At 37.6% G+C, this 134,566-nt stretch overlaps 3 protein-coding genes and 3 long non-coding RNA genes across 7 annotated transcripts in view; 4 read left to right on the plus strand and 2 right to left on the minus strand.

Moving 5' to 3' along the window:
- The window catches only part of aplp1 (amyloid beta (A4) precursor-like protein 1), a 124,787-nt gene extending 122,752 nt beyond the window's left edge, over positions 1-2,035 (plus strand). For both annotated transcript variants that reach the window (XM_001342885.10, XM_073923957.1), the window contains one exon: positions 1-2,035. This exon is cut by the window's left edge and continues 1,397 nt beyond it. The gene's annotated coding sequence lies outside the window, so the exon portion shown is untranslated.
- Positions 2,036-20,080: 18,045 nt separating this feature from the next.
- On the plus strand, positions 20,081-21,913 carry LOC141377900 (uncharacterized). Its single transcript, XR_012391009.1, has 2 exons — positions 20,081-20,284; positions 20,877-21,913. It is a non-coding gene; the product is annotated as an uncharacterized lncRNA (long non-coding RNA).
- An 11,856-nt stretch (positions 21,914-33,769) lies between these two features.
- Positions 33,770-35,704, minus strand: LOC100535321 (uncharacterized). Its single transcript, NR_170080.1, has 3 exons — positions 35,595-35,704; positions 35,029-35,376; positions 33,770-34,947 (listed from the first exon to the last, which is right to left on the minus strand). It is a non-coding gene; the product is annotated as an uncharacterized lncRNA (long non-coding RNA).
- On the plus strand, positions 34,171-92,762 carry LOC100333235 (uncharacterized). The gene is made up of 14 exons (XM_073923959.1): positions 34,171-34,194; positions 40,072-40,132; positions 42,562-42,654; positions 47,871-48,002; positions 48,115-48,225; positions 73,370-73,432; positions 73,532-73,582; positions 73,946-73,969; positions 74,752-74,822; positions 74,960-74,981; positions 80,978-81,007; positions 84,030-84,053; positions 89,424-89,447; positions 92,204-92,762. The coding sequence occupies exons 2-14, from the start codon at positions 40,078-40,080 to the stop codon at positions 92,230-92,232; spliced, it is 729 nt and encodes a 242-aa protein (XP_073780060.1). The 5' UTR covers positions 34,171-34,194; positions 40,072-40,077; the 3' UTR covers positions 92,233-92,762.
- On the minus strand, positions 81,547-83,906 carry LOC141377898 (uncharacterized). The gene is made up of 3 exons (XR_012391007.1): positions 83,256-83,906; positions 82,880-82,991; positions 81,547-81,780 (listed from the first exon to the last, which is right to left on the minus strand). It is a non-coding gene; the product is annotated as an uncharacterized lncRNA (long non-coding RNA).
- A 10,513-nt stretch (positions 92,763-103,275) lies between the features above and the next one.
- zgc:171592 lies at positions 103,276-112,778 on the plus strand. The gene is made up of 7 exons (NM_001111243.2): positions 103,276-103,524; positions 105,459-105,559; positions 105,648-105,727; positions 105,843-105,924; positions 106,891-107,071; positions 110,532-110,662; positions 112,450-112,778. Exons 1-7 carry the CDS (start codon positions 103,479-103,481, stop codon positions 112,609-112,611), a joined length of 783 nt encoding a protein of 260 aa, NP_001104713.2. The 5' UTR covers positions 103,276-103,478; the 3' UTR covers positions 112,612-112,778.
- Positions 112,779-134,566: the final 21,788 nt, after the last annotated feature.

Consider the following 134,566-nt stretch of genomic DNA (forward strand, 5'->3'; position numbering starts at 1 on the left):
CTTGCTCGAATCATTTCATTAGTAGAACGGACAGGTTTTTAAGGAAAATGTGGGATTATACAATGTTAATACATGACATATCAGCAGAAGTGAAACCAAAATGTTTTCAGTTTCTTCAGTCCACTGTTATACAGTACGTATAAACCAAACCAAACTCTGTCCTCAGAAATCTTAATGTAATCTAAGATTATATTTATTTGACTTCTATTTTCTTCTGAGTCAAGACGGATCAAACCGTATGACATTACCATTCGTATTCGTCTTCCTTTGTTTGTTCTGGAACCTACATTTTGAACAGGAACTGAAACCAAACCACAAAAATGCTAAGTTAGACACACCTAAATAGCATATACCACAAAATCAGAAGCATGTCGAGGTGTAATATTTATTTTTAAGGCATCATTAGGCACAAAATGATCAATAAATATATTGTTGTGAGGTGTATATGCAACCCAGGCTCATTCTGAAAAGGTAGTCTTGCTGACGTTTCTGGAGACTGCAAATTATGTAGCCGGTGTTACGTATAGCTGCATTTCATTTTTTAAGCGAACGCTACGAGGCGGTGTGATGGCGATCTTTTTCGTGCTTACCTGCTGACCGCTTACCTCTGTGTGGAGGGCTTTCCCGCCGCAACCAGTTTGTACGGTTAGCTCGTCGTGTACGTCGGCGGACTTGAGACGCAGAAAGAAGCTGACCATGACGACGACGACCGGGTTTGGGTCCGGAGAAGAGCGGTTTCAGAAATCAGGTACGACAAAAATATAATCCAAAAAAATTAAGTCATCAATTTCATAACAGGGTGAGGATGTGGTAAAATCCAAAAGCGTGGCAAAAAAATAAAAATCAGACGAGGGCTTTTCTTTTTCTGGACAGCTTTTGTAAATTGTTTGTTGGGTTTAGGGAAGCAAGCGGGCGGGTGTGTCAATCGGTAAAACTGGTTGGGTTTAGGGAAGGAGGAGGGTGGGTCAGCCGATTGGCCGGTCGCCCAGTCAATCATTCAGTCAGTCAGACAGACAGATGGTCGTTCGATAGCGGCCTCTGGTGGGTTTACGAGAAAACAGCTCGGGCACGAACGGCACTCGGCGAGAGACATTTGAAATGCGAAGAAGCGCACACTGTGGCCTCTCGCGGATTCACATAAACAAAATCTGCAAAAACACGTAATATATACGTAATAAATCCCGGGATGTATTTCGCAGTTTCGCAGTTTCCAATTTAATCTCACATCCGTGGGACAACATTTTCAGAATGAGCCTGGGTTGTGTACACGAGTAATAATTGTGATCTGATGCTCTAATTTAAGATTCTTATATAAGATTTGGTACCAGCATCATCATGCAGATTTAGGACCATGTATTCAGTAGAGATCCATTTTAGGTTTGGCTGAGACGACTCCTCCCTCTTTATTCCTGAACCAATAGAAATGTAAACCAACTTACGGATGTTTTAACTGCTGCATTATTGCCTTTTTCAATGCTGTGTTTTTGGATGTAATTATATGTATTTTTTATTTAAGTCGATATTAATTGGAGTTTGGGGTCATAATATACGGTAGATTTTGACGGGTCTGACGCTTGATAACTAAACGAATTAACCGAGAGCACAACTGTATCCAGATTGACTCATTTGTGTCCGTTCATCATTCATTAATGGAGAATCAGTACAGCGAAGGTTAAGATGGAAACGCATTTAGTTTAGATCTAATGTGTTGAACATCATGTACAGCCCAAGTTTATCTGTCAGATTACTAGCATGTATTAAAGATACAGCTTGATAATTGGTTACTTTAAGAGTGAAGGTGTAGTTTGGTGCTTTAAGGAACTTGTCATTAAGCTATTGAAACCAATGTAATGATATAAGCTGATCTCGAATCACTCTGAAATCCACCAAAGACATGTTCTAGATATGATTGGCAAGCCAAATAATGTGTTGTATTTTTAATTGACATGTATTGTAAGAGCAAGCAACCTGTGAACTGATCTGGCTTGTTGTACTTGCATTAAAACGTCAATAAAATTATAAATGACCCACACAATTAGACTGTGTCTTTTTAATTGTAACGTCACAGATATCCGAGTTCGTCACGCTCAGCAACGCCAGGATTGATCTCCAGGATGAGGCATTGGCCACCACTGCACAAGCTATTCAGGCTCTGGTCGGCCAGGTTTTGCTGCTCACCTCTCAGGTCCAACAGCTGGTTTCTAGAGCAGCACAAGCAAAGCCTGCATCTGCCCTGGAGGTGTTTCCTGTGCCGGTGGCTGCTAGTCGCTCTGTTGAGCCTCGCCTTCCTCCTCCTACCTGCTATGCTGGAGAGCCTCACTTATGTCGGTCTTTCCTATTCAAATGTTCCCTGTACTTCACCCTGCAGCTGTCTTTGTTTTCCTCAGAGCAGTCCAAGGCTGCTTTTGTAATCACCCTCTTTTCGGTAAGGGCGGTACAATGGGGAAGAGAGAGGACAATGGGGAGAGAGGCTGCCCTAATCCTCGCTAAACTCCACCAGGCAAATCGGAGCGTGGCGGATTATTCTATTGAGTTCCAGACCTTAGCTGCTGAATGCGGCTGGAACGCGGATGCTCAATGGGACGTGTTCCTGCATGGTTTATCTGACCGTCTTCAAGACGAGATATATTTCTTAGATCTTCCAAAAACTCTTGACTAGTTAGTTGAGCTGGGTGGACACCAGACTGCTCCACCGTGAAAGTCGCATGCGGCAAGGCAGGTTTCCGGATCCTGTCACTGACCTTCCGGCCTCGGCTGTGGTGCCTGAAGTTGGGAGCGCTGACCCGGAACCGATGCAGGTGGGCAGGTCCCGCTTATCCATGCAGGAGAAGCGCTGACGGAGAACTGAGGGACTCTGCCTTTACTGTGGTGGGGCATGTCATCGGGTGGTTTGCTGTCCTGTAAAAGACAACACCTATCAGTAGGTAAGAGGTTACTGATGGGTGAAATCAGTTTGGACAAATCCTCTGCGGCGGCCACTTTACTGCCTGTCTCTATATCATGGGGTTCCGGAAGCCAAAACACCCACGCCCTTGTCGATTTTGGGTGCTGAGGGGAATTTCATCAACTCTAACTTTGCTTTCAGTTTTAAACTTTCGGTTATTGCTTTGTCACAACCCTTTGCAGTACGCGCCCTCAGCAGACTTTCCCTCCCCACCATCACTCACTCCACCAAACCCATAAAAATGATTACGTCTGGAAATCATGTTGAACACATGTCATTTTTGTTAACTGACTGTTCCAACACACCCATGGTTTTAGGCCATCCTTGGTTAATTGTCCATAAACCTCATATTAACTGGGGTCTTAATACTATATTTTTGAGGAATGAGAACTGTCATGAGTCTTGTCTTTCGTGTGCTCGCTCTGCTGTTTCTTTTTCTGTGTTTCAGGAGGAGCGCATGGACCTGTCAAATGTGCCTAGTAAGTACCTCGTCCTGAAGAGAGTGTTCAGTAAGTCTCGAGCTGCTTCTCTGCCTCCTCATCGTCCCTATGACTGTGCCATATAGACTTATTGCCAGGTACGTCTCAACCTAAAGGCAAGTTATACTCTCTTTCTATTCCTGAGAGGGAGGCCATGGAGAAATATATTTCTGATTCTCTAGCGGCCAAGATCATACGGCCTTCTTCTTCACCAGCAGGGACGGGGTTCTTTTTCGTGAAAAAGAAGTATGGGTCTCTTAGACCTTGCATAGACTATTGAGGGCTGAACAACATGACAGTAAAGAACACGTATCCTTTGCCGCTGATGCTTTCAGCGTTCGAGCGTCTGCAAGGGGCTTCTTTTTTGATTGTGAGAAACAGGGCCATGGGTGGAAAACCGCTTTTATAACCCCCATGGGGCATTTTGAATATTGTGTTTTTCCTTTTGTGCTCCTGCAGTTTTCCAAGCACACGTAAATGACTTGTTGCGAGACATGATAGATCAGTTTATTTATGTCTACCTGGATGACCAGGTGGGAGCGCGCACCAAGGCTGAAGCCGATCGCCACTGGTCGAAGCCTCCCGTTTACGTCGTCGGTCAGAATGTGTGGCTTTCAACTAAGAATATTCCCTTGCATTCCGTATGTAATAAACTTGCACCTAAATTTATTGGCCTGTTCACTGTCATCAAGATCATGAGTCCGGTGGCAGTCCGCCTCAAACTTCCTCCAGCGTACAGGAGAACACATCCCGTGTTTCATGTTTCCAAATTAAAGCCCGTTTTTCTTACGGACATTAATGAATTAATTAACTAATTAATTATGCTGTTTCAATGAACCAACCTGTTACAGGTACATAGTCAGCCTAACATGTGAGTCCAATACATACATTTTAAGTTTCAAATGTTTCCTTTTATTTCAAGTAATAATCATCATGTGTTGTCTTTGCAGCTACTGGTGGTGGTCCAGATGGATTTTATGGCACTTCGCGTTACATGACATCTCGGCTTACCAGTTCCTATGGTTCATCGGGTTTTTCCATATAGCTAGGTCTATTGCGGCCTCTTTAATCATGGCTTATTGTTGCTTTCATCTGCACTTAATGTGACCCTTTATAGTAGCACTTTTTCATGGACATAACTGTTCAATATTGCTATTTTGGTATCATCACAATTTAATCTTACCTTACATAAACATAATTAGATTCATTTATGTATCATCGTATATAACATGATTAAGCGCTTTATCACTGTAATTGATCTTATATGGTGTATGCATTCACCTAAGCTCTTTAATCATTATTTAACAAGAATTAAGGTAAGCTACAGGTGCCATACCTGCTTTATGCTTTTAAGAAATTCGCTGCTCTTGGGGTCACGTTCACATACAAATAAATTTTGAGATCCCATAATGAATTAATTTATTTTCATGCAAAACTCTGTGTTCGCTATGAAAGAAAAAACTTGTCGCAATCATAACTCTAAAATGCAATATGATTAGTTAAATAATGTGCACGCTTTCGGTTTCATTTTCACTGATAAGTGCTGTTCATACTTCGCTTGCGACTCTCAAACGATCACTCTGTGCCACAAACTGAATATTATTTACAACTTTATTACCTGTTACTCACAGAATATGCAGGTTCTGTTCACTAAAGTAGACGCACACACGTCAATCATTAAGTAGGGCGTGCACCCGCACAGTCAGCAGCTCACGTCACGTGTGATTCCTGGCCACTAATACATTATATGAAGACAAAAATAAACTTTTTTTGGTGAATTATACCTTTATAAATGCAGTATGTGACTCTTTTAACATAATTTGGAGGTGTCCATGTCGCTGAGCAACATATGTGAAACAATGAAAAGACTCATGCAGTCGCCTTTGCTTCTCTTCTAAAATTGAAAATATATTTGGCAGAATCATAGAAATGCTGGATTAAGATCATCTTGGTGGTCAAATTGAAATCGCAATCTTTTTTTTCTCGATTAATTGAGCCCAACGGAGCTCCGTCTCGCACAGCAAGCCCAACCCGGCTCCGTTTCGCACAGCAAGCCCAACCCGGCTCCGTCTCACACCGCAAGCTCAATAGGGCTCCTTCTCGCAATCTCTTTGGCCTGTCGCGGCACACTCTCGATGTCTTCGGCCTGTGGGGGCACGCTCTCAATCTTATCTACACATCGGGGCACACACTCAATCTCTTCGGCTATCAGGGCACGCTCTCAATCTCTTCAGCCCATCGGGGCACGCTCTCAATGTCTTCGGCCTGTCGGAGCACGCTATCAATGTCTTCGGCCCGTCGGGGCACACTCTGAATGTCTTCGGCCCGTCGGGGCACGCTCTCTCTGGATTTCTTTCGATTAATTGTGCAGCTCTAAATTATACCATACTGAAACTTTCATAACCTGAATCCCCAAGTTCTGTTTTGCTCAACGCACTGCTCTCTTTGCTCTCTCATGTACATCAGCGTGTAGAATGTGACTGCAGAGCAAGCTAACTGATATTGCGATGATATTTCTAGGAGAATAAAAGCAATGAAATCAACCATATAAAAACATCAGCAGTACAGGCTTGCGCTACAACTTATCGACTAAATAAAAATCCCAACAAGGAAAATCTTAACTGTTGGGTATTTTATTTTTAGGGTAGTCATTGCCTATTGTTATCCTCAGACAGGACCAAATCATAATTCAGGGTATTCAATGTTTACTCCGATTTTCTAAACAGCTAAACATTAATTGTCATGAATCACAACAGATTGTCAATTTCATGGGTTTCATACAAGGTAACCCTGATCAAGCCTAACAGGGCTCCGACTCACACAGCAAGCCCAACGGGGCTCCATCTCGCACAGCAAGCCCAACTAGGCTCCGTCTCGCACCGCAAGCCCAATGGGGCTCCTTCTCACAATGTCTTTGGCCTGTCACGGCACACTGTCGATGTCTTCAACCCGTCGGGGCACACTCTCAATCTTCTCTACACATCGGGGCACGCTCTTAATCTCTTCGGCCATTCAGGGCACGCTCTCAATGTCTTTGGCCCATTGGGGCATGCTCTCGATGTCTTCGGCCTGTCGGGGCACACTCTGAATGTCTTTGGCCCGTCGAGGCACACTCTCTCCTCGGCCCGTCGGGGCACTTTCTCTCTCCTCTGACCATGGGGGCAATCTTTCTCTCCTCTGCCCGTCGGGGCAATCTCTCTCTCTCTCTGCTCGTCGGGGCACTCTCTCTCTCCTCTGCCCATTAGGGCTCTCTCTCTCTCTCCTCTGCCCGTCAAGGCACGCTCTTTTCTGCCCGTTGGGGCTCTCTCTCTCTCCTCTGCCTGTCGGGGCACTCTCTCGTCTGCTTGTCGGGGAATGCTTTCTCTTTTCCGCCCATTGGGGCAATCTCTCTCTCTCTCCTCTGCTCGTCGGGGCACACACTCTCTCTCTTATGCTTGTCAGGGCACGCTCTCTCTCCTCTACCTGTCAGGGTATGCTCTCTCTCTCTTATCTTCATTAGGGCTTCTAGCATATATTAGCCTAATTGCGTAATTCGTTTTATCTTCATGTTGGATCTCTTATATACCTCTCTACCCATCAGGGCACTATTTAATCTCCATTTTGCCTTGCGCGATTTGCATGAATATACAATGTAAGCTATCTCATCTATTGTCATTCTCTGTTTTAGGATTGCTACAAAACTGAACCCTAAAGTTTTACCTTTTGGGGTTGGCTTCGCCCTGCCTTCATCTTCAGGCAGGATCTGCCAGCTCATCCAGAGTTCTGCACTATAGACGGGGCTTACGCCAAAGAACTTTATGAAAGGACCGTAACGAACTCTCGTTCATGCAAACAATTCACAATAAATGTTCAAACGTTTATCTGCCTCCTAAAGTCTTTATGGTAGAAATGAAATCTTTTGCAATATTTCTACGAGGAAGACTGAGATGTCACGTCATTCATAATAATTATCTCGTCAGCCTATAACAACCAAGTAAGCCATGTATATAAGCTCATCTAAACAATCTGTTTCGCTGTATTCAGGTGACGTTACGGAAGTTTCCCTCCACCCTCCCCTTCACCACCACCACCAGGTTGGCCTCGTCTCCACTCAGGTGGTTGGCTTCGCCCTGCCTTCATCTTCAGGCAGGATCTGCCAGCTCATCCAAAGTTCTGCACTACAGACAGGGCTTACACCAAAGAACTTTATGAAAGGACCGTAACAAAATCTCATTCATGCAAACAATTCACAATAAATGTTCAAACGTTTATCTGCCTCCTAAAGTCTTTCTGGTAGAACAGTTGGGTTCCTGGAAAGGACATATTGGATCACTTTCTTATCGATGATTACAATCGCCAGGTAAGCTCTTCTGGGAGCACCAGGAGGTGCTCTTAGGAGAAGGGTAATGTCACGGTTGCAGGTTTGTGTGCTTTTCCGGAGTGTCTGTTTGATCACGTGAGTTTGTTTTGTTTTTGTTGTCCACTTGTATTTGTTTTAATCACATGCCATGACGGCACTGACGGCCAGCTGAGACTCATTATCGTGCCTATATATGGGCGAGATTTCCTATGTTCTTTGTCAGTTCATTAAAGCCTAGTTCACACTACAGGATTTTAAACATCAGCAGATCACTGTGCTGTTCACACTACATGACTTGACTTTGTGTCTTTTAATCTCTGTGGTCTTCACACTACGCAACACTCCGTGAATGATCCACAAGAGGGGGGTCACACACTACATGATCTGACAACATCTCATTCCCCATCAGCTCATTCAAGCTACCAAACCACAGCCAATGAAATTTTGAGGGAGGAGTCGTCAGAAAAAGCTGAACACTATTGGCTGCTTGTGTGCTGATTACATCACTGATAGCGTTTCAAGCTTTGGAGAAAGCATTTAAAAACATCGTCAAATCAGCTGATTTATCAGCGGATTAATCACTCATCTGCAAGGTTCCAGTGGATAGATACACAGAGTTTTTAATTTTTGTAATTTTATTACTCTTTGAAATAAAACTAACATATTTTTAACACCCTGCCGTTTTCTAACTATCAGTGTATTTCTTTCTAACATTGTTATTTTTTTTATGACAAAACAGTGAAGAACTGAGCAATTCTGCCTTAAATTACCACATTGGTCAAAATGACTGCATGCATGTCTGATACTTTTCACTGTGACTTTAAATATGCATTTTCTTGCCTGGCAACTTCCTGCTAACATAAACTTTCTGATGGCAAAAACATCAATTTACTTCAGATATCTTTCAAAACAGCATATTCTGTGCTGTTAAATAGCTCCTGTTTGAAAGTGAAAATGAAAGCCAAGACCTTTAAGTGTTTTAGTATCTTAACTACATATTTATAGGCTGTATTACCAAAAAAAGATTATATTTTTAGGGTAATGGTGTCATTAAATATGATTCCAGACATTCAAAGCTTAATTTTAATATCTCAATAATAGCTTTGAATGTAAATATGTTGTGACAATATGGCGTTTTATATGAGAACAGTCAAAATGAGCAGTATGGTAATTCTAATAGTTACAGAATTCTAGTTCCACTGTTAATATAGCCTACTCTCATGTCTGTGTTAACGCAGAATGAAGCGAGTGCACCGATGCCCATTCTGACCAATCACAGACGTTTCTGCTGAGCTCCTAAACACACAGGCATTCAGCTCATGCTGATATGTTCTCTCATTGGCAGCAGCTCGTCACTACATCTGACCACACGTGGGGTTGAGTCGGCCGACTGCTCTGGAGTATTTAGCATGCTAAATGTTGGATTTCCGTCTGCGAGGTGTCGGCGACGCGTCAGCGAGCCTCGTTGATGCGTTGTTCAGTAGTTCACACATAAAGAGCGGCGAGCGCCGTGCACCCGCAAATTTCTTCCCGATCACAGCCCAATCTGTCGGCAAGCTCGTTAACTTCCAAATCGGGCTCAAATCAGGCTTAAAATCCTCTAGTGTGAACCAGGCATAAGTATGTTTACGTGTGTGTTTTTGTATGTGCTCAGGACCGTGAGGAGAGACCACTAGACCCTGTTCTTCTGTCTGACCCCTGCCCTGTTTTCGCCTGATCCTAGCACCAAACTCATTCCCTGTATTTAATTTGACTGTGTCAAATAAATCCTTGCACTTGGATCCTCTTTGAACATTATTTGACTGTGACAGAATTAAAGGATTAAAATATTACAAAAATTATTATTTTCCAGCCTACATAAATATAAAAACCACTGCTTTTATGCCTTCTTCATCTCGGGAGGCTTTTTTAGTTTATTAATAACAATTTGCTTTTGTTTAATGATAATATTGTTATTATTACTATTATTTATTACATGCATATTTATATTTATATTTATTTTATTAAAAACAAGCTTAGATTTGTCTACCTGTCAGGTTTTAGACCATATCGGGCACAGCATGTGTATTACGATATAACTAGGATAATAATTATAATAATAATTACGATATAGTTTTTTGACCACACTTCATTATTATTGTTCATTTGACTGAACTGAATTTAGAAATAGTTTTGAAACAAATCTTTGCGCTTAACAAACAAATTAATTATGTAAGCTAATGGATGTCTGTGCGTACAAGTTTCCCTATCCACGAGAGTGAAAGTAAAAGTAAAAATGAGGAGGATCCTCTCTCATTCATGATTCGTTGCAGATGGAATGGTCTATATAACTGTTTTCTTGCTATTGAAGCATTCAATTTTTCCACTTACAAAGTCCGCCATGTGAATAGAAAATAAACCATGGCGCGACGCAACTGACTCTTAAAGGGAATGGGAGATGAGACTGATTTATTTTTTTTTTTTAAACAAACCTATAACTCATTAAGAGAATAAGCTTAACTCTGTTAGACCATGCGCCATGGCGCAAAGTAGATTTTTCCATCCTTAAAATAGCAAAAGTGGATTCTGACACGCCCTTAATGCTTTTGCACCCTGCGCAGGGATCGTTAAAATAGAACCCCTTATGTTTACCATAAAACGAAGTCAAAGCATTTTTGTAAATACTAGAGTTAATGTGTACTGTATATATTCTGTGGCATGACAAAACACATCAGGGTACAATGTTGATTGCATTGATCATGTGGGATATTTTCATTTTGGAATATTTTTCCCTTTTGAGCAGGTTGGTAACTTGTCCCCATTTTTTAAACTGCAAAACGCATTTACTGTACACTACAGAACACATTTTTCATTGATAAAGCTCAAGTAATACAATTGTATGTAATTCATTGTCAATTTCTTTAGATTGAATCGATGCTGATCAGTTTAATGCATATTGTCATTGCTTAGAAAGTGGTGTTTAAGCTCTTTGCATATATTGTGGTTCAGAGACACAGCACAGAAAAAAAAACTGCTATGCAGGAAACTGCTGAAGTATGCTAAAGTGCATTGGTTTAGCTGCTTATAGAAATGTTTGAGGTAGACTGCATGATGCCATTGAAACATATTTGATACTTTTATCCACACAGAACCTGTTCAGTATATGTTATTGCGTAACAGATGTTTTTTCTATTGCTTCACTTAATTTTTTATATTTCTTTTGCCTGTTTTTTTCTCCAGGAGCATAACTGTACTATAACATAACACACTTAACATATTGTGTTGATGTTGTTTTTGACAAAGTAAAACATTTCATTGTAATTCACCCTCAAGTTTTTTCATACCCTTATGAGTTTCTTTCTTAAGAAGATATTTTGAAAAATCCTGATAATCAAACAGATGATCTCTATTGACTTTTATACAGTTCTTCATTATAGCACTGTACTTCCACCCCCTGTTTTAACTTTGCTAATTGTTTTTCCATTTAAGTGGGTTGGTAACTCTTCCCCCTCAAGAAAACCAGAAAAACAAGATATACTTTTCTAAGCTTTTTTAAGAGAGTATTTGTGTGTGTGTGTGTGTGTGTATGTGTGTGTGTGTGTGTGTGTGTGTGTGTGTTTGTGTGTGTGTGTGTGTGTGTGTGTGTGTGTGTGTGTTTGTGTGTGTGTGTGTGTGTGTGTGTGTGTGTGTGTGTGTGTGTGTGTGTGTGTGTGTGTGTGTGTCTGTGTGTGTGTGTTTGTCTGTGTGTGTGTTTGCAATGAAACAAACACCCCCACCCCCAAACCTACATCTCCAATGTTCTTTAGGCCGTACTCACACTTGGTACAGTTGCCTCGAACCGGGCCAAAGCACGCGTGTCTCCCCTCCCGTCTCCCCCGACGGCCCGCACTCACACCACAATCGGGCCTGGGCACGCTTACGTCATCGCTGCTGTGCTGTTCAGTGAGAAGCGCTTTCTCACTCAGCAGCACAGTGGAGATTGCTGTAGTTATATCGTTTCAGTCATTTGATATGCAGTGACCTGCAGTCAAATATTTTGCCAAACAGTCCTTAGGGATGCCGTGACACACAGTCAGATATTTCGCCGAACAGATCTGCCACTTTTGGCACTCATAATCATAAAGCTCTCATGCTGCAGGAATGAGGAGGTCTGCTGAAGGTGCGCAGCTGTCGTGCAGTGAGGGGTTTGCATCTTTAATAAACTATGGCAGTTTGCGTTCACTGAACAGTAAGATTGATAAATAAATCCATATGAAACAGTCCCTTAAAAGTCACGTCTCGCTTTCAGTTTCGGGCCCAAGTGAACCGCGCTCAGGCCCACCTCTTCCACACGGGCCAGGGCCGGCCAAGTGAACCGTGCTTAAGGCCGATTCAGCGCACTCACACTTCTCAAACGATCCGGGAAACGGGCCTGAGCACGGTACGGATGGCACAGTGTGAGTAGGCCCTTAAAGACCAGGAAAGGATAGAGCAAGTGGACCTGTTAAGCATCATGGTAAATAAGATGACACAGAGTAATCTTACTTTCAGACTTTTTGGAGCCGAGATTAAAAAAAGTCTAGAGAGCGGATCCTGAGCCATACAGATGTCAGGTTTACATTTCGACTACAACCTCAGACGTTACAGTTACTTACTATGAGACTAATAGTAGCTGTCTGAATTATAAGGAAAGAGGAATACAGTGGTACAATGAACATTGTTGACTATTAATCAATGGCAGCAACATCACAGCAACAACAAGCTCAAGTAATTAAAGATAGCACAGGTTATCAACATGTAAGTTGAAACTCACATCACAGTATTTAAGACTTCTTATGCAATAATAATAGTGAATGCACACAAATATCAATCCTTAAAATGTTTTCAATAGAGAACAGTTTTCAGGGTGATAGAGTTATATAATACATACAGTGGGGAAAATAATTATTAAGTATTGAACACATCACAACTTTTTCTCAGAAAACATATTTCTAAAGGTGCTGTTGACTCAAAAATTTCACATATATGCAAAGAAAACTAATCTAATTAGTTTAGAAATTAAGTTATGTCTTATTTCTAATCAGAAGAAGCATTTTAGCAACATTTTAGCAAGAAGCATTTCAGTGTCTGTGTATGGTTCTAGCTGTATTATATCTGTTTTTCAACTGTTTGTGATGGTTTCGCACCCCGAGGACATTTTGACTTGTTTTTCAGCTGCTTGTGGATGGTTCTACTTGTTTTCTAACAGTTTTCAGCTGTGTCGGACAGTTTTGCGCCCCCCGAGGACATTTAGACTTGTTTTCAGTGTTTGTGTGTGGTTCTAGGACACTTAAACTTGTTTTCAGTGTCTGTTTGTGCGTCTAAAAAGTTTACTCACTGTTTCCTTGGTTACTGTAAGAGCTTGTGTGTCGATCGCAGACGGTTTCTTGCCCCACAGTTTCGAGTGTTTTTACTCTCGAGGTGTGTCCAAGCGCCAGTTAAAGAGTATATAAGGGGCACAGTAGGCTCAGTAAGTAGGAGAAGCATTTTAGCAATTAGACCAGCCGTAAGTACTTGTTTTCAGTGTGTGTATGGTTCTAGCTATATTCTAGCTGTTTTTCAACTGTTTGTGACAGTTTTGCGCCCATCAAGAACATTTTGACTTGTTTTTCAGCTGCTTGTGAATGGTTCTAGCTGTTTTCTAACTTTGTTCAGCTGTTTGTGATGGTTTTGCGCCCCCCAAGAACATTTAGACTTGTTTTCAGTGTCTGTGTGTGCGTCTACAAAGTTTTCTCACTGTTTCCTTGGTTAGTGTAAGAGCTTGTGTGTCGATCACAGATGGTTTTGCGCCCCACAGTTTCGGGTGTTTTTACTCTTGAGGATTGCCCAGCTGAACTTAATCAGCAAGTGCTCTGGGGTGTATATAAGCAGCTAGTCTCACCGCGGCAGCGGTTGCGGCAGCCTCGTGTGAAAACCGCCTCGTATGAAGACCGACGAGTGTAAAGACCATCGACTCTACCTTCGCCATCGACTCTACCTGCGCGACATCACCGAGCAAAGACACAGACAAAGCACTTGAGTACTGTACTTTTTTTATTTTACTTTATCTTTGCACTTATTATTGTTTTCATTGCACTTTTATTATGTGTTTACTAATTCCTGTTGTTACTAACACTCGCAAAGCTTGTGAGGTATGCTCCATGCGTAATCCTCACAACCTCCAATCAATACAGGTATCTGCTATTTTTACAATTCTCTCTCACCATGGGCCTCTAAAATTGTCAATCTGTTGTTAACAAGACAAATTTTATTACCTCCATAGCTACACATTCTGACTATAATATCATGGCTCTAACTGAGACCTGGTTGAGACTGGAGGACACTGCTACACATGTAGTTCTTTCTGCTAATTTCTCTTTTTCCCACATTCTTCGTCAGACAGGGAGAGGGGGTGGGACTGGACTACTGATTTCAAAGGAATAGAAATTTACTCAGAGACCATCCCTGACAAAGATCAGCTTCTTTGAATTCCATGCAGTCACCATTATCCACCCCTTCTACATAAATGTGGCTGTCATCTACTGCCCACCCGGTACATTAGGTCACTTCTTAGATGAACTGGATGTTCTTCACTCATCTTTTTCTGATTATGACACTACCTTGTTGGTGCTAGGTGACTTCAACATCCACATTGAAAGACCTCAAGCTGCTGACTTCCAGACTCTGCTTGCCTCTTTTGACCTCAAAAGGGCACCTACTTCTGCTACTCACAAATCAGGTAATCAGCTGGACCTTATTTAAACTCGACATTGCTTAACTGACCAAACACTAGTAACCCCACTACACACATCGGACCATTTCCTTCTGTCTCTCAACAACCACATTACTCCTGAGCCGCCACACACTCCAACACTTATTTCCTTTCACAGAAACCTATGCTATCTCTCACCGAATAGACTATCCACCATTGTTTAAGACTCTTCCTCCACCTTGCAAAATCTCTACACTTGATACGAACAGTGCCACTGATACACTCTGCTCCACACTAGCATCATGTCTAGACAGACTATGTCCTCTTACATCCAGGCCAGCCCGTACCAGTCCTCCTGCACCCTGCTCTCTGATGCTCTCCGTGAGCATCGCTCAAAACTTCAGGCTGCAAAGAGAATTTGGCGAAAAACTAAAAATCCTGCACACCACATAACATACCAAACTCTTCTGTCCTCTTTCTCGGCTGAGGTTACTTCTGCCCAACAGAAATACTTCCATCAAAAAATCAACAATGCCACCAATCCTCGCTTACTTTTTAAACCATTTTCCTTCCTCCTCAATCCTCTTCCTCCACCCGCATCCTCCACACTTACTACTGATGACTTTGCTACATTCTTTTGCACCAAAACTGCAAAAATCAGTTTGCTGCACCTACAACAAACAGGCAAGATACACCAGCATCACCACACACACTCACCTCTTTTTCTCAGCTCTCTGAGTCTGAGGTGACCAAACTCGTGCTATATAGCCATGCAACCACCTGTCCGTTAATCCCATTCCCACTCATCTATTGCAAGCCATTTCTCCTGCAGTCATACCAACACAGACTCACATAATCAACACATCCCTTGACTCTGGTTTATTCCCCACTTCATTTAAGCAGGGTAGGGTAACCCCACTGCTAAAGAAACCCAACCTGGATCAAACGCTACTTGAAAACTACAGACCAGTATCCCTGCTTCCATTTATGGCCAAGATTCTGGAGAAAGTCGTGTTCAATAAAGTCCTGGACTTTCTTACTCAAAACAACCTCATGGACAACAAGCAATCCGGCTTTAAGAAAGGCCACTCAACTGCCCTGCTCTCGGTCGTGGAGGATCTCAGACTGGCTAAAGCAGACTCTAAATCATCAGTCCTCATCTTGCTGGATTTTTCAGCCGCTTTTGCTTTTGATTTTCCTACCACTGCTATGCTGATGATACCCAGCTTTACCTCCCTTTCCACCCTGATGATCCCTCGGTTCCCACTCGCATCTCAGCCTGCCTGTCAGACATTTAACACTGGAAGAAAGATCATCATCTTCAGCTTAACTTCACAAAAACAGAAATAGTTGAAGTTTCTGCCAACCCGACTGTACACCATAACTTTTCAATCCAGATGGATGGGGCAACCATTACTGCATCCAAAATGGTTAAAAGCCTTGGAGTAACGATTGATGACTAGCTAAACTTCTCTGACCACATCTCTAGAACTGCTTGATCGTGCAGATTCGCACCCTACAACATCAGAAAGGTCTGACCCTTCCTATCTGAACATGCAGCGCAACTCCTTGTTCAAGCTCTTGTTCTCAACAGACTTTACTATTGAAACTCTCTACTAGCTGGGCTTCTAGCTAACTCTATCAAACCTCTTCAGCTGCTTCAGAAGGCAGCAGCACGAGTGGTCTTTAATAAACCTAAAAGGGCACATTTCACTTCGCTACTCATCCTTTTGCACTGGCTGCCAGTTGCTGGATGCAGTCGCATCAAATTGAAAGCTCTGATGTTTGCTTACAAAGCGATTTCTGGCTGCACCACTTCTTATATGCTCTGACTTATGCAGATGTATAGGCCCTCCAGAAACTTGCGCTCTGTAAAATGAACGTCACCCTGTGGTTCCATCCCAAAAAGGGAAGAAGTAGAGAGGCAGTGAAAACCCAGACAGCAGCTGAAATCTCTCTGCACAGGAAACCCTCAGCCCTTCGTCATTGTAAGTGAATATTAGCTGTTTCAGTCCAACATTTACATTAGCATGATGATGAAGACTAAACCAGAGTGGACATTTCCAGACAATGATCCAAAACCTAGCCAAGCAAACTCTCAAATGATTTCATAAAAAGAAAATCAATATGAGGCGTTTTTAAGCTGCTATCAACAAAAAGCCTTTTTATAAATTACTTAATATGTTTCAGTAGTTCAGTACTTTCTCCTTGCGTCATTTCAGTGTTATTGTAGATCCTTTAGAAATGTACAGCTCCTTTAGAAATATTATTCCCAGAGGGAAAAAAACATGATGTGTTCAATACTTATTTTCCATGCTGTACATTTTAGACATCACTGCATTTCTTTTTCATTATACCTTGTAATAATTATAAAAATGCTGACTTGGTTCAACCGAAATTTAGATAATATATGGACAAAGACAGGTGTTGGCTTAAAATGTTAGGGCCCAAAATTCATCAAATTTATGACATTTTAAGATAAGCAAACATTACAGACAACATGTTATGGAAATCATAGCAGATAACTCCAGCACTTAAGATTGCATGTCTCAGCTTGCAAGTGCCACTCTGCAGGCAGATACTATTGGGGATTTCAGTTCGGTAGTAGAATTGAATATACTATACATTTTATTTTACATTTACCTCACTGAGGGCTGTTTGGAGTAAGCATGTAACAAGCCAATGCATCAGCTGTCTTTGTGATCTCAAGCTCAAACCTGAGAGTCAGAGAACTGTGCAAAGGAAAGTGGAGGAAATCAGTATGTGCTTGGAACAAACATTGCTCTTATGATTTATTTTTTGGTAATGACATTTTGCAGAGAGAGAGAGAAAGAACAAGGGTTTACAATTATAGTTCCTGATGACCTACGATAATTTTTTAGCTGCTTTTTTAGGTGGCACTTGGTATTGTGGTTATTCATCATGTTACAAAAACATGAGCTGTATGCTTGTTGTGGTTGAGACACCTGACACACATTTCATTTGCAGGGCTTGTTGACAATGACAATACAAAAGAGCAACACAAATAAATTGTTTCATTTCACATGATTGTACAATCCACTACAAAATAGGATAATATAATGTATTAATAAACATATCACTTTTCATTTCTCAAAAAGTAAATATTTATACTCTGTAGATAGCAGCTTTTGTTATTGTTGATGTGTGGTTAAACATTAATACTTGATACTCATACTAACAGAAATGGTATAACATATGCCCCATGTATGGGAATCTGTCATGTTATAGGAAACTGTTACTATAGGCTAATCATTTTCTGAATAAATGAATCAAATAGTCGATGGTTGTTCCACCCTCTGACAAATCTGAAAGCGGGAATATTTAGATTTTGTTTCGCCAAGCACATTAAAAACATGAGTAAGTATTTTAAGCTTTTTATGACAAGTGATAATGGAACATTATCCAACAGCTTCTGTTATTCAAGGGATCTAGCAAATTGGCTAGGTATTTGTTCATTGAAATGTGCATCATTGATTAGTTTTATTGATTGTTTCCTTTATTGTAGCCCTTACTTCATATAATTCCTTACATTTATATAGCGCTTTTCTGGGCACTCAAAGCGCTTTACACAATGGGGGCATCTCCTCATCCACCACCAGTGTGTAGCATCCACCTGGATGACGCGACGACAGCCATTTTGCGCCAGACCGCCCACCACATACCAGCTGATTGGTGGAGAGGAGACAGTGATGAAGCCAATTGAATATGGGGATGGTTAGGAGGCCATGATGGACAGAGGCCAGTAGGCAGATTTGGCCAGGATGCCGGGGTTAAACCCCTTCTCTTTTCGAAGGACTCTTTTTCTCTCTCTCTCTCTTTCTCACAAACACACACACACACACACACACACACACACACACACACACACGCACACGCACACACACACACACACACTGCCCTGCACACACCTAAATGTAGACTCTCTCACACTCTCTCCCCACTCTCACACACAGTTTTCTCCCGTCTCTCTCTCTCTCTTATACACACACACATTTTTGTGAATTTTGGGGAGATTACATAGGTTACATATGTTGTTTTTATACTCTACAAACTATACTTTCGATTGCTCTAAACCCAAATCCAATCTCTAAACCCAACCCTTACATGAAATTATGGGTAGTTTTACTTTCTGAAAATAAAAATTAAAATTTAGTGTGATTTAATTTTATACATAATGTCCACATAATTCACCATCTCCTCGTAGGATCTGTGTAATACAGATGTTGTTATACATATACATGGGCACACGCACACAAAAACACATATAAATACACTCTTTTACACTCTCTCTCTCTCTTACACACACATACAGACGCACACACAGGTACAATCACAGTTTCTCTCTTACACACATTATTCACTCTCACTCACACACAAACACACACTCACACTTTGGGAGTTTTGAAGTTTGATTGGTTAATACCACAATAAACAGGAGTTCTGTCTTCTGGAAGCACTCCTGAAACTAAACTAAACAAGCAAACTAAATCCTGTTGCACTAATTCACTTGATTTTGATTTTATTGTAAAAAAAAAAAAAAAAAAAAAAACAGGAAAACATGTATGTTACCGTGTTAAATGAAAATCTGAAATATTTGGCTGATGGCTATGGTTAAGTATTCACATTTTTTTTTTTTAATTTTGATTGTTTTTAATTAAATTGGTCTTACATTTCATATTTTTTGTAGTATATTTATTAATTCTGGTACTTTTACCATAAACCAACATCTCAACCATTTAGTAGAGGCTGATATTTTAGAAATTATGGGATGTGTTGGGAAAAAAATGCATTGATAATACGAATACGAAAGAATACTTCATCGGCATTTGTTAAAGGAAGGATCAGTAAAGATTAACTTACTGATGGACGTCAGGATGGGTTTCTTCCTCCATTTCTCAAGTGTAAGTACGTGCGATTAAAGTTGTTGCCTCGTTGACTCTAGCTTGCAAATGTATTTAGTTGTGATTTGTTACTTGTAACTGCGTGTACTGTATCAGGTTAACTGGCTATATTCTCTTATCGCATGCAAAGTCACGTTAAAAACACGATGCGTGCTGCTTTGTTTACTCCATGGACGAGGGTTATGAAGGTAATTCAGTTGCGAAACTCGAGAGCTTGCAAATGTAAATGTGAGCACTTGTGATAATAATATTTGTATGTGTAGGTTGAAATGTACACTTACAGCTCTGATGTGAACAGCTGAAATCCTCGATTTGCACACACACACAACAATCCACACACTTGTGTTTTAAATTCGAAGTTGCAGATTAATAGTTGTGTATTTGTAAAATGTCATTCACAAATACAAAGTGACAGACACACGTGTGCAAGGCAAATTTGACTGCATCTTCGCTCTACAACCACAGGTCGGCACTCACAACCTCTCAGATTCGTCAGTACAACTACAAATCTCCCGCGCTCTGACTTTTGCTACACATCTCCCGCGATCTCTGCAGCAGAACTCATCTGTGCACTCGCAGATGCAGAGGCGTGAGCAGCGCTGGGCAGGGGAGGGGCGGGGCTGGTGTAAAGCTGTTTGATTGGCTGATGCCTGACCAATGAACAATGCCAGCAGCCAACAGGACTGAGGTGCAAAATAATCATTTCCCACGAATATTTTATTATTTAGGGTTTATTTAAACTCTTTTCTGAAGAGATTCTTGTTAAAAATAATATATTCTGTGGAAATGTACATACCAGTAAAAGAGCAGCAAAGCCAGTTTATTGGCTAGAGCCAGCCAATGAGATGGGGCGTTTCTGTTTGTCAGGACACAGGGCAGCTCACGTTGTTGGAGGCCTCGAGCAATCAGAGGGTAAGTTATGATTTTTAATAATTATCTATATGTTCAATACTGTTAGCTAAGCTAAGGACTGTGCTGGGTGCTTCTCTTGTTTGTTTCTTATATAAGAAAACAGTTATGAGTTATCTAGGAGCTGCTTTCAATCATGTTATATGGTTCTAAAGATACGATTCAACCCACATGAAATAAGAAGTTGTAATAGTATTTATAGTAAATAATAGTACGTTTTTGAACCATACTAACTATAGTAAACTGTATTATACAGTATATATTGCAGTATCTACAACTTTGTTAATGAATGCAACAGCACACTGTAGTATTAACTAGCATGAACTTTAATAAATTGAAGTATACTTGTATGTATGTATGTATGTATATATATATATATATATATATATATATATATATATATATAGCTTAAATTTGAAAAAATTGAAATATAGCTATCTGTTTAAAACTAAACATTCTAATGCCATTTATTATGCAAATATCAAGTTGAAACAAATCTGTTAAGAACACGTATTTATATGTAAAACCTAATACATTTTAAAGCAGTTTCATTTCTTTCTAATTTTTACATCTACATGCATTACATCTGATTTAGGTCCACAACTTGCATCCTTCAACATGATATGTGTGTTCAAAGGAAGAGCAACTAGGTGAGGGAGACAGTGTCCATCGCTCGGCTGAGGGTCCACTTTGAGCATCTCATCTGCAGGGTTAAGCAACATAAGCTGAACAGTCATCATCTCTCTCTATTACAGCGAGCATCAACCAGCTTTACACAATGGCTTGCTTTCTGACCATTAGTTAAGGCTTGAGCAAAGTATTAAAGAGGAGATAACATTTGATGGGTAATGATGAAGTTGGATTTACCACCTCCATCTCATTATGAACAAGGAAAAACCCTGAAATATTTCAATACAAGTAACTAGACATTTGCACTGCACTTATTTGGACTGTAAATTTTATTTGACAAATTACATTTCACTTACAGAACAGGTGTCAAACTCAGTTCCTGGAGGGCTGCAGCTTTGCAAAGTTTAGTTCTAACCCTAATTAAACACACCTGATCAAACTAATTGAGTCCTTCAGGTTTGTTTGAAACTTTCACTTAAGTGTGTTGAAGCAAGGTTGCAACTAAAAACGTGAAGGATTACGGCCCTTCAGGAACTGAGTTTGACACCCCTGCCTTACAGTAAAGTGTAAAAATACTACATTAAACAATTATCAAAATAAAAGTTGTGTTTGTGGGTGAGTGTGTGTTTTGTTCAAATCTGTAGTCATCTTGGCAAGAAAAAAGAGAAAATAAAGTCGGCTTCCTCTTGAATGATCTGAATCATTTTGAAGTGTTTGTAGATGAGCTGGATCATCATGTCATCTTTAGCATAAATAACATCCTATTCAAGCTATGCAGCTTCTCTGAGTTCCTCATCGACTTGAAACATGCTGATCTCTCCTGTCACTCCATCCTTACAGGAAACTGAGAAATAACCTATAGTTAGTAACGTTCATAATTAAAAAAGTGATATAAAGGACACACTGTACACAAACATGTAAATAGATAGATGGATAGATAGATATGATGCAGGTTATAATAACAAAAACCGGTATGATCTGTAAGAAACTGAAACGCCTAGTGTTATTTTTAATTGCTATTAATGTGTGTGTGTGTGTGTGTGTGTGTGTGTGTGTGTGTGTAAATATACTTCAATTTATTAAAGTTCATGCTAGTTAATGTGTAGTTAGTGTGCTGTTGCATTCATTAACAAAGTTGTAGATACTGCAATATATACTGTATAATACAGTTTACTATAGTTAGTATGGTTCAAAAACGTACTATTATTTACTATAAATACTATTACAACTTCTTATTTCATGTGGGTTGAATCGTATCTTTAGAACCATATAACATGATTGAAAGCAGCTCCTAGATAACTCATAACTGTTTTCTTATATAAGAAACAAACAAGAGAAGCACCCAGCACAGTCCTTAGCTTAGCTAACAGTATTGAACATATAGATAATTATTAAAAATCATAACTTACCCTCTGATTGCTCGAGGCCTCCAACAACGTGAGCTGCCCTGTGTCCTGACAAACAGAAACGCCCCATCTCATTGGCTGGCTCTAGCCAATAAACTGGCTTTGCTGCTCTTTTACTGGTATGTACATTTCCACAGAATATATTATTTTTAACAAGAATCTCTTCAGAAAAGAGTTTAAATAAACCCTAAATAATAAAATATTCGTGGGAAATGATTATTTTGCACCTCAGTCCTGTTGGCTGCTGGCATTGTTCATTGGTCAGGCATCAGCCAATCAAACAGCTTTACACCAGCCCCGCCCCTCCCCTGCCCAGCGCTGCTCACGCCTCTGCATCTGCGAGTGCACAGATGAGTTCTGCTGCAGAGATCGCGGGAGATGTGTAGCAAAAGTCAGAGCGCGGGAGATTTGTAGTTGTACTGACGAATCTGAGAGGTTGTGAGTGCCGACCTGTGGTTGTAGAGCGAAGATGCAGTCAAATTTGCCTTGCACACGTGTGTCTGTCACTTTGTATTTGTGAATGACATTTTACAAATACACAACTATTAATCTGCAACTTCGAATTTAAAACACAAGTGTGTGGATTGTTGTGTGTGTGTGCAAATCGAGGATTTCAGCTGTTCACATCAGAGCTGTAAGTGTACATTTCAACCTACACATACAAATATTATTATCACAAGTGCTCACATTTACATTTGCAAGCTCTCGAGTTTCGCAACTGAATTACCTTCATAGAGGGTAGTGTGTGCGTGCGTGTGTGTGTGTGCGTGCGCTGTCGTCCGGAGGTATGTGTGTGTGTTTGTGTGTGTGTGCGCGCGTTGTCGCCCGGAGGTGTGTGTGTGTTTTTGTTTGTGTGTGCGCGGACAAGGGCAATGTGTGTGTGTGTGTGTGTGTGTGTGTGTTTGTGTCTGTGAAAAGAGCAAAGTGAGACAAGCTATGAGATCTCCTCGACAGTTTTTGGAGTTTTTGCACAATAAAATAGTTAGTCGTCTGAATTTTCAAGTCCATCGACTGTATTTACATTGACCCACTAGCAGCTAAAATCCACGCCTACACTATGGAGCGCGTATGAACTGTGATTACTTTTATATTGCTGATTAGCTGTTTGGCATTTCACTCTCTGACTGAAGGCAGTCGACCAATCGCAACAGGCTGTCATCGGTCCAATCAGCGCAGATTAGCTTCGCGCTAAGGAGGGGTTTGGGAACAAATGAATCACTGGACGATTCATATGGGAGTCGCTGGGATAATTAGGTAAAAATAAATGCAGATTATAAGACCATGAAAGTGTTTTTTGACCTTGCATGCATATTAGACTGTTGGAGACCCTTACAACCAAGATATGATCCTATTTCATATATAATATGGGCTCTTTAATACAGCAGTCAGATATACGAACTGTGCTCTTAATTTGACCTGCTCAAAGAAAACACTCTTTCTAAATGTATCAAACAAAACTCAACACAAGCACAGAAGACAGCATGAGCATTTACAGCAAATAAACTCATGTCAATATGATCCCGCCTGCTTTTTGAGTCTTACTCGCCTGCTTTTTGAGTCTTACACGCCTATGATTGGTTATTGTCCTCAACAGAAAGGGCTTTAGAAATATAAGCGCTGTGCACACATGGTGGGAAGAATACGCGATTAACACAGGTAATAGATACAGTGAAGAAAACTTGCACATCAGGTACGCTCATGTCTGGATCCACAGCTTTAACAGCCAAGAAGAGAGGAAAAGTTACCTTACAAAAAGGCCAGCGGGTCAAATGTTCAAAGTGAGAGAGAGAGAGGCAGAGGTGAAGTTTTACAACATTTCTTCCTAATAGTAAAAAAGCGGTTTGTGTGCTGTGCCGCCTAGTCTCGCCCTCGCGCCTCCTCCGCCATAGTATTGCGACATCGCGCACAGAATATAAATGATGTCATCGTGTAATAACTAGTTATGATCTATTACTGAAATGATATCGATAATTTTGACACCCTTAGTAACAAGTAACGATGCAGTACATAAAAAAATCTATCGGAGTAAAAGTATTAAACTTATGGAAAATATGTACTAAAGTAAAAGTGTAAGTGGGACAAAAAAATAATACTCCAGTAAAGAATAGATACTTTTAGTACTTAGGTACAGTAGTGAAGTAGTTCTACTTTGATAACTATACATCCCTGTCTGCGAGAGGGATACCAAGCTTAGCGAAAACAGCTTTAGTAGTCGCTAGGTGTTGAGCAGGTGGGGTATGTGGGGGAGAGATGATGAGGAAATCATTAAGGAGGTGAACTACGTACGGAATTTTGAATTGTTAGCGAGAATCCAGCATATGGCTTCTGAAAGCATGTCGAAAATTTTGGGGCTACTTCTGCAACCGAATGTTAAACGGACTGCGAAGTAAAATTGGGATTTCTAATTGATGCTGAAAAGATGCCAGAACTCGGGGTGTAAGGGCATGATTTTAAAAGCTGACGTGATGTCAACTTTAGCGAGCCAAGCATTACAGCCGACAAGTTTAATTGAAGAAATTGCTTGGTCTATGTCATGGTAATTCAGAGAGAATTCTTCGGGCGAAATTATGCTGTTAATGCTTGAAAAGGTGGAATTATTGGGTGAAGATGAGTCGATTACTAGTTGTTTTTTTCTCTGAAAATTTTCTGGTTGCCACTCCAATTGGGCTAATCCGATAAGTGCTAAACGGGGGGGAAAGAAAGGGACCGATCATGAATTTATTATTGATCTCTTTCTTGATTAGATGCTTCACCAATCTGGTTCAGCGTTAGCAGATTGTAGATTAGGACATGCAAGGTTATAGGAAGGAAGGGTCGAAACACCAAGGTGGAATCTGTTAGACAGACCTGAAATGAGAAATTTAGAAAAGTTAGGATCAGGGTGCGAGCATAATTTAGATTACAGATTAGAAATATTAACAGGAGTCAACAAGTAGTTTGGATGTTTTTTATTAGCTTTTAGTACTTGGCAGATGACACATGCGTGTGCGCCGCCGCAATAATTGCAGATGTGGGGAAATTTGCAAGGATGGTAAAAGCATCTTGCTATGTTAAAATTATTGCAGGTTAGAGAAGAAGTAGGGTTTTGAGAGGAGGGAGGAGAAAGTAGAGCGGGGATAGCAGATGTAGAGGGGCGGGTTACGTAGCTGATGGATCTTGGGGTTTGTAGTTCTTTATTGGTGGAGGGAATTATGAAGGGACAGGAAGTGGTCGGGTGAAGGTTTGAGCGGCAGACCGCGCAGGAAAGATTGTGGCATCCTAAGAAAACTCTGTTGTGGAGATCAGTGTCCAAAGCCCCCCAATAAGGGCACTTATTCCACTGAGTGACGCGAATTGCGCATTTTGCTGAGAATAACTTGTGATAAGTGTAGAAATGTGTTCCTCCATAGAAGAGCGCGAGCTCTGAAATGATGGCCATGTAGTCGTTAATCTCGCGCCTCCTATGGGGAAAAACTGAGCAGATGGTTTCTGTGTATCATGCGAAGGCTACATGAAATTCAGATATGGAAAGTGTGCGAGATCGAGAGCTAACTGGTGGTTTAAGAGTGATGGTGAATTCGCCGCAATCCACCTGTCGTTCTGCCGAGGGAAGTGCTATGGGTGAAAGGAGTGTATAAAGGTCTATGTCGGCACCTGATAGGATGAGGTTCTTGATGGCGTTGGAGATTGGGGGTGGTTCCAGGACTGGAGCATTGTGCGGAATTGGGTTTTATTGCAGCGGTTGGGAATGGATATTGCGGCGTTTGTGAAGGTCTGGTGGAGTTCGGCAATGTTCATTTTATTTGAAATGAGGGATGAAGCTCTTGCTGATGCGTATGAGGAAGCTGGAGAAGGTAAGTTGCGGTTTGGAGTTGCAGGAGATGGAGATTGTGTACGGCGTTGGGTGCTTGAAACTGTAGATCGGATGGGTCTTCAGCCTCTTATGGGAGCTTCGGTGTTTACAGGGTTTCCGGTCGGAGCTTGTTGTTGTACTTGGGCTGGTGTTCCTAGGACAGCGGGTGTATCGGCTCTTTCCATGGTGTTGTTGTTTATGTTTTTTGATGTGTCCATTGGATTTTTTGAGTTTCTGCTGCTGTTGTTGTTGTTGATGGAGGTTGTTGTTGTTGTAGAAGGTGATGGTAGAAAGGTAGATGTAGTTTGTAGGAGATTTGGGTAGAAGATTGTAAAGGAGCTGGGTCCACCCTTCTATGCGTTTCTTCGGGAAAACGAAGATAAGGGAGTAGTTCTTATCTAGGCTACTTATAGTGAGTTTGGATCAATCTGATTGGCTAGCTAATGAGTGTAGATGAGTGGCCAGCTACAGTGAATCATATCACGTGCTCCTCTCGAAATTAGTTTGTGAAACTTCATTTAATGTAAAAAAGTGAAACTAAATATATATTGGTATAACCAAGGTCATACCAAATATTATGCCCAAATTTATACAAAAAGAGAAATATTTACAATAAAAGCAATATAATAAAGTAGCAAATTCAAACAAAGTATCAAACAAACTCACGAGTAAGGGGATGATAGTGAAGCCAAACAAAAGAAAGAAATATAACAAAGCAGTTCTATCCCATGAATAACCCCTTATCTCGCAAGAATCTGATGAAAAGAAAAGTCTTCAGCCTCATGTGCTGTATTCTTCCCTATACTGAACTGCAGAATAAAATAAATACAAAGATGGTGTTCACCTCTTACCTGATGTCTTTAACAAAACATTTTTGTGTGTTTGCAAAATGGAAATCGTGCAACATCTTCCCTATCCACCTTACTCCAAGAAAAGAGTGAACTTGAGAAGGCATAGATCAATATTGTCGGGAAAGAGTGTAGCCAAAAAGTAACAAACAAATCAACCAAAATAAAGATATACAAAAATCACAAAGTTTCTCTAAAGTGGGCAAAAGTAATGCAAAATAATTTTACCCAAACAAAACTTAAGCAAAAACATTGAAAAACAAAATCATGTGAGCAAAGTACGCGAAAAACGAGAACAAAGTAAAAAGCACTCTTCTCCGCTTTGCCCGGCATCCTTTTTATATCCCCGCGCCACAATGCCCGATGATGATGGATCGCTCTCCTGACCAATCAGCTGGCGTGAAGGCGGACATACAGAAATGACAGGCATGGAGAGAGCAAGAGAGAGAAAGAGAAAAAGAGAGAGAGAATGGGAGGCAAAAATACAACCTAGCTATGGCTACCACTGTAACACGCAACTTGCTTTGTTTATTTGAGTTTTCCATACTGTCCCAACTTTCTCTGATTTGGGGTTGTATAAGATTGATTATCAGCATCATAATTTGCGAATGAATCTTTGTAACCGGATCTTCTAAGTGCAACGGGTGAACAAGATAACCAAATCGAACTGAATCATTTGAAACAATTCCAGTCTCCAATAAGCACTTATTCACCCACTTCTTACGTAATAACAAGCCTAATACCCCCTCTGACACTAAATAATCCAATATATACTCTCATGCAGTTATTAGAACAGCAACGTTACATTGAGAGTCGGTGAACCGATAATACTGCGCATACGTGATTCAGTGAACCAAACACAAACTGTACAGCCTGCTGTATGACTGAACTGAACTTAAAACAACTGCAGCGTGGGTAAACCGAGGGCTTAAAAGAGAGGATCTGGAGAAAAACGTAAGTTTATTAAATAACAGACAATCGTAATGAAATTTAAATAAGTGAAGCATGATTCAGTTGGATTTACAGTTTGTAAAACTTTACTCATGACATTTTTCAGATCATGATGATGTTTTAACTGACTGAAATTACTATTGCTGACTACATAATGTTGAGTCCTAACATTTGCGTTAGAAATCTGAATTTCCCCTCACCAGGCCCGGATTAATAATTCAGAGGCCCCTGGGCACAATGTCTTGTAGGCCCCCTAAAGCCGCACCCCATAGTTTAATTAAAAATAATATTGATATAATATTTGTTAAATAAAATTAATCTATAATGTATTGCCCACATTTTTTTAAATAGATGATGTACAGTAGTCTACATATATTTCTAGTCTACAGAGATTTAACTTATTTTTAAAGCATTTAAGCACATTTTGAAAAAAAATACTAATACAACTAAGGGAAGTTAATAGATTTTAATATACTTGTTCAAGTTCACTGAAGCAGCACTAAAATTTATATTTAAGGGTATTTTTAATGTATAACTTCTACAGACTTATAATGCATATGATTTGGATAACACCTCTCCAATCCAGTTCTAGGAATTTGGTTCCTAAATAATACACACACTTATGAATTATTACTACTTTTCTTCCTCGTGATGGAGAGTATGTGCATTATGTGCCCATAATGCCAATTGATTAATCCGGCCCTGCCCATCACTATGTCTAACCACACAAGCAGCCTTGCACACTTATTGTATTTAGGGCTGCTTTCTTGTGGGCTGTTGTATTTGAATTTGAGGATGGGTAGATGGTTGTGGTAGATGATAGTGTTCATGTGTCCTCTGAATACATGTTTCACAAAATTTATGACTGCGTTTTTAATTATACAATATTTATCCTGTTGATTTTGAATCTTGTGCCTAACAAATATCCTCACTTAGAAAAAAAAAAAAAACTAATACTGAAACTAATAAAAACTAAACTAAAACTAAGACATTTTAAAATATAAAAACTAATAAAAACTGGGAAATCTGCCTCTAAAACTAACTGAATTTGAAAACAAAAAGTCAAAACGAAATAGAAACTAAAACTAATGAAAAATCCAAAACTATTATAACCTTGGTGTCAGTCCATTAAGCTGTCTTCCAGGTTGTCTCTCTAGTCTTGTCTTGTTGTTTGGTGTTATCCCTTCCAGTCGTGTCTCGCCTGGCCGTCATCCAGCTTCTAGCGCACAGTCCTTCTTGTGTATGTTCCCACTGGCTCATCTCCCTCTGTTCACAGGCACCATCATCCCCTCCGCACTGAATTCTCCGGCATCACCTTTTTATTATTTTTATTATTATTCTTTGGCTGTTATTTGTGGCCCTGACTACAGTTTTGCTGTTCATTTAATTTGGACCTGCATTTGTGTCCTTCCAGTCCCATTCCTGACAAAAATATTGAAAGGCTAAAAAAATTGCCACAGCGGAATGAACTGCCACCTTATGCTCCATATGTTTTACACAGCGTATGCCCTTCCAGCCGCAACCCATTCCTGGGAAACATCCACATATTCACACTCATACACTACGGACAATTTAGCCTACGCAATTCACCTCTACCACATGTGTTTGGACTGTGGGGAAAACCAGAGCACCCAGAGGAAACCTATGCGAATGTAACCCCTCTTAGTTCGTACGTTTTTTTTTATAATGGTCACATGGAAGCAGTTTACCTGAACAAGTTCACTTTATAGTGTTCTCCAAAAGAAAACAGGGCTCCACACAGACAATAAGTGTACCAGGTCTGGTCATCAGAAAAAATCACTCTCAACAGCTCTTGAACAACAAGTGAACTGACAAAATGGCCGGCTGACTCCACCCATTATACCCCCTTTCTCACCTGTAGGTGTCTATTTTTCCCCATGATGTATTAAACAGTTTAACAGTGAACATAGGATTTTGATTTAATTAGAACAGATATTTTTTACAAAAACAAGCATTTTGACACCATTCATACTCAATTCACAATTTCATTTTTTCCCCCGTTACATGAACGCAGGGAGAACATGCAAACTCCACACAGAAACGCCAACTGACCCAGCCGAGGCTCGAACCAGCGACTTTTTTGCTGTGAGGCGACAGCACTACCTACTGTGCCACTGCGTCACCAACATAAAACAAAGCATACGATAATTCTTTTAATTCATAGGTTAATTATTAAATATCTGTTGTGTATATGACATGGGCCTGTTGGTTAGAACTTTCTGCTGTGATTTGCATGTGCTAAATTGTAAAAGTAGTTTTTCAAAAAAATTTAAAATAAATAAACAACATCCTGCTTAATAATATTAATAACAATCATAATCATCATCATCATTAGTATTATTAATATTATTATTAAAGTAGGCATTATTTTTTTAATTTCCTAATAAATAATAAATTTCATTTCCCTATAAATAGCCTTATTATTTATTTATTTTAATGATATTAGAATACGTGTTAGCTTTTGTAAGTGATTTTATGTTTTAGAATAGAATATGTAATGTTCTCAATAATATTAGTAAAGCAAACATAAGCCCCTTATTTACATATTTCAATTAATATGGAAAGCGAGTGCATGTTTTTACCAAAACTAATATTGGATTTTATTTTAAATGCATGTGCGTGTAAAACAGTATCATTTGCACAAAGAAATGATGGGGTTCTTCTCTAAAGAAGTTGTTACTCCACCCCGTTTAGAGCATCATTATGTGGTTCAAGCGATGGATCTGCGACAGAGAAACTAGGGGTTTTGATTTGAACTATGATAGTTCAGCCGCGAGTTACGTCGTTGTCTGCTTGTTGTACTTGCATTAAAACGACAATAAAATTATAAATTATCCACTTAATTGGACTGTGTATTTCTAATTGTGGCATTGAAGACATTATTGTTAACAATATCATCCTGTCACATATTGATCCAAATGCATACTGTATCTCACACACATACACACACATTCAGTACAAAATAAAACAGGTTTTCTTTCTAAAGTTGCAAAGCATGCTTCAACTTGCTAGAGGAAGTAACAAGGCATAACATAAGACCACGGTACAAACTGATTTTTCATTTTATTTTTTTATTTGAGCAGGGTTGCTTTTAAACAAAGCATAAAAACAGGAAGTACAAGCTTTTTTTAACTTTAAAACACACCTAATTTGCAGTTCACAATAAAGAGTACAATTTACACTGATAATCTCAAGTTTACAGGTCTATCAAGAAGTTACTTTAATCATGTTTTAAAATAAGAATGGTATCATTCATCATCACTTTAAATATTATTTTGAGTTCTGTGCTGTGGTTAAGAAACACAAAAACAGATAGAGCTTATGGGGTATTGTGGCAGGATGCAATGATGTTGCAAAAACTTTTCAAGGCATGCTAACTAGCCTATATGATGTTGTTAATATTTAACATTTCATCCATACACATAGCATATAATTAAGTGAGCATTTCTTTCTATAGCCATAGCAACACGTCTGAGTAAACATAATCCCTTTTAAATGTTAAACATTTGTAATTAAAACCTCATATATATTTTGGCATGAAAGAAGATGTCTTAGCTGACATGAAAGTACATATATAGACAGGAAATACTTTCTAAATGTTCCATCAGCTCAATCTCTGGTTATGCCTAATGTCGTATATCAGTGCACTGTATAGTTGCCAAAAACAGCATAATTTTTAACATGATAATTTTTGGGGCAACTGTAAAAAAACAAGCTTCTCAATGCACAAGATCTTTGCATACTGAGTGAGACATCTGACCACAACTTTCATTTATTTTTATGCAGCAGATGGACTTCCAGCCACAACCCAGTACTGGGAAACACACTCTTATACTATCAATTTAGTTTACTCAATTTACCTTTAGTGCATGTCTTTGTACTGTGGGGAAAATCGGAGCACCCGTACAAAACGCACACGAACATAGGGAGAACATGCAAACTCTACACAGAAATGCCAACTGACCCAGTTAAGGCTCGAACCAGCGACCTTCTTGCTGTGAGGCGACAGCAGTAACCACTGAGCATAGTGCCACCCCCCACCCCCCTCTCTCCTAACATATCAGTGCAATTGTGCTTTTAAACCTATGAAAAACATTACAAGTTAATACATTTCTGAAAAGATTGATTTACAATTTAAACCTTAACTTATCAGCATCTATATTAGACTCCGTGCTAGCAGTTATTGTGGTAAAAACATCCCATACAAACATAAATCTATAGAGGCACAGAAACATTTTGAGTTTTTTAAAAATGTTTTTTTTTTTCCAAGTGCCTGGCAAAGATTAATCGCAATTTTTTGTTCATACATTTTCCTTTGGCTTAGTCTCTTTATTAATCTGGGGTCGCCACAGCAGAATGAACCACCAACTTATCCAAGACATGTTTTGAGCTTTGGATGCCCTTCCAGCTGCAACCTATAACTGGGAAACACCCATACAATTTCATTTACACACATACACAAAAACAAAAGTTTGTTTTGATGTGTGTGCATTATATATTTTACTTTATTATTTTATTTGTGCATTATACAGTATCTTCATTATATTTACACATACATTCAAATAGAACTGCACAAACCTTTTTTTTTTTTGCATACAGTACATATATAAATGTGCATACAGTGCTCAGCTTAATAGAGTACACCCCATTTTAAAAATGAATATTTTTATCCATTTTTCAGTGAATATAGGCATGTAAACAGATATATTCATACATTCATTCATTTTCTTTTTGGCTCAGTCCCTTTATCAATCCAGGGTCGCCACAGCGGAGTGACCTTCCAACTTATCCAGCATTTGTTTTACGCAGTGGATGCCCATCCAGCCACAACCCATCTCTGGGAAACAACCATACACACTCATTCACACTCATACACTACGGACAATTTAGCTTACCCAATTCACCTGTACCGCATGTCTTTGGACTGTGGGGGAAACCAGAGCACCCGGAGGAAACCCACGTGAACACAGGGAGAACATGCAAACTCCACACAGAAACGGCAACTGACCCAGCAGAGGCTTGATTTAGCGACCTTCTTGCTGTGAGGCGACAGCACTACCTACTGCGCCACTGCGTCACCTAAACAGATGTATTTATAAACTTATATTTTAGTCACCGAACATTTAGAAATTTAAAGATAGAACATTTTAATTTAAACAAATTGTTAAAACTAAAAAATTTCAACAAATAGTTATATATTTTAATTTCTCTTGATTTTTACACTTTAAAAAAACTGGGGGGAAACCGGAGCACCCGGAGGAAACCCACGCCAACACGGGGAGAACATGCAATCTCGACATAGAAATGCCAACTGACCCAGCCGATGCTCGAATCTTGCTACCCACTGTGCCACCATGACGCCTGTGTGTATGATCCATAATATACACAGTACACAATAGCCAGTCTAACAGTTTTAAAATTATTGTCACTTGTAAAAAAAAAAAAGCTTCAAATGATATAAAAATGGGAACATATGGAAAGTGAATTTTTTTTAAAAATATTTATTTAAATCTAAATAACCCTGCTATTTTTCTTCCCACAGTGGAGTGGTTTGTCACATTTTGCCAATGCACATTATTATATATATATATATATATATATATATATATATATATATATATATATATATATATATATATATATATATATATATAGATTTAATAATTATATATATTAGATTTAAATAAATATTTTAAATAATTATATATATATATATATATATATATATATATATATATACACACACACACACACACACACACACACACACACACACACACACACATATATATATATATATTTTTTTTTTTTTTTAAATAATGCATGATTATATAAAAAGTACTGTAAACTGTAAAAACTTTATTTGTATTTCAAATATTCTCTACATATTGTTTACTTTTACAGTGGTGTTGCTTGTACAGTTATTGGAAAATGCCCTGACAGAAAATTCTCTATTATTACATTTTTTATATACTTGAGAATTAAAATTAATAAAACAAATGAAGTGAGATACTTGAAAATGTATTTGTAATAATGTTAAATACATATTTTATACATATTTTCAGTTTTTGTTGTCAAAGATTGATGGAAGAGAACAATCCAATCTTCACACACAGGTGTAATCTGAGAACCTGGTCCCTCCTATTTATAGAAAAAAATCGACCTGTAAAGGAAAAATCGACCTATAAGGTAAACACTTTCATTTATGGAATTGCAAAACGACTGGTAAGTTGTTTTTCTGGCTCAAGACTTGTTTTTTCTGACCTTTAATCCAATTTTTTTTTAAATAAAAATTGTCGTACATACGTAAATATTAAGTATTACAGATTTAAAAACATTTTATATACTGTATATGGCAAAGCTATATTTAAAGAGAGCTTGTTACATTTTGACTTAAAATGGCTGGAAACGGATTATTTCAGCTATGACTTTTTTAAGAAAATATTTTGACACGATATTACATTACATTTATATAGGCCTACTTCCTTACGAAGACAAGGTGTTTAAAAATCAGTTGATTATAGCATATAGTGCATAACTGGTAAATCTAAATCGAAACAATAAACTGCGTCAAAATAAACAGCAAAGCAAAATAGCCTAAACTAAACACCTTTGTGATAGTTTGAGTTTGACTGCTTTATTGCTAAATGTTAATCGAATTAATAAACCTCGTCAACATTTAGAAAAAAAAATAACCCCACCTTTGTTTAGTTTAAAATGCTTTCACTTTCGAAATCATTTGATCTCGTCAATTTTAGTTGAATGAAATTAACGCCTAACCATTTAGATTTAGGCATGAGAATTGTTTAAAAGTGCATTATTATTCGTTTTGGGCACATTTCCCAAAACGCCGTTTTCGAATAATATAGATACAGATTACCATTGAAATGCTGAAAATTATACAATTGAGTGAGAATATGAGGTACTTCAGCCATGGAAATCCCAAATTTTCTTGTTCCTTTATTTTCTTTTCTTGTTCTGTAAACAAACAGCAGCAAATTTTTGTTGGAAATTCATGTGTAGCCTAATATGAATACATTAGAACTGCATTTCACACACCTGTTATTTTTAGAGTTGTCCCGTTACCCAAGATGTAACGAAGATCATCATAAATATAACACAATGGTGTGCACATTATCTCGTCTGTGTCGGTGTCCGCCAGATCTCGTATGGTCATCATGCTTGAAAGGTCTTGGGATGCCACACTGACTCTGTTGTGATATTTCGGCGTGGTTGTGATATCTATGAAGTCATTCTTAAGTTCGTCGGTAATTTCCCACAAAAATGTGCAGCTGTTTACGACTTCTTCATCTGTGCTAACGTTGCAATAGAGAGTAGCTGAATCACCCACTTCGTATTTCGTGTAGAGGGAACCTTGGCTTCTATGCACTACTGCAAATCCAAGTCCTTAAAATCAGAAAAAAAGAAGAATATTATTACAACTTATTAAGCAACCAGACACTGCTGTGCTGTGGAAAATACTCTAGCAGTGATGTTATAATAATAATAAAAATCATAATGGAATTAGTCCATGACATTTAGATTTTTATTATAATGCCTAACACAAATGTACTGTTTTTATTTAACTAGACAAGCATTTAGGTTTAAATATGAACGCGTCTTACCCAAAAAGTACACTAATACCAATGTTTCAAAAAGCATTTTTCTTTATCCGATAATATAGCTGACTGCAACTGTCTGGCTGCAGACTCAACGAGATATATCCAGCTGCAGAACCGCAGAACCACACAAGTTTTAGGCACACATTCTAGCACACACGATTTAGTCAAACCATATATGGTAACCAACAAACTCCTTAGCATTATCGCCACCTACTGAATTTCACAAATATGGTTTCCCATTTCAGTCATTATTATTATTTCTGCTTCTGAACTCAAATTATGTAAATAAAAATAATTGGTATGACTTTATTCGTGTCCACATACACAAAGAAAACATAATAGACAGTCTAATTGTAGGATTAAGTGTAATAAACTAATTTAGTTTTTCAATATTTTCATACTTTGTTAAAATAACTTTTTTGTAAAATATAAAAAGCAAACAATAATGTGTCACATTAAAATAAAAATTTCTATAGTTAATCATTTAAACAATATATGATATAGTTATAAATTTATTATCTTAACTGATTATCTGATTATAAACTACTATCTTTTAATGAACTTTCACAGCTGGTAGTTTTATATAATATATAAATATTATAATAATATATTAATAATAATAATAAAAATAATAATAAAAGCGTCTGCTAAATGACTAAATGTAAATGTAAATGTAATAAATATATATTTTTAATTAATTATTAATAGTTAATTTGTTTCTATTGCTAAATTTGGTTTAAAAATATATATTGCTTACTTTTAATTACTACAGTATTAAATGTGGGAAATCATTAACCAAAATGTTATGAAAAATAAAAATGTTATAAAAAAATTAAGCAAATACACACTAGGCCTATTTAATCGCTTGAGTAAAATATTAATATAGTGTTATACATTTTTTACATGTAAAAAGTTTTTTTTTTTTTTTTACATATAAAATTTATTATTGCCTATATTTAACTTGCTATTGTTTCCTTCATTATAAATGAATCCATTATATAAATTGAACCAGTTCAATTTAGATCGTTTAGCAAGGCCAGCAAACGAGTATCTGCTAAAATTACTCTCGCAGATAATAATGACTGAGAATCTATGATGACTGATAGAAAACTGTTCAGTCTAGTATATTTAATGGCGATCGGAAACAACGCTCCCCATTCGCCAGTCTCGATAGCAATAATTGTGAAATGAAGTAAACACTATTGTTTATTTTGTACAATATGTATTAACCATATATATATCAATATACATCGATGACGATGTCCAAGAAGACGTTAATAACATTAACATCCGTCGTAACCATATATGGTTTGCCTAGATTGTGTGTGTCAGATTGTGTGTGCCTAAAAAGTGCAAGTGGTGCTCGCTGCAGAGCCATTTGAGCAGAGCTGAGCTCCAGCGAGGGGGAGCATGAGCTCTCGCTCCTCCTCCTGTAAGCTGTTTTAATGCGTACGCCAACCCCACCCCTAACCCTACCCCCAGTGACATCACTCGTAGAAGAAGTGCAAAAAAGGTGGAGCTCAAGCTCAAGCTCCCTCTCGCTGGAGCTCAGCTCACCGGGCCTGCAGCTGGATATTATTGGGACAGATGACGTCACGCAACTATTTGCATATAAATGACGTCATCACGTAGTATCTGACAAGCGTAAAAGCATGTCTCAGAGGCGCTATGTATTATATTATATAATATTAAAACATAACATCCAGATCGTCATTGATCCAGTTGCACAATAAATAGTCTATGCAATAAATATGTTCTATAACATATTACTTTGCAAGATTAAGTCATTGTGTAATCGCAACTCAAAACTACATCTTTAGGTAGTAGGCTATACAAAAAAAAAAAAAAAAGTTTTCTCAAATTGACTGGCCATCTCAGCAAAAACATTATTTGAAATATGTCCATTTAGACTTTATTAAAAAAGCAGAGTTGACTTATTGTAAAAGTAATACAAACACTTTTTGATAAAGTTTTTTTTATTTGAATAACTGAACAGATTACATTCTTTTAAACGATCACAGCTTGTGTGCTTACTCTTTTTGACTTGTGAAATTAACACATTTGTAAAAGTGATAACAATTATAGCACTATTGGAATTTATTGCTACCTAAATGACCAACAGTTAACAAATATCAGTAAATAAACAGGTATGAAAAACAATCTGAGCTAGCTTACTCTACTGAGTGAAGCCTGCAGCCACTCCTCTTTTAAATCACTTTTTAAAAAATGCTAAAAGCAGCCAAATTAATGTAAAAAAAAAAAAAAATGCTACATTTGTTGCTAGGTGCTTTTTGAAAAAACGTTGTATGAAAAGTTGCTAAATCTAGCCTGCATTCTCAGACTCTCTCTCTCTCTCTCTCTCTCTCTCTCTCTCTCTCTTCTGCTTCATCCCACTCCATTTACGACCATGTTAAAATGTATTTTTGGTAATGACATTTTATGTATGTTATTTTGTTAGAAAATAAATAAATCAAATAAAATCTTATACAATATAGTACCATATTGTTTAATTTCTTTTGTTTAATTTGGCCAAGCTTTAGCCTATTTTTTTACATTTCATGAATATAATATTTAAGTAAAATTACTTAGAGTACCACAATTTCTTAGAAATTAAATATTAAAAACATCAATCTAAAATTATCTTGAAAATTTCAACTGTTCAAATAACTCACATAGTAAATTTAATTGGAATTTAACAATAAAAATGATATTACCATTTTATTTTAAATACATTGAAAATTGAACAATTCAAGACCCCTAAAGACTTTGCTCTTATTTAAAATATATTTTCTTAAATAGTGAGCATTTTTGTCATCCAAATCTCATCCAGTTGCTTTACAACATTTCTCAGTTTCGATTGACATTAATGTAATATGTATAGATCTTCTAGTATGTATGTATGTAGATCTCTTCTGCCTTTGATAGTAACAAATGGCTGAATAAGGACAGATCTTAAGATTGATAATTTTCTCAATGGTAGACTTAAAAGTGTATTCATGATTTATTGAACCAAGGTATGTGACAGTGTCTTTAATTGGTCTTTAAGATTGAATAAAATATATTTACTTATTCATCTTTAATCTGTGACCTCTGGGAATACACCCTGAGACACTCACATCTTTACTATTTTTAACAATTAAAAGTAGTGTCATCAGCTAATTCTGTAAGTTTGATCTTCCTAATACAAATACTGAAATTCCATGAAAATGAACTTTTTTTACTTTTTAGAATAAATTACTTGCAAATAATAAAAAAGGAATGATGAAATAAGACATCCTTACCCTACGCCTAATTTTAAGTCTTAGACAAGTCCCAAGAGATAATTGATCTGAGCTTTTACAACCATTGTAAAGAGTTTGAATTGCTTTTTAAAAATTACCCAATTTAGCTTATAAATTCACGAACATGGGGAGAACATGCAAACTCCACACAAAAATGCCAACTGACCCAGCCGTGGCTCGAACCAGCAACCTTCTTGTTATGAGGCGATTGTTTTACCCACTGTGCCAACTTGCAGCCCACACCAAAACAAACAGCAAATAAATAAGATACTTTGCCTGTCAGACTAACACACATGGCAGAATTCTGATGAAGGGTAATTTTGAAGCACTGCTTTTTGAATCTTGAGTCTTTGTTATTCTTTAGTTTTGAATCAGTGGCTATCAGTATTTACTACACAGCTGTTTGGAATACTTGATTCTGATTGGTCAGTCGCAATAATCTTGTTATCCTATATCCTATGTTATTCTGATAATAATCGCTAATAAATACAATAAAAAACTTTAAAAAACTTAATAAACTATAATGACTCAGAACAATGTTTTTTATCTAATTTATGTTTTGTGGCAAGTAACATCCAGGATGGTTATTTTCGCACAATAAATCTCCTCAGTCTTATACAACAGATGCAAAAGCCTGTCGGGCTATATTTTGCAATAACAACCTCCTGGATGTAGACTACTTTATCCCTAACCTAACTATGAGTTGTGTAACCTTACAGTTAGAATCCTATAACGTAACCAAATGTGGACCCAGTTTCAGTATGATTTTTCTGATCTGATATTTTACAATGAACCTTACAAACACATTTCTGTCATAATGGGAAAAAGTATAATTACCTGGTTTGAGGTTTTGTGAGAGGGGTCTGGATGCAGACCTGGGGCAGTGCAATCTGAGCTGCATCCAATGCTTTTTAATGAGCTCACCTAACTCCACCCTCTAACCCTACCCGTCACTGTGACGTCACTCACTTCATTGAGTGCATTGTGTCTGACATTGCATCGCTGAGTGATGCAATCTCAGCTTGCATCATAAACGCTGCGTCCAGATATTATTGGGTTTTGTTGCATTTACACTGTTTTTACCAGTGAGTAATGTTTTTAATGGTTTGAAAGTTATTTGCATAGCAATTTGTTGAGTTAAGCTAATGCAAATTTTAATTGTTTTACAATATAATTCTAATTATAAACTTCTTTTTCAGTTCACAATGAGAATCCTGTGTCTTCTGGCCTTTCTATGCCTACCATCATTTATTCTTTGTGGTAAGCTTAATGTGGTATCTTATACTTGATTATTACATCTGTAATGCCTAACTTCTGAAAGGTCTGTAATATTATTAAGTGGCTTATATGCAGTCACTCATTCAGATATTTGCTTCCTGGCAAACCATGCCAACTGACTGCTATACACATAGTTTCTTGTAAAGAGCTGTTACTCTAAAAGAGAAAAACGGTTGGCTTGTGTGTTTGTCAAGATGCTGGTCCTTCCATGTGTTTCTAGAAGCAGTCCTTTCCTGTTTTGTATGAGATCTGCTCAGATTTCTGGGCATCCACATCTGGAGGCAGAGCTCATACATACATGAGCACACATCATTCGATTCTAGTTGTCAGCCTAATTGAAAAAGCAGCCATTGTGCTTTTTGGGAATCAGGGGATCAAATGTTTTTCTTCTGATGGAATACTTTGGTCCCTTGCAAAAAAAAAAAAAAAAAAAAAAAACAGCAGTGGTATTGCCCTCAACTCTTGAGCAAAAAATGATAAATTTTTGTCTGAATGCCAGACCTTGCACTAATGCACGGTTATTTTAATTGCAAAGCCAAGGCATTAAAAGTGTAAAAGGACAGTCCCCTACCCAGGTTAATGTGTAATCTGTGCACATCAATGACTTTGCCTTACTAGTCATAAATGTTGCTGTGCGCACCCTGGGTAGGACCATGCCCACATTAGTCATTTAGGAACCCCACCTCTGCTGAACCTGGTATAGATGAATGTGCTGTCATAGCAGTAGCCATGTTGAGCACTCTGCTGGCAGGCAACATCATGTCTCATGCCAGAAAAGTGGCTTTCCTACACCCCAACCCCCCTACAAAATCCAGTAGGCCAGGCAAGCATCACATTGCACCCAAACATGACAGTTTATGCAAGCCTTACACAAAAGAGCAAGCAGCATCAGCAAGGGTCCAACCCACCAGGACACAGACTGTTTGTGCTTCTTCCATTGGGAAAAATATACAGGACAATAAGGACATGGGTGGCACAGTGGCTCAGTGGTTAGCACTGTCGCTTCACAGCAAGAAGGTCGCTGGTTTGAGCCCCAGCCCTGCCAGTTGGCTTTTCTGTGTGGAGTTTGCATGTTCAGCCTGCCTGGGTTTCCTCCCGGTGCTTCAGGTCACAGTCCAAAAACATGCAGTATAAGTGAATTGAATAAACTAAATTGGCCGTAGTGTATGAGTGTGTGTGTGTGTGTGTGTGAGAGAGAGAGTGAGAGAGAGAGAGAGAGAGAGAGAGAGAGAGAGAATATAAGAGTGTATGGGTGTTTCCCAGCAGTGGGCTGCAGCTGGACAGGCATCTGCTGTGTAAAACACATGCCAGAATAGTTGGGGGTTCATTCTGCTGTGGCAACCCCTGATAAATAAGGGACTAGGCCAAAGGAAAATGAATGAATCAGGAAATGCACAAACAGGCTGAGGAACAGCTTTTTTTTCTCTTGTCTTCCTCTGTCGTCATACCTTCTTTTATCCCTCCACTCCTTTTGTGAGACTCGAGACTGGTGTGTAAACAGGTGATGCTTGTTAACACTCAAGCCACTCACCTCGCTTCATTCCCATGGCTCTCAACCACGCCCCCCTTGTGATATTAATAATAACAAACTCAGCTGTTGCCCTCTTACCCATGCTGCTGCTAATGCACCAAACCCTTTACAGCACTAAACACTTTAAACCACGATTGGGTTATTATATGTATTACAGTTAGGTGCACTTCTCTTTTGTTTAGCTTTTCATTTATTTTTCTCTTTGTTTGTGTATGTTTTATTGCTGCTGGTCTCTAAGAGCTGCCAAACAAATGTCAGTGTATTATTATTACAATAACAATACATTTTTTTATGATCCTTACTATTCTGAACTACTCCTTTTAAACAATGCCATTTAAAATTGTTAGAAACATATCCTCAGATCTGTCTGTCCTTGGGATTGCATAGTGCATGGATTAGCAAAGCTCTGGCTCCTTGGAGCAGTACAAAGTCTTCATGAATATCTGAGAGGATGCCTTTTAGAAGGCAGGCATCCATATTCTCAATTGTTTCTATGTCTCACTCATTGTGGCACAGGCACAAAAGCAATTAGTAGATCACAGTGACATGGCGTTCCATCACCTCAGCTAGTTGGAGAGCAGAGCAAGCTCATGCAGAGCATCTCTTTTCTTGGGTTGGGGACTTTAAAGCATTTTCAGTCCGGCTAATTCTCACATTTTCCTGAGATCCCAGCCTGGCAATGTTCCTAAGACACTTGCCACTTCTTTTAGAGATAATGATCATTGTGACAAATTCATAACTAGTTTAGTCGTAGCTACATAAATTCATTATATGAAATCAATTTCAGTATCATATATTTTGTTAAGATATAAAACAAAAAGCTAGTAGTATATATATTGCTTTATCATGTAATTTTGTAAGCATTTTATGTTCTTTCTAGGTTTTAGGAATATGACCATCTACTGTCCTCTGGATGAAACTGAAAATGGAAATCAACCTAGTAAATGGAATATCAGCCTGGCAAAATGTGATAGTAAGTAATGTGACTTTAACCAGTGTTAAGTTCCCATCATATTGTTCCTCTCCAGAGTTCCCAGTATAGTTGTGTGGTTTTTTGAATACTAATGAGCTCCACTATGACATGCAGCTCTCACAGACACACACACACACACACACACACACACACACACACACACACACACACACACACACACACACACACACACACACACACTCAGCATGATGTAAACACTAATTTGTCAAATAACCTAACTGTTAAATTAAGTAGATGCCTAAACAAATATTTTTCACTTAATGCGTTGATGTTTATTTTATTTTATTCTGTTGTGGATAAAGGCTATTGTAATCAAACATGACAAAGAGACCATTATGGATGTATTGTGTAGAATCTGTCAAAGAAAACACAGCCAGTAAATGATATCAGCTTCTGTATACTGTAAACAGATGATGTTTAATAAAGTGTTTTTCTTTCACTTCAGAAAAATTACAGTAAGAGTTGAGTGATATGACACTTTTTAGCAGTCTAAACAAACACAGCAAATTTCCCAATAAAGACAATAAATAGACTAAATATTAATTAAACATTTACCTTATGTCTCTTTTGGGTGTAGATAAATAAATGTAGAATGAACAATACGATTTAACATTTTGTTTTTGTGTAGATCCATTGTTGAGCTTTGATCTAAATCAGTGATTCTCAATCTGTGTTACTTCCTTCTAGTGGTATGCGGAGGAATCAAATGTCATATGTACTAGCTACATATATTTCAAAATGTATAAAAAATGATTTATATATGAATATGACATATATTTTTTATTTGACATATAGCCTATATTTCTAAGATCCTGGCGACATTTCCAGGTGTTGATGAATTGGATACTATATGTTAATACTTTACATTTAAGTACAGCACTTTTCTTTTTACTTTTTAAGAACAGTAACCTACCATTTTTAACTTTTAAAAGCACATTCTAATTTAAATGTTGACGTTTTTAGTTAGTTTGTTTGTTTATATATAAGCACAGTACAGTGTTAACCTTCAGACTATTTATAATGTTTAAAGTGGCTGACAATAACAAATATTATTAATTATAGGAGTTAATCTGCCACATTTTGAACTATTGAGAGCTGTAGCTGTTTTTCTGTGCTTACTACACTACTGTATTTCAATACTTCTCATTATGGTGGTACTTGGGGAGACCATTTTTTTCTGAGGTGGTACTTGATGAAAAAAGTTTGAGAACCACTGGTATAAATCATATCACACCAAATGTGATAAGCTGAGATATATTGTCATATTAATAAGGTCACACATAGTTTGGACTGAGTCACACTATACATGACAATTTTGATGTTTAGATAAAAAAAAAGTAGCCAGAGCTCTGTATACGTCATGTAAAGCTGTGATATGCTTTAATAATATATTTTCAGAATAGCCACATAAAGGCATTTTTTTTAACAAATGTCCGTTTTTATTAGTATATGGCACCATGGAAAAATGTAAAAATGCTGGTCACGTCATCCACCCATATATTCATTCATTAATTTTCTTTTCGGCTTAGTCCCTTAATTAATCTGGGGTTGCCACTGCGGACTGAACCGCCAACTTATCCAGTATATGTTTTGCGCAGCGGATACCCTTCCAGCTGCAACCCATCACTGGGAAACATCCATACACATTCATTCACACACATACACTACGGACAATTTAGTCTACCCAATTCACCTGTACCGCATGTCTTTGGACTGTGGGGAAAACTGGAGCACCCAGAGAAAACCCACACCAACACGGGAAGACTACGCAAACTCCACACAGAAATTCCAACTGACCCCGCCAAGGCTCAAACCAGCAACCTTCTTGCTGTGAGGCGACAGCACTACCCACTGTGCCACCCCAACCATATATTAATATACAGGGTGAGCCATTTATATGCATACACCTTGATAAAATGGGAATGGTTGGTGATATTAACATCCTGTTTGTGGCACATTAGTATATGTGAGGGCTTGTAAATATGGGAATGGTTGGTGATATTAACGTCCTGTTTGTGGCACATTAGTATATGTGAGGGCTTGTAAATATGGGAATGGTTGGTGATATTAACGTCCTGTTTGTGGCACATTAGTATATGTGAGGGCTTGTAAATATGGGAATGGTTGGTGATATTAACGTCCTGTTTGTGGCACATTAGTATATGTGAGGGCTTGTAAATATGGGAATGGTTGGTGATATTAACGTCCTGTTTGTGGCACATTAGTATATGTGAGGGCTTGTAAATAACTCATGAAAAAATAAAGGTACGTTAAAACTAAGCACAGCATTGTTTTTTTTTGTGTTTTTTTTGTGAAATTCCCATTAAGTTCTTTTAAGGTGTATACATATAATGGCCCACCCTGTATAAACATGTAATTATATATAAATATGACTGGATCACCATGTCATGTACAGTGAGGACCAAACAACATTTCCAGGTTCTTTGAGAACCAGACCAAAAAGTTATGCGCACTTCCAATGCTATCTTACGGCCATTCGTAACTTTTTAATTTAGCGGCTAACTAGTATGAATTCCTAAGAACGATCTTATTCATGCAAGTTTAGTATGATTTGGTCATCCCCAATAACGTTTGGGTTTAGGGGTGGGGTTTGGTGCCACGCCTTCTTTTCAAAAATCGTACATTTTTCTGCGACTGAATTTTTACAAATTTATACGAGTTAGCCACTAAAAAGACAAAACATAAAATAGTTGCATTTCCTCTTGAGATCAGGCTGGCACTTTGTCTATAGTGCATTGTTTTTAAACAACGCTGCAACAATTTCATTTACTGCATGTTTTAACAGCTCAGCTGGAATGCTTGACAAAAAAAATGGTTCTACGATGTTTCAGCTGACAGCAAACTGATTATTGATAAAAAAAACTTTTGGAAAAAACGTTGTAGTATTGATTTATTGTTGGTATTTTGATATTTATTTAGGTATTATATAAAAATTAAAATTTTGGTATTGTGACCAAAATCATTAAGGGTCTCAGGGATAATGCAGATAGAGTACAGAGAAATAACATCTCATCTCATCTCAGCTTGTCAGAATGCTAAATACAGAAAAGACTGATTATAATTTATTAAGTGCCCTTCGAAGAGACATAAGGTTTGTTTGAATGTATTTTTTGTTAGTTTAACATGTTATGAAATTTGCATGCATTAGTTATGAAGCAAAATTATTGAATCAGTGTTTAATGCATGTTTATGCATTGACTCTTAACATTCAGCTATTATAGTGATTTTAACTAATTAAACACACATGATCCATCTAGCTACATAATTTAGACTTATTTGAAAAGTAATAATTTAACATCCTCCTTTTAGGTGGAAGCACATGCTGCCTATCTAACAAACATCTAGATCTACAGAGACACCCAATAACGACTGTCATTTATAAAACTGCCCACACATCAAAGACAAAACTGCCAACTTCTTTTAATCACCCAGCATTTATTTGGCTATAGTATAAAACAACCAGCTGGAGATAAATGGTTCCTTATTTTAGTTCTGTAAATTAACTTTTGCCTGCATCCAAGTAATAATGATATATTAATATTCTATTAAAAAAAATAAAAAAAAAAAGATTAAAAAAAAATTATTTTTTACTTTATGATTACACATGTAACCTGCTTCATGCTGTTATATAGGCCTGAAATAAAATGGGAGGTAATTATTTAGTAATGTCTTATTCAACTTTCTACTTCCTTAATAGCATAAAAATGATTTTTCATGATTCAAAAATCAGATAATTCCTAAGCCACTATAAATACCCTATTCAAGAGTTCACACTTAGCTGATGATTTATAAAAGCTTGTTTGGCATGCTGTCCCGGGAGAGAGCCCCGAGCTCAAGGACTCCTCGAGTCCGGGGCTTCCTCCCATTTGGCAGAGCGGGAGAGGAGCCCGAGCTTGGTGGATCTCAGAACTCCCCCGCTGCTGTAGCTAAGGGAACACAAGGGTTAGATAAATGCTTGTTTTTTTTTTTTTTTTATGTATATTGAATGTCTTTGGATGGTAGGAGGATACCGGAGAACCCGGGGAAAACCCACGCGGACACGGGGAAAACATACAAACTCCTCACAGAAACATCCGCGGGTCCTAGGGGGCCAGGGCCGGCGGTGTTCTTGCTGTGGGGCTCGCAGTGCTAACTACTGGGCCACCGTGTCGCCCAGTCAGAGGTAAAGGAGGAGGAAAAAGGGGAGGAGGGGGGTTTCTTCCAAACAAAGATAAAGTGAATTGAAAACTGTGGTTATTTATAGTGGCTTAGGTCTCGAATGATTGGAAGATACTGATTAACAAATTCGAGACCAGCCGTGATAAATCATAAGCACGTGATCCTCCCGAAATTAGTTTATGAATAAACTTCACTAAGTTCCATATGACAGCTATCTTTGTTTTGAAGCACCCCCCTTCACCCCTACTCCTCCTCCTTTCCTAAATGGGTGGCACGGTGGCCCAGTGGTTAGCTCTGTTGCCTTACAGCAAGAACGTCACTGGTTTTAGTCTTTACCAAGCCAACCAACATTTCTGTGCGAAGTTAACATTTTCTCCCCGTGGTCACGTGGGGTTCCCCGGTTTCCTCCCACCGTCCAAAAACATGCAACTTAAGTTAATTGACTAATCCAAATCGGCACCATAGACATGCTCCTAGTAAGTAGTTATCTCTCAAGAGCAATCACTATCTGTTCATTAGCTACTAGAGCAGGAGAGTTCTCGAGATCTACCTGAGCTCAAACTCCCCTTTCAATTGGCAAACAGGAGGGAGCCCTAGGTTCGAGGATCTTATGAGCTCAGGGTTCTCTCCCGGGGCAGCATGCCAAACAAGCTTTATAATCAATCATCAAGTGTGAACTCTTGAATAGTAGTTGTTCACTGCTTTTCATTTACATGTTTAGTAGAGCCTTCCATAAAACAAATAAAACAAGCCCTGAAAACTGACAAAAGAATGCATATTATTCTGAAATGAAATTATAACATATATTAGATGTGATACTGTAGATAATACATTTAATAAAATCTTTGCAATTGGTTTGTAAAATTTTTTTTTTTTAATTATTGTTTTATGTTTTTATGAATTCTTGGCCCAAATGTTTGGCATATATATATATATATATATATATATATATATATATATATATATATATATATATATATATATATATAGTAATGGCCTATAATTTTGTTTTTCAGCTTTACAAATAACGTGCACGGATCGAAATAATCAAAAAATCTGCAAATCACTGGAGGAATGTGGTCGTAATCAGCTGATAGAGGGTTTTATAGACAAACTGCTTGGTTATATCAACTGTGAGAGAAAAGAAAGTAAGAAAGATATAACATTTGAATGTGATTCCATTTATTTTGAGACATTTAGCAGATTTTTTTATGACATTGTATTTATTTATAATATATCTTATTTTATTTACATTTTTAGAAGGAATAAAATGTGATCTTCATATAGCTTGTAATCATACAATATACCTTGAACTTGATCATCTTCTGACTGACGATAAGAAAACAGGAAATTGCAAATTCCGCCATAATGGTGAGATTCCTCTATGCAATACAAACATACACAAAAATATTAAGTGGCATAGTGCTCCCACTTTATATTAAGTGTCTTTAAATATTATATATGTACTTAAATAAGTAACTGTTAAGTAAAAGGTATTAATAACTTAATTACTCGTATTATATACATATGTTTAAAATTAGGAACAGCTGTGCATACACTGTATCAAAAGATTTATTTTTTTTTAAAATAATTGTCACATAGCAGTTAAAGCCACTTTCACGTTCACAAATCTACCTGGTTCTCGAATTTGAAAGCTGTGCAATATTCTAGTATTAGCACTGTTCAAGTCTCTTCTCCCTTGTGCATCAATCCCTGCACAGTAAGTGTCAAGTAGAGGTTTAGGGCCCTATCATACACCCGGCGCAGTGTGGCGCAAGACGCGGCACAGTAGTTTTTTGGTAGTTTCAGCTTGACGCAAGAGTCGTTTTGAGGCGTTGTGCTACGCTGTTTAAATAGCAAATGCATTAGCGCTCATTTTTGCGCTCATAGGCGTTCTGGTCTAAAAAGGGAGGTGTTCTGAGGTGCACTGCTGGCATGTCGCTATTTTGAGAAACTATAATAGATTTTTCATTAGACCAAAACAAACCCGGTCTAAACTCTGACGCAGAGTTGCGCCTCGCTTACGCACTGCTTAATGCGCACAAGAGAGCAATAGGCAAATATCTTTACATATGAAAAAATTTAAATATTAAGGATATATATAGGATATAATAAGAATACATATAGGATATAAATATAAAGGATTAAAATATTACAAAACATATTATTTTCTAGCCTACATAAATATGAAAAACCACTGCTTTTATTTCTTCTTCATCTCAGTAGGCTTTTTCAGTTCATTCATAACAATTTGCTTTTGTATAATGTTATTATTATTAGCACTATTATTTAATATATCCATTTTTATATTTGTTTTATTAAAAACAAGCTTAGATTTGCCCACCTGTCAGGTTTTAGACCATATGGGGCATGGCAGGTGTATTTGGAAATAACTCAGTATTTTGACCACACTTGGTCATTATTGTTCATTTATTTGTTTGCTAGAAATTAGAACTGAATTTAGAAATAGTTTTGAAACAAATCTTTGCACTTAACAAACGCAATTAATTATTTATAGGCTAATTGATGTCTGTGCGTAATTGTTTCCCTATCCAAGAGCGAATGTGAAAGTAGTTCCATTATCTCTCATTCTTGAGCGATAGATGCTCCGTTTAACAGTTTTCTGTTAAAAAACTGTCAACTGTTAGCTTGTGAAATGCTCATTTTTTCCCACTTAGTCTTACTTTGCGCCCTGTATATAGCGAATGTGCTTTTGGTTCTAATTGGTTTATTCTCAAAACACACCTATAACTCATTAAGAAAATAAACTCAACCCTTTTAGTCCATGCGCAAAGCGGATTTTCCGTCCGTAAATTAGCAAAAATGCGTTCTGACACGCCCTGAAAGCGTTTGCGCCCTGTGTTTTGCGCTCTGCGCATGGACCGTCAAAATAGAGCCCTTAAACTCACTATAGTTTGACAAATATGGCTGCTGTTGAGCAACATAACGTACTGTTGAGATTTCAAAGTTGATTATTTATAAGGATAGTGCTTATTTAAAAAAAGTATTTTGATGATTTTGAAAATGGGACTTCCAGCACATGAGACCTTCTGACATTTACATCTTCCTCAAGTTTCATGGATGCAAATAGATTTGACTGCAATGTTAAGTAATATTTTGCTACATGGATTCTCCACCAATAAAAATGTAGCAAATTATAATGTTGTAGATTAAATTTGCATGCCTATCTACATTAATAATCTGTAACAAATTATAATTTAGATTAAAGTGCTTGCATAGCTACACCATTATTACTGTAATAAATTAGCTCAAGGTTATTCTTCCCACGCTTTTTCCACCGTTATAATTTTGCGAGTTATGATTTAGATTACAGTGCTCGCGTATCTTCTACACCATTATATATATAACGGATTAGCTTAACGGGAGGAAGATTCATTTGAACAGGGCTTCAAATGAATCGACTCTTTAGATCCGAACAAACGAATCGTCCAGCGATGGTATCAAAACAAAAACCCATTAAGTTTGAGCAGGGTAACAAGATCAAAGTTTAAGACACTAGATTCATAAATATACACAGTCACCTGTCTTTATACAAAATAAACTTTATTGACTAATCTAACAAAAACTAACACCTAACACAAGCACACATTCATACAAGTGTAGAGAAGAGTAAAGTAGGTAAAGTAAGTGGTTGAGAGAATGTAATGATGGAAAAACCTCTGAGTTTGTAAGAGCAAACCAAGCGAACCAAACATTATCAAATTCAATATGACCCTTCTAGGGTCTTTTAGAGTTGCATTTAGTCTACATCAGTTGAGATGGAAGTGTATTTGCGTGTGTCCATGTGATGTAAGTGTGGCAGGAGGGAATATGAGGGGGGGGGGGGGGGGAAGAGTAGGGATTGACAATCTATCCACAAAGCAAATCCGACTACGCCACCTGAGAGGTTTTCTCCCAGGAAATAGAAATTGGCTTAAACCTTACTCTTAGGCCACACAGGTTCAGTTCTCATATGGATAGGCAAGAGACGTGGGTATAGTATAAAAGTACAAAATTTATTTTCAGAATTTGTGGCAGATTAAAATAGTCACATAACATTCTCTGAACATTTTGCCAGCACCTCCCTCCACACAACTGCAGTAAAATAAAATAAAAAAAAAGAAAACAAATTTATAGAAGACAACAACGTTATTACAAAGTAAATATGAAAATGAAATTAACCGGGGAAATAAATTGAATAAACTAACTTACAGGGCTGAGGTCACACATGGGGGGGAATCACCAGTGCTCCGTTGTGTTCAAAAAGCACACTTCCACACACACACACACACACACACACACACACACACACACACACACACACACACACACCACACACCACACACCACACTAGATCCACACACTCCACACTTCCCAAACCGTCCACAGCAAAAATGTCAAGTGCAGTGACACCACCACCACCTCAAGATCCTGCACCCCTGGGACCTCAGTTCCTGCAAGGAAAATCAAAATCAATATACGAGATAAATTATACAAGAGTAAAACAAACAACAAACCAAACACAAGAAAAGAAAAACCAAATACAGCTTCTGTAGTTTCGCTATAGAAAAGCAAGATTCACACAGAACACAACTCACTCTTTTGCACACCGAATCACACAACCAAACAGAACAAAAATCACAAATTATATAACAGTAGCAATAGGAGATAGTAGTAGCAGGTCGTAGTAACAACAGCAGTAAATAGAGCAGGTAACAGTTAGTCGTAGCAGTTAGCAGTAACTGCAACAGTAAAGTAGCAGCAAGCAGATAGTAGTAGCGGATAGCAGTAGCAGCTAGTAGTAACTGCAACAGTAAATGTAGCAGCAGCAGATAGTAGTAGCGGGTAGCAGTAGCAGCTAGTAGTAACTGCAGCAGTGAATGTAGCATCAGCAGATAGTAGTAGCGGGTAGCAGTAGCAGCTAGTAGTAACTGCAGCAGTAAATGTAGCAGCAGCAGATAGTAGAAGCAGGCAGCAGTAGTAAACAACAGGAGTAGTTCTTTCCACTAGAGATCTCAGGATAGCAGAATCTTTCAAACACAACCGGGGTAATGTTACAGATGCTAGATCTTTATTTATAATCGCCCAGGACAGAGAGGGAGAATCCTACAAGAGATATGCACATGCAAAACGGTTACTGTTTGCAAAATCACACGCTAGCATTCCCCTTTAATCTCTACATAAGAAACTTACCAAGCCGGGAGTAGTACACTCATGTATTACGAATTAGTCATCTCCATTTATGCTACAAGCGAGCTGAATGGGTGGCAGTCATTAACTCCATGGCAACCGACAGGAAAACCAACGAAAAACCAGGCTAAAAATGAAACCACGATGATTAATCCAAACGTTAATCGAAAGAGAGAGAGAGAGAGAGAGAGAGAGAGAGAGAGAGAGAGACACACACACACAACCGCTAACATACCTGAAACAGATGTCAACAAACGCGGAACAAGAAAGGCGGGGCTGGAGGTGACACATCACCTAACACAGCCAACCGGCTCTAAAATAGGCAGCACTGGCCCCTGATTGGTTGTTATCAACATCAATCACTACCACTTATCCTATACACGGTCACATAAGGAAGCTCCCTTGGTTGAGCACGTGGTTCTGCTGGTTGTTCCTTGTTCTTGCCAGGATTGGAGTGGGCTGAGTCTGTGTTTGAAGTTGAAGCGGCCAAAGGGGCCAGTTGTGCTGACCACTGATTTGCGACGCACTAACTTAACTAGACTCTCAATGGAAAATAAAGGAAAGATGGTATCTGAGATGTGAAATGTCCGAGCTGTGCGATTAACCCTTTCCGTTTGGGTCTCCGCCTGTTTTCTTGGAGGTTTCTCTGCTTAGGTCTCGTTTTTAGGCCGTTGTAGAGCGCCCTAGTTAAAGAAGGTTGGTTTCAGAGGGCATGGTTCCAGAGAGTTGCGGTTAAAAGAGAGAGTATGGTTCAAGAGAAAGTTTTTTTTCTAGAGCGCTGCCAGTTAAGAGAGAGAGAGGGAATTGCTTTGAACAAGCTTTATGGGGTGGGTTCGGATTCACCCTCCATTGAAAGTTAATCAGTTAGAAACTAACTTCTCTGCCTCATGGTTTATGACTCTTTGTCCGAGGCAGATGAATTTGCATAGGCAAATTTGATGGAAACTGAGGCAGAAATGTTCAAGTCTCTTAAAATGTTAATATGTTGCATTCGTATTAAGATAAAATGTCAACGATCAATTAGTACAGCAAGTTAGCTTTAGAACGCATCTAAACATGAACCGTTTATGAGTTCTTTTAGCTTCGATAGAGTTAAACATTGTATACAGAAGTATTAAAACCAATAATATTAATACAGGAACAAGGGAAACGTTGCAAAACACATGATTACACATAAAGAGAGAGTAAAGTTTACATTTAAACATCAGTCTTAGGCCCCGTTTACACTAATGCGTTTTAGTTTGAAAACGCATAAGTTTTGCTACGGTTACGCCATCCGTCCACACTACGCCGGAGTTCTCGAGCGCCGAAAACGGAGCGTTTCGAAAACGCTGGAGAGGCCGTTTTCATTCTAAAACGCTGCAGCTCCGTCTCAGTGTGGATGGGGAAAGACGGAGACATCTGAAAACGGAGGCGGGGCTGCAGACATTCGCCTCTCTGATTGGGGCTTTTCCTCAATATTAAGTAGCCCACACACAGTTCCGTCCTGAATCTTCTCCGTGTAAGTTCAGACTTCGCAAGTTTGATCAAGGCTGCATCTCTTCTTCTCAGTTTGATATGGAAAACATACCGAGGACACGCGTCAATCTTCACAGGGAAAAGTGTAACGTTACTTTATAACTTCATTCACATCACCTTGGCTACGTTGTTTCACTTTCTCAACAATAAAATGTAAACTTGATATAAGGAACTGCCTATTTTTATTTTAATATTAACAACTAAACAGACAGCAGAAATGTTGAGGCGTCGTGCTGCATGAGCGTCATCTTCACTGTGCATATTTATAACAAAACGGAGCCGATAACAACTGCCTCCTTTCAATTTCAGTGAAAATACGAAACATACCCTCTCTTTTGCTGAATATCAGTTTTAATAATCGATAATGGCCATTATAAAAGTATAACATACAATAAGTTTATACATTATAGGAAATAAAGGCAAGCGATCAGTCAATATACAGAATGTAGGCTACGTGCTTACATTAATCATTAACTTATCTTTGCGCTCAGCCAAAACACGTTACCTGAGAACAAGTAATAGATTCCAATGACCAAAGTCAGGGAATATGTCGTTAGATAAAGACAATAAGATGAATGAAATATCACGTTTAATAAATATAGTGAGATTAGATCCAGCGGGAGATGCTTGATGAGAAGTCCGACTAGCACAGCTCTCATCTGGGTAGATGGGCTCCAGCGATTGCCAAAGTGTGTGTGTGTGGTCACGTGATGTGCGTTTTCAGCGTTTTGGTGTGGACGGAGAGCAGTTCAGAAACGCTGGGTAAAACGCGAGTGTGGACGCGGATCGTTTTCATTCTAAAACGCCGTTTTAAAACTAAAACGCACTAATGTAAACGGGGCCTTAAACAATTAGCTTAAAGAAGTCCTGTTCAATTCAGTTGTGCTGTGCTGTGGGTACATTCCTTAGGGCTATAAATTCCTTAGAATCGGATTACAACTGACCATTGAGTCTTCCTTGGGCAAAAGTTGGCTCATTTGTTGAATAAAAAGCACAATAATTATGTGTCTGGTCAGTCATATTTGTTAAAGTTATATTTTGCCGTCAGAATTATTAGCCCGCCTGAATTATTAGCCCCCTGTATATTTTCCCCCAATTTCTCTTTAACGGAGAGATTTTTTCAACAAATTTCTAAACATGATAGTTTTAATAACTCATTTCTAATAACGGATTTATTTTATCTGATGACAGAAAATAATACTTTACTAGACATTTTTCAAGACACTTTTATACAGCTTAAAGTAACATTTAAATGCTTAATTAGGTAGGCAATTTAGGGTAATTAGGCAAGTTATTGTATAACAATGTTTTTTTCTGTAGACAGTCGAAAAAAATGCTTAAAGAGGCTAATAATTTAGACCGTAAAATGGTTAATTTGCTTGCTCTGTTAAACATCATTTGGGAAATATTTAAAAAAGAAAGAAAAATTCAAAACTTCAACCACACACACACACACACACACACACACACACACACACACACACACATATGAAAATTTGGTGTTTGTTCTTTTGATTGATGTACTCAGTATCTTTATATTATTATTTTTTTAACTGTTGTTGCAGGAGTAAAAACTTCAATTAAACTTGCAAACAAATTCACAGTTTTCACCTTGAAATGGTCCTTTCTGTGAATCGGGCAGATCTGTAATAAAAAAAAACTGGGACAGGGAGGCTAGTGTGTAAAAGCTGCAATATTTATAAACATATTTAGGCTATACTATGTACCCAGAGCAAATGCATGACTGTACTCTTTGTGTGTGACAAGCTTATTGTGACACTTTTATTCTCCCTAATCATTGTCCAAACCAGTCATGGGTTACGGCAACCATAAATAAACAGGACAGAGCAGACTGTAAAGAGATGATGGCATCTCTCGGATCAGAGGGATAAACCTAGATTTTATTTGCAAATGACAAAGTGTTTAGACAAAGACTGTAGGTTTAGAATAAGTTTGTCGCAGATTCATTAAAACTGAAGCATACTAAGTACACAAGTCTTGCTCTCCGTGTCTTGACAGATGTTACGGTGGCTGGGAAGTACAAAACAACATTACAAAGTGTGAAACACTTTTACAAAGCTCGAGACAAATTTACATTTTGAAAAACATTTTTACTTATCATCAGACACAATTACATAGGAAAAACAATTTTACCAAGGACGAAACAAATTTACATTTTAGAAAAAAAATTAACAAGACGCAAAACACTTTTACAAATCCCGAAACAAATTTACAATTACAGATTCCTTACGGAAAGGGAATTACCACACACCGGTGGTGACCCGGAATTTATTTATAGACATAATGTAATACTGACAGCTATAAAAATGATAATTTGTTTAAATGCAATGTAAATAGTGTAACCTCTTTTTGTCACTTGAAAATGCAACTTCCTTGCATTTTCAGATGATTAAAATAAGATTTACGCTCATAGCAGCTCCTAGTCAGACCTTTCTGAATGTTCAAATTTCTTACTACCACCTTTTGTACACCTCAAAGCTGCACATCCCCCGCCGTACTTTAGTGATGCTGAGTCAAAACAACACAATTGCTGGGTCATCTTTCGTAGGCATTTTTGGATCAACAGCAGGAGGAGGAAGGTGCTTTTTTCGAGCAGACTGTCTTCGGCATTTCAAGTGAACTAAAGGTTTGTATTTGTATTCATATTATTTCTCATCATCATATCATTTTAATATCTAATGGCAAAAGGTACTTTTCTGAATCTTAAATATCTTATATGATTAATCAAAGCATTTATAATCAATATAAAAGTTGATTTCACCAAATTGATAAAAATCAATATAATAAAAGGTTAGCCTAAACAGGCAGCCAACGCACAAGTGGCTTCAGGCAAGTTTTATTTTATTTTGTGACCCGCATGTATGTTATTATTTTATTATTGTCCAAGTCAAACAAATGAAGCTTTTTACTGTTGATGTTACATGATTTTAGTCCACAACATCTCTCGAATGAACTGTGTTTGAGCGGGGTTTATTTTGCCGGCACATGTCAAGTAAAGAGGTGGGTCAGAGCTTTGCATGGAGTTTGAGCCCTTAACACCATCCCAGCGCTGAACTGGTAATGTACCTTGTCTGGAACTAGTTGGTTAAGAAGCTGCAAATTTCTCGCTAAACTGCAACAGCTGTGACCATGCAACGGTCCCGATAAGCACACGTAAACATTTCTCTGCGACAAAAGAGAACAATTTGCAAAAGGCTACAGAGAGAGCCAATCGTCACCTCATCATACACTACTTAAAATAATGAACCATAAAGCTATGTTAAATTGTTCGTATATCACTACTGCTTTCTACAGAAACGATAAAAACAGAATAAATTACCCTTTTGAGTGTGATATGCTTGAACTATGAACAAATTACAAAGTGACATGAGGTAAAAACAATTGATTTCATTCAAGGAAATGTTTATTTATTTGTCTAGTTATTAAACCATTTTTAATCAATTCGTAGACTGTTTTATAAATAGACTGCAGCAATTTTCACAAGAAACTTAATCTGCATGCGTTGCTTTTGGTGGTTAAGTATAGTATAAGATAAAGTAACTATATATGAAAAAAACTTCTTTATAAAAAATTTTGTAAACTATTTGCTCTAACATGTTTTGCGTTTAAGCAACTCTTTTTGAATCCATTTTTTCTTTGTTCCACAATTTAATTCAGACCCACAATTAATGATGGCAAGGCCACAGCCTTTCGCTTAGGCAAGGCAAGGCAAGGCAAGTTTATTTATATTACAAGCACATTTCATACACAGTGGCAATTCAAAGTGCTTTACATAAACAGGAATAAAAAAGACAAGCTTAGGAACATAAAATGCAGACAATAAAAATGATTAAAAACAGAATAAAAACAAATTAAAATGAGTTATAAAAGAATGAAAAAGAAAACGAAAAACATAACAGTGCAGTCTGTTGGACGTAGCACAGTGCTCATTCAGTAAAGGCACAGCTAAACAGATGTGTTTTCAGTCTCGATTTGAATGTGTCTAATGTTGGATCACATCTGATCATTTCTGGAAGCTGATTCCAGCAGCGGGGGGCGTAGTGGCTGAAGGCAGATTCACCCTGCTTTGACTGAACTCTTGGAATTTCTAGTTTGTATGATCCTAAAGATTCTAGTGATCTGTTTGGTTAGTATTCAGTGAGCATATCTGTAATGTATTGAGGTCCTTGGCCATTTAGTGATTTATAGACCAGTAATAATACTTTAAAATCTATTCTGAATGTAACTGGGAGCCAGTGTAGAGACCTGAGGACAGGTGTGATGTGCTCTGATTTCCTGGTTCTAGTCAGAATCCTGGCCGCAGCGTTCTGGATGAGCTGTAACTGTCTGACTATCTTTTTGGGAAGGCCAGTGAGGAGGCCGTTACAGTAATCCACCCTGCTGCTGATAAAAGCATGAACAAGTTTTTCTAAGTCTTCCCTGGAAACAAAGCATCTGATTATTGCTATGTTTTTGAGATGATAGTATGCTGATTTACTGACTGCTTTGACATGACTGTTGAAACTCAGATCTGACTCCAGTCACACCAAGATTCTTGACTTTTTTTTTGTTGTTTGACCTTTAGTGCCAAGGTACGCATTTACCTTGAGAACCTCATCTCTGTTCCCAAACGCAATGACTTCAGTTTTCTCTTTGTTTAACTGAAAAAAGTTTTGGCACATCCAATTGTTAATTTTATCAATGCATTGGCAGAGGGTGTCAATGGGGCTGTAGTCATTAGGCAGTAAGGCTAGGTAGATCTGAGTGTCATCAGCATAGCTGTGGTAGAAAATTTGGTTCTTTCTCATTATTTGGCTCAAGGGGGACATGTAAAGGTTGAACAGGAGAGGTGCCAGGATTGAGCCAAGTGGGACTCTGCATGTCATGGGTGTCCACCTCGACCTATGGTCACCTATACTGACATGGTAACCTCTTCCTTCAAGGTAAGATCTGAACCATTTGAGGACTGTCCCAGACAGCCCAACCCAGTTTTCCAGCCTATCCAGAAGTATGCTGTGATCGACAGTGTCAAATGCAGCACTGAGATCGAGCAATACCAGCACTGTTATTTTACCTGAATCTGTATTTAGGCGTATATCATTGATTATCTTTATAAGAGCACTCTCTGTACTGTGATGTGCTCTGAACCCCGATTGAAAATTGTCTAAACACCCCCTGAAGCTTAAGAACTTGTTAACCTGGTTGAAAACAACTTTTTTAATGATTTTGCTAATGAAAGGGAGTTTTGAGATTGGCCTGTAATTGCTCAATAGGGTGTGATCCAGGTTGCTCTTCTTCAAGAAGGGTTTAACAACTGCAGTTTTAAGTGAGTTTGGAACAATCCCTGAGAGAAGTGAAGCATTTACCACCAGGTATTTATATACCAGAAGATCCATTTCTAAACAGGTAAACACAGATTTAAAGAATGATGTGGGGAGCGTGTCAACACTGCAGGCTGATGTTTTCATAGCTTGCACAATCTCTTCTAAGATTTTACCGTTAATTGCCATGAAATCAGAAAATGTCTGATTTCTTAAGTTGTAGTTGAGCTTGTTTGACATTGACACAACTTGGCTGATTGGATGAGCTGATTGCCTTTCTGGTATTATTGATCTTGTCAGTAAAGAAATGAGCAAACTCATTACATTTGCTTTCAGAGAGAAGATCACTGGGAATCCGACTGGGGGGGGTTTGTGAGTCTCTCTACTGTTGCAAAGAGTGTGCGAGCATTATTTACATTGTTGTTTATAAGGTTTGAAAAGAAAGTATGCCTAGCAGTTTTTAGTTCCACATTAAAAGCATGAAGACTGTCTTTATGGATATTATAATGGACTACTAGTTTCGTCTTTCTCCACTTTCGCTCAGCTTTTCTGCATTGTCTTTTCATCATTTGGACTGCTCTTGAGTTTCTCCAAGGGGCTCTCTCTTTGCCAGTTCTCGTCCTGAGTTTAACAGGAGCAATGTCATTTATGACTGTAATAAAGTTCACGGCCCTTTGGCCGCCGGGAAGAGGGAGGCGGAGAACCGACGCAGGTTTAAATTATTTATTAATAACAGTGATGGCAGCTCCTCACGGAGACTGCCATCTAAACCAAAACAAACGGCCGTCAAACTGAAAGCAAAAGTAAAATATGTCCGGGCCCGGTCCTCTCTCAGCTTCCTCTGCCATAGTTCCTCCTTTTATGGTCCAGAGCTCCTTCCGTGGGATCCGAGGCAGGTGCGCACCGCAGGTGTATCTACTTACGCGGTGGCCTCACCCCGTTCCCACGACTCTTGGCCACGCCCCCTCACCACATACCCCCATCTCCCATCTCCTATCACCTATATGAGATGGGCCAAGAGAAAAGGAGATGGGAAAAAAAAGGAGGAAAGACAGAGTAGACCGAGAAAGGGGAGAGAAGAAAAAGGAAAAAAAATTGGGGTTCGGTTCTCCAGACACGCTGCCACTCGGTCCTCCACCAGCTGAGAGATGCGACGACGTGCTGGGAGCCCTGTGGAGGAATCTATGTACCCGTCCGTCTTCTGGCGTCCGGCGGCGGTTCTCCTGGTTGGCTGGTGGCATTTCTGGTCTCCTGCTCCACTCCCACTTCGGTGGACGGATGCAGGCTCTGGCATCATGGCTGATCGCGGCGACTCCCCTGGGTTCTGTGGGATGGCTCCCTTCAGCACTTTCCCTTCCGGTGGTGAGCGCACCGTCCCCTGCTCCTCCCCATGCTGGGAGACGGCAGCAGGCAGATCCTTTCCTCCCCAGCCTCAGGCCGCCCTGGAACTCTGGGCAGACGAACGGGTTTCTCCCCCACTCGGGTTAACTCCCGAACACTCGCCCCCTCTCTCAGCAGCAAGGGCATCTGGACAATGCGTCCCTCCTTCTCCCGGGCTTCGGCACCACTGTAATAAAGTTCACGGCCCTTTGGCCGCCGGGAAGAAGGAGGCGGAGAACCGACGCAGGTTTAAATTATTTATTAATAACAGTGACGGCAGCTCCTCACAGAGACTGCCGTCTAAACCAAAACAAATGGACGGCAGCTCCTCACGGAGACTGCCGTCAAACTGAAAGCAAAAGTAAAATATATCCGGGCCCGGTCCTCTCTCGGCTTCCTCTGCCATAGTTCCTCCTTTTATGGTCCAGAGCTCCTTCTGTGGGATCCGAGGCAGGTGCGCACTGCAGGTGTATCTACTTACGCGGTGGCCTCACCCCGTTCCCACGGCTCTCGGCCACGCCCCCTCGCCACAATGACATTCTCAACTTTATAATTAAACAAATCAAGTAGAGAATCAACAAAATCTGCAGATATACTTGGTGCTAGCGATATGGCCTTCATAAACTGCTCACTAGTGTTCTCGTTTATGCATCTCTTTCTGATAGAGACAGATCTGTCTTTAATAGCTGGAGTGATCAATATATCAAAGAAGATACAGAAATGATCAGATAGTGCCACATCCTTAACAACAGTCGATGAAATGTGTAAACCCTTAGTTATAAGTAGATCAAGAGTGTGTCCACGATTGTGTGTGGGTCCTTGAACATGCTGAGTCAGATCAAAAGTGTTAAAAACAGTCATCAGTTCTTTTACAGCATTGATTTCTGGATTATTAATATGAATATTAAAATCCCTAGCAATAGTAAAATAGTCAAATTCAGAGGTTAATATTGATAACAGCTCTGTAAAATCATTAATAAAACCTGCAGAATATTTTGGAGGTCTGTAGATAATGATCAGTAAGATGCGTGGAGCACCTTTTAGTACTATACTCAGATATTCAACGGACAAATAGTCACCAAATGACACTTGTTTACACTCATATACATCTTTAAACAGGGCAGCGATGCCTCCACCTCTCCTATTAACTCTGCAAACACTCAAAAAGTCAAAGTTTAAAGGAGCTGCTTCATTCAGAACTGCTGCGCTGCAACTGTCATCTAGCCAAGTTTCATTTAAAAGCATAAAATCAAGGCAATTTGTGTTGATAAAATCATTGACTAAAAGAGACTTATTGTTGAGTGATCTGATGTTTAAAAGTGCTAACTTAACAGTTTTAGCCATTTTACTACAAAAGTCTCAGATATACATTTAATAGACACCAGATTTGAAGGATTTGCTATACGGTCTGAAAGAGTCTTTGGTTTTCTGACACATAATAAGACACATATCTGCGTAGAGAAAGCTACAGACACACTGGGTTCCTGCTTGTTCTGTAAACATCTGATAAAGACACTGTTATCTGAGCAGGTCCCCGACACACATAAATGGCAGTTTTTAAGTTCACCAGCTAAAGATGAGGTGTTTTTTGGGACCTGGTGCAGTCACAAAGACCTGAGGCCTCTCCTAGGAGTGGGGCTTGCTGATTTTGGTTGCTAACTGGGGGCTAGCAGCAAGGGAGTGTGAAAGTTTAGTTCCAGCACACACCAGTTCCTCCATCTTTTTTGAAAAATCCAAGAGAGGCGAGCAAGGTGACAATGAGAACGTGTCTGGTGACAGAGGCTGTGGGTCTGGGGTTTCTGGCTGCTGAGATATGTTTACCTGGCTGTTTTCCTGGGGATCATCCATGAGTGCTGAGACTGCTGAGACTTGATGCTGTTCTGATGCATCACAGTCTGCCTGTGTTGAGCTCAGTGTGCAGGGTGCAGACGGCAGTTTGTCCATTATCAGTGGTTGTTGTGGCTGCGTGGTGTTATCTCTGTCCTTAGGATGCGTCAGCCACAAGTCCACTCAGGAACTGATTTGAAGTCCTGTGGTCATTCGGACATTTGCTAGGTGTGTATGTGTGTCACTCAGTTCAGTGGCATACACAGCTGATGGATGATGGAGGGAGAAGAGGATATTGTCTTTCAGCACTTTTGCACCAAGCTTGTTTGGATGAAGGCCGTCTGATGTTCAATTCAATTCAATTCAGCTTTATTTTTATAGCGCTTTTACAATGTAGATTGTGTCAAAGCAGCTTCACATAAATGGTCATAGTAACTGGAACAGTGTGGTTCAGGTTTTAGTGTTTAAGTTCAGTTCAGTTCAGTTTAGCTCAGTTCAGTGTGATTTAATCATTACTGAGAGTTCAAACACTGAAGAGCCAATTCATCGATGCGTAGCTCTACCAATCCTGAACCATGCGAGGCAGTGGGGACAGCTGTCTTTGTAAACAGCTGTCTTTGGTTCCAGAAGAGATTGAAGTTGTTGATGAAATTCAGTCTTTTCATGTTACATGTTTTCTGCAGCCATGCATTTAGACCAAGGAGCCGTGAAAACATATTTGTCCCTCTTGCAGGGAGTGGTCCACTGATGAACGGCTGAATTTTCAATCTTTCAGCTGTTTCCAAAATCTCACAGAAATCTTTCTTAAGCAGTTCTGACTGCTCCTTCCGAATATCATTCTTCCCCACATGGATGATAATCCGTTTTGCAGTATTGTGCTTTTTCAGAATTTCCTCAAGTTCTTTATTTATATCATAAATTGTCGCATGAGGAAAGCAGTATGTCATGGTAGCTCTGCTCCCAAAATTTTTGATTATTGAGTCTCAAACAATCAATATTCTTATCTCTGTTGCGATCGGAGCAGAATGCCACTGTCTAGTCGGCCTTGAGCCTCTGTTCAGTGCAAAGGTAATTGCTGAGTCATGCGATCTCTGTCTAACTGCATTTGGGGATTCTTCACCCATATTACTCAAAACTTCATATCTGTTCTGAAGCTGTATTTGAGTCCGAGCTGTATTTGCTGTAGAGAACGCTAATGCAGCAGCGTATGACCTTTGTGATCTGACCCCACGAGTACCCTTTGGTCTTGCACCTTGTTTATGCCATAGTTCACGCTGATTTTCAACAGTTTCAATCTGTTTTTCTCTTCTCAAAACAGTAGCTGGAGTAGATTTATAGGGCTTACCGGCTGAATGCTGTGAGGCTCCAAGATAAACCAGTCCTGTGTAATTCGACAGTTCTGGTCGGATCGCAAGTAACTTTGTTTCAAGAACTACAATCTTTTGTAAAAGTTTGTGGCAGTTGGTGCAGCAGGGAGATTCCAAATCAATATAATCCAGAGCCATTTTCACAGCCATGTTTTCTCGTCTCAGGAATGAAAGTAGCTGGTAGCAGGAGGATTATTTAGACGATAATTCCTCTTTTGCTGGTAAAGTTGTATTCCAGAAAGTTTGTAGATTCGATGTTGATCTTCAAGCTGTTTCGTTTGAGCACTGTGCTGATAAGCTCAAGTTAAAATTAGAGTATAAAATATAAAAGCAGGAGTGGTAGCAGGAGCAGTAGGCAAAGACCTCCGAACAGTAGCGAAGCTTAAGGTAAACCTAAACTTAAGTAGCTTAAGGTAAACACATCTCACCTGGCATGTATATCTATTTTTTATTTTTTTTGCTGCTATGCCCATTGCTATTATCACTGCAAAAATTAAAATCTTTTTCATCCGTTACTCTCTCGTATATACACTATTTACCTTGAGTTTAAAACATCATCTAAACAAAATCTAAAATATTTTAAATCTAATTATGGGATTTAATCTATAAAGTAATTATGTTTTTAAAATAAGGAACACATTTTTATATTTTTAAAAAATGCTTTTTAACTTACTAAAATCCATGCTTCCTCAAAATGTTTAACTTTCTTTTGTGGCATAATGAAAGGAGAAATGATGGCTGAATAAAGCTTCTTGAATAATAAAACTTTGCAGAAATGAAGTTCTGTTTTTATGTTTTAGGTGATCTCAGTGTGCTTTGATGGATCGCTTTGTATGTACATAAGTTAAACGAGAAGCAGCTTCCAGAACGTACTTTTTAAGGTAAGTTTTCCTGTTATGTCTTGTTTGTCTTGTGGTTTTGTGCAAATAGTGTAAAATAATCATCACAAAACTGACATGTATAACTTTCAAATTAATATTATTTTAATGTATTTTCTTTTGCATGAAACTTTACAAAACTTGTTTATAATGCGAGTAATTCAGTTTACTACCATTTGTTATTCTTCTTTTACCGATAATGGCTAATGAAACTTAAGTCTAACACATTTGCAGAAACATATTATTTTGTAAACATTTATAGACATAATGTAACACTGACAGCTGTAAACTTACTAATTTCTTTAAATGCAATGAAAATAGTTAGTCAAGCATACTTTCTTGTTGCTTAAAAGGTGGATAATTGACATTGTGTAGATAAAATGTGTGGAATTATTAACAATACCCACAGTGTAATTTAGGTTTTCATGTTGTGTGTTTATACAAAATTTTAAAATGTATTTGCAGGAAACATGGTATGCCCAAAGTTGAAATAATAGTCCAGTCCTGGAGTCATTGAAGAGAGTCTGAGGAACATACGAAAGCATCTGATGCACTTGAGAGGCCACAAGGAGAGAGGGAAGATGCACCAAGCAGGACAGTCATGCCAGATAATGGGTAGACTTAATTTTTAAAACAGTAGTTTAAAAAACCTGCTTTCTTAAACCCCATAACTTTAAGATGTCAAGTGAAAAGACTTTTTTGTTTAGCTCATACTCATAGGTTGCTGGTGCCCTTAAATAATACTACTAATAAAAACAATTAGTGCAATGTACTTTTTGTATTCATATTTTTTTTCAAAACATTTTTGCTGATATTGAGGTGAGATACGAGTAAAGTCTGGCACAGGTTTGGTGGTTTGGGTATGTGCGATAGTGGGTTAAGATATAAGTTGTAGGTAATTATAAATATTGCAGAAATTCTTTAATTATGCAGTAATCTATAAATGAGACAATTGAAAACCAAAATTTAAGTCAATTTAAATGTAAATATAATGTAATATCATGTAACAAGAAATCTGGTAACACTTTACAATATTTTTTATTTGTTATTATTTCTATTTATTCATTCATTTTCTTTTCGGCTTAGTCTCTCTATTAATCCGGGGTCACCACAGCGGAATGAACCGCCACCTAATCCAGAACATTTTACGCAGCGGATGCCCTTCCAGCTGCAACCCATCTCTGGGAAATGTACATACACACTCATACACTACGGACATTTTAGCTTACCCAATTCCCCTGTAACGTATGTCTTTGGACTGTGGGGAAAACCGGAGCACCCAGAGGAAACCCACGCGAACGCGGGGAGAACATTCAAACTCCAACTCCAACGCCAACTGACCCAGCCGAGGCTCGAACCAGCGACCTTCTTGCTTTGAGGCGACAGCACTACCTACTGCCCCACTGTGTCGCCTTATTATTAATATTAATATTTGTTAATACTTTTCCTTCGACTAACATAATAAAAATGAGCAAGACATTTGTTGCAGCATTTATTAATCTTTGTTAAAGTTAATGTCATTTATTGGTTCATGTTATTTCTCAATGCATTAACCACTGTTAACAAAACACAATGTGATTTTAAAAGTAAATGTAGAAATTAATAAATTCTGTAGAAGTACTGTTAATACTTAGTTTATGTTAACTAATATGTTACAAAAACTTTTCAGACATGCTTTGTAGGCCAATCAAAGGCTCTGTCCATACCCACACCTTGACTCTCCCACTCTGACATTTTTTTCAATTTCATTATCTGTCCCTTAGGTTGGAATAAATATGGTAGAGTACCTCCAGCAGACTGAAGCATCAAGCCATGTCACTTCAAAATAAACATGTTAACTCTCTGGCATTTAACCTCCTGCCAGGTGAAGCTTTATAGATAAGTACTCTCATTAGGGCAGTGGATGTACAGTCTGCTTCAAATAATTTTATATTTTTTATGGAAACTACCCAAAACAGTCTTTCTATTGTTGGGAGTTTATTCAAAATATTTACAAGTTAGACAGAAGCAAATCCCCAGCAGTGACATTTTTACACTCTGTGCTACATTCTTGCAAGTACTGTAGATCATTGAACAAGCACTGGTTTGAGTACATGAAGTAGCATTCATTCATTTTCTTTTCGGCTTAGTCCCTTTATTAATCAGGGGTTGCCACAGTGTAATGAACTGGCAACTTATTACGCAGCTGATGCCCTTCCAGCTGCAAACCACTGGAAAACCCCTGGAATACACAAGCATTCACACACATACAGTATGGCCAATTTAGCTTACCCAATTCACCTATACCACGTCTTTGGACTTCTTGGAAAACCAGAGCACTCTGAGGAAAACCACGCCAACACGAAGAGAACATGCAAACTCCACACAGAAACATTTGCCAACTGACCTAGTCGGGATTTGCACTGTGATCTTTTTGCCGTGATGCTATAGTGCTAACCACTGCACCACTGCCCCGCCATAAGGTAGCATTTTAGTTTTATTTGCATACAGGTTTTTTTTCTGTATGTAAACAGTTATATTGCTTGAGGAAGAGTTTTACTTTGTTCACACTCTGATGAATATTAATGACATTTTTGCCCTAGCAGGAAGAATTGATATATTATGAATATATTGTTCATAATATAGACTAAAATCACTGCTTTGTAACAAACAACTGTTGAGAAATGTTGGAATTTTAATGTGCATTAGGATTTATGTGCAACAGCTTTACTAAACCTTGAGGTTTTTTGTAGTTAATGAATTTTTTAATGTTAGACATTTGGCATTCTAAATTCATGTGCATGTGAATTCATGTGAATTGTTTAAAATGTTTACAGGCAACCAATAAATATGAATGACCTTTCGCTAAGCCACACACACCTTACCCTAAACAGATCTAAACTGCGTTAATTCCTACAAAAATATAAAGCAGGTTATGTTTCCCAGCTGTCTTTTTCTTTTTTTCCTGCTCGATATTATGAGTAATGCTCCGTTTTAGCCTTCGCCATAACGTTAGTAATGTTAGTCATATTAATAGAGAATAGGTCATGGGTTATTGATCCGGAAAATACGAATCTGCGAATCTGTTGCTAGCTTTACTAAACTTCATATTTCCATCTTATTTCAAGCTACGAATACTTGAAATTACAAATCAACCAAACAAAACAGAGATGTGATCACAAACTGAGCAGCTGCGATCAATATACTTTATCAGAAGCATTAATTTATAAAGAGTACACAAACATACTGACAGTTATAGGTAATGTACATTGTTATGAGTCAATTATGCTACCATTTGAGACAAATCCATCAGTTTCCCCTTTCTGGCTGTTCTTTCTATGAATAAACAAAAAGCACTGTCATGCTTGTTTCCTTGTCCGTTAGTAACGCTATATTTTATTGCACAACAATTAATCTATCAGGCTTTTAGGCTAAAAAAAGAGAAATCATAGTTTAACTAGTTATTATTTGATTATTTTTAAATTTCACCTCTCCTGCTGAGCATGAGCTAAACTGTTGAATGGTTAGCATATGAGGCGGCTAGGCTAAGCTAGCTTCAATTTTGAATTAATTATTCTCTAATCGGTTCCCTATTTTGTCATGAGTATACACCTGTAATGCATACTGCAGTCCTTTTTTGTCTGGCTTTCTCGGATATCTCACCTGTTCGCCAAAAATGACATTATATCCCTGGCAATTTCTGACACCGGCACACACACATTGAAAAAGTCATGCCAGGCACAAAAGCTTGACAGGCGTAGCAACAGTAACTAAGGAGGGAGGGCTTAGCGAAGGGTCCATTGTTTTGAATGCATTTTATAATTTGCATTTAGTTTTGTATGGTCTCTGAGCTAAAGTGTATTTAAAAACTAATGTTCAGAAAAAAAAATGTAATGGAACAAAATAATAAAGCTATTACAATATTGACCTGTTTGTTTTTTATGTGATTAATGATTTTAAAAGAAAACAAAAAATACTTTTGAAATTATAATCTATTTATTAAATCAAATTATATTGGATAGAAAAACAACACATTTACTTAGGTTAGTTTAACCCCTGTCCCATATTTACCCAGCAGTAGGGTTAAGTTTTTAACCCTGTGTTTTTTAGAGTGTAGATTATGATGGGGTAGGTGATCTACTGGCACTCTCAAAAGACTGCTCTCCCACAAGGTACCTTTTGCTCTTTCTCCAGTGGAGGACAAGTTTAACCTCTTTGGGTGTGAAAGTTTAAGCATTGCCATTGTCTGGGATGTGCTGTCTTCCAGCTAGCAACCTCAAAAAAATGTCACTACAGGCTCTGTAAGTGCCAGAGGACAGGCTGCTTTCTCTCGCACATCCAGCCTTTCTGTGGGATCCTGTGATGAGGATTAGACCTATTTGCTAACTTCCAGCTCATCTATGCCTAGTTCACACAACAGGATTTTAAACATCAGCAGATCACTGTGCTGTTCACACTACATGACTTGATTTTGTGTCTTTTAATAGCTGTGGTGTTCACACTACACAACATTATGTGAATGATCCACAGGAGGGGGTCACACACTACATGATCTGACAACAACTCATTCCCCATCAGCTCATTCAAGCTACCAAACCACAGCCAATAAAATTTTGAGGGAGGAGTCGCCAGACAAAGCTGTACATTATTGGCTGCTTGTGTGCTGATTACATCACTGACAGCGTTTCAAGCTTTCAAGGAAGCATTTAAAAACATCTCAGCTGATGCATCAGTGAATTATCTCATCTGCAAGTTTTTTTTTTTTATTGTTGTAATTTTATAACTCTTTGAAATAAAACTCACATATCTATAACACCATGACGTTTTCTAAATATCAGTGTATTTCTTTCAAACATTTTTTTTTTATTATTATTATTACAAAACCGTAAAGAACTGAGTATCTCTACCATTAATTACCGTATTGGTCAATATGACTGCATGCATGTCATATACTTTTCGCTGTGACTTTAAATATGTGTGCATTTTTTTGCCTAGCAACTTCCTGCAAGCATAAACAAAACTTTCTGATGGCAAAAACATCAATTTACTTCAGATATCTTTCAAAACAGCATATTCTGTGCCGCGAAATAGCTCCTGTTTGAAAGTGAAAATGAAAGCCAAGACCTTTGCGTGTTCTAATATCTTAACTACCTATTTATAGGCTGTATTACCAAAAAAGATTATATTTTTAGGGTAATGGTGTCATTAAATATGATGCCAGACATTCAAAGCTTAATTTTAATTTCTCAATAGAAGCTTTGAATGTAAATATGATGTGACAGTATGGCATTTTATATGAGAACGGTCAGAATGAGCAGTATGGTAATTCTAATAGTTACAGAATTCTAGTTTCACTGTAAATATAGCCTACTCTCATGTCTGTGTTAACGCAGAATGAAGCGAGTGCATCGATGCCCATTCTGACCAATCACAGATGTTTCTGCTGAGCTCCTTAGCACACAGGCATTCAGCTCATGCTGATATGCTCTCTCATTGGCTGCAGCTCGTTACTACATCTGACCACACTTGGGGCCGACTGCTCTGAAATATTTAGCATGCTAAATATTGGATTTCCATCTGCGAGGTGTTGGCGGCGCGTCAGCGAGCCTCGTTAATGCATTGTTTAGTAGTTCACATATAAAGACTGGAGAGCGCCGTGCACCCGCAGATTTCTTCCCGATCACAGCCCGATCCGTCAACAAGCTCGTTTCCAAATCGGGCTCATATCAGGCTTAAAATCCTGTAGTGTGAACTAAGCTTTAGCATATGACGCTCTTTTTTTGGGACGCACCACTTTCTGAGAGTAATACTCTTACCCCCCACTGTTGGTGCATCAGTGATTGTTCTAATGGTGCCACTTATATGGGCTCTGCTGGCCCGGTTTAGACTGCAAAGCCAGTTGCACTGGTTCATTCAGATGATCACTTGGCTGGGATGTGTTCAGGGATGTACATTTTACTATGGTCAGTACCGCAGCTGGCCCTGTCTTGCTTGATGACACTGTTGTCTTCCTGGTCAAGGGTGCAATAGAACTGGTGCCTCCCGCCAAGATTAAGTGTGGGATGTCTACAACAGAAAGACCCCTGTTTTCCAGTCAAATTGTTTCAGACAGGCAACCAACAGCTCAGTACACTTTTTGCAGGTTTGTGGACTGGATCCCAGCTGCATTGGCATATCAATTGCCTGGAGCTGTTGCCAGTGTTTCTAGCTCTCTGCCACGTCCAATTGGCATAGGAGGGGAAACGTGCTAGTAAGTACTGGCAACATGGTTGCTGTTATGTATGTCACCTGCAAAGATAATATACACTTACGCTGCATGTCACAGCTCACTTATCATCTGCTCCTATGGAGTCACACATGGTTAAAATCATTGTGTGCTCTTCACATTCCAAGCAAGCTCAATGGTCACAGCAGCTCACGCTACTGGGAGAATACAGACTCCATCCTAGTGCAGTCCACCTGATATGAAAGCATTTGGGAGAAGCCCATGTTGTTTGCTTCTCCTGAAACCAACAGATCAATAAAACAGACAAACAGGTGTTAACACAAACCTACAACCATGACACATAAGAATGCAATTTGGGACGCACCTTGTGTCATCTATAGCTCCTTTCACACATACAGACCTTTCCGGAAAATTGCCGGTATTTTTCCGGAAAGGTCTATATGTGTGAACATGCCCATTTTGAAAATACCGTTAAATTCTTTCCGGCAGGCCCGGATTGGCTAATCGTGAAAACCGGCAAAATTCCCTGTGGGCCAGTCCGTTTTTTGTTTATTTGACCATAACCTCACTCGTTTTATTCATTATTTTGCCGCAGCTCAGCTCTTTTTATTTATTTTCTCGCAGCCCCGTGAGCAAAATAGAGCCCGCAGGTTAATGATGATGATCATTCCACCCCAAACAGCGGCACCTTAGTGAATATTAATTAATATTAATGAATATTACACATGCTCAATGAAAATAAGATGATTCACTACATTAATAAATCTGACATAACTTGATCAGAAATCTAAAAAAGGGAGAAAAAGAGTGGGGTTAAAAAAAAAAAAAGAGTAGACATCAATAGCAGCATGATACTTCAATGCAATACTTAACAATGCCATTGTGGTCTAGTGGTTAGCTCATTGTGTTACGATGCTGCCGATCCGAGTTCAAACCTTGCCAGAGTATAATATATTTTACATTTTTTTTTTTTTTTCATTTTCAGTGTTGAGACATATAATACTGTTTGGGTTAGTTATGTAGGGGTACATAAATATATATATATATATATATATATATATATATATATATATATATATATATATATATATATATATATATATATATATATATATATATATTGACAACCTTTACAAAGGACTGGATATCTATAAAGAATTAATGTTCTCATATTTATGAAAAACATTAGAAGTTCTAAAGCAGCTGTGTCCTTGAAAAAGACATGTGTAATTTGAAACTGAATTGGAAATAATGTTATTTTAATATAGTCAGTCGTCGACTGAGGTGAGCCAGTCTAAGGCTTGAAACTCCAGAAATAAAAAGCAGTCCCATTCTGGCCCTGCGTTCTGGCTATTTTCTAGAAAGAGAAGTTGTAACATTACCGGTAATTTGCCAGAATGCTGCGCTGTGTGAACGCAGAAGGAAGACTGCCGGAAAGATCGCGTGCACGTCTAGAATGTGCTGACGTGAGACGTCTATTTTAGCCAATCAGAACAAACAGACACATTCACGTCTGCACGGTTTATGAGAATAAAAGCCTTTGAATATTTTTCCAGACGCATTTAGCTGCTAGAAGTTAGTCAGATAACGTTTCTATGTTCATCTTAATGTCAATTGTGTAAATAATTATTCATAAGATGCTTATGATAAGCCATTGTTTGTTTACCTTTAAGCTTTGCGTGTGCCCGTGAAACAGCCCATGAGCGCCAGCACACACACAAATCATGTACATCTCGACACAACACTCATCCATCCACAGAGTTTGTAATGTAGTCAAATTAATGATGTCAGAATACAGGTTAATGATGTCAGAATTTAATGCTATTTATTTGTAATGGATGTGTGAATGGACTTTTCTGGAAAAAAGTATGTAATGTCCTCGCCTGTGTGAACAGCGCTTTTTTGAATTTACCGGTAAAGTAGTTCCGGAAATTTTTCAGATATTTACCGGTATCACTGTGTGATAGGGGCTTATGGTTTGCTCTCCTGCTGATGGTTTTTTAGTACACACTTGAACTTTTGTACTGCTGTACACTGCTATCTTTATAATTAGACTGCGTATTAAACTATCTAAGGTTTAACCGAACCTTTTTCTAACAACAGAAAACAGTATTCTGCATAGGTTCAGTAAGCTTAAAACCTGACATCTATTCTTATGAAATGACTGCCAGTCCATTGATAACAGTGGTTGCAGTGGACAATAACTGTTCAGTCTTGCCCATGTGTACAAAGAAATTACTCAGACTTGCATGAACACAAGGTGAATCAATCTTATATTTACATCATTTTTCGGTGTAAACATGGTTGATAGACGTGTTTATTTTTTTCCCCCAATTTCTGTTTAACGTAAAGCAGATTTTTTCAACAATTTTCTAAACATAATAGTTTTAATAACTCATCTCTAATAATTGATTATTTTCAAGACACTACTATACAGCTTAAAATAACATTTAAAGGTTAACTAGGCAGGTTCGGGTAATTAGGCAAGTTATTGTATAATGATAGTTTGTTCTGTAGACCATAGTTTGTTCTGTAGACCATCTGAAAAAATATATAGCTTAAAGGGGCTAATAATATTGTCTTTACAATGGTTATTTAAAATGTTATTTTTTTCTGCTTTTATTCTAGCCAAAATACAACAAATAATACTTTATCCAGAAAAAAATATATATTATCAAACAAACTAAAAAAATTATTTGCTCAGTTAAACATTGTTTGGGAAATATATATGTAAAAAAACATAATAAAGGGGGGCTAATAATTCTGACTTTAACTGTACATAGACATACACATACACAAAGTATATACTGATGTGTCTTTTTTTATCAGTTTTGCAATGTATACAATATAAGGAAAATCTTCAAAATCTTACAGACTGCAATATGACTGTTGGTATGTTTGTTACACCACAAAATTCTGCATGGTTTATTTGGTTTCATGTATAAATATTTATTTTATAAATTCTTTTTATATTTGTATTTATATTTAAAGCTTCCAATACAGCTGAAAAAAGAAGTCAGGAGGGCAAAAACAACTCTACAGGTAGTATTTAAAATGACCATGCATCTTTTCAAATTTACTTAATGTTAACAAGTAATTGTTGTTATTATTTAATTAATCTCAGCTTAAAAAGAACAAAAACTTTGTATTTTTGTTTGTATGCTTGACAAATTTTAAACAAAGTAAAAAATACTATAAGAAAGGTATTGTGGCAATGTTATTAATATTATGTATATCTCTGTAGACAACTAGAGACTAGACATATGAAGACAATAAATCAATGTATCATGATAATGGACCAGCACAATATTGATATCAAGGGCACTTCAAAATAATGTGAATAATTATTTATTATTATATTATATATAGTGTTTTGAAGCAAAATGTGTGACTTTTTTTTTTCAGAAGATACAGCAGACTGCAAACTTGGTATGATAATTTTGCTATTCTTGTATAGAATATACTACACTTCAACTCATAATTGTGGTTTTTATTAAAAGTTAACATGTTGCACTAATAGTGTTGTCTGTCAAATATTGTTTAATGAAAAATTATTTTCTAGTTCTTGTTTCACATTATTTGCATTTGTATAGTGTGGGTGACACAGTTGCGCAGTAGGTAGTGCTGTTGCCTCACAGCAAAAAGGTTCGCTGGTTCCAGCCTCGGCTGGGTCAGTTGGGGTTTCTGTGTGGATTTTGCATGTTTGCATGCGGTACAGGTGACTTGGGTAGGCTAAATTGTCCGTAGTGTATGAGTGTGAATGAGTGTTTATGGATGTTTCCCAGAGATGGGTTGCAGTTGGAAGGGCATCCACTGTGTAAAACATATGCTGGATAAGTTGGTGGTTCATTCCACTGTGGCAACCCTAAATTAATAAAGGTTCTAATTTGAAAAAGAAAATGAATGACTGTATAGTGCTTTATGAATAAGTGTTTCATTTTAAATAATGAAATTCATTGCAAGTCTTTGGACAAAAGCTTCTGCTAAATTTGTAACATAATACGAAAAAAAAAAAACGATAGTATGTTACTGGTATCATAGTTTTTCTTTGTGGGTCATATACTATACATCCTCAATTATATGGTTATTATATAAACATTAACCTAATTGCTTTTATGATTCACACTTACAATTGCAAATTATGCTTGTTTTAGTTTGGATTTACTGTTTTCTGTTGCTGTTGATTTTGCTTCTTTTTTTCTGTTTTGTAGAAACTTATATTCTAGGAGGAGTAATTTTATGTTTAATTGGAGTGGTATTTTTAATTGCCCTAGTGATTCGGGTAAGATACACATTATATTGCTGGGTAATAATATAGTTATTTTACTAAATAATACTAGTCAAACACTAAATTGTATACAGTACCGTTTGTTACAGTATGTCACAGAATGTAAAACTTAGATTTTTGTTTTATTCTAGATTATCATGAAGATGAGAACAGGTAAGAAGTCTCTTGAGATTAAGTGTGTTATAGATAGTGATCCTAGCCTAGTCTTACAGAAACTAGTCTCATTGGATATTTATTTGAATAGTAACTGGATAATATTGGGAAAGTTAAAAGCAAAGTAAATTGTTTTATTATTCAAGTCACTTTTCTGGCACAAAAAGAATGGCATACCTCTTTTTACTATACATAATGTAATATAACTTAAAAAAAAAAAAAAAAAAAAAAATATATATATATATATATATATATTTTATATATATATATATATATATATATATATATATATATATATATATATATATATATATATATATATATATATATATATATATATATATATAAGAGAGAGTAATATGATGGACCACCTGTCAAAAAGTTTGATGGATTGTAGCCCCGCCCCTAATGCGGGACTTCCGGTATAAGCCCCGCCCTTTTATATCAACTTTATGGTTCCAGTAATTAGATTCTTATCGTTTAATATAAATTAATAATTGCGATAATTGGATTTTTATCAGACTAATTAAATTAATGATTCAGGTGATAAAAATATTGGTAATTAAATTCTAATCAAACAGAAATAAATTATATCTAATATTAGAACAATTATTTTATATTTTTAATTATTGCAGTAAATTATATTATTATATTTATAATATCTAAATAATATTAATATAATTGTAATATTTAGATTATACTATATTATTTACTATTATATTAAATTATTGCATATTATATCATTATATTATTCTATTTCATTATATTATATTATTAAATTATGTTATATCATATTATATTATATTATCTTTGACTATATTTTATTATATCATATTGTAATTAATAAACTATTAACATAAACATTTCTTTATGTTTAGCCTGTTTGTGTTTCCTCTGTGTGTCAGTTTGTGTCTGAGCGTTTCAGTGATGATAAGGAAAACTTTGGAGAACATACCGTCAACTGCTTGTGAAAGATAGATTTCTATCAGATGTAGAATATGTATATCTGATTGTATGTGTTGGGTGTCTCCCACTAAATACTATATGTTGTTAGGTGATTAGAAAGTCAGTCAACTGTATGCATATGTGTGTGTGTGTGTGTGTGTGTGTGTGTGTGTGTGTGTGTGTGTGTGTGTGTGTGTGTGTGTGTGTGTGTGTGTGTGTGTGTGTGTGTGTGTGCGTGCGCGCACACTCAAGCGAACTTGGGTCTGGCTTTGTATGCTTGAATCCACAACACTGTATTTACTAAATAGGTTATGTTGTTTTTCACATTATTATTACATTAATACATATTTTAAGACACACAAACATTTTGATGTATCTTTGTCGGAGTATTAAATTAAAATATGTTTACAATATTTTTTGTCGGCTTATTCCCTTTATTAATCCGGGGTCGCCACAGCGGAATGAACCGCCAACTTATCCAGCAAGTTTTTACGCAGCGGATGCCCTTCCAGCCGCAACCCATCACTGGGAAAATGTTTACAACTTTAATATAGTAAATAACAAATATTAATCTGTATTGACAACAAATTGTCACACCTTTTAAAACAATGTTATCTAAAAATGTAATGTTCTAAACTGTTGGTTGAAAAACACAGATGTAAATTCAAGTTGTCTTTGTAAACATTTTAAAATGATTGTTTTTTCCTTTGACTAACGTGTTTTCGATTTTTGTACATGCTTGTTCTGTAATTTATGGCACTTGGCACACATTGTAATACAGTTAATCCAAATCCTAATGTTTTGAGCACTGGTCATCACTGGTGTAGGTTTAAAAATCAACCTAAAAGGTTTACTAAAAAGGACTTATCAGTCTTTAGACATTATTGTTATTTCTGTTTCAAAAGATAAATAAAATGTATAAATTCTAGTAATTGTATTACTCACAATTGAAGCCAGGCAACTTAGTTACTGAATTTTAGATTCAAACAGTTTTTTTAAAATTAATTGCAAATACTTGATCATATAAAAAGAAATATGTTTAGTATTCTGAATAATGGGAAAATGCTGATAATTATTTTGAGAAGAAAAATTGACTCTCAGTTTATCTAAAAACATTACAGCTCCAGCCCTTAGTTAAATCTACTTAATGTTTTATAGTAAAATTTTCTAGTTTAACTACTGATTCCACCATTTATATGTTCATACAATAGTGTCAAATCTAGTCTACAAATTTGTCAAAATTAGTCAAGTTTACAAGTAGTTATTGAAAGTAAACTGATTACTTTTTTACAGGGTAAATTATGCTTTTCTTCTGCCAATAGATTTAATCAAGATTATTGTCACTACAAACAATTTGTTGGGAGTGTTTATGCCTCAAACATAAGCAAACGGTTTTGGTACCGTTTGTATCAAATTGGAATATGTTGTCATTCGTAGATTATCTATATTATAGTGATGGTAAAGTGTATGTTTAGATATCTCCAGAACGTATAATGCATAACTTAATTTTTTAATTACTTTGTTTTAACAGATCCAATTGAAGTAAGCCTAGGTTTTTAACCAAACTTGACCTTTTAAAATAACTTTAATCTAACAACCAATTATGGGTAATGGCTCCTAAACTTGATCTCTTTCTTGGCCTCAAAGGCATTGTAATAAGTTATGGAATATGGGTTATTTCGTAAATGTAATTGTATTTTCTTACAAGTATATTTCACTTAAAATAAATAGCATGTCTGGTATCGTTAAATTTTTAATTCCAAAATGCATATGCAAGTGTAGATGTAATCTTATTTCTTCTTAAACATTCTTTGAAAAAGAACACTATCATGAAAGATGCAAATTTCAGTTAAATATGTGACTGCTTTGAGTCCTAATAGGAATCCAAATAAACAACTATATTGAACAATTCAAACTGCAGAATAATGTTGAAAAGACTGTACATATTTGCTTAAAAAAACATTCAAATTAATTGTATTGTCCATTTTGGCAATGAGTTTTGAGATGACTTTATTTGTGCATTATATTTTGTCAACCTAAAACTTCCATGAAATGTAAAATTCTATTAGTTCTGTAAAATCTTTCATTGTGAATATATTTACGCTATGACCCTGTATTTTTTTTTTTAATTTTAAAATAGGTATCTCTACATCATCACGCGTGTGTCTAAAATAAAATAAAATATGTTAACATTCGAGGTTACAGAAGTAACCCTTCGTTCCCCGAGGAGGGGAACGGAAGTGCTATAAGTGGATTTGATTTGAAATCCACGAAATGGGAGGATTCGGATCAGAAGCCGCTTCCCTGGAGAGTATTGAACGGGCCAATGAATGATGGAGCGAGCAAACGCCATACTTTTAAGCTGAAGAGACTTTCAAACAGCTAAGGGAAAGTCATTATGACGACGGAGTATAGCACTTCCGTTCCCCTCCTCGGGGAACAAAGGGTTACTTCTGTAACCTCGAACGTTCCCCTTCGGTTGGGGAACTTCAGTGCTATAAGTGGATTTGATTTGAATATATAGTCAAGCAAGCGTGACACACCCACATCATGGGGGGCGCGGTCCTCCAACGTGTCCCTGGCCCTAATTTATCCTACTTCAACAGAAGTCTTACGGATTTAGATATATTTTTTGAGAAGTCGTGAGCATCTAGATAATTCTAGGAAAATACAACAGTACGTTGGGAAGCGTGCAATCCCGGTAGGGAGGACGCTGCGGAGGCCATCCGTTACCCAAGGGGGGATAGATGGCAGAATTTACATATGGACTAGCCCTAAAAAGGGGGAGTACGCATAGCAGAAGAGTGGTTAGCGGAGAGGGAAGACACGGGTCCGCCCAGGGGGGGGGACTTAACCGTGGCGGAATAAGCATATGGGATCGCCTAGTGGGGATCACGCATAGCAGGCACCTTTACCCAAAACGCGGGCTGACCAGCAGGCAGACCTACAACGTAGTGGGCCAGCAAGTGACTCCTCCGCTGAGTCAGTGCTGGGGGCCACGGAGGAATCTGCAGGGCTCACCTGACGGGGAACTTTACTGACAGATAAAAGGGTGCACGTATCTCCGTGTTAGGGAAAATGGCGCAACAAGTGTGTCTCAACACCCTACTGAGTTGTTTCCTCAATCACCAAGGGGTTACCTAATACCCTTGAGGAAACCGGCTCCACTCGCATATTGTAAAACCTTGCAAAAGTGTTGGGTGTCGCCCAGCCCGCAGCTCTGATGTCTGTTAGAGAGGTGCCGCGTGCACGCGCCCAAGAGGATGCAACGATCCGAGTGGAGTGTGCACGCACTCCCGGGGGACACGGCTGACCTCGACTCGAATAAGCGAGTGAAATGCCATCCACAATCCAGAGGGATAATCTTTGTTTCGATACGGCACTTCCCTGCTGCCGACCGCCATAACAGACAAAGAGCTGCTCAGCTGATCTAAAATTCTGTGTACGGTCCACATAAATGCGCAGAGATTTATTAATTACAATATGATATAATAAAATATAGTCAAAGATAATATAATATAATATGATATAACAATTTAATAATATAATATAATTAAACAGAATAATATAATGATATAATATACAGTAATTTAATATAATAGTAAATAATATAATATAATCTAAATATTAAAATTATATTAATATAATTTAGATATTATAAATATAATAATATAATTTACTGCAATAATTAAAAATATAAAATAATGGTTCTAATAACAGATATAATTTATTTTCGTTTGATTAGAATTTAATTACCAATATTTTTATCACCTGAATCATTAATTTAATTAGTCTGATAGAAATCTAATTACCGGAATTATTAATTTATATTAAACTGATAAGAATCTAATTACTGGAACTATAAAGTTGATATAAAAGGGGCGGGGCTTAGACCAGAAGATCCGCCTCAGGGGCGGGGCTACAATCCATCAAACTTTTTGACATGTGGTCCATCATATTATTCTCTCTTATTTATATATATATATATATATATATATATATATATATATATATATATATATATATATATACATACACACACACACACATATCAGTTTTTCAAGCTCATATTCATAATGAATTATAACTCAGTTTATAATTATTTCTAATCAATTTTAACAATTCTATAAATGTATTTATAAAGACTTAATTAAACCTACAATCTATTAAAATGACAGCTACAATTATAATACTAATATTATTATTAGTTTATGCTTTGCATTTTTCAATACACAGTGGTGTAAAAAAGTGTTTGCCCTCTTAAAGATTTCTTATTGTTTGCATGTTTGTCACACTTTAATGCTTCAGATTATTTAAAAAATAATAATAGTCAAAGATAATACATTAAGCCATTTTTAAAGGATTTTTATTAACAAGAGAAAACATAGTGCTGGCAACGCAGTGGCACAGTAGGCAGTGCTGTTGCCTTACAGCAAGAAGGTCGCTGGTTCGAGCCTCGGTTGGGTCAGTTGGCGTTGCGGATGTTTTCCAGAGATTGGTTGCAGCTGGAAGGGCATCCGCTGCGTAAAACAAATGCTGGATAAGCAGGCGGTTCGTTCAACTGTGGCAATCCCAGATTAATAAAGGGAGTTAGCCGAAAAGAAAATTAATGAATGAATGATTCATTTAGATATTTTTACTGTATGTTATATTGTATAGCAGTATATACAAAAGATTCATAAAGGTTTTGAAGCTTCATGGAGAATAAAGTTATGATGACCCAGTAGTGCACAACACAACATTTCAATAACCAAACTATCTCAAAACACAACAAAAATAGCAATGTATTGTGAAAAAATTATTGTGGTGTCTAGAAGTAATCACTCTTTCGATCTGTATAGCTAACATTCTGAAATATCGTTGTGTTGTTGCTTAATGTCATTGTGTTGTGTGCACAAACTTAATACTTGTAAATGACATTAATTGCTATTCAATTTTAAGTGCTGCTTTTCACCTCCACTTTGTGGTGAAAAAGACAAAAATAAAAGACTATATATGTATTCATGAAAATGTGTAATAATTATGAATAATATGATTAAACTCATGTTCAGCTTCAGGCTCTGCAAACTTCACACATTCAGGTAAGAGAAAAACATCTATTCTAAATAAATCTATTTATTTCTTAGAATTGTTTAGGAAATGCTGTTTCTTCTCTCTCTTCTTTTGACAATTAGGGCTGAAACCCAGAACAAAAATAGAATACACTGTAAACGATTTCTTGTTAAATTAACAGTAAGTTACTGGCAACAATTATCCAGTAGCTGCTGTATTTCATAAAACAGTAACATTACTGTAATACTAATTACATTAGTATTACATTTACTGTACAATGTAATACATCATTTTACTGTTGTTGATTTTTACTGTAACACCAATTACAGTAGTGATACACATACTGCAAAACTGAAAACAGTATTTTATTGTACATTTTTACCATGAAGAACTACGGTATTTTAACGTTACTTTCATTATTACTGTATAGTATTTTACAGTTATTAAATGTTATTCTATTTTATTTAATAGTGCTACTTTATAATGGGTAAAAATGTTCAAAAATTGCAAAAGTGTTATTTTAACTGTTCAAGAAATACAAGAAAAATAAAGAAACTGAAACTTTAACTTCACAATAAAGGTTTATTGTGTAAACCATGCTAAAACAGTAGCAATTATTCAATATAACAAAGCAACAGAACACTAATAAACAATTGATCATTAAAACCAGTCAACAATTAATGCATCAAAAATTATTACAATTTTTAAAACAGGTGAAAATACTGCTACAAGACAGGAAATGATGAAGGCCAAATGATGTGGAAAGGGACAGTGAAAAAGGGCAGCAGCACTTCTGATGATCCTGCAAAAATGACACGCAAAATCAATCACTGGAGTAAAAACTAATCATCCCTCAAACCATTTAATTCATTCAGAAACGAAACACTGCACTGTTGTTTTTATATATATATATATATATATATATATATATATATATATATATATATATATATATATATATATATATATATATATATATATAAATATACATAACAGTTATAATATATATAACAGTTTTTTTTAATTGTTTTTGTTGGTGAAATACAGTTTGTTGTCAATTCACAATTACACTAACGTTAATGGGGAAAAGATCTTGGGCATTGTTCTTGAAGATCGCTAGTCAGGTGTCCACACAGGTGTGTAAAAAATAAAGTCTTATCTTAACTTAATGTCCGACTCTGTATAGCTCGAATATCTGATTCCATGATCACACTACTAGTGCTTCCACGGATTTAAGAGGGGTAAACACAGTTCATTCTCACTTTAAGAGGCTACAAATTTAAAATTAAATAAATAAAAATATTCTAATTTAACGTGACTAATGTTAATTAAATACTTTTAGGCTTTTAACACGTATAAATCCACTTCTAACTTACAGATAAGATTGCGTTAGAGAACATGAAAGCCGTGGGTGATTTTTTTAAATAATGCTAATGATGAGTTACTGATATTTGGTTTGCATAAAACAAAGTAATCACTAAGCATTCATTTTTGGCAAAATCTGCAGAGAGGCTCAGCGACACGAGGAAATGTGTTAAAGTTGAGTAGAGAACTAAAGAGCAGTCTAGCCTACTTCATTAAATGTTTGTGGTAATATTCTGCTGTCAATTCGTATTACTGTATTTCAATATGCAGCAGTGATGGCATGTCAGCGAGACAAATAAACATTTTATCGAGTCATTTCATACAATTTATTTATTTATTTATTTTTTATACAAACCCTCTAGTGACATTTCCTCAAACTAAATCATCATAGCGTTACTGTGCACAGCATCAGTAAAACGTTGAGAATAATTTAAATACTTAATTTTTTAAAACAGTCACTGCTGATTAGAAACTAACATTAAAGCTAAGCTTACAGAAATCCTGTATGCATGACAATATAAAGATGTATTACTCACTGATGTCGAAGCACTTCCAGGTCATCAGAGATGTAGACAGGACAGAATATGTGCTATCAAATGAGCTCTTGTGCAGCCTTTGTTGGACATCCAGGTAGTATGTTCACCCACACTGTAAGAAACAAAAACAGAAACAATTTATTAAAATGTGAGGGATAGTAAACATGTTTGGTCTACAGAGAGAAGAAAATGCTTACTTTAAGCATTGATCCTAATGAATCTATTTCTGAACTACATTTAACCTTATCACGGAAACAGCATTTTTGAGCTTTTAGACCAGGGGTGCTCAACCTTGTTTGCTTTAAATTAGAATTAAAACAATAAATCTCTATGTCAAATAAAATACTTCAGATCTAAATAAAGCAGGTGATTTTACCTAAAGGTTCCTTCCCTCCAGTTAGTTTGGCTGCAAATCCCTCCACATCTGTGCTTTATTCGGTTCTTGTCTTAAGAGTAACTGGTGTCACATTCCAGGTTCATCACAATCTGAGCTAGAAAGACAATATGGCAAAAGACAAGACATATATAAATAAGTCTCAGAATAAAATATTTAAATGGATAGTTTACTTTTCTGCCACCATTACTAAATGTGTTTTAAATCCATTTAAATTTCTGTTAAACACTAAAGCAGATATTTTGAAGAATGTTAGTAACCAGTAACTATTGACATCCATATTTGAACCAAATTTCTTTAAAAAATACGAGTTTGTGTTCAACGGAACAAATTAAATGTATAACTATTTTGAAACAAGTGGAGGATGCCAAAGATGCTATTATTTTCATTTTGGGGTGAACTGTCCCTTCAATTCAAGTGTCAAGCAATAGTCATAAAAACGAATGTGTCGCTTGAGGAAAACTAAATCAAGTACCTTCTTTGAACAAGCAGAATCATTATGCCATTGTATTCAGTGATTCTCTTTTACATTTTCCCACTATAAAACGATAGCTTCAACATGCAATCCATGTTAACAAAAAAATGAATAGCATAAAATAACATATTGAACTAAACTTACAGTTACGCCCAGTAAAATTGCTAATAAACACAAAGACAACAGTTATAGAAAAAAATGTTTGTCTAATATTTACTCAGCACTTGGTAGGCAAATAGCATAGCCGTGGCTGTTTTAACACCAGATTTTGTTTATCTTAGGAACTGCTGGAAGAAGAAAAAGAGGTTGTACATGAAACTCCTCACAACAAATCTGTGAACAACTTGACATTTAAAAATCTAATCAAAATGTGGAAGACATCAACATTACCTTGAATAATCAAGTGAGGAGTGATTTGTTGCATCAGTTTTTCAACATCAATTACTGTAGCTGAAAAACAGATAAATATAATAAGAGTAAAATAAGACTTAACATTAATTAATCTAAATCTATGGTACAACCATACCAATCTGTATGGGGTTAAAATACATTTGTACACAAATCATTCCCTGACCCCGTCAATTTCACTTAGAATAGGATGGATATATATATATATATATATATATATATATATATATATATATATATATATATATAGTGATAATGACTTTGGCTTATATCTGTGTACTCAGAATGTACACTCACCTCAGGTACACCTGAACACCAAAAATTAAATGTACAATTAATGACACACTATACATCAAGCTCATTAACATTATTGAGAAATAGACAATTAATATGTATTTTGTTAATATTAACGTTAGCTTAAAATAATTCAACTGCATTTAATTTTCAGCTCCATTTAATAAAACAGTTAAGACTCATTTCATTATGAGTTTAGTTTAAATAACTAACTTACAGTTGAAAAATATTACCATAATGATAGCTTAGTCATAATGACTATGTGAAGACCAGAGCTTACCTTAACGGTAAACGTTTAACTTTTCATGGTGACTTCGCCTTCATCTCAGTGTTGTGCTGAAATAGAAAATTCATTAATGCAGTTACAATAAGTTAAAGTTATGTTTTTTTTTCAGGTAACTTAACGTATGGTCAAAAACTCACTCAAGATAAACTCACTGTAACGTTATCTAATACCTCGCAAACACTACAATGACCGCCTGGCGTCTGTTATTTCTTGTTTAAAATACCGCTTGTTAACGGATAGCGTGACATAACATAAGAACCTACAACTAATGTCACTTGGTTAATTCTTTTAAAATACACACTCAATACACAGAAATACTTATAAAACAATCCTTTAACGGACAGAATTTGACTTTAAAACACTTACCGAGGATGAATTCGCTGGATGAAAGAAGACAGGTGAATTTCAAATTAGGAGAGCCGTTGCCTGCATGTCGAGTCGTGTCCGTTCGGTTCTATGAATCGGCTCCTTAGTGAACAGTAAAGAATCGAATCCGCCTAAAACCGATTCCTTTTTGTATACGATTCATTACTATTTCGTTGTACTGCTTGGCCACACGCATTTATGCACTAATTATACACTAATTGCCTATTGCTGAATGAGCTTGTGCACACGTGTGATCAAATAATTCCCGAGCAAACGGTTCAATTCGGTTCAATACGATTCAGAGTTGCTCGAGTGCTGAACCGAACCAGTGCAAACGTGATATTGAATACAATATAGTAAATTTGTTTTTTATTCACTTTACCAACGAAATCAATACATATATCTGACCTTGACAATAAGAATAAAGTTCGTTTGAAGTGTTTTGAGAATTATATATAAATATTTTTTTTTCTCCCAGAATTCATTTCACATCAACAAGCAAATGGTAATGGCGGATGAGAAAGCCCAGCTAATATTATAAATATTGCGTTTAATATGTCACGAAATGAAATTTTAACAGTGTTTCATGCGAGAATGTAGTTCTTACAAACTCAAATCTGTGGTTTATTTATAGATATCATGTGTAAATTTTAAGCGTGCTTTGCCTATAGCGGAGATTCTGACCTCCAGGGTGTCCATCATCACTCATGTATCCGGCGAAACGAGGTTATAATCGGCTAGACATGTGAGACTTGCCCCGGTCTTAGATGGCTCTATAATGAATGTGTTATGAAATTTAGTTTTAACCGTTTTTCATGCGGGAATGTAGTTGTTTTAAACTCAAGTCTGTGGTTTATTTATAGGGATGGTGGATATTTTAAAATATTGTTTTGAAAATGCGGAGATATGTGACCTCCATGGTGATGACGAGTGCCCTAACCTCATGAATCCGTCTAAAGCAGGCTGGTCATTCTGACATTTAAGCTGACTTTGGTTTCATGAATCAATTACTTTTGTTCCAGTTTACGTTTTGGTTAAGCACAAAGTTATGTTGATTAAAAATGATTTAATATTTTCATGTTAACCTTATAAAATTAAGGTGCAGTACACCCAAATATGGAAAACCAGGGGACAGTTTTATGCACTGAACAGTCTGAAGGAACTGGTTATTTTATTTTTCTTCACAAAATACTTTGTCAAAAAATAAAATAAACAATAATAATACTATAAAGTGTGTGTAGAGTTTTTCATGGTCATTTGCAGTACTGTATTTAGATGCACAGTAACTGATTTTTTCCCAAAATTCATTGTAAAATCTGCAGTAGCATACTGTTAATCATGTTCACAGTATGGAAATGTTGAGAATACATTATCATGCTGTGAAAACAGCAATATATACAGTAACACACTGTGCACAGCTTATACAGTAAACAACTGTTGAGAAATACAGTATAATACCGTGAAAACAACAGAAATCGTTTACAGTGTAGGAGAAGATTTGTGTAAGATTTTTAATGTGGTTTTCATGATAAGGGAAAGGGAGGCAAAAGTAAAGCAAAGGGATTTAACTTAATTTCCTTCAAAAAAAAAAAAAAAAAAAGTGTACATGTGGCTCAATTTGCCCCAGATTAGGTGTAAATTTATCTCAGGCAGTGGGTAAACTGACGAGCTTGACTCACTGAACATTAATCAAAACCAGATGAAATTTTAAAGATAACTTACTTACTTTAAAACCTACTGTAACATAATTTATTTATCAATTTTCAAATTCTCAAAGCTTAAAAGATATTTATTTTTAATACATTTACGTTATCTTTTAGTTTATCACCAAAGGTACAAACTTCCCAAAAAGAAACTAATAAACATTTTAGTCAAAAGACTAAGGCTCCTACACACCGGGAAACTTTTCGTTTGCGTTTATTGTCAGCGTTTTTCAGTATTTCAGTTTTTCAGAAAAGTATTTCAGTATTCAAACCCAAGCGCTTTTGACTGGCGTCAAGCTGAAGAGTATGCAAAATCACTCTTTTGACGTTAGATGGCGCTGCACAACTTTAAGCTTCTGACACCCGCTTGTAACTAGGGTTGGGTACCGAAACCCTGTGCCATTATAGCACGGGTACCTTGGTAACCGGTATGTACCGGTATTAAATCAGAATATAAATTCGGTGCCTAATTCCAGTGCTGCAGCAAAAACGTAAAAAGCATCAAAGGAGTGCACGAAAAAAGGCACAAGCGTCGTGTCACAGCATCACTAAACATTTAATTCTAAACAACTTTGAGGAATACGGACAGGCGATATCAGGCGTTTGTTACAAGCCGAAGGTATCACAAATACACTATTAATCAATCGCGTTTACAATTACAACGCCGCATTAAACGGTGCTAATACCATTTCAAACTCCGCTAAAGACGCCATTCTGATTGCAAACGCCGCAAATAACGCGCGTAAACCTGTAAAAACGCTGTTTTAGTGTTAGTAAAAAGCTCGGCTTATAACAGATCCGCTTGCCACAAAACGCGTTTAAAACGGCGTTTTAATCCCACTGAAATGCGTTCTAAACAAGTGTGCCGCAAGCCTGCGTTTGAGTGAAGGTTTCGGCCGTTAGATCGCCCCCTGGGGGCTGGCTGCAGTACAAGTCATAAAGCCCGCCTCCTCCGTGTTAATGAAGGAGACTTGAGCCCAAATAAAAAAAAATATTACACTTGCAATAAAATGTCCCGAAAGATAGTTCTGGTCGATTAAGGCACTGGTTATTGTGCTGAAATAGGTGCAGATCTTCATTTTTGTAAACAGTTTGTTTTTAGCAGTAATTTAATGCTGGGCGTGTCATCGTGATTGACAGCTGTGATTGACAGTTTCTCAAAGCGCGGCGTCTAAGCTTCGGCAGGAGACTGAAGTAGACTGAAATGTTATTATTCGATTTCTGTGTTATTTTACCATGACAAAATGAGTTCAGCAGTAAACTATAGTTTCTGACATACATGATCCTGGTGGAACACTGTTTATTCGCTAAGTTCAGGGCTTTTTTCGGGCTTTATTAGTTTGCTGATACACGCCTAACCACCCAGATAGCAAAACACAGTTCCGGCTAGATTCTCGCCTGCCGGAGACTTATCTCTTAGAGCTCAGACTGACTAATGTTACCTCTGCTGGACCTACTCCGGATGCCTGGACTCACTACCCAATACCAGCCCGAGTCAATCGAGCCAGATGCGGCGGCCGAGCGAGCAGGCGCTGCCGCATGCGAGCCGGAATCAGCCCGCGACGCCGCGAGTAAGTTATGCGCTGCGGCCTGGAGCTGGCGCGATTGAATATATAAACCCCTCATATTTGTTAACGTTATTACATCCATTTGTGTTGATATGACAGCAAACGCATGCTGAGAAGTTCGGGGGGTGTGGTTGATTTTACATAAAGCGTTTGGTTGGAAGCTCGACTCTGCTCATTTTCGCAGCTCCTCCTCTGGCTCCATCAGACAATCCTTCTGCGCATGTCTGGCTCCAATTTCAGCAGTCTTTTGCGACAGTTTGTGCCCGTCAAGCAGGCGTTTTGCCCTCAAGGCGTTCAATGGGAAAAAGGGTTGTCGCGTCGTCCATATTTTTTACAGTCATTGGTTCTAAATGGCGATTTCCTGAAGTATAATGAGCCAGACACGCTGATTTCCACAGCCAGTAAGCTTGAGCTGCTCTCACCCAATCAACGATGAACAGAACCAGACAAGACTAATTCACCACTGATCGTAGCGGAAAAAGTGACTCTGAACTAATAGCAAATGCCTATTTACAAAGTACCTTTTACCATAGATCAATTACACGTCTTTATGCTTGTAAATGTTCGTTTTAGATAGATGGCATCAGCAGAAATGTATATTTTGGAAGTGCCTTGGCAAAAGTGAGCGGGCATGTTATTGTAACCCTTTTTTCTGGCTGTTTACAGACCAGTCTCTCCAACGTGGGTATCGTAAATAAACGCTGGTTACCGGGGTGATAATTTCTTTTCTTTAATCTGGAACATCGACATAACATTCACAAACAACATTACAACAGCATTGCATCTGCCGAATTCATCCACTTCCTTTTTTCCCCTCTCTCTCATGCTTTCCGGTGCGCCTCCCTTAAAGGAGCCAGAGCACAACAATAACTTTCTCAACTAACACTAGATTTCAGTGCCCAGTATATTTCACTGCTGTTAAATTTCAGGTCCTGTAGCCCCTCTACATGCAGTTAAGAAAGACAAAAATGAAAGACTATAATTATATCACATTGATATTTGTGAATAGCCAACAGCAACTAATGTAGATTAACTGCTGTTCAATTTCAGGTCCTGCAGCCCCTCTACAGGCAGGTAAGAAAGACAAAAAACCCTTGAAAAAAATTTTTAAGTCAAAAATGGCTTGCCATATTTTAAGAAAAATAATGCTTAATTATTTATTGGAAAACTATAAGTCTGATAAAGCTTAAAGATATAGCAACAAAATCTAACGCATCTAAATACAGCTTTTGGCCAAATTTGGGGCTTGTATAATTTTTTAAATGCTCTGATTATAAAAAATTAATATTTAACATTTTTTATTAAAAAAACAACAAGTCGTTGGCTATGCAGAGACCATATTTAATCAGAAATCTAGTGTACATAGTTTTACGTTAGGAAATGCAGTCTTGAATTTACAAACAATCGGCAAGTACCAAAGAACAGATGTAAGACATTGATGAAATGTAGTTTTCAGTCACGCTCATGTAAGTCGTATTTAACTTGTTTAGTTTTGCCTTAATTCATTTTTGATTTCCGTCTTCAACACAGGATTTATTTACAACACATTTTTTAACACAATAGTTTAACTAACTCATTTCTAATATCTACTTTATCTTCCACAAGGTGACAGTCAGTGCATAATATTTTACTAGTTATTTTGCAAGAAGTATTTTAGTATTTTTAAGTATTTTAGTTTTTTTATTAAGATTAAAGTGTAATTTAGACTTAATCAGTTAACTACGAAAGTTAAAATAATTAGTCAAATGATTTTGTAACTGATTTGTTGTGTACATCAAAAATATACAGTAAATATTTCTTAAGGAAGCTAATAAAATGAGCTTATTTTTATTAAAATTAAAAACAGCTTTTATTCACGAAGTAAACAATAAAAATAGGACGTATTATGACGAGTATAATTATTTTTTAGGAAACACTGTAAAAATTTTCAAAAACATTATTTTAAATGAATGGGAGGGCAAAATAAATTGACTTAAACTGTAGGCCTGTTAAAGTTTACAGGTGCAACAATGTGCCTTGATGTACTTGAATGTTAGAGATGTGTTCTCCTACACCAGTACAAAGTCACTTGTCAAATAAATGAACAAGGAAGATTATTTTGAGTTTAAGTTATTTCTCTTGTTTATGAAGACTGCAGAGTGATGCATGAACAAAAATTACTTTGAATAATGTTTTAAGTATTTTGTGATGCATATGTTAAAATGTGCTCCTAATAGTAAGTGGCCCCTGCCTGCCCCCACAGGTTAGTAGTAAGCTAATGTAATTTCATAATGCAAATATTAAATTCATGCTAACAAACAAATAATCAAAGGAAATGTATTAATGTAATACAATATGAATTGATGTTTACTTTAAACTGCAATTATATTGTTCTATTAAAATGATTTTTTAAAATATTTTGTCAAATAAAAAAATTTTTAGGACTCATCCACCATCATTTTGTGGCTAAAAAGTATCGATTCAGGCACCGTTTTGGCACCAGTATCGTTTTAAAAGTATCGATTTAGCACCGGTATCAAAAAAAACCCAAATGATACCCAACCCTACTTGTAACACAGAAGAAGAGGAGGAGAGGAAGTTCACACTTGTTGTTAAAGTTATTGGTGACTCGAACAATCATGGATGGTTTAAGAAGCAGCTCGCGTTTCCATCAACGTTTAACGTCTCGCGACTAAATAACGGGCGTCAATGTGATCGTGCACACCAACATGCAAAACAGCAGGCGTAAAAGCGTGATTTAAAAAAAAAAAACGTCTCATGCTCGTTTTTTTATTTGACGCTCCGCATCAAAACCTTCTCCACCAATCAGATCGGCACTTTTGTTCAAGTGCACAGAGCTGCTGAAATTACAGTAAACAGCACTTGGAGGCGCTCAAGCTTGTCCTGTGACTGTTTTATTTTTTTTTTCTATATTGCAGTTTTTCTCCTTTGTTTTGTAACAAAGGAGATCCTTTGTACAGATCCTAAGTGTTCAGCTTTGAATTAATGATAAATTCCGGCCGCAGTATTAAACTGATTGCTTATTCAGATTCTCCACTTCATTTTGTCCTTCCATGCATTTAACTTTCGCAACGCACTGAAACCCCTCCAACTCAAGGTAAGAAACACAAAAATGAAAGGCTATAATTAAAACACATTAACATTTATCAATAACAAACAGCAACTACAGAAACAATGTAGAAATAATGTAACTGCTATTGAATTTTAAATGAGACAGACACTCCATCTGAAGGTGAGTAAGACAAAAGTTAAACACTATAATTATTATTATCAGTATTATGATTGCTTATTCATATTCTCTGTTTTATTTTGTCCCTCCATGCATTTGTCTTTTATGGAGGACCAGTCTTTGTCTTTGATAGACTTAAATGAGCTGGCAACAATGTGAAGATGCAATTGTCTAAAAATCACATATGGAAAAACCAGCAAATCTGAAATAGCACAAAGTTAGGAATTTATGAGACTTGAAGTACAATGCAGTTGCCAAATGTCAACACAACAATTGATTTCAGTTAAAGTATTGTGGTTAAAAAAATGTAAATAAATGATGAGATAATAAATGATAAAACATCTTAAACTTAACATTAAGAGCACTGGACCGGAATGCAAAGCTTCAAGATGCCTATGTTACATTACTTGCATACACTTTAAAAACAAAATATGGCACTGGAGATTGGACTACTTTATAGCTGACCAAAAAAACATGAAAAATCAGATTATATTCCACCATACAACGATTTCTATACTTACAAGCAATAGAAAATTATGCTTTTTTATATTTACTTTAATTTGTACATTGTAATATGCTAAAGGTTTGTCACCTTTTCTAGAGAATACACCATTCCTCCGCACTGCTTGATGTAACCCAGTTCAAAAGGAGCACCGGATTCATCACCAAACTCTTCACTCAAGTTAATTGTGCCAACCAGCCTATTTTTATTATTCTTTGTGGTTTAGTTTTTGTTTGGCACTTGTTAAGATACTGTGTTGTAATCTAAGCTTGTTGTGTAGCCTACTTTTACTGATTGTTAGGAATCGAATAACTTCTATGAGAATTAGCTTATCAGATAACAGTCCTTGTTTTGCTAATTGCTAATGTTGAGAACTTTACGTAAACTCTGTTAGAATAGTGTTTCTTATTTTTTTTTGGATAGTTTGTGTAGTAGCACCATGTATGTGAAGGTTACGGTTTTAATTTCTAATGTACCATTTTCCTTTGGTTAATACGTTTAGTGGGTTGGGATTTGGTTAAATTGTTTTGTTTTATTTCTTTGTTTTGGCAACACTCCTGTTTTTAGTTTGATTCAGTTTATTAATTAATTCACATTATGAATCCCTATATTCATTGTTACTTATGAATGTTTAATAAATTACAGTTTTCGTTTCACATATCCGTTGTTGTGTCTCTTATTTTAATAAGCACCAGAAAATCTTACTTAATATTATGTCTTATGCCTGTAATAACTAAACACATAGGAACACGGTACAATTTTACTTAATTTATTAATTCATTTGTATATTTAAATACATCTGTATATTTATAACAAATATGTACATACAATTCAACATCCAGATCTTTTTGACTAACTGCATCTCTGTTAAACACACACATACACACACACACTATGGGCAATTTAGTTCATCCAATTCCCTTTTACTGTATTTTCTGGAAAACATGCAAACTCCACACAGAAATGTTACCTGGACCAGCCAGGATTTGAACCAGCGACCTTCTTGCTGTGAGGTGACAGTGCTACCTATTGATTTACTAATTAAATTACTGATTCACTAAGCATGTAATTTTAATATTATAATATTTACTTTCGTCTGGTTGTTTCAAGTACTTTTTTGGCTCAAAATAATGATTTATTATATTTTAATAAACAAAGTTTAGTAGTTTATAAAAATAAAATTGATGTATCAGTTATTTATCTTTGTTCTTAATATCATATAATTGTTCATAATCAAATCTGTTATTAAAAAGCTCATTGTTAATTATCTTGGTCACACTTTGTTTTGTGTATTAAAATTATACTATTAATAAATCCCTAACTATGACTTGCCTCAAACATCTATTTTGCTGATTATAAGGTAGTAGTTGTTGTTAGGTATTGGGTAGAATTAGGGATATATAATTTCATGTAGAATGTGTTCTTTGAAAGTACTAACAAACAGCCGATGTCTTAATAATAGGCATGCTAATGAGCAACTTGTTAATAGTGGGAATTGTTCCTTATATTGAAGTGATACCAAATTTTCTTATCATACACTACGCTTGTGACAACACACAAGTGGTTGTTTTTTCTTTTATTCTTTAATTAATAAAGGCTATTTTAAATACAATTACATTTTTCGTTTTACTTTCCTTTAACTTCAGTGTGACCTAAAATCTGATCGCACAACTTTACTTATCTCTTCAGCACCACTAGCCTAACCAGTTGATTAAATAATTAGCTACAGTATATGTCAGAGACCTAAAAAGTTAAAGCTGCTAATGCACTGAAAACATTTCACAAACACTATTATAGTCTGCAATTCACTCACTGAACACTTTGCACAATGAAAAAAAAAAACAATGAATAAAGCCACATCCAGATCCAACATTCCCCATTTCAAATGTTTCATATCATTCAGTACTACGACAGAGGTACAATGATGATAGGAGAATGATAAAAAGATGCTGCTAGAAAGAAGTCTTTCAGAAGATCTCCAGAAATAACAAATAATTTGCTCTTTTTTACATTTTAAAAAACAAATTACAGGCTTCAGAAAGAACTGGGTTCTCACTGCATGAGTGTAATCTGACAACATACTGTACAGTAACTAATGGTATGGTTAATAACTAATGGTATGGTTCAGAGCCGGCCCAAGGCATAAGCGAACTAAGTGGCTGCTTGGGGCCCCGTGGCCACCAGGGGGCCCCCAAGAGTGCTTGAGATTATTGTGTGACTTTCGTTTTAGTTTGTTGAGTTGTGGATTAGTGGTGGGACAAAATATATGCCCATTTATAGTGTTATTTCTGACAGCGATACTCAGGCGCCAAGATATTTACCTAAATTTACAAAAGATCTGATTTAATTAATCAGTTTTCCACACTGACAGCAGAAGATAACCACTTTAGCTACAGTACACCCAGCTGCCACCAGGTTGCGCTTCCTGTAATGGCGGATCATCGGACATACACCAGCGTCATGTAAACAACTGACAGACAGATGAGCCATTGCAATGGTGAAAATCTCAGGCATACAGACACTTTCTTCTGTCCAAGCTGGGCCAAGGTATTTGTGTGTTCAGACATCCAGCTCCCCCGAATTTGCCACTAGTTTCTTTCTTACAGACGCGCTTTCACTTCGCTAAATCACTCGCGCGTGCCCGCGGCCAGTGCAACTTCTTATGTGCTCAAACTTTTTTAACTCCGCCAATATATATACAGATACAAGTGTGCCGCAAGCCTGCGTTTGAGTGAAGGTCTCGGCCGTTAGATCGCCCCCTGTGGGCTGGCTGCAGTACAAGTCATAAAGCCCGCCTCCTCCGTGTTAATGAAGGAGACTTGAGCCCAAATAAAAAAAAATTATTACACTTGCAATAAAATGTTCCGAAAGATGGTTCTGATCGATTAAGGCACTGGTTATTGTGCTGAAATAGGTGCAGATCTTCATTTTTGTAAAGCAAAATACACTCGGGCCAGTTCCGGCTAGATTCTAGCCTGCCGGAGAATTACCCCTCGAAGCTCAGACTGACTACCTCTGCTGGACCTACTCCGGATGCCTGGACTCACTGCCCGATTCTAGCCCGAGTCATTTGAGCCAGATGCGGCGGTGAGCGAGCCGGCGCTGCCGCATGCGAGCCGGAATCAGCCCGTGACGCCGCGAGTATGTTATGCGCTGTGGCCCGGAGCTGGCGCGATTGAATATATAAAACCCTCATATTTGTTAACGTTATTACATCCATTTGTGTTGATATGACAGCAAACGCATGCTGAGAAGTTCGGGGGGTGTGGTTGATTTTACATAAAGCGTTTGGTTGGAAGCTCGACTCTGCTCATTTTCGCGGCTCCTCCTCTGGCTCCATCAGACAGTCTTTCTGCGCATGTCAAGGCTCCAATTTCAGCAGTCTTTTGCGACAGTTTGTGCCCGGCAAGCAGGCGTTTTGCCCTCAAGGCGTTCTATGGGAAAATGGGCTGTCGCGTTGTCCATATTTTTTACAGTCATTGTACAGATATCAATAGGATATGAACATTTAATTTGAAGGGCTTTGCGTTTATTTGACTCTTACAGACCTTGTCAAAGTCTTGTAGAAGGTGTTTTGGCAAAAAATATTAGGGTAATTAAAAAACTTAAATAAATGAGTAAATAACTAATGTTGCCCTTCGGTTGGGGAACTTCAGTGCCATAGAGTGGATTGATTGAAATCCACGAAAGGGAGATTCGGATCAGAAGCTGCTTGTCTGGAGAGTATTGAACGGGCCAATGAATGAAAATGAATTGGCAGCTTAAGCTTGCGCAGGTGTGCTGCATCGCCAATTATCCCAGCATATAAGCACACCTGAAGCGAGCAAACACCATCCTTTTCGCTTCAGATCCTTTCTGAGTGAGTCGATGAGGGTTCCTCTTGCTGTTCAGCACTTCAGAGCGAACGAGTGTCTCCCGGTCCAGAGTGGGTTTTCGCGGTGGCAGATGGTCGAGCTGGGTTTCTCCCTTGCCTGCGGTTCTTTGGGTCCGGTCCTCCAGAGCGGTGCGTATTGTTGCAACTTTCCTAAAAGAGCAAAACAGTCGTGCAGCACGTCCTTTTCAGGATGGCGCTCCGACTGTGCGTTTCTGGATGCGGGGGTTTCCTGGCTCCGGATGATGGACACGCATGTTAATGCGGTGCTCGCGGGCGGTTCATGTCGTCATCGCAATGCCACGACCGTTGCACAGCTAAGATCGCGGCTAACTTTCGTAAGAGAGCGAGCCACCCCAGTTGCCTCCTGTTCTAAAAAAGCAGCGGGCGCTCGGGCAGATCTGAGGGTTCCAGTGGGAGATAATCCGCCGCCCACGGGCTCGCAGACCTCTCGCTCCTCACGGCGCTCCATCCAAGCTTTGGGTAGTGGGAGTGATCCGTCTAACCAGATGGTAGCTCTCACGCTCGCTGACACCGGAGATCAGATGTCCTACGCGGCATCGGAGGGTGGGCTTTCACTGTCCGACGAAGATCCGGACCCGCTCGCCCCCTCCGGGCAGGTGAGCGCCGTCAAATCGGATCCTGAAGCGGACATGTTAGCCGTGCTTTCCCGGGCTGCTTCGGCCGTGGGGTTGGAGCTGGTTCATCCCCCAGCTCCGCGGCCGGACCGACTAGATGGGTGCTACGTAGAGGACCAGAAGGCAAAGCTTTCGAAGCCTCTCGTCCCCTTCTTCCCGGAAGTGCACAGTAGGCTCACGCAGTCTTGGAGGGCACCTTTCTCTGCCCGTGCTGCGTGTCCCTCCGCCCTCACCGCCCTTGACGGCGGAGCTGCAGGGGGTGTGTGGCGATCCCGTCAGTGGAGCAAGCTATCGCGGTCAATCTTTGTCCGCGCGGCGCCTCTACGTGGCGGGGTTTGCCCCGCCTCCCGTCCAAAGCCTGTAGGTTGTCTGCCTCCCTCGGAGCCAGAGCTTATAAGGCTGCGGGCCAGGCTGCTTCTGCTTTGCACGCGATGGCCACCTACCAGCGCTACCAAGCGCAGGCGCTGGCCGAGCTGCACGAGGGCGGGTCTAACCCAAGCTTATTACATGAGCTGCGCACCGCAACCGACTATGCTCTTCGGACTACTAAGTCCGCCCCGTGTGTGCTGGGGAGGACGATGTCCACACTTGTGGTTCAGGAACGCCACCTCTGGCTAAACCTGGCCGATATGCGCGATGTTGACAAAGTTCGCTTTCTTGACTCGCCCATATCTGAGGCTGGCCTGTTCGGCGACACCGTCGGTGAATTCACCCAGGAATTCAAGGCGGTGAAAGAGTGCTTCCCGGATCAGCACACCCACTCCGCGCTGCCCCACCGCTGGTACGTCATCGATTGTAGCGATGATTCCATTAGCGAGGGCTCTGCCTGCCTGGTTAGCGTGGGCCAGCCCCTCGTGGTGGCTCATACGCACAATCAGACTCGGTTACGCGATTCAGTTCGCGAAACGGCCCCCCAAGTTCACGAGCGTGTATTTTTCCAGGGTCAACCCCCCGTCCGCCCCTGTCTTGCGAGAGGAGATTGCTGCCCTCCTGGCGAAGGGTGCAATCGAGCCAGTTCCTCCAGCCGAGATGGAGAGTGGGTTTTACAGCCCTTACTTCATCGTACCCAAAAAGAGCAGTGGGTCACGACCAATCCTAGATCTGCGCGTTTTGAACCGCTGTCTGCACAAGCTGCCGTTCAGAATGCTCACGCAGAGGCGCATTCTCCAATGCGTTCGTCCTCGGGATTGGTTTGCAGCCATAGACCTGAAGGGCGCGTATTTCCATGTCTCCATTCTTCCACGCCACCACCAATTTCTGTGGTTTGCGTTCGAGGGTCGAGCGTGGCAGTACAAGGTCCCCTTCAGGCTCTCTCTGTCTCCGCAAGTCTTCACCAAACTCGCGGAGGGTGCCTTAGCGCCCCTTTGGCTCGCGGGCATCCGCATACTCAATTATCTCGACGACTGGCTGATTTTAGCCCACTCGCGGGAGCAATTGATTGTGCACAGGGACAAGGTGCTTCGGCATCTACGCCTACTGGGGCTTCAGGTCAACCGAGAAAAGAGCAAACTCGCCCCCGTGCAGAGGATCTCTTTTCACGGGATGGAGCTGGACTCGATCACCATGGTAGCGCACCTCTCCGAGGAACGCGCTCGCCTGTTGCTGAACTGTCTGAGGGAGCTCGACAGCAATCTAGTGGTCCCACTGTAGTTCTTTCAGAGGCTCCTGGGGCATATGGCATCCGCAGCCGCCGTCACGCCGCTCGGATTGCTCCATATGAGACCACTTCAGCACTGGCTTCACGATCGGGTCCCAAGACGCGCATGGCACGCGGGCACACACCGGGTCTCTGTTACTGCGCTGTATCGCAGCGCCCTCAGCCCTTGGAACGACCCCTCTTTCCTACAGGCCAGTGTTCCTCTAGGACAGGCATCCAGCCATGTTGTTGTGTCAACAGATGCTTCCAACACGGGTTGGGGGCTGTGTGTCGCGGGCATGCGGCTGCGGGCCTGTGGAAGGGTGCCCAGTTGCATTGCAATATCAATCGCCTAGAGCTGTTGGCAGCGTATATCAACCGCATGGGGGGTATGCGCTCTCGCCGCATGTCTCAGCTCGCCCGCCGTCTGCTCCTTTGGAGTCACCCGCGGCTGAAATCGCTGCGCGCCATTCACGTTCCAGGCACGCTCAATCGTGCAGCCGATGTGCTCTCACGACAGCTGTTACGCCCTGGAGAATGGAGACTCCACCCCGAGTCTGTTCAGCTGATATGGGCGCGATTCGGGGAGGCCCAGATCGATCTGTTTGCTTTCCCCGAGAACGCTCATTGCCAGTTGTTTTTTTCTCTGACCGAGGGCTCTCTCGGCACGGATGCACTGGCCCACAGCTGGCCTCGGGGCATGCGCAGGTATGCGTTTCCCCCAGTGAGCCTGCTCGCGCAGTTACTTTGCAAGGTCAGGGAGGACGAGGAACAGGTTCTGCTAGTTGCGCCCCTTTGGCCCAACCGGACCTGGATATCAGAGCTCTCACTCCTCGCGACGGCCCTCCCATGGCGGATCCCTTTGAGAGAGGACCTACTCTCTCAGGGACAGGGCACCATCTGGCACCCTCGCCCCGATCTTTGAAACCTCCACGTGTGGTCCTTAGACGCGAGGAAGACTTAGGTAACCTACCGACTGCGGTGGTTAATACCATCACTTAGGCTAGAGCCCCCTCCACGAGGCCCGCCTACGCCCTGAAGTGGAGTCTATTCACTGAATGGTGCGTCTCTCGCAGAGAAGACCCCCGAAATTGCCAGATTAGTGTTGTGCTCTCTTTCCTTCAAGAGAAGTTGGACAGTAGGCTGTCGCCCTCCACACTCAAGGTTTACGTGGCCGCCATGTTCGCTTATCATAACGCGGTAGCTGGCGGCACCATGGGAAAGCATAACCTCATCATCCGGTTCCTTAGGGGTGCTAGGCGAATTAATCCATCTCACCCCCCTCTCATGCCCTCTTGGGATCTCGCCCTCGTTCTCACGAGTTTGCGAGCCGATCCCTTTGAGCCTCTCGAATCAGTATCTCTAAGATTTCTGTCCCTGAAGACAGCTCTGCTGGTTGCGTTGGCCTCCATCAAGAGGGTCGGGGACCTGGAGGCATTTTCGGTCAGTGACTCGTGCCTGGAATTCGGGCCGGATTACTCTCATGTCATCCTGTGACCCCGCCCGGGTTATGTGTCCAAGGTTCCTACCACCCCCTTTAAAGATCAGGTAGTGAACCTGCAAGCGCTGCCCCCTGAGGAGGCAGACCCAGCCCTTTCTTTACTTTGTTCAGTTCGCGCTCTGCGCATTTATGTGGACCGTACTCAGAATTTTAGATCATCTGAGCAGCTCTTTGTCTGTTATGGCGGTCGGCAGCAGGGAAGCGCCTCTCTAACAGACATCTGTAGAGCTGCGGGCTGGGCGACACCCAACACATTTGCAAGGTTTTACAATCTGCGAGTGGAGCCGGTTTCCTCAAGGGTATTAGGTAACCCTTTGGTGAAGGGTATTAGGTAACCCTGCAGATTCCTCCGTGGCCCCCAGCACTGACTCAGCGGAGGAGTCACTTGCTGGCCCACTACGTTGTAGGTCTGCCCGCTGGTCAGCCCGCGTTTTGGGTATAGGTGCCTGCTATGCGTGATCCCCACTAGGTGATCCCATATGCTTATTCCGCCACGGTTAAGTCCCCCCGTGGGCGGACCCGTGTCTTCCCTCTCTGCTAACCACTTTGTTGCTATGCATACTCCCCCTTTATAGGGCTAGTCCATATGTAAATCCTGCCATCTATCCCCCCTTGGGTAACGGATGGCCTCCGCAGCGTCCTCCCTATCGGGATTGCACGCTTCCCAACGTACTGTTGTATTTTCCTAGAATTATCTAGATGTTCACGACTCCCAAAAAATATATCTAAATCCATAAGACTTCTGTTGAAGTAGGATAAATTAGGGCCAGGGACACGTTGGAGGACCGCGCCTCCCATGATGTGGGTGCGTCACGCTTGCTTGACTATCCCCTCATCGGGGGCGTTGGTAAGGTGCAGTCATTATGGCGCTTTCCATACTTCTCCATTCGTGGATTTCAATCAATCCACTCTATGGCACTGAAGTTCCCCAACCGAAGGGGAACGTTCGAGGTTACAGAAGTAACCCTTCGTTCCCCGAGGAGGGGAACAGAAGTGCCATACTCCGTCGCCATAATGAGTGTCCCTTAGCTGTTTGAAAGTCTCTTCAGCTTAAAAGGATGGCGTTTGCTCGCTTCAGGTGTGCTTATATGCTGGGATAATTGGCGATGCAGCACACCTGCGCAAGCTTACGCTGCCAATTCATTTTCATTCATTGGCCCGTTCAATACTCTCCAGACAAGCGGCTTCTGATCCGAATCCTCCCATTCGTGGATTTCAATCAATCCACTCTATGGCACTTCCATTCCCCTCCTCGGGGAACGAAGGGTTACTTCTGTAATCTCGAACGTTCTCCACTGCTGAAAACATACGTGCTCAGAGGAGTCTGTGCTCACTTCTCAGAGCATTCTGATCAGTTTTTTTGGGAATTGTGGGAATACATATTTTTTAATTAAAAATAAACCAGGGCTTAGCATAAAATGTTTCCATGTTTACATACAATTAGTTTGTCAAGTTGTAATAAGTGTTTTAAGTTTACATAAAATTAGAAAGCAATAAATTACTATTTTGGCAGTTTTTTCTTAAATGCATATTCCACTAAATTGAGATTTTGCTGCTGTGATAGAGATGTGCTCTCTTCAGTCATAAACTCCTCTCTGCAAATCAACATTTTTAAGCTTGTTTGACAGATGTGCACTTGTTTTACATTGTTGCAATTCTATAAATGTGTGTTTATAAAAGAAATTCATTATACATTTTTGATGCATTTTCCCCCTTCAATTACCAAAATTGTGATATATTGTGGCTGGCTTTCTTGTGATCTATCAAGATATCGCAGAATCACTGATATCGTGATTGAAGCAGCAGTGCCCGGAACAGCAGCAAAATGCTTTTTCATGAGTTTGGTGATAAAAAAATAAGCTTCTGATTTATACAATTGACAGTTGGTAAACACACTGCAAAAATGATTTTCTTTTTTATAGTTTTTGTGTGATTTTTATTCCAAATATCTAAAAATTCTTAAACCAATAACATTTTCTAGACAGATTTTGTTAAAATGATGTGAATTTTTTACTAAAAAAGCTCAATAATCTGCCAATTAGGGTAAATAAAAAATATTATAGGTTTTAAATAAGATTATTTTACTTATCTCATCGGAGATTAATTTGTTTTGCAAGAAAAAATCACTTAATTTAGAATTATTTCTGAAAACTGAACAATTTTTGTACATATTTAGTAATTTGATTGATATGCGAGTATGTCTAAAAAATGCTTCCTGATTTAATTTAATTTTATTTAAATAGATGTTTAAAGTTATTAGAACTACAAAATACAATATAATTTTTTTCAGTGTTAACATTTATATCCAATTTTTAAAAAAATGTATCTTTATTGTCACTACAGTATGTTTGACTGTTTGGCAGCGTCTTGAATAATAATAAAAATCAGTATGTTATTGGCTACTTCCTGCTGCTTTTGTTTCTGCCAGCCCATATTAATGTTTTGTGTCTAATTATTTAGATTTGTGGCAAGTAGTCATATAAAAAGTTGGAACAATAGGAAGTTGTTTCTGCAGAATAATATTTAGAATTGTCTTAAAACATATATTTTATGATGTATAAGCAACACAGCTACAGTGGATAAAATCGATAATGTGTGTTTTAAATTTATAGTGTGCGAATTATCAAGGATTGACGATAATTTGTCATACTGTTTGCACCAAGGAGGCCCCAAATAAAATCCTGCTTAGGGCCCCCTGAAGGCATGGGTCGGCCCTGGTATGGTTAATATTTGTTCTTTCATTTACACAAACAGTGCTAGGTTGTTTCAGCATAGTATTGGGTCAAATATGAACAAACTTCTGTTGGGTTAATTTTCTTCCAATACCTAACAATTTACTTAGTAAATATCTGACCAAAACTGGATTAAAACAAGTCAGCATTTTTAGACTGTTTATTTAATCTAATTTAGTTTTTATGTTCTTTAATTAATTACCATGATATTCTTCTACAATTCATGAATCCAATGATGAACCCATCAAGGTCAAACCATATAATGCTAGGTTGTTTGAACAAAATGGTGGGTAAAACATTGGAATATCGACTGATGTTTGCAGTTTAAAGACACAGAGGAGAATAAATTGTTGAATAATATTTGTTATTTGTGTTTTACATGTAAAAAAAGAATCCTCCTTGTTTAATTATATTCCGGTTCCAGTATTACAGTAGGTCTTTTTGAAGATGTTTGAGTACTTGAATGTGTCAGAAACTTTGCTGTCTATGGAGAACAATGGAGCTCTCAGATTTCATTGAAAACTTAGTTTGTGTTACGAATGACATGAGCGTGGCATATTTATGACATGAGCAATAACAGAATTAAAATGAACGAGGAAAGCAGCACATTTAGTGCTAGCATTGCTAAAACACTTTTAGAAAGTACTTCAATAAGGAAGCAGTTTGCATGATATATTGTATGAACTTTCACCACAGCAACAAAAACCTTTTATAAAACACAATAGCAGAGCTTAAATCATGATGGCTCTCAAGGAAATAGTCAGAAACCACGTCAAAGAATAACGAAATCTTCCTCTTTGTACATAAGACATGAGCTCATAACAATAGAGATGCAGATTAACTAAAGCTCTAATAGATTTCAACATTTAAGTAATAATACTGTGAGGTCATTTAAACTTCTGATCATGTCCAAGCTTATAATCTGGATATGATATAAAAGCAAGAGAGAGCAGCTGTAGATTCACCAGTAAGATTCAACACCAAGTCAAACTCATCATGATCTTCACCATAACCTGCTTTGCTCTGGTGGCCTCTGCTCTGGGTAAGTGTCTTCTTTACTAGTATAATACTGTTTAACAATCTTAGGCAACTAGTAATTTCACCAATGAAAAAGTCAGTTGTTTAGGCAACACTTAATTAACACTTAAAATTTTTTGCCAATTTTCAGCAGGAAAGTAGCCAAGCAGTATCAACAACACTGTTAAAAAATCTGTGTATCATCATCCTGACACAAATATACAGCACTCACAGCTGCTTTTAGATCGAGAACAACCACTGCCATTAATGTCCATTCATCAACTCTAAAAACATTTTAAAAATGTGGCCTAAATCGTTACAAAAATAAAGGTTGCAGTTAACACTTAGGTTTGTCCAAAACATTTATTTTCCTTTTGCTATAATAAATACTTAATATATTTTACTATTTTAGCCTTTATTTTTGTTGCTTCATTATCTTCAAAACTTCCTGTTCTTTAAAATATCCCTTGTTTTCCGTGTTTCTTAGTTTTTTTATTATTGTGTATTGAGTATTGTGGATATTTTCTTTCATGGATAGTCATTAATGCTTTTAATACATGTATTCTATGCACAAAAAAGAAAGAAAACATATACAGGTGCAATTACAGCCTATAAAACTTTTAGTATCAACTTTTAAAAATACTTTTTTATAAATTCCTGATGCTTTTCGTTAAAATTTTATACATAAATCACCCAGTGTAAATAATTTTGATGTTAAAATATTTGTTAAACTAATTTTAATGAAGACAACAGTCTAATTTAAATGAAGTAAAAACAGTAAAACAGTTTAAATTCTGTAATAGGAAATAGTAAATTTTTAAAAATAATATAAATCTCCATGCATACAGCATTATAAATAAACTGTTTTAGTTCTAACTGTACAAATGTTGACAAAAAAAGGACATGATCATTAACTTTTTTCATTGCGGTATTAGATTGAAAGATCAGAGAAGCCTGTATAGTAAACCATGGTCGGAAGTAGACTAAAAGAAATTTCTAAGGGAATGTGTGTAAATTACATGTAATCCGATCGACTCAAACGCAGTTTATGATCCCGTGTAACCAGTCATGTTTACATCGCCCACTCCCTCTGTCTCATCCACTTTAGTCACTCTTGCCTTTCTTATGGTAAGCTTCAAAAAGTAGCTTCACAAAGTAGAAAGACATTAAGTAACATTAACTAATGGAACGTTATTGTAAAGTGTGACCATAATTTCTTTTGGAGTAGTGTGTCAGTAAGAAATATTAGTTATGTTTTCCAAACATTCTTTCTTCTGCTGATAGTAATACTTCAGTGATACTTTGTATGCAGAAGAGTCTGACGGCAGCCAGAGCTCCACACACAGATCATGATGAAGAAAAAAAAATGAAGAAAGAACAAAACTAAGACAGACTAAATCCAAAACTACTGTGGCAGCATATCCAGGATTCTTCAAGAAAGCTGCAAAGTACATAAATATATGTGCTCTTTACCTTCAAAAAAGCAATTTTAAAGAGTGGTTACACAGCAAATGTTGATTCAATTTATTTAGTAGAAGTTAATAATAAATAACATCTACTTATGGTATCATTGTTTAAAGCATAATCATATTACAGCATTTGTTACCATACTTTATAGTACTGTAGCTCTGCAGGCAGGTTTCTTGAAGGGTCTTGGAAATCTTTTGTATTTAGTCTTTCAGTTTGTTGTGTTTTTTCATGGTGGTGGAGAGATCAGATCTCTGTGGAGCTTTCTGTCCCTTTGTGCGTATAAATAATCTCACTGTATTATTACATTTAATAGGGAAAAAAAACGTTTGGAAATGTACATTGATATTTTTTACAGACACACTACACCAAAATGAAAAAAATAAAAATCATCTTTTATTAGTGAAAACACTAGTGGCTTTTGCACAGTATTGTATAATTATAAAATGTGAAACGTAACGTAACAGATGATCTTCTGTTTTTCATTAACAGGTTGTGGAGTTCCTGCTATTAAACCACAGATAATCGGAAGCAGGATTGTGAATGGCCAGAACGCCATATCTGGCTCTTGGCCCTGGCAGGTCTCTCTGCAGGTACATTTCTACTGCTTTTCCATCAGAAATTACCTTCTTTAATTTGAGAGTAAATGTCAAGTTTTCAATGCTTTTACCTTTAAAACAGCTCCCTAATGGTGTCCATTTCTGCGGAGGATCTCTGATTAACCGGAACTGGGTTCTCACTGCTGCTCACTGCAGCGTTGTGTAAGTGAAACTTCAATCTGACCAAAACATCACATACAGTAGTCTTTAACAGAAGCTCTTTCAGCTCTCTTTGTGTGTTTTGATAATGTTTTATCTTTTATCTCTCTGTTTTTAGAGTTGGATATCATCGTGTTGTTCTTGGAGAACATGATCGTGGTTCCAATGCAGAGCCCATCCAAGTGAAACTAGTGTCCAAGGTAATGGTCTCAGTGGAAAAGAAATGTAACTTAAAAATACATTTATATATATATATATATATATATATATATATATATATATATATATATACATATATATATATATATATATATATATATATATACATATATATATATATATATATATATATATATACATATATATATATATATATATATATATATACATATATATATATATATATATATATATATATATATATATATATATATATAYAYATATATATATATATATATATATATATATATATATATATATATATATATATCAGTTTCTATCCAATAAATAATTTTAACTACAGTTTTTTAAAGCAACAACCATCATTACACAAACGATCATTGAATATCAATAAGCTCATAGATAAGATTTCATGCGAATTGTGGCCTAGATATTCTATTAATCTCTGTTTCATTTTATTTGTTTACATGTTGTTATATAATACTATATTACCTAAGTGAAATGTTTTTTTTACTAATGTTTCTTAGTTTACTAATGTGATGGTTTTAATTGTAACAGTGTTGTTTTAATTGATGGATTGTATATAAAAAATATACATCCATAAACATCCAAATAAATTAAAAAAAGTGAAATTTGATAAGGACTGTTAAACTAAAATAATTATAAACTAAAATAAAAATCAATTCAACCCATTAAATATGAAAAGATACAGGTAAATTACAGTGCAACACCCCAAAACACAAAGTATTTGTATTATCTTTCATGCTTCACAACTATGTTTTACCTATTTATAAGTAATTTGTTTTTAATCATTTAAAATGTAATAAATTGCAGAATGATCAGTATTTCTTTTACATATTTTGATGCATACACGTGTAAACTTCAGCAAAGGGAATACAACATTCAAAATATATTCAGGCTATTTTGTATTTTACCTTATAAAGTCTTCTTTCATTAGTGAGCATTCCTCCATGTTTAATGTGCAGGTGGTCACGCATCCTCTTTTCAGCCGCACAACCCTCAACAATGACATCGCACTGCTGAAACTTGCGTCTCCAGTCACTCTGACCGCTCGGGTCTCTCCTGTATGTCTGGCTCCATCAGCCATCAACATCCAGTCTGGAACCCGCTGCTTCACCACTGGATGGGGCAGAACCGCCAGCACATGTGAGTCACCTGGAAAACAGAATAATTAAAGCTAAATTCTGTTCTTTTAAATATCTCACATTTGCTGATTTTAACATACGCAACACTGTAAAAAAACAAAAATAAATCTGTTAACAGTTTACATATTTTGTGTTTTCTGTTTAATTCTGGTTGTGAATTGCATTATAGGATGCTGATCTCTGCTCTGTCCACTTTTGATGTTCAAAATTCACCTCCACAGTTTAGTTCAAAGTGACATTTATTGATATGTTAGTAGTTTGAAATAATATAATGTATAAGAAATAATATAGAGAGAAATACATCTGTAAAATAACTGAAAATACACTAGCGGTTTATTAAAGAGGTGGTCACTACGATATCATATTTTAAACTTTAATTAATGTGCAATGTAACTTTGTAAACATAAACAACATCTCTGAATGTAAGACGATCGAAGTTCAATGTAAAGGGAGACTTTTACAGAGTTAACTTAGCAAAGCCTACAGCAAACAAAGTTCGGGGACTACAAAAAAATACATCCAGGTTAATGATGTCATAAACCCTTAGGATTACGCACATACACTCTGCACAGCGATGGGGCATGGCCAGAGGCGAAGTAATGTTATAACAAAGCACTTCCTAGTGACGTGGATTTCCGAATCACAGCACATTATATTAGCTGACCAATTAGAACCTCTTGAGGGCGGGTCTTCAAAGGAACTAGGAATTATATCAGTCATTTTCATGTTAGCTGAGTAGCTGTATATAATTAAAGTAAGATATTTGAAAAAGCAACGTGGTTTTCTACAAAAGAATCATGAGCACACATTGCTTTGCATCCCATAAACACAACCAAGCCTTAAAAATACACTCTGAACCACCCCTTTTAAAGATGGTTGTACAATAATATACAACAAAATATATCACTTTAAACTATTAAAAATGTTAATAAAAGTCACTTTATGCTGAAAGAAGGAGCAAGGTCCATAATGCAATTCAAAAGCATAAATAAACTGGGATATTTATAATTATTTTTACAGTGTACATAGTGTTAAAACTACAAATTGTGCCAGAATTGAAACACATTTTTAAGGAATAGGAAAAGCATGTTTAAAATTTTTTTTTGTACAGTGACGTTTTTAATTTAATAATAAGGAAGGCTTAATGGAACAATATGGAATCAACTTTCAGTAGAAACTGCATGAGTTTTTTTTCTCACTTATTTTTTTTATTGTATTACTTCATTGTCACAAGCACATATTGATCATGCACTTTCACCTTTGAAAGCATAAATTTCTTCACATATTGGAAATATAAAGCAAACAAGAACATCATCAGAAGGCTGTAAAAGCTCTATCCAAACTGGTGTTTAGATATGTTAAGTGTCTACTGCAGCTCCAAAACCATTTTGTTATGAATTTATAATTTTTTTTTGTGCAAATGAGAGAAATCCATACAAGTTTAAAATGGCTAGAAGATAAATAAATTATGACAGAATGTTAATTTCTTGTTTAATTGATATAGAATCAGGTAATCTTTTTTTGGTGAAATTTTACTTCCATAAAACTGCCACTAGGTGGCGGCAATGTTATTTAGTCATTTATCAAGTCAATTTAGTGATGGGTGAATATTCTTATGCTTTCATTTGTTCTGTAGTATGTATGGCAATCTTGTAATTTCCCTTTTTGTGGGGAGAATTAATTTATTATGGTGGTCTGGTGTTCTCCTTTCCTGAAACACAAACTGTATGGTTGATTGGTAGGCAGTTTTGTACTGTTAATATCCCTTTTGAATGAAGAGTTAAAGAGCCCATATTATACATGAAATAGGGTCATATCCTGGTTGTAAGGGTCTCCAACAACAGTCTAATATGCATGCAAGGTCAAAAAACACTTTCATGGTCTTATAATCTGCATTTATTTTTAGCTAATTATCCCAGCGACTCCTGTATGAATCGTCCAGTGATTCATTTGTTCCCAAACCCCTCCTTAGCGCGGAGCTAATCTGCGCTGATTGGACCGATGACAGTCTGTCGCGATTGGTCGACTGCCTTCAGTCAGAGAGGGAAATGGCCAATAGCTAATCAGCAATTTAAAAAGTAATCACAGTTCATACACGCTCGATAGTGTAGACGTGGATTTTAGCTGCCACACTATGGCGAGTGGATAGTGCCACGGATAACCGAATGAAGGAGACAGTCGTGTACTCGCCATACCACACACACACAAAAACACACACACACACACCTCCGGATGACAACGCTCCCGCTTCCGCCCGCACCCGCCAGGTTTTAGCCTGAGAACCCGCTCCGTTTTCTGCCCGCCGCGCCCGGTCCCGCTAGAGCGGAGAACACAACCAAAAATCACCCAGTATACAGTCCAGACAGCCAAGCTGTCTGTATAAACACACACACACAGCACAAAGCACACAAAGCTCGTTCGTTCGTTCGCTCTCTCTCTCTCTCTCGCTCTCTCTCATACGCGCGCGTGCGCACTAACACACACACAAGCACCACGCAGACTCTCTCTTTCTAATTCGCATAGCAATATCCGTGATATTGCTAGACAGCCCGCTCCCGTCCCAAATTAAACCCGTTACCGACCGCTCCCGCGATTTATTCGGAAATTTATTCCCGCGGCTGTCCCCGCGCCAGATTTCTGCGGCACGGGAATAAATTTCCGAATAAATCGCGGGAGCAGAACTCTAGCACGGAGCTCCATAAACAAACAGCACGCGTCGCGTTTTTAACGTGACTTTGCACGCGATAAGATAATATATCCAGTTAACCTGATACAGTACACGCGGTTACAAGTAACAAATCACAACTAAATACATTTGCAAGCTAGAGTAAACGAGGCAACAACTTTAACCGCACGTACTTACACTTGAGAAATGGAAGAAACCCATCCTGACGTCCATCAGTTACTCTTTACTGATCCTTCCTTTAACAAACTCAGATGAAGTATTCTTTGTAGCATGTAGCTTCCAGAAGTTTCCAACTGCTTGGTTATAATGCTGATGTTTCATCTTTGGGTAGAGACTCAATATAATGTCCATCTGCAGTGTTACTTCAATCGACCGGCATGTTTGTGTGCGTGTGTTTGTGGGTGTGCGTGTGTTTGTGGGTGTGTGTGTGTGTCTGGGTTTCTGCGTCAGAGGGCGGGGCCTCAGGTTTGAAATCTCCCGGGTTTGCGCGTGCACGTGAATAACTTGGTTTCGTTCGTACGTCATGGCGAAACACCTAATGAGTCGGTATCAAGGCGACTCGTTTGAAGCACTATGAGTCGACTCTTTTATAGATGAATCAACCGTTTTAAACACTGTATTCTTACAGATTTAAGCCTTAGCTGGATACTTCACTTCACTTAGCGCTCTGTTACACACTACATGGAGGGGAATTTTCAAAAACCCATAATATGGGCTTTTTAAATTAAAACACACACACACCTGATTATGGTGTTTTTTTTTTGTGTGTTTTCAGCGAGTCCTCGTATCCTGCAGCAAACAAGCGTCCCCTTAGTTAGTCATGCCGACTGCAGACAGATCTGGGGTCGAAACAGAGTTACAGACGCCATGATCTGTGCAGGAGGATCTGGATCTTCATCCTGTCGGGTACAGTAGACTACATCAATACAGATCAAGAAGAAATCGCGAATAACAAATTATCCTCTAAAAAGTCATGTAAAGTCATTGTGTTAAATGTAAAATGCATTACAACTGCATTACATTCATACCCAATGTTGGGAAAAGTTACTTTTGAAACCAAAACATTACATTATTAAGTTTCTTTCCAAAAATGTAACTAGTTGCATTACCTAATAACTTTATATAGTAAGTAATGCATTACGCTACATTTGAGTTACTTTTATTACCTGGCTGAGGTTTGATCTCTTTTAGAACTTGTTTTTTTTTTTTTCTTCCTTTTTAATTGAGGAGCTCTGCATTTATCCACGTACTGGATAAATCACACCTACGGACATTTATCTTTAAAAAACACAGATATATAGAAGTCAAAATTATTAGCCCCCCTGAATTATTAGCCACCCCAACCCACCCCCATTTTTCCCAATTTCTGTTTAACAGAGAGAATACTTATGTCTTGAAAAATATCTAGTCAAATATTATTTATTGTCATCATAGCAAAACATGTCTATTCAAGTCTTAAAGTGACATTTAAAGACTTAACTAGATTAATTAGGTTAACTAGACAGGTTAGGGTAATTAGACAAGTTATTGTATAACGTTGGTTTGTTCTGTAGACAGTCGGAAAAAAAAAAGCTTAAAGGGGCTATTAATTTTTTCCTTAAAATGGTGTTTAAAAAATGTAAAACTGCTTTTATTCCTGCCAAAATAAAACAAATAAGACTTTCACCAGAAGAAAAAAATGTATCAGACATACTGTGGAAATTTCCTTGCTCTGTTAAACATCATTTGGGAAATATTTAAAAAAGAAAAAAATTCAAAAAGGGTCTAATGATTCTGACTTCAACTTCAACATTGCAGCTGAAAGGGTATCCGCTGCATAAAACATTTGCTGGAATATTTGGCGGTTCATTTTGTATGAATAAAGGAGAAATAAAGACATAAAAGCCGAAGGAAAATTAATAAATAACAAAACAAAACTTAAATTGCTTAAACTACCACTAGATGTAAGTAAATGACTTATTTTTGAGTCATTTATTGATTTGATTCTTCTAAACATTTCCCAGAGATGGGTTGCAGCTGGAAGGGCATCCGCTGCGTAAAAACTTGCTGGATAAGTTGGCAGTCTTTCCGCTGTGGCGACCCCGGATTAATAAAGGGACCAAGCCCACAAGAAAATGAATGAATGAATGAATTCTTCTAAACAACGTAAACTGATCATTTGAATCATTTATTCACTTGATTCATTGAGAAATGAATCTCTGCTGAGTTTATGAGAAACCCAGTACTAATATTTCTGTTGGCAAAACTAACAAAAAGAGACATTTTGTTTAAAATATAACACAATATTAACTTATTATTTACTGAACTGTTTTAGATAGTCAATATCACATGTACACAATTCAAGACAAAAACAGCTTTCATGTCCACTGACTGCTCATTGTGATGGGAAAATAAAATGGTCATAATTTAATGACAAACATGAAATATAATCTTCATACAGGGGCATTTTTTCCACTATTAGTTTATGAACTTTAAATCCATATATCTGCATTCTATTGTCTCCATCACACAGTAAGCAGTTGCATCATTATCTAAGAGAAAGGGGGGGTACATTAATTCTGTTCAAATTTTTAATGAACGCATTATTTTTCCCATTACTAATTAATCAAATTAACATATTAAAATGACAGCCCTAAGATACACACATTACTTTATCAATGTCAATATTAATATCGACTGTGTGTTTTCTCTAGGGTGATTCCGGAGGTCCTCTGGTGTGTGAGCGTTCAGGGGTCTGGACTCTGGTGGGCTCTGTGTCCTGGGGTCTCGACACTTGTAACACCCGTTTCCCAGGAGTGTATGCCCGCATCTCTCAGCAGCGCTCCTGGATCAACACGACTGTCACCTCCAATTAAAGCAGCAGTCTGAATATTTAACTCATAATCTGATTTCGGTAACTTGCTGTGGGTCTTTTTATTAATCACTATCATCATTCTAGTCAGTCTGAACTTCCTTTATATGTTTAATACTGTTGTCTTGATTCATCTGTACAAATATTATCAATAAAGAAATTGCATTGAAATTATTCTGGTCAGTCTGAACTTCCTTTATATGTTGAATACTGTTTTCTTGATTCATCTGTACAAATATTATCAAAAAAGAGATTGCATTCAAAGGTTAAACTGTTGTGTATTTAATAAGCTGAACTTAAAATGTAAAACGAATAAGGATGTGCATAATCCACAAAATAATAAAAATTTAATAAAATTTAATAAAATAAATTAAAAAATTACACTTTTAAGATATATATATATATATATATATATATATATATATATATATATATATATATATATATAATAAGTTACACTGTAAAAAATGCTGGGCATTTTTCAAAAGAGATTTTAGGAAGCATGTTTACACCAATTACCCTATGATGATATTTTAATTCAATTTCATTCATTCATTTTCTTTTCAGATTAGTCTCTTTATTAAAATGGTATCACCACTGCAGAATGAACCACCAACTTATTCAGCATATGTTTTACATAGCGAATGCCCTTCCAGCTGCAACCCATTACTGGGAAACACCCGTACACTCTGATTCACCCAAATATACTACAGACAATTTAGCTCTCCCAATTAACCTGTACCATGTCTTTTAAATCTGGGGGGAAACAGGAGCACCCAGAGAAAACCCACGCGAACACAGGAAAAACATGCAAACTCCAGCTGGGGCTCGAAACAGGGACCTTCTTGCTGTGAGATAACAGCCCTATACCACAGCGCCACAGAGTCATCTTTAAATAAATGTATTAAACGATTTAAATTTTGATTGATAATATGATTATATTCATTTAATATAATGTTATTTCAGTTTAATAGAAATTTAAGAAGGCATTAAAATGTTAATTGATAAATAAAAGAACAGAAGTTATGTATTTAGATGCAATTAAAATACAAAAGCTGAAAATATTTAAATATAAACTAAACAATAATACTGGTAAAAAAAATTACAAAAGAACTTAAAACAACTGAAGAAAATATGTTAAAGCAACAAAAATGTTCATTCCTTCGTCCATTTTCCTTTAGCTTATATAGCAGGGGTCGCCAGCCACAGTGGTGAACTGTCAACTATTCCGGCATGCTTTTTACGCAGTGGATGTCCTTCCAGCCGCAACCCATTACAGGGAAATGTTCATTTAGATATTTGATGATAATCAAATTAATAATGTTTTTTTTTTTTTAAATAAATAGTACTAAATGGACACTTATGCATTTAAATATATGAGTTATATTGTCAAAAAGCAATTTGCGTTTCTTGAGCAAAGGGTTTAAGAGATACTCCAGAAAAGAACACCAGAAAGCAGTTTGATAATTTGAGTGGCTTTAATGGCTATTGTTCCTCAGACCTCACAATATCTTCTATCCTGTTTGTAATAGGACAAATATTTCCAAGGTTTCAACGTTTTAATCAGTCACCGAAAGAACCTTGTGCGTGTTTTGCCCTTGACTGTATGCGCTGAAGGAAAAAGAAAGTAAAACCGAACTGTACATATAGTGCAGTCAGTACCTTAAATGTCCGGTAGGCAGAGTCAAGTCAAGTCACTGTTTATTAATGAAGCGCTTATTAAAAACAAGTGCTTACCAAAGTACTGTACACACATACACCATCTAAAACAAAGGACAAATACAACAGACATGCAGTTGAAGTCAGAAGTATTATCCTGCTTTGATATTTTTTTTCTTCTTTTTAAAATATTTTCCAAACGATGTTTAATAGAGCAAATAAATTTTCACAGTATGTCTGATAATATTTTTTTTCATCTGAAGAAAGTCTTATTTGTTTTATTTTGGCTAGAATAAAAGCAGTTTAAAATTTTTTAAACACAATTTTAAGGTCAAAATTATAAGCCCCTTTAAGCTATATTTTTTCTCGATGGTCTACAGAACAAACCATCGTTATAAAATAACTTGTCTAATTACCCTAACCTGCTTAGTTAACCTAATTAACCTAGTTAAGCCTTTAAATGTCACTTTAAGCTGTATAGAAGTGTCTTGAAAAATATCTAGTAAAATATTATGTACTGTCATCATGGCAAAGATAAAATAGAATTGAGTTATTACAGTATAAAAATGTGTTGAAAAAATCTTCTCTACATTAAACAGAAATCGGGGAAAAAATAAACAAGCGTTCTAATAATTCAGGGGGGCCAATAATTCTGACTTCAACTGTAACCCTCTCATATGATATTAAAGACCAAAAAGTAAAAATGGGTTTTAAGGCTTGATTTAAAAACAGAAATGGTTGTGGCCTCCCTAACATGGAGATGCAAATTATTCCAGAGTTTGGGGCCCCCCTTGGTTTTTAACCTACCAGCAAAAAGTAGCTTATCAGCACATCTAAGTGCCCTTGAAGGAGTGTACAATTGAATTAATGAAGACAAGTATCTTGGTGCTAGTCCATTTAGGCATTTAAACACCACCAAAACTAGAATCTTAAAATGTATCTCAAACCACAGGAAGCCAATGAAGAGAGGCCAGTATGAGTGTACCCGTTTGCGTGTCCCCATCAGCAAACAAGCAGCAGCTTTCTGCACCAAGTAAGGGAGGCATAGCTAACACCCACATAAAGGGCATACAATAATCTAGCCGAGTCTAGATAAATATATATCCCTTTCAAAGTCATTGAAAGAGTGTCAAACCCTTAAGTGGTTATTTACTGCACAGGTTAAGCACACAAAAACTGAAAAAAACAAAACAAAGAGACATTCATTTACCAATAGTACTGACAGTGAAAAAACTGTGACGTTAAGAAGAAAATCTCAACAATCAGACATAGTCAACCTGAGAACAATGAACTGATTCTTGTTCCTGCTATTATGGTTTACTCAGTCTGGCAGATCTGGTTCTAGGACAGTTATGTAGGTCTTTGTTCATTTTGGTGATGCAAGTTTTGGTGATTCATGACCAGGCTTTGGTCACATTACCAGTTTCACACACTGCACTGACATACTAAAGCTTAAAAAAAGATGAAGAAAAAGGAGGAGGAGGTGGAGAAGAAGAAAACAAGTATGATTTTACTACAGTTTACAAAATTACACTAACATTGTCTTATGACTATTGTATACTAAAGAGACCTAAAATATACATGGATATAATCTCAATCATGTTCTGCTCCTGTTCAAACACTAGAGGTCAGTAATTACCTGTTACTGTAAGAGACTACCAGGTCTGTCAGGTGTGAGCATGAACATTCTAAACCTCTGATCTGTGCTTACATATTCTGGCATATCTGGCATATAAAAGGAATAAAACAATGATAAAAGAAATGACTTATTATAACTTTTTTTTACTTTTATTAAGTTCTTTTTGCTCTTTAAGACAAATTTAGCTCTTTAAATCAAATATCTCATCAGTTAATCACAGGATGCTTTTAGGCATGTAGTCTGGTCATGATGGTGAAGGCAGAATCAGAAAGGCGTTATCTGTCTTTGAAAATGCAAATTGCTGATCTACTCTGATCTTCACTCAAACCATCTTTAGGTTTTATAGAGAAGATATGCTATGAGCTGCAGTTTATGGGTACACTTGGCTAATATTCTTTACAGGAATAATTATAGATTTATGCCTGTGTTTTATAGAAAATAAAACTGAATGACGTTTTTTCAAGTTGTATGGGATCATGTTCGCAATCGCTTTGACACTAAACATTGTAAAATACTATAGTCACCACACATACTATGGCCACCACACAGTCCAGACCTCAACCCTACTGAGAATATTTGGGCTATGAGCAGCAGTTTGTGGGTAATTTTGGCTTATATCCTTTACAAGAATAATTAGAAATTTCTGCCTGTTTTTCATAGAAAATAAAACTGAATGATGTTGTATGGGATTATGTTTGCAATCGCTTTGACACTAAACATTGTAAAATACTATAGTCACCACACATACTATGGCCACCACACAGTCCAGACCTCAACCCTACTGAGAATATTTGGGCTATGAGCAGCAGTTTGTGGGTAATTTTGGCTTATATCCTTTACAAGAATAATTAGAAATTTCTGCCTGTTTTTCATAGAAAATAAAACTGAATGATGTTGTATGGGATTATGTTTGCAATCGCTTTGACACTAAACATTGCAAAATATTATAGTCACCACACATTTACTGCACCACACAGTCTAGACTTTAACCCTACTGTGAAACTTTGGGCTATGAGCAGCGGTTTTGTTAATAAACTTAGCTAATATCCTTAAAAAGAATATGTAGGGATTTTTGCCTGTTTTTCGTAGAAAATAAAACTGATTGACGTTTTTTTCAAGTTGTTTGTGATCATGTTCACAATCACTTTGTTAGAGCCATATATATTGTGCAAATTTTAGAATATTATGTATGGGTATCATTATTTGTTTTTTTTTTGCATATTTACAGTCTACAATTAAAAGATTGTTACTGCATGCTTTAATTATGCCTTTGCTTATTAATGACTGATCACGTCATATCCTGGTTGTAAAGAGAGACAGAGACGGAGTGATACAGTTTTTGACCATTGTTCCATATTGTATATAAAGATAAAAGGATTGTTCCTGCTTTAAAGAACAAATAAAAACAAGAGAAGAATATAAAGACTTGGATAAATTTTTCAAGTCAGCCTGGTTACTTTAAAGGATCATATTTCAAGCTTAGATAATGGAGTGGAATTATACACTTTGACACTAAACATTGTAAAATACTATAGTGACAACATATGGCCACCACACAGTCCAGACCTTATCCTTAAGAAAAATTGTGCTATGAGAAGCAGTTTTGTGCTTAAACTTGGCTAATATTTGTTACAGGAATATTTAGGGATTTCTGAATGTTTTTCATAGAAAATAAAACTGAACAATGTTATTTCAAGTTGTATGGGATCATGTTCGTAATCACTTTGACACTAAACATTGTAAAATCCTATATTCAGACTGTTCAACCTTTAGTCCATCTGAAGATATATTGTGTGTAAAAGTGTCACAATTAAATATGTCCCATTTTGGTGCGTCCACTTCAAATTATGCATGTATAAAAATGCTTTATACACATAGAAGGAATAATAAATTCAAGTGTCGACTTTATGGTTTGAAATAAAGTATCAATATGTCACATTGTCTTTTAGCATATCATATATTTATTTATTTAAAACTAAAACATACGTATTCTAACCTGTACAGATTCAAATATATAACATAAGTGATCATTGCAAATTTGATTTGATTATATTTTAAATGAGTGATAACTTGTTGTCAAATGGGTAAAAGCTGGTGAGTAAAATCTTGAATGATTGAAACTGGCGATCACTTAAACATAAGGTGAAATTAAATAAAAAAAATAAGAAAAAAAAACAGAACTCATGACTGTTCAGTAGTGAAAGTAAGTGTATTTCCACACACACAATGTGGATGTGATGCTTTAAGCAAATCACTTATCAGTGAGGTTTACCAGATAAAAAAAAAACCTTCAATTTGATAGGGAGTGTAAAGACTCTGAAGATCATGTGGTCAAATGAGTCAGATGTACCCTGTTCCAGAGTGATGGGTGCATCAAGGTAAAAAGAAAGCTGATAAACTGATGCACCAATCATGCCTAGTGCCTAACATACAAGCATATGGGGCGTTGGTGCAATATGGGGATGCTGCAGTTGGCCAGAAAAATGATTCAGAAAATGCTATGTTCCCAAAGCTGGCTACCTGAATATACTAAATGACAAGGTTATCCTATCAGTGGGTTTTTAATCCCTGATGGCAGGGGCATATTTTAAAATGACAATGCTATGGTTTGTTAAAGGGCCATGACACCCCCCACTTTCGGTTAAAGTCTACTTCAGAATTTTTTCAAAAGATGCATGATTAATGGGCGTGGAGCTCTGCGAGCATCGGGCAGGAGTGGGCGTAGCCAGCAGGGGAGAACAACTGTTGTTGTCAGTTAGCTCACAAAATGAGACAAACCGTGAGGAGACGCATGAGTTTATAGTTCACAAAGTTAAAATGCAAAGAAATGAACAGTAATTTAATGCCCTGCTACATTTGTCATTCGTTATTTCATATACACATAACCACAATTTATATCATTATAAAGATAAATGTGTTCATGTAAACCCTTACCAAAGACTTCTCCCTCAATCCCCGTATCCAGCAGACTCAGTGCAGCAGGTCTCCTGACCTGTCTATTTTAACCGTTAGCCCTGCTGGTAATCTGGAGGATTTAGGCGAACACAGCAGCACAGTGTTGTGTCTGAATGTGAACGAACTCCTGATAAAAGACAGCGTCCGCCATTCTCTAATTCTCGTGCTGCTCTCCCGACAAAAATGCTAGCAGCACACACACAGCTTTGCTGTATGATCGGCCCTGACAAGATCGCGGAGGAAAACATGCAACAAACCCCGTGGATCATGGAAACAAACACATATGAGCCTTCATGAACTGTCGGTCTGTGTCTCACAGCTCGGGTTTGACTCTAGCAGGTCTCATGAATAATTAAGCAGCCGGCTCTTCTCATAGGATAAGAAAACTCCGCTATGAATAATAATGAGAAACCGACGTGTCTTCATTGCACTTGCAGTTCTGCGATACGTCGCCGATTTTGATCCCGCCCCAAAAATCATTTTAAACCCGGAAGCTAAAATTAGCAGACAAAAGCTCAAAATTATCCCCCATATTCCCCACAATTAAAGCTGACAGCTGCTAACATTGTCTTAACTGATGCTCAACACACACAAATCTGTTAATATAAAAAAAGTTCTCCAGGGTGTCCTGAACCTTTAAGTTGTTCAGAGAGCATGAGACATCATTGTTACACATGGATTGGCCACCACACATTCCAGACCTCAACCCATACTGAGAAAATTTGGAATGTGCTAGAAAATGGAATGTGCTTTTGAATAGCGGATGGATGGATGGATGGATGGATGGATGGACGGACAGGTGATTGATGGATGGATGGATGGATGGATGGATGGATGGATGGATGGAATGATGGATGGTTTCCGCTATATTCATACTACCTTGGCGGGGTGCCACACCAAAATCCTTCCCGCCAAGGCTACATTACAGCTTCTCATTCAAAACTTTCAGTCATTGTTGTTGTTGTTTTTTTTAATAGCGGGTTGTAATCACACTAAACCATATTGAAAGGTAAGTGAATTACATATAACAGCGCGTGAATAAGTGAATAACAGTGTGAACTTTTCTGTAACTGTAGTAGGGCTGTGCGTCATTTGTTTAACCCTTTAAAGGTTCAGGACACCCTGGAGAACTTTTTTTTTTTTAATTAACAGATTTGTGTGTGTTAAGCATCAGTTAAGACAATGTTAGCACCTGTCAGCTTTAATTGTGGGGAAAACTGGATAATTTTGAGCTTTTGTCAGCTAATTTTAGCTTCCGGGTTAAAAATGATTTTTGGGGCGGGATCAAAATCGGCGATGTAGCGCAGTACTGCAAGTGCAATGATGACGTGTCGGTTTCTCATTATTATTCATAGCGGAGTTTCTTATCCTATGAGAAGAGCCGGCTGCTTAATTATTCATGAGACCTGCCAGAGTCAAGCCTGAGCTGTGAGACACGTCACGGACCCACGGCACGGGCACACAGTATTTAGCCGTTAATGAAGGCTCACATGCGTTTGTTTCCATGATCCACGGGGTTTGTTGCATGTTTTCCCCCGCGATCTTGTCAGGGCCGATCATACAGCAAAGCTGTGTGTGTTGCTAGCATTTTTGTCGGGAGAGCAGCACGAGAATTAGAAAATGGCGGACGCTGTCTTTTATCAGGAGTTCGTTCACATTCAGACACATCACTGTGCTGCTGTGTTTGCCTAAATCCTCCAGATTACCAGCAGGGCTAACGGTTAAAATAGACAGGTCAGGAGACCTGCTGCACTGAGTCTGCTGGATACGGGGATTGAGGGAGAAGTCCTCAAGGTGTCATGGCCCTTTAAGGTGACGTGCTGACAGACTGACTGACTGACAGGTGCTTGATTCGTGAGGCCAGCAAACACGACGTAGCTTTCTGTTAAGATGAACACAGTTTCCATAGTTATACTTTATCTATAGATAAAGGTCTATGGCTCTTCATACAATGACTTTATCTTGCTGGATTTTATAGCCATTTCACTTTAGGAAGCATCAATGTCGCCCTGTAGGACTATTGGAGACATTCATAAATAATCCTAGAAAATCTAAAAAATGTTGGAAACATACTCACTAGCACTTCAGCATACTCACTTGCACTTCAGCAGTATTTATTTGAGAGCGCACAAGAAGATCTGCGCTTGAGCAGCATATATTTGAGGATGTGCAAGAAGTTTTGTGCGCGAGCAGAGGAAATCGGGCCGCAAGTAAAGAGATTCGCATGCTTGTATATGTAGTTGGTAGATTTGTGTAAAAGACCTGCCGCCACAGCTGGAAAAAATCCTGGAGGAAACACTGGGATGGATGGATGGATGGATGGATGGATGGATTGATAGACAGACGATGAATGGATGGATGGATGGATGGATGGATGGATGGATTGATAGATTGACAGGCGATGGATGGATAGATTGATAGACAGGCTATGAATGAATGAATGGATGCATGGATGGATGAAGGGGATGGATAGATTGATGGATGGACAGACAGACAGACAATGAATGGTTGGATGAATAGATGGATGGATGGATGGATGGATGGATGGATGGATAGACAGGTGATGGATGGATAGATTGATAGATAGACAGGCGATGGATGAATGGATTGATAGACAGGCGATGGATGAATGGATGGATGGACAGGTGATGGATGGATAAATTGATAGACAGGCAATGAATGAATGAATGAATGAATGAATAGATGGATGGATGGATGGAGGGGATGGATAGATAGATAGACAGACAGGCAATGGATGGATGGATAAATGAATGGATGGATGGATTAACAGACAGACGATGAATGGATGGATGGATGGATGGATGGATGGATGGATGGATTGATAGATTGACAGGCGATGGATGGATAGATTGATAGGCTATGAATGAATGAATGGATGCATGGATGGATGAAGGGGATGGATAGATTGATGGATGGACTGACAGACAGACAATGAATGGTTGGATGAATAGATGGATGGATGGATGGATGGATGGATAGATGGATTGACAGATAGACAGGTGATGGATGGATGGATATATGGATCGATAAATAGACAGGTGATGGATGGATGGATGGATGAATGGATGGATGGATGGATGGACTGATAAATAGACAGGCAATGGATAGATGGATGGATGGATGGATGGATTGATAGATAAACAAGCGATGAATGGATGGATGGACAGACGAACAGATAGATATAGATAGATAGATAGATAGATAGATAGATAGACAGACAGACAGACAGACAGACAGACAGACAGACAGACAGACAGACAGATAGACAGACAGACAGACAGACAGACAGACAGACAGACAGACACTCAAACAGACAGACGAGAAACCTTTTTTCTCAATAAATCGTATACATCTTAATTCCCTTTTACATACTGAGAAAGAAAAGTCCAGAATATTATAAAAGCAAACTTGGTCATCAATGTTCATGTTTAAATTGACTGTGGTAAATGTGGTGCTTGTGTGTAAACATGATGCAAAGATGGCTAAACGTGCAGGGAAATACCTGCAGTCAAACCACAGCTCTGGGAGCCTCTAGCGCAGAGTCTCTTTTGAATCAGGTCTGTGGTGATGCTAGCATTTCTGAAGAACAAGAAACTAGTTGAGGAGGTGGGTGAAGCGGGGGTGTTTCATGCTAAAAAGAGACTTTTTTTAAAAATAGGAAATTTTCTCCAGAACAATCGTCACACATAAGCATATCTTGATGGAGTCATGATTACATTTTAGAGGTGTGTTGACAATTGTTTTCACAGCCGAAAACGAGATCACAAAGAAGGTCAGACAATGACACAATGGAAGAGGTTTCCAGACGCTGTACTTATCACCGCACTAAAGGTTAGACGCAAATGTAAAGTTTGTGGACAGTGACAAGGATGTGTCAGTGGACAGCATTACTCACCCCAGGGGGCTACTCATCTCACATATACACACTGGGGCAGCCCCCCTAAAACCAGACTGACACCATAAGTCCACTGTGGAATTGTTGTAGGCTATTGTTTGAGTTTCTGGGTTTATATATAAGGGTAAAGGGCCATTCACAGCAAGGACAATAAATGTTAAGATAAAGATACTGTTTAAAAAATTATCTGTAAATCGATAGCAGAATTAGGCTGCATTTACACTAATAATTTTTTGCTTGAAATATTTTTTTGATTGAATGTGCTCCTCATCCAGACAGGCATTTTTACAGTGTCTTAGTCCACACTATACAGTTAAAACCAGAAGTTTACATACACTGTATAAAAAAGGCACATAAACATTAAAAAAAAAAAGTCTGATTTTAATGTGACTAAACTTTTTCACGTTTAGGTAAGTTAGGATTACGAAATTTGTTTCTGTTATGCTTAATAGCAGAATAATGAGAGAGATAGTTTTTTGAAAAAATGTTAAAAGTGTGTTAAAAGTGTGTTTAAGAAAAACCTTAAACACACTGCTTCCTTTTGTGACAACATGGGAAAATCAACAAGCCAGAATCAAAAAAAAAAAAAAAAAAAAAAAAAAAGCCAGATTACAGTTTGCGAAATTACACTGGGAAAAAGAACAATTTTTGGAGACATGTCCTGTGGTCTGATGGAGCTAAGATTGAACTGTTTGGCCATAATGATCGGTGTTACATTTGGAGGACAAAGGAGAAAGCTTACAAGCCTAGGAACACCATCCCAACTGTGAAGTATGGGAGCGGCAGCATCATGTTGTGGGGCTGTTTTGTTGCAGGAGGGACTGGTCCACTTCACAGAATAGATGGCATCATGAAGAAAGAACATTATGTAGAAATACTGAAGCAACAAATCTCAAGACATCAGCCAGGAAATTAAAACTTGGCCACAAATGGGTCTTCCAAACAGACCATGACCCTAAGCATACTGTCAAATTAGTTAAAATGTGCTTTAAGGACAACAGAGTGAATGTTTTGGAGTGGCCATCACAAAACCCTGATCTCAATCCTATAGAAAATGTGTGGGCAGAGTTGAAAAAGCTTGTGCGAGCAAGAAAGCCAACAAATCTGACTCTGTTACACCAGTTCTGTCAGGAGGAATGGGCCAAAATTCCTTTAAACTATTGTGAGAAGCTTGTGGAAGGAAACCCAAACCATTTGACCAAAGATATACAGTTTAAAAGCAAAGCTAAAAAAATACCAAGGAAATGTATGTAAACTTTTGACTGTCTAGAAATTAATAAAAAATTCTCCAAAAGAATTCTCTTATTATTCTGGCATTTAGCAAATGTAAATCAGACATCCTAACAGACCTAAAATAGTAAACGTTTAGTATGAATTACCATCAAACATTTTTTTTTTAATGGTTATGTTTCTTTTATTAGAGTGTTTGTAAATTTCTGGTTTGAACTGTACAGCATAAAATGCATGATATTCTCAATGAGCATGGGCATACTTTTCTGGCATCCATACTTGGCATCTACCATTTGTATAATGGTCATACAAAAGTGCCTTGACAAATCAGGAAACAATAGTTCCAGTCAGACCAGTCAGAGAGTGATTCTGAAAAGCCACGCCTCCATTTTCAAATGTTTGCATTCAGTTCATCTATAATGAAGAGGAACGCCAGAGTTTCCAAACAAATATTGGGGTCTTCAGTGTTTTTAAAGTGGTCCATTTTCACATGTTAGAGATGCTGGAGTAGTGTGGACACCTGGCGTATCTCTAACAGCGCTGTGTAAATGGCATCTTAATACATTCATTCATTTTCCTACGGCTTAGTCTCTATTTCAAAGATCACCACAGCGAAATGAACAGCCAACTATTCCAGCACATGTTTTACACAGCAGATGCCCTTCCAGGAGCAACACCCATTGGGAAACACTTAAACACACTAATTCACAAATACACTCGTACGCTACGACCAATTTAGTTTATTTAATTCAACTATACAGCACGGTGGCGCAGCTGGCATTTCTGTGTGGAGTTTGCATGTTCTCCCTATGTTTACGTTGAATATGCGGTATAGGTGAATTGGGTAAGCTAAATTGTCCGTAGTGTATGTGTGTGAATCAGTTTGTATGGATGTTTGGATGAAGGTTTGCAGCTGGAAGGGCATCCGCTGTGTAAAATATATGCTGGATAAGTTGGTGGTTCATTCCGCTGTGGCAACACCAGATTAACAAAGTGACTAAGCTGAAAAGAAAATGAATGAATTATACAGCATGTGTTTGGACTGTGGGGGAAACCAGAGCACCAAGAGGAAACCCACATGGACATGGGGAGAACATGCAAACTCCACACAGAGATGCTAACTGGCTGAGCCGGGACTCGAACCAGCGAACCAAGTTGATAAAACATAAGCTCAGGAAGATAAAGTAATAGTATTTTTTTAGATTTATATAGCACTTTTCTGGACACTCAAATCGCTTTACAATTTTTTTTAGAGGGGGAATCTCCTCATCCACCACCAGTGTGCAGCATCCATCTGGATGATGCAATAGCAGCCATATTGCGCTAGACTGCACACACCACACACAAGCTGATTGGTGGAGAGGAGACAGAGTGATGAAGCCAATTATGATATCAGGATGATTAGGAAGAGAAGAGCATGATGAATGGGGGCCAGTGGGCAAATTTGGCCAGGATGCTGGGGTTAAACCCCTACTCTTTTTCAAAGGACATCATGAGATTTTTAAAGGCCACAGAGAGTCAGGACCTCAATTTAACATCTTATCCAAAAGACGGTGCTCACAAAGTAGTATATAGTACTGTATGCTCATACATAATGTACAGGAAATATTTTGAGGGCTGTCAATTTTAAAACTTAAAAATAAAAAATTGCTGCCAGACAAAGAGATAATTAACATCAAAATAGAAATTGGAAAATACTCCAAGCATGTGATAAGTCAATTTTAGGCAGTACATCATTTGTTGTTGCAACAATATTAGTAAAACAACATATATATATTTTTTTTTATCAATATATTTTTTATTATTTTCACATCAATAATTTACAGAATCATTTCAGTATACATGTAAACATTCTCTACACCCTCCACCCCTTTCCCACCCTCACAAGACAGAACACTTAAATAGACATACTTGTGAGACATCGAGCTGATGTGTAAATTAAGAGGAAATAAACAATAAACAAACAATAATGACAAATACAGGACTAAAGCAATGAAGTGTCATACTTTTCCCATCCGTATTTTCAGTCAATGTAACATCCAAGTTATTCATGTATTTAATAACTTTTCCCCTAGTCTTCTCAAACATTGAAGAGGTTTTTTTTTTAAGATTAAACATTATTTTTTCAACAGGAACATAAGAAGAAAGTTCTCTAAGCCATACAATATGACTTGGTGGTTCTACTGATTTCCAATGTATAGTATTTCAATGCATTTCTTTGCTGCTATCAGAGCCATTTTAATTAAACGCAAATTTTTCCTTTGATCGAACAGAAGAACTGATTCCTCCCCCAACAACATAAATCTTGGATCAGGTAAAAGGTTATCAATGGCAATTTTACAAATAGTTTGTATTATATTTAGTAAAACAATATTTTGCTTAAAACTGCAACAGTTATATGAAAATAATCTAAAGAAATGAGGGGAATGGGTATGTTTAAATATTATTATTTTTAATATGATCCAACACGGCTTAACAATCTTCAAAAAAACTTTTACATTTCAATAAATTATATTAGTAGCAAAATAAACAGTCATATTAGGTGAAAAAAAAGAAATAATCTTAAAAAAAAAAAAAATTGCCAAGATTTTTACATTATAACTTCATGCAGGATGACAATTCATAGCCACTGCCACTGAAAATATTGAAAAGATTTAGTTTAGGGAGTCAATAACTTTCATACAAGCACGAATAAATGTTCACTTTTTATGACCTATAATGAGTTGGAGACAGGTAAAAAAACAGAATATCCTGTTTCACAAAATGAAAAATTTGCCATTTAAAATAAATTTGCTAATGCTCTTATTATTTAACCAACAGCTATTTCATTTCATCAATAATAAATGAGATTTATGGGGTTTCTAAAGGTCGATTAATAAATCCCTCTTTTTTATTTCCAGCTGTTGGAAAAAATGCATCTATGATAAAATAAATTGCAAATAAATTTTAACAAGTCTGCTAAATTCAAAAGCCAGCCGTTTCATACTTCATATCAGATATCAAACTGAAGAACTAATAACAAACTAATAAGCCTTAAAGACAAAAAAAAGCCTTTATTCATATTGGCATTATTAATAGTGCAGCTCAGGTTTCAGATGTGCGAAATTTCATTTGCAAACTCAACAGGAACTGAACGCAGCGCTCATCACATCCTCTGACCTGAAGATGAGGCCACACCACAGACAACCTCAAAATACAGTGTATAAAAAGAAAGGTCCTGTTAATTCAGCTTGAAAAGGAGAAAAAAAACACACACACTTTTAGTTGTCACAGTTCCCGTACATCGGCAATGCTGACAAGCAACCAAGCTGATCTCCATTGCAGCCACTCGCAGCAACAAACCCACAATTTACAGCGAATTTCATGATAAACCACGGCTGGAGAGTTCCCCGTTCAAGATTCATTCATGACACATTCAGTGCTCCCTATATGTTTCTTCAACACGGCTTCTTTCAATCTCGCTCTCACTTTACGCTTTACTCAACCACAACTCGACATTCATTGCTCTTTTGACTAGCCTGTGTTTACGGTGATCCATCTGCTATCATAATGTGGTAACTAGGAACTACTTGTCATTCATGCATTTTGTGTAAGTCCTAGTCATACGGATACTTAGTCTTGTTTAAAGTAAACTACTATAGACTTTCATTTAGCATTGTCCTATAGTCATATCTGATCACTTTGTGTCCTTCATGCAAATAAAACATTAAACGAATCAAATGCACTTTGACGACGTTTGTCATACAAATAGCATTTAGCATGGTATTAATTCACCGTCTCTGGAAGCCATTTGTCTTCATCTATATATCTTCTCAGGGAGCTTGTCACTTTGAAAGGGGGTTGTACGTGATCCACGGCAGACTCTTGAGTTTCATTAGTACCCTTGGATTGGTGACCTTCACATTTTAAGCACATATATGATGGGCATGACTCAGATTCAGAAAATGACGATTTGATTCCTTTCATTGGCTTTTATATGGTTCTTGTGAACTGCAATGTTTTAGAGCGTCTTGATACGGTTGAGTCAAACTGGACTCTTACTGTTCACACCCTGCAGCTTCCGAGCAATTTATAAAACAGTGGCCCACTTTGTTTAACTTTTGAGGTAGAGCTGACCTGCTAATGTGGTCTCCACTTTAGGTCTTACAGCTAACTGCAAATGCCAAAACGGTCAATGTACCAGTTTTGTGCTAGTTAGTTAAATGCTTGGAAACATTATACATTACATATCCAAAGTGTACTTGTTGAACTCGTTTTATCAGAAAAGTGGCATACGACTTCATACATTTCATTCACCCAGAACATCCTTTGGTTAATGAACTTTCACTGATTTTAAGATTCGGCAAATAGAACAGTAAAAAAAAAAAAAAAAGTGACTCTTCACTGTATGTCAACCTTTTTTCAACTGTTTCTGTCTGCTGAAGAAGATGGGAAAGGTTTGTTTTGGTGCCTTGCAACAAAAATTTAAAGGCTTACTGTATATACCCTATATCTTCTCTTACTTTTTAAATCTGCCAATTTCTATTCCTTTTCAAATTGCTTTCTTTTTATGTTCCCTTTATTTTTATGCTCCACCTGGTTTCCTTCTCATCATCCTCCCATGTCTGTTTAACCACTTCGGTAGAAGAGCAGAGACAATCGATCCATAACCAGTCAAGACTAACAGATTTAGTTTAATGAGCATTATTATTTTTTCATTTATTTAAAATGGTGAATAAGAAAATGATAACATCTTTAGTATAATGTTATTGTAAATAATATAAAACACATTTTATAATTATCAAAAAAAAAAAAAAAAAAAAAAAAAACTCAGTTAAAATCAGCAGAAACCTTCCAGTGCTCACAATGGTCAATCTGCCCCTGAGCTCACCTTTACAGTGTAGTGGATTGGCATCAGAATATTTTCATTCATTTGTTAAAAGAATAGTTCACCCCCCCCAAAAAAAGTCATGATTTACTCACCATTCACTAGTTTAAAACCTATTTGAGTTTATTTCTTTTGTTGAACACAAAAACAATACATATTTGGAAGAATGACAGTAGCTAGCACGCATTGACTCTTTCCACATGAGGCAGAGTAAATTGTGAAGTCATTTTCATTATGAGCTGAACTATCCCGAGGTGAGATAATTTTAACGCCTTCGATAATGATGATACAAAAACAGGGACAGTACCTTTTTAAAAGGCATGCTTTTGTACTTTTTTAGGCACCAAAATGTATACAATAGGCATTAATATGGATATTTAAAGAAATTAATATGGACTCTGTGTGAGATTTTGTACCTTTATTTCTAGTGAGCACATGTTCTATGGTGTCTTTGAGTTATTATGAGTAAAGTAGAAGAATGATATTCTTCTATCTAGTAGTTTCCTTTGATATTGTGCACTTTATCCATTTAATTAAAAACAGATTCAGCAACATGAGCATCAACATGCACTTGCTCCTTTACATAACGCATATTGGGTTTTCATGTTTAGTGGGGATTTTTATTTTTTTGCAGTACATACAGTTAATTCTGTCCATTTTCTCCAACCCTACCCCTAAATCAAACACTCAAAGGAAACATTTAGCAGTTTTACATTTTACAATACTTAATTCTTTATGAAAATATAGCTGTTTTTTATCATGGGGCCTAAAAAAGGTCTCAGAGGTGCCACAACCCATTAAGGGAATAAACACAATCCAGTTTGACCATATTTTTCCGTATTTTAGACAGTTTTTTTTCATCTTTAAAATGGCAAAAGTGGATTTGGACAAGCCCTTAATGCTTTTGCACATTGCACTTAAGACTTTGCACTTGGATCAATACAATACAGCCCATATAGTTTCAGTTGCAGACAGTCACTCCCTGTGTGCTTGAATTAATCAAATAATTTACAGAATAAAAGTTTATGTTTTGGTTGAAGAGCTAGAACATGGATAGTGGCGGATACGATCTGTTAATAAATATTAAATAATTAAGTAACTTTCATTTATTTTAAATAGTATTCTGAATTGCGAAGGCTACCTACACTCTCAGAAATAATGGTACGCGAGCTGTCACTGGGGTGGCACCTTTTTAAAAGTTAAATAAATTTGTACCTTTTGAAATGGTGCCACCCCAGTGACAGCTTGCGTACCTTTATTTCCAAGAGTGTAGATATGACTTAAATTGACCTAAAATGAACATGAAATCGACATAGTGACCTTTGTTGTTGTTGTTATTGTAACTTACAGTAACAAACATAGCCGGCAGCTAGCTCTCTGCAACTCCCACAGTCGCCCACTGAAGCTAAGCAGGGCTGCGCCCGGTCAGTACCTGGATGGGAGACCACATGGGAAAGCTAGGTTGCTGCCGGAAGTAGTGTTAGTAAGGCCAGCAGGGGGCGCCCAACCTGCGGTCTGTGTGGGTCCTAATGCCCCAGTATAGTGACGGGGACGCTATACTGCTCAGTGAGTGCCGTCTTTCGGATAAGACATTAAACCTGTCTCCGTCCTGACTCTCTGTGGTCGTTAAAAATTCCAGGATGTCCTTCGAAAAAGAGTAGGGGTTTAACCCCGGCATCCTGGCCAAATCTGCCCACTGGTCTCTGTCCATCATGGCCTCCTAACCATCCCCATGTTCCAATTGGCTTCATCACTGTCTCTCCTCTGGTGTGTGGTGTGCGGTCTGGCGCAAAATGGTTGTCGTTGCGTCATCCAAGTGGATGCTGCACACTGGTGGTGGATGAGGAGATCCCCCCCTCCCCCTCCCCATTATGTAAAGCGCTTTGAGTGCCCAGAAAAGCGCTATATAAATGTAAAGAATTATTATTATTATAATTATGATTGTAGCATGGTTCACTGATTAAAATATGAACATTACATTTGAAAATTAATGTAATTGCAGTCTGTGGCAATGGACTGTAAGTAGATGCTATACATTTACATTATCTCATAAGATGGTAAGAGGTGCGCTATGGTTTCATCATAAGACGTTTAATATGGTTTCCCCAGATATTATAGATAAAAAGTATATTAATTTATGATTCACAAATGTTGCAATACTACTGTATTTCAAGCAGCTTTCAGACAGAAACATTTTCAAAGCAAAAGCCATATAACCAAAGCTCAAATCAAAGTGCTCAGCATAAATGAGTAAGCGCCTCAAAGATAACCAAAACATGAACTAATCTAACAAGAAAAAAGGAAAAGTACACCAAAATGGATATGTTGGGGAACATTTTAATAAAAAGAAAAATCAAGATAAACATAAAAATGTCCTCACAGGGTCAAAACTGATATTGCTCTACTAGTGGGAACATTTGGTCCTCACAATGTCACAAATAAAATTTACACATACACACATACTCACACGCACAAATGGGTTGGAAATGAATGGGGGTTTTAGGGGAAACTACCACCACAATGACAAGATACATAAGCAATACAAGAAGGTTTTCTGATCACTATGATTGCAAATAAAAAGATTTAACAGTTCAATAGAGTAACCATTAGCAAACATTCGGTTTTTGCTCCATTTTGTCAACAAAACCATTAGCAAATAAATTCACAGTTGCTTTCTTTGATCAACACAGTGACGTCTTACTGAATGAATTCATTCTTTTGAACAAATTGGTCTAATGAATCAAAAGACAGCTCATTTATTGATCGATAAATTGATAGATAGATCAGATAAGCACTGCAGGTGGGATTTGTGCACAAAAGCACTTCTTCAAACTGAGTTCAGGCATACGTTTGAGGCAGAATAAAATTTTAACAACCTACATGACTAAGCAAATGTATAACTGCTACAACGGCAAGTAAAAAAGATGGTACTTTTTTGAATTGATTTCTTTTTTAAAAGACAATTTGAACACAATCCATATTTTATCCATCTTTATGTACAACTTATAACATATACTATACATATAAATATCATAGTGAATACATAAAAAAACAATATTAAATTATGATATAGTCAAGTGACAGTCACTGGATTGATGCCTTGCTGCCTTTCCACCTTAGTTTTCTGTTTGTGGAAGCAGACTGCTTAAAGTTTCAGTTGCACACAGTCACTCACTATGTGCTTGACTTAAATTAAGCAAATGATTAACAGAATAAATGTTTTTGGTTGTGATTATAAATAGTTTTGGTTAAAGACAACATGGATAGTCATGGAAACAATATGTTAATAAATATTAACTTTCATATCTTTTTAATTGTCTTCTGAATAGCAAAGACAGATTCAATATGACTTGTCTACTTAAAAACACTATGAAGTGTACATAGACCATTTTGTTTTTTGTTATTGTGACTTAGGGGTGTCACATACGACACGGCGCGCACATGACAGTTGAAACTATCGCAAACTAGATGCGTACACTCGCATGTTATTTAAAATGAAACTATTCAGATGGAGCTCTGTGGTGCAGCAGAAATATGAACAGTGTCCTGAGTCGTACCTGGGCGGACTTGCGGCTCTGGTGTGTGTACACTAGGGATGTAACGGTATTGTAAATACCGTCATACCGCAATAGCAATTTTTTTCCAATATTACCATAGTCGCATGACTCGATAAAACTTTAGGTCTTTTGAGAAAGTTTGCTCAGGCGAATGAAGCGAACGGGAGGTAGCGGGAACTACAATTCCCATAAGCCCAGGCGTGGCCATAATCCTTTGCGGTCTGTTGTTGCTAAAGATCCAGTAATGCGGAAATGGAGGGTGCTGCTAGTAGTGGGGATGAAAAAGAGCTGGAAATCATCGAACCTAAAGCGGGTTTTATATCGGATGTGTGGAAGCATTTCGGTTTCTTTCTAAAAAGATACGAGAAAGGAGAAAAGGTGACAAAGAAAAAAACGGTATGCAGGCACTGCCAGACTGTGCTGAAATACAAGTCGGGGAATATGACTAAAAACAATCATGGGGACTGCAGAATACAGCACACTGTTCATATTATTGCATACATGACTTGTACCGCAAAGAGACCTCTATCTCACTCATGGCTTGTCCTCTCAAGTGGTGGAAAGACAATGCACAGCATTACCCACTGCTGTCAACCTTGGCTAAATCATATCTCTCTGTCCCAGAAACCTCAGTCCCAAATGAGAGGGGGGTTTTCTGTTGCAGGGGACATTGTAAATGCTCAGAGTTACCAGCTTTTACCAGATTATAGTTATATGATAATTTTCCTTAAAACCCATCTCTATCTAAGTGAGTGAGTGATTAAATGTTGAATGTGATGAGTTTTCAACAACAATACTAAATTGAAACTTTATTTTTTTTACATGGTTTAATAATTTTTTGTTATTAAAATTGAAAAATTAAAGTTCCTGTTTCAAAGCTTACAGATAGATGGCTAATTTGTATGTCATTGACACTTTTGGCACTTTTTTGGAGTATTTTCATTAGTTTTGTTTTTACTGTAAATGATTCAATAAATACTGTACCGTGCCATTCATACCGAGGTATTACCGTACCGTGAAATTCTGATACCGTTACATCCCTAGTGTACACTGATAGAAATATATGTTTAGAACTCTAAAATGCATGGCGCTGTGTGGCGCATCTGGTGTGTGACCCCCTTTACAGTGCTGAGCATGTGATTTGAAAAAAAAATTAAAAATTGTCTTAGTTCTTTCCATAAAATGTTTGAAATATGAACATTACATTTAAAAATCAATGCAAACTTGCAGTATGTTGCAACAGAGTTTAGTAGATCCAAAATATTTACATTTTTTTATTTCACCGGAGACAAAGTATATTGATGTATGCTTCACAAATGCTGCAATACTACTATATTTCAAGCAGCTTTCAGACAGAAACATTTTCTAAGCAACAGGTTTATAAACAAAGCTGTATAAAAAAGAAAAATATTTTTTGAAATACACATACAGAGTTCAGCATAAATAAGTACACCCCTAACAGATGTCTTTTAAATTAAATGGCACCTATGATGAAAATCATCTTTTGTCAGCTGTTTGGACAGAACTGTGTGTAGGTATAGTGTGTCCACAGTCAAATTGGGGTGATATAAACACACAATAAGTCTCTTTTTTAATTTCCTGATGTAAAAATAGGATTCAAATCCCTCCCGTTTTGTGGCCCACCACAACGTGACATCCAGTAGGAGTGCAGTTTCGCCACCCACCGAATTGATTGACAGCTGCGAATGAACATGCCTCTGTAGTAACATGTTTAATCATATCAACAAGACAGGATGTATGCAAAGCAACTGGGAATAAAACATCTGTTCAGCTCGCTGTGATCATCAATCATCAACAAATGTGGTCAAGAGTGAGTTTGTAATAAAGTTCACGGACTGCCGTCTAAACCAAAACAAACGGACGGCAGCTCCTCACGGAGACTGCCGTCAAACTGAAAGCAAAAGTAAAATATGTCCGGGCCCGGCCCTCTCTCAGATTCATCTGCCATCATTCCTCCTTTTATAGTCCAGAGCTCCTTCCGTGGGATTCGAGGCAGGTGCGCACCGCAGGTGCATCCACTTACGCGGTGGCCTCACTCCGTTCCCACGCCTCTCGGCCACGCCCCCTCGCCCAAAATTTTACACGTTTAAAATGTTTTTTTAAACAGTGCATGTT

This window comes from Danio rerio, chromosome 15 (genome assembly GCF_049306965.1).
Source record: "Danio rerio strain Tuebingen ecotype United States chromosome 15, GRCz12tu, whole genome shotgun sequence".
Classification (NCBI taxonomy): Eukaryota; Metazoa; Chordata; class Actinopteri; order Cypriniformes; family Danionidae; genus Danio; species Danio rerio.

Bases quoted from the DNA above. Each gene is read 5' to 3' on its own strand.
- LOC100333235 (XM_073923959.1), top strand. From the start codon at position 40,078: ATGAGAATCCTGTGTCTTCTGGCCTTTCTATGCCTACCATCATTTATT. The intron at 40,133-42,561 runs GTAAGCTTAATG...TGTTCTTTCTAG, and splicing joins ACCATCATTTATTCTTTGTG to GTTTTAGGAATATGACCATC. The intron at 81,008-84,029 runs GTAAGAGAAAAA...TGTTTATCTTAG, and splicing joins TGCAAACTTCACACATTCAG to GAACTGCTGGAAGAAGAAAA.
- zgc:171592 (NM_001111243.2), top strand. From the start codon at position 103,479: ATGATCTTCACCATAACCTGCTTTGCTCTGGTGGCCTCTGCTCTGG. The intron at 105,560-105,647 runs GTACATTTCTAC...CCTTTAAAACAG, and splicing joins CCTGGCAGGTCTCTCTGCAG to CTCCCTAATGGTGTCCATTT. The intron at 105,925-106,890 runs GTAATGGTCTCA...TTTAATGTGCAG, and splicing joins AAGTGAAACTAGTGTCCAAG to GTGGTCACGCATCCTCTTTT.